The sequence below is a fragment of the Schistocerca gregaria genome, chromosome 7 (assembly GCF_023897955.1).
Source record: "Schistocerca gregaria isolate iqSchGreg1 chromosome 7, iqSchGreg1.2, whole genome shotgun sequence".
Lineage (NCBI taxonomy): Eukaryota > Metazoa > Arthropoda > Insecta > Orthoptera > Acrididae > Schistocerca > Schistocerca gregaria.
In genome coordinates this window covers 64,330,332-64,474,510 of record NC_064926.1, presented here as the reverse complement: position 1 = coordinate 64,474,510, position 144,179 = coordinate 64,330,332, and the positions used below count along the sequence as shown (strand labels likewise).

Below are 144,179 nucleotides of genomic sequence, written 5' to 3'. Positions count from 1 at the left end.
ATCTGCCGTGAGGGTGGCGTATTGGGCACTGAAACACACTAAATCACAATTTCCCACCATATTTCCTAGAAATAACCCCTTGTCCTCTTCACCACAAGGTACTGGCTTTGAACTCTTTTGTATAAGACACTACAGCGACTACGGTCACCTAATGGAATCTCATCTCTTCAGGGGTAATAGCCATTCTGAAATTTGTGTTTTGCTTCTGTAATCTATTTGAAACAGATATAATCAAATGTCTCTGTACTCATTCTGAAATAATTCCAAAATTTATCCTCATCTTTTCTCAAGTCACTGTACAACTGATGAAATTCTCGTAAAGCCCTCCTCTCCTTGTTGATTTCATGCACCCATTCACGACTGCGTTGAATTCTCAGAGCACTGCTTTCTAATAAAAAAGAGTTTACTGGATCTAGGAAAAACGACATCGTGGCAAGACTGCTCAATTGCTGGCCAGATCGCGTGCGCGCTGTATCGTGTGCAATGTGAACGCTCCATCGTATTGCATCGCTTTGGCCATTATGCCTCGCATCGCGTCGCGTCGCGTCGCGTGGCATCGAATCACAGGCAGTGTAAACCTACACTTAGGCTCGAGCGTTTCCTCGCGCTGCAGCGGCTACCGGCCACCGGCCAGACGCCACCCGCCGCCTGAAATCCGGAACCGCCCATATGAACGCGGTACGACGCTGTCGTGTGTATCAGCTGTGGTTTTCGAATTTGAAGTTATATTTATCATCTTGCAGTTAAAGATTGGAGATCACATACTTAAAAATCGTGAACCACAGTTAAGTATTGCAAATTGGGTCGCAAGTGAAGAAAGGTGTAACATCTGCAACACAATCATTACTTTTGGTTCAATAGAGGGATAAATGCAGAGGACTGTGCATAACTGTGTATATTGGGAGTGCTTTTGGGAAAAATACGCCAAGAAAAGATATACTTGTTTTAATAAAGATCGTTCTCGACTACTGATATATGTGATGTACTACCATTTAACCACTATGCGACATTTGCATTCAACTGGCAACGTTCAGAAGTCTGGTGTAGGAGTACTGCACGCTCTAATTCGAAACAACAAAAATCAACAGAGTGATTATTACTGCAGTTTTGCTTGAATGTCATCAGGTCGCTCATTGAGCATTCCTATGCTATACTGTTGCTGGTGACGAGTTATGATGCCTTTATCGTTAATTTCCTAAGAAGGCATGAAAGGCTGAGTGCTACCAAGAGACCTAATCTCGAGCAAAGAGTAGTGTGAACATAATATTTTCCATCTGATAGCTTCAAAACTGTGTTTTGCACTACGAATTCTTCCCCAAGGAAATGTCCATCACAGATGGAAATATGTTGCCAACAATTGAGGCTCTTTTCGGTCGCAGTGCAAGAAAATCGATCGAAAAAACTACATCACGTGTGCTACTGCATGGTAACACACACTGTAGATTTGAGAAACAAAACTATCCAGGAGATTGATAGGGAAGTCGTGTCTCAGGCATTTGTTCCTCTGATCACATACTCGTAAAATTTTACCATTCCCGCTCCTGGTCGATCAACCATCAAGGCAAACTCATTTCTAGACGAAAATGCTCTTCAAACTACCCTGGTTTAATTACATCGTTAGAACCAGTAGGTTACTACGGGGGTAGAATTTATAAACTACTTTAGTATTGTCAGATTGTTTTAGATACTGTGAAGGAATATTCTGTTGCTGATTAATTTCTTTCTGATGATTACTATTGTATTCAATAAACTAATGGAAAACGCAAATAAAATATTCACTGCTACTAATACAAATTAAATTCAATTTACCATAGAAACATTACGATGGCAGTCTATCTTAATAAAGCATTAAATGTCTGTAAGACGATTGTGCCTATTTTAACACGAATTAGTAGGATATTACCTACTTATGACTTTGAGAAGGTCTGTATTTACTCCATATCCTGTATCATACTCAAGAATTATGAAAATGTGGCAGTTCAAAGATAAAATTATGTATTCACAACAACAACAAATATATCGGCAGAAAACAAAAGTGGCATTATGAATTTTGCAGTATCGTAAGGTTATCACTCTGACACTATGGGATACTGAAAGTACAGGACGAATTTGGCTATAGCGTTGTCTTAGGACTCCCTTATTGAGTTTCTATCTGCCTACTTGTAGCTGTGCTACAAAAGAATTAAAAAGCTGGCTTTCAGCGAGTCTCGAAAGGCGAACGAAAGCAGCTTGTAGCAGGTAGGCTGGCACGTTACCTTGTATCTAGCGAAAAGGTACAGGCTATGTGGGCTTACTTATTGGCCCAGTAGACACTGTGACAGATAAATCGCAACGTAAGAGACTAGAGAAGTTGTGTTTCGCGTGTGGAACGACTTTCGTGGACTCATATCTCATCTCAAGAGAAAATCCTCACATTGTTAATTGAAATGACACGGTAATATCAAGTGAATTTAGTAGGTTAGTCTGTGCTATCGAGGAAGTAACTCGTCGGTCACAGAGTTGCTAATCATATTCTGCGCTAATGCCAAGTTTCAGTTATACTACCAGAAAGGATACAAGTTGATGTGTTTTTTGAGTGATCTCGAATTGATTGTAACTTCGTCTCAAAGTTGTGGGAGGCAAGGGCCGAAACATCCTCAGTATATGTCCATTGAGTCTCATTCGGATTTCTGTAACTAGATTTAAGAACTACAGTGTAATTCCTTGTAATACATCGATGTACCGCGTGCAAAAGAAACGTCATAAATCAATAACTGCTACAGTTATTTGGGTTTTACTGTCTTAATCGGACAGAAAGCGTATTCACCAGATGCGATTCACAATTTTGGGGCTTCTCCGGTGACTGATTTGGCACCTGATGTTTGCTATAGAATACTGTTATTGAGATCACTGTCACTGTCACACCTGCAAGAAGACACTCATAACCTGTCGTCTAGTTGTCAGTTTTTCTGCCAGATATTCTGCCGTAGTTCGAAACGTGAAGACTTAAGGTGAATTCAAATATTCCATATGACGAAAATCCGATGTTTCTATTCTCCCAGCTCTAACATTCAAGAAATAGTTACAATAAGCGGCTGAAAGTTTACCGTCTACCTCCTTGCCTAGGGACGCCAGATGAAAGTTGATGGTGTCAAGCCCTGAATCAAAATTGCGCAACGGATAACTGGGGAGGGGAGCTTGAGAGCGCTACCTAGAGAGCGCGCCCTCTCTATACGATACTAGGCAAGGGGCTGGAGGGCTCACAGGCTGATGTGTGGGTCCCTCCATTCTATATCTTTTATTTTAAATGAATTCCTTTAACTTGACTTCTTTGTGATTTTTAAGGTATGTTAAAGATTTATGACAATTGATTACGTATTTATTTTAAATATTATCACTCGATTTTACAGCGACTGCAGCAATTGTTCCATTTTACAGATATTACAATTCTACAACTTATAGCTCTGGTATATTATATACCAATCTGCACGCACTTTTCTACGGGCAAGACGGAATTGCGTTGGCCAAATGTATACCACCAGAGCCTCCCAATATTTTACATGGGACATCCACTACGTGAAGAGGATAACAGGCAAACTAGGGACCAGATACATTAACACAGGGGGTCAAATTTTCTAAATTAACGAGATCATTCATTTCCTTACACAATCCGAACCTGTAAATAAAAGAATTAGTACAAATATTCAAATACCTCTCTTCCATGGGTGAACATTGAGACAGACGCACTGAAGGCACGACTACCCAAGTTCTGTAACACTCCCCGAATATGGCGGGCACCCGGAGGTCTTCCTGGGCCCCGGTGGAGTGGGTGGTCGAACCACTTGGCCGTGACCAACCTCTCCACCCCAAATCTTGTGACACTGGAAAGTCTTTGACTTTTACCTGCCTGTGCTGTCTCTCTGATCCCAGACCCAGGAATAAGGTTGGCACTACTATACTACAGAACTACTTCCCAACAAAGATTTGGCCACGCTTTATGGAAAGGTGTGAGGAGTATTAGGAAAGTTCATGTGCAGATTCACATTCAGGTACAAGAAATGCATAATACACGACACATATAAATACGTATCATGAAGCCTGACACATTTCTTTCCATCCGTCCACATGGGTTTTTTTGCACCCGCGGCCGGCCGCGTCGTGTAATAAAATTGGCTGCGGAGCCGCCTCTGTTTCTATTTCCCGGTGAAAGCGAGTAGCGAAACCTGCTGCTTATAGAGCGGAAACTACTGTACCGTCTCACGGCATAAATGCTCCTGTGAGCCAACAATTAATAATGCAGTCATAATTAGTGGAATCTGTTAAACTCCATCTGACACCTGATAACTTTGAAAAACTACATTTTTCATCTGCACAGCACCGCCGTATGAAGAACTCAATGGTTTCGTAGAATTCCTGAACTTAATTTAGTTGTGTTCGTTTTCAATGACAGTAGAGGAAGAGCAAAACATCTGACTTGAAATAAACTTTTCCAGCGGGATTTGAATCTTTGGCTACAATTGCAGAAGCATGTCCAGTGAGGTATCAAGAATATGAGCATTCATTCATTGCTGTAGTATAGGCTGGGCACAAAGAAGCAGGTTTCTCACAAAGTATACGATGAGGGACACTGTAATTAACGCCTAAATGAACCATCTCGCAAACGTAAATTTTCCAAATCGCTGTCACTTATTAAACATGAATTGTTCAGAAAATTACAACTATACTGGGTGATCAAAAAGTCAGTATAAATTTAAAAACTTAATAAACCACGGAATAATGTAAACAGAGAGGTAAACATTGACACACGTGCTTGGAATGATATGGGGGTTTTATTAGAACAAAAAAAATCCCATATTGCTAGACGCGTGAAAGGTCTCTTACGCGCGTCGTTTGGTGATGATCGTGTGCTCAGCCACCACTTTCGTCATGCTTGGCCTTCCAGGTCCCCAGACCTCAGTCCGTGTGATTATTGGCTTTGGGGTTTTCTGAAGTTGCAAGTGTATCGTGATCGACCGACATCTGTAGGGATGCTGGAAGACAACATCCGACGCCAATGCCTCACCGTAACTCCGGACATGCTTTACAGTGCTGTTCACAACATTATTCCTCGATTGCAGCTATTGTTGAGGAATGATGGTAGACATATTGAGCATTTCCTGTCAAGAACATCATCTTTGCTTTGTCTTACTTTGTTATGCTAATTATTGCTATTCTGATCAGATGAAGCGCCATCTGTCGGGAATTTTTTGAACGTTTGTATTTTTTTGGTTCTAATAAAACCCCATGTCATTCCAAGCATGTGTGTCAATTTGTACCCCTCTGTCTACATTATTCCGTGATTTATTCAGTTTTCAAATTTAGACTGACTTTTGATAATGAAATGAGTAGGTTAATTCAGCTCAATACGTCACTATCGCTGACTTGACAAACATTTTCCGAATAACAGTCAAGATAGAAACGCCTTGTTAATCAATTAAATATTAAAGGACGCATGTCCTGGCTGTCACAGGGCATTAAAATACAGCTACGGCGGCAGATGAAAATTTGTGTCTGATCACGTTCGAACCCGGATTCGTGGTGTCTTTTCTTTCGGACATGTCCGAAAGGACGGACACCACACATATATACATATACAGGGTGTTTCAGGAGGAACAGTAGATATTTTAGCAGGTGGTAGTATAGACGAATTACTTTAAAAAATCCCATATAAATGTGTCTACTTTTTATTGAGTACAGAGATACAGCTGTCAGTACATAACTTTAACAAACTCAAATGTAAGGCAAATGAGGACTTTCAAAGTTGATTTTCAAAAATTCCCCCCCACCAACTTCAATGCACTTTTGACTTGTGATAACACGAAGTGTAGCTCTTCTGAGGTTGTATTTGCATTCTTTTATGAGTGCTGCACTATTCGTACTACGAAGGATCAAATCGGCTCTTGGGTTTACTTTTTCGTTGTACACTTCGGGTTTCAACCATCCCCACAGGCAGAAATCTACAGGGATAAAGTCCGGGGACCTTGGTGGCCAATCAAAGTACCCATATCTACTGATCCATCTGCCGGGAAATGTTAGATTTGGATTATGTGTCACCTGACGGCTAGAATATGCAGGAGGCCCGTCATGCTGGAGGAACATTCGCATTCTTGTAGCCAAAGGAACCTCACCCAATAATGCTGGAAGCTCATTTTCAAGGAAGTGTAGACAACGGGGTCTTGTAAGGACCAACAAACGCAACGAAACGAAAACGCAGTGAACCCAGCCAGCTGTATGCACTCAATAAAAATTGGACACATGTTATATGGCATTTTTTTCTGCAGTTTGTCTATACTACCACCTCCTACAACATTTACTGTTCCTCCTAAAACATCCTGTGTAATTATTCAGGTCTCGACGGGCCATCGAAATTTTTCAGCGAAGCTTTTCAGTGCTAGACGCAGGTCATCGTCCGAACCCTCACGGGAATACAGTGTGGCAGCGAGCGAGTGGAGTAATGGACGAGGGGGGGGGGGGGGGGGGGGGAAGGTGGGGGAAGTGTGTACAGCGTATGTGGTATGCGGCAAACATGGGAATTTGTGTCTGACGAGGAGTGTGTGTAGGTAGGTCCTACATGCAAGGTCGCCGTTGTGTCCTGATAGCCCAATAGTCAACACGTCTGCCTAGTAAACAGGAGATCCAGGTTCGAACCCTTGTCGGGCCCAAATTTTCATCTGATGCTGTGGCTGTGTTTCAACACGCTGTGACAGTATGTACGTCTCTCCTTCGATATTTAAGATGCAGTTGTTTTTTGAGGCAATACAAGCGATTTGCGCACATTTGTGTTGCCATCATTGTAACGGGACTTCAACGGCATCCATTGTGATGGCGCTTACCCATGTCACATAGATGCGAATCAGATTGTAGAGCATATTTAGTCAAATAATGAATGGTCAGTACACAAGTATTTACGAACAGTAGAAGCAGAATTTCAGCGAGCTGTTCACTTAACCAAGGGCAGCGTAGAGTACCTGTGTAGTGAGTCATTTCTGCTGCATAGCTGAGGATAATATTTGTCAAGCAATTCACTGCAGAATTAATGTAATACCCACACGATGATCACTGTAGTCATACTGTATCATTAGCAGCTCGTGAATGGATTACTATGTTCATTAAAGCAGAGTCGTCAAGCCGGCCGAAGTGGCCGAGCGGTTCTAGGCGCTGCAGTCTAGAACTGCGCGACCGCTACGGTCGCAGGTTCGAATCCTGCCTCGGGGATGGATGTGTGTGATGTCCTTAGGTTAGTTAGGTTTAAGTCGTTCTAAGTTCTAGGGGACTGACGACTTCAGAAGTTAAGTCCCATAGTGCTCAGAGACATAAGTCAAGCTAATGCCAAATAAAGAGAAGCGACGACGCCACCACACTATCTTTATGTAGGCAGTCAGCGCTAGATTATGTGCGCCACCATTAACGTTACTGTAAGCAGTTTGACAGCATAACACCATAACATCCACTGACAACCTGTACCATTATCATCATACACGCGATGATTACGAATTGCTGATGTTTGTCAAGAACAGCGGAGAGCACCTCATGATGTGAAGTTCCGTTTGCATTACGCCTAGGGCACAGAGAATCCTAAATAACAGTAAGAGGTTATCCAGTGAAGGGAAGAGGCCCTGTATTGTCTCGAGTTCTTGCAGTTTGATATTAATGCAGTTCCCGATGATTTCACACTCAAGGGTTCTTTTGGCTACCCGAATACTCATATGGGAAATATCGAAGTGTAATTATCAAAGTGTAATTGCTAGAGCACTCAGCTACCTTAATAACACCTCATTTTGGATTGAATATGACTCGGAAAGCGATGTTAATTTGACATTTCTGTCCGTCTCCTGAAAACTTATTGAATGAAGTCTGAAGTGCACTTACAGTTGTGTTGCGTGACGCATGAATTCCGTAAGGTGTTAGGGCAGCTTTCAGCCATTGATGAATACCGAATGTGCCAATATCTTCACTGCTCTAGGGGAACTCGTCTTTCTTGCATTTTTTCCACACCGTAAGTAGCACAATAACATAAGGCTCATTCTGCTGAAGGACGCGATGCCCGCAAGTCCTTAAATAAGAATCTGCTAGCGGTAATAATGCATGAAAGAAACAGAATGTTGGACAAAGGAATGGAGAGCTCCTTGTTTTTTGCGTGTCCAGTAGGTCCTACGGTAAGAATCTGGTGTCATATTATGCTTCATAACGCTAAACTGTTTATTTTTTCACTTCATACTAAAACAAAAGGAATAGGAAATGACTCATACGCTTCTCAGAAACTTTAGTTTTTTGTGCTTATTTTCTCACTTCATCCTAAAACTAGAGCGTTGATATGAGAGGAGGAAATGAAGTACACGCTTCCAAGACATATTATTTTCTTATATGCTACTACTGCGAGCATGAAAGCTCTGCAGTTAATTTTTGTGTGTTGGATAAATTTTGATATCACCTCACATCACTTTGTGAGAAGGTTCTTATTTTCTTGGGATTCAAATAGAGTGGAGATTTCATCACTTGTTAATATTTCTGATACCCGTTCCAGTTCCTCCATGGCACCTGTGAGTAGAGTCTCATGTTGGTTACTATAATAACATGAAGGCAGTAATGTTCGCTCACTGCAGTCAGAGCCAAGGTGATTTCTTCCTGTTTATGGCGAAGCCCCCCCCATGAACCATGGACCTTGCCGTTGGTGGGGAGGCTTGCGTGCCTCAGCAATACAGATGGCCGTACCGTAGGTGCAACCACAACGGAGGGGTATCTGTTGAGAGGCCAGACAAACGTGTGGTTCCTGAAGAGGGGCAGCAGCCTTTTCAGTAGCTGCAGGGTCAACAGTCTGGATGATCGACTGATATGGCCTTGTAACATTAACCAAAACGGCCTTGCTGTGCTGGTACTGCGAACGGCTGAAAGCAAGGGGAAACTACAGCCGTCATTTTTCCAGAGGGCATGCAGCTTTACTGTATGGTTAAATGATGATGGCGCCCACTTGGGTAATATATTCCGGAGGCAAAATAGTCCCCCATTCGGATCTCCGGGCGGGGACTACTCAAGAGTACGTCGTTATCAGGAGAAAGAAAACTGGCGTTCTACGGATCGGAGCGTGGAATGTCAGATCCCTTAATCGGGCAGGTAGGTTAGAAAATTTAAAAAGGGAAATGGATAAGTTAAAGTTAGATATAGTGGGAATTAGTGAAGTTCGGTGGCAGGAGGAAAAAGACTTTTGGTCAGGTGAATACAGGGTTATAAATACAAAATCAAATAGGGGTAATGCAGGAGTAGGTTTAATAATGAATAAAAAATAGGAGTGCAGGTAAGCTACTAAAAACAGCATAGTGAACGCATTATTGTGGCCAAGATAGACACAAAGCCCATGCCTACTACACTAGTTCAAGTTTATATGCCAACTAGCTCTGCAGATGATGAAGAAATTGAGGAAATGTATGATGAGATAAAAGAAATTATTCAGGTAGTGAGGGGAGACGAAAAATTAATAGTCATGGGTGACTGGAATTCGTCAGTAGGAAAAGGGAGAGAAGGAAACATGGTAGGTGAATACGGATTGGGGGGAAGAAATGAAAGAGGAAGCCGTCTGGTAGAATTTTGCACAGAGCATAACTTAATCATAGCTAATACTTGCTTCAAGAATCATAAAAGAAGGTTGTGTACATGGAAGAATCCTGGATATATTAAAGGTATCAGTTGTTGTTGTTGTTGTCTTCAGTCCTAAGACTGGTTTGATGCAGCTCTCCATGCTACTCTATCCTGTGCAAGCTGCTTCATCTCCCAGTACCTACTGCAACCTACATCCTTCTGAATCTGAAAGGTATCAGATAGATTATATAATGGTAAGACAGAGATTTAGGAACCAGGTTTTAAATTGTAAGACATTTCCAGGGGCAGATGTGGACTCTGACCACAATCTGTTGGTTATGAACTGTAGATTAAAACTGAAGAAATTGCAAAAAGGTGGCCATTTAAGGAGATTGGACCTGAATAAACTGACTAAACCAGAGGTTGTACAGAGTTTCAGAGACATCATAGGGGAACAATTGACAGGAATGGGGGAAAGAAATACAGTAGAAGAAGAATGGGTAGCTTTGAGGGATGAAGTAGTGAAGGCAGCAGAAGATCAAGTACGTAAAAAGACGAGGGCTAATAGAAATCCTTGGGTATCAGAAGAAATACTGAATTTAACTGATGAAAGGAGAAAATATAAAAATGCAGTAAATGAAGCAGGCAAAAAGGAATACAAACGTCTCAAAAATTAGATCGACAGGAAGTGCAAAATGGCTAAGCAGGGATGGCTAGAGGACAAATGTAAGGGTGTAGAGGCTTATCTCATTAGGGGTAAGATAGATACTGCCTACAGGAAAATTAAAGAGACCTTTGGAGATAAGAGAACCACTTGTAAGAACATCAAGAGCTCAGATGGAAACCCAGTTCTAAGCAAAGAAGGGAAAGCAGAAAGGTGGAAGGAGTATATAGAGCGTCTATACAAGGGCGATGTACTTGAGTACAATATTATGGAAATGGAAGAGGATGTAGATGAAATGGGAGATAAGATACTGCGTGAAGAGTTTGACAGAGCACTGAAAGACCTGAGTCGAAACAAGGTGCCGGGAGTAGACAACATCCCATTGGAACTACTGACGGCCTTGGGAGAGCCAGTCATGACAAAACTCTACCATCTGGTGAGCAAGATGTATGAGACAGGTGAAATACCCTCAGACTTCAAGAAGAATATAATAATTCCAATCCCAAAGAAAGCAGGTGTTGACAGATGTGAAAATTACCGAACTATCAGTTTAATAAGTCACAGCTGCAAAATACTAACGCGAATTCTTTACAGACGAATGGAAAAACTGGTAGAAGCGGACCTTGGGGAAGATCAGTTTGGATTCCGGAGATATGTTGGAACACGTGAGGCAATACTAACCTTACGACTTATCTTACAAGAAAGATTAAGAAAAGGCAAACATACGTTTCTAGCATTTGTAGACTTAGAGAAAGCTTTTGACAATGTTAACTGGAATACTTTCTTTCAAATTCTGAAGGTGGCAGGGGTAAAATACAGGGAGCGTAAGGCTATTTACAATTTGTACAGAAACCAGTTGGCAGTTATAAGAGTCGAGGGGCAAGAAAGGGAAGCAGTGGTTGGGAAGGGAGTGAGACAGGGTTGTAGCCTCTCCCCGATGTTATTCAATCTGTATGTTGAGCAAGCAGTAAAGGAAGCAAAAGAAAAATTTGGAGTAGGTATTAAAATTCATGGAGAAGAAATAAAATCTTTGAGGTTCGCCGATGACATTGTAATTCTGTCAGAGACAGCAAAGGACTTGGAAGAGCAGTTGAACGGAATGGATAGTGTCTTGAAAGGAGGATATAAGATGAACATCAACAAAAGCAAAACGAGGATAATGGAATGTAGTCGAATTAAGTCGGGTGATGCTGAGAGAATTAGATTAGGAAATGAGACACTTAAGGTAGCAAAGGAGTTTTGCTATTTAGGGAGTCAAATAACTGATGATGGTCGAAGTAGAGAGGATATAAAATGTAGACTGGCAATGGCAAGGAAAGTGTTTCTGAAGAAGAGAAATTTGTTAACATCGAGTATAGATTTAAGTGTCAGGAAGCCGTTTCTGAAATTATTTGTATGGAGTGTAGCCATGTATGGAAGTGAAACATGGATGATAAATAGTTTGGACAAGAAGAGAATAGAAGCTTTCGAAATGTGGTGCTACAGAAGAATGCTGAAGATTAAATGGGTAGATCACATAACTAATGAGGAAGTATTGAATAGAATTGGGGAGAATAGGAGTTTGTGGCACAACTTGACAAAAAGAAGGGACCGGTTGGTAGGACATGTTTTGAGGCATCAAGGGATCACAAATTTAGCATTGGAGGGCAGCGTGGATGGTAAAAATTGGAGAGGGAGACCAAGAGATGAATACACTAAGCAGATTCAGAAGGATGTAGGTTGCAGTAAGTACTGGGAGATGAAGAAGCTTGCACAGGATAGAGTAGCATGGAGAGTTGCATCAAACCAGTCTGAGGACTGAAGACCACAACAACAACAACAACAACAACAACAACAACATATGGCGAAGCGTCTGCTGCAGTGTCCACGCTTAGCCAAAATAATAAACCGCGGCGGCATTTGTCACCGCTAATCGCTGCACTTGTCGCGAGCCGCGACAACATGAAGGCACTCTCTCTGCTAACGATATTATGGAGTTAATACATCTTACTTTCTTAACGTATTATGCAGGACATGGTTTGGGTAAATATTCAGTTTGTATTAACTTGCCATTGCATTAAAATATTTTACAGTACATGCAATATTTATTGTTTCTTGTCTCTCTAATGTTAATAGTATTGATTCAGATTGTGCGTGAACACGAAAACACACACACACACAGTCATTGATTCCAGTGAGAGTGACGGCTGCTCTCTGTTGAACAACATATGTGCTAATCAATTCCTCAGGTGGCGTCGAGTGGATAAGATTTTTGTTACCTTGTATTGCAACAATTGTGAGCAGGAGACTGAAAGTATATGGACTTGTATGCTAAAGATTCAAAATGGTTCAAACGGCTCTGAGCACTATGGGACTTAGCATCTGAGGTCATCAGTCCCCTATAACTTGGAACTACTTAAACATAACTGACCTAAGGACATCACACACATCCATGCCCGAGGCGGGATTCAAACTTGCGAGCGTAGAGGTCGCGCGGTTCCGGCCGGCGGTATGCTAAAGAGTTGCGACAAATCAGAGCTTGACTGATTATCAGAAGATTGTCGACATGGCTTTTGCGGACGATTATACTTTAAGTAACCTCCGACCCACCACCATCATTACGTAAGATTTCTCGAAGGCGTCGGCACATTGATTCCCCTACGGTTCTCGATAGTGTAGCGTAATGGTTTACTTCCCACCATACGTTTTCCATATTCGTCCAAAAGGTCGCTTGCATTTGTAGGTCCACACTGCAATGACATCGTTACCTCTGCCCACATATTCTCCATCGTGTTGAGGTCCGGTTATCGTGGAAAAAATGGCAACAGCTTTATTTTCTCTTGACCCTGAAACCAATCTTACACTGCTCTGTTCTGATGGATGGGGCTGTGGTTCTGTAAATAAATTGTTATCTCGTTACTTCATAAATTTATATTTAAATAACGTATTTGTAATAAACACATTCTATTAGTATTTTCCATAGTGTATAAGAATTCAGGCCCCGTCATAGATAAGTGACCTAGATACAACAGTCCGATTAGGAATGTGGTTTACCGAGCCTATCATATGATGAGAGTCGTAGTCAGAAATCGGCATTAAGACTGACTTGCAGAATCCGATTAGCACGATCCGGTATCGAACTGAAATTACAGAAATCTTATCATTTGAACGTCTGTATTGCAACAATGCTGCACACATACATTGGTTTGATAGAGTACCAGGTGGCAACCGTCTCAGAAAAAGTGAGGAATATGTCTATTAGCAGAAATGTAACGTAATTATAACTTACATTTATGTGATGGAAATATGGAATAGAACAATACACATGTATTTCAGTGGTGGGAAGATATGGTTCAAATGGCTCTGAGCACTATCGGACGCAGCTTCTGAGGTCATCAGTCCCCTACTTAAACCTAACTAATCTAAGGACATCACATACGTCCATGCCCGAGGCAGGATTCGAACCTGCGACCGTAGCGGTCGCGCGATTCCAGACTGTATCGCCTAGAACCGCTCGGCCACTCCGGTTGTTAGATCCTCCATTGGGCGCCTCCCCAGGTGGCGGATAGGAGAAAGCATTCCAGATATGGGTAGTACCGAGGAAATCAAATACTTGGAATGTAGAAAATACTAACACAATCCTCAACGGCTATTCAACCCGTTGAACCCAAAATCCAGACACGTCTGAGTGAAAATCACCGCTACTCTGGTCAGCGTCTGCGAGTTCAATGAGCAACCTCTGCTTCTATCCATTCCTGGTATCATCCAGGTCAGACCAATTAAACAAAAGCAAACATGAACTACGTAAGTAAATTCATCTTCACCGTAGGTGAAACGCAACCTGGCTGTCGACAAATGGCAACTGGACTTTCGGGTTCTGGTAAGTCCAGGCTAGCACAGCAGAGAATATCGGAGATCTCTGGTAAACTTCCCTACGAGCAGAAAACATTAATTGGAACACTAAATACCAGTATATTGATCCAAACAGGAAAACTACATAATCTCACATCAGAAATCAACTGACAAAAAAAATCACATCCTTGCTCTTCAAGAAACAGGACTAACTGACAATGAATCCTTGCATTGCGGAAAAATCGCATCATAAAGAACAAAACATAACAAAAGGTAGCGAAAGGGGCACCAATTTTCAGCATGACTTTTCTCGTACACAGATCCATCATCAACTCTGTCAAAGAAATCACACCCATCAACAATCGACTTATGACTATGAGCATTCAGAGCGCAAAATAAAAAATATACACTTATCACTGCACATGACCATGAGCAATATTCACCAAGATCACTTGAAAATCCTAATGGGAGACTTCAACGCTCAATTTGGGACAGAAAAAACCTGTAGAAGAATCGTCGGTAAAAATTCAGCACACCAAAACACTAACACCAACGGCACACGTCTGCTTGACATTAGCCAACAATTCAACCTCAAAATGAAGTCTACCCACTTCAGGAAAAAAACAGAAAACATGGCGATCTCCGATCCAGCATCTTGGTGAATACCAAATTGACCACGTTGCCAACTGCTACAAGGCCATCCACGATATGAAGTCCGACGAGGCGCGAACATTGAGACCGCTACCTCACATGAGTTCAAGTGAAATTCTCTCTGAAGAGAGTTCATCTCAAAAATCTCTGCATCCAAAAATTCGACACATCAATAATTGAAGAAACCAATATGACAGAAGAATGAGAAAAAGGACTGACGAACAACGGGAATGACTTCGGCAGTAAAATTATCAGAAAAGCCAAAGAATTAATCCCACTTTAAAAAAAGGCAAGACACTCATGGTGAGACTCAAACTGCGATCAAGCCATTATCAATCGCTGACTCGCCTTCCTAAAATACAACAGCAACAAATTGACAGAAACCCTATAACACTTCCTCGAAATCCGCAAAAAAACAAACAGAACCATCAGAAAAACCAAACGCATCTACATCCCCAAAAAAGGCTGAAATGAATTGAGGACAACTGCGGAAAGTACAACAGGAGAAATTTCTATAGAACTTTCGCAAAGAAAATTAAAGGTTACTCACCATTTCCACTCAACATTTGACCTTCAAGAAAAAATGAAAAACTCACACTCACCAACCAAGAAAACTGTTAAGAATTGGCATACAACTTTTCCGACCTTAACTGCCCCGAAGCACCTGAACGATTCCCACACACATCCTCAAGATACAAAAAGCCCAATGCCGATCCACAGACACAAGAAGAAATCCAGCTACACATAAAAAAACTCAAGAACAGAAAGTCGCCAGGAGAAGAAGGAATCATCACAGGAATACTGAAAAATCTTGGACCACAAACACTTCAGGAAATCACAAAGACAACTCAGGAAATCTGGCGAAGTGAAAACTTCCCAGAAAACAGGAAATGTGCACTGATCCAAGGAGCCAAATCTGATGTGAATAACTACAGAGGAATTTCCCTCCTCTCAGTACCTCATAAAATCACCTCCACGTATTTCTTACAACGTGTACAAGAGAAGAAGTCAAACCCCCAATTGGTGATTACCAAACAGAATTCAGACCACACAGATTTGGCACCGAAAAAATTTTCTATCTGAAATCCACACTGAAAATACTGCGGTACTGTGCAGATGAAAAATGTAGTTTTTCACAGTTATCGGATGTCAGATGGAGTTTAACAGATTCCACTAATTATGACTACATTATTAATTGTTTGTTCACAGGAGCTTTTATGTCGCTTATTGTAACTATTTCTTGAATGTTAGAGCTGGGAGAATAGAAACCAGATTTTCGTCATATGGAATATTCGAATTCCTCTAAAGTCTTCACGTTTCGAACTATGGCAGAATATCTGTCAGAAAAGCTGACAACAAGAAGACAGGTTATGCCTGTCTTCTTGCAGATGTGACAATGACAGTGATCTCAATAACAATATTCTATGGTGCCAAATCAGTCACTGGAGAAGCACCAAAATTGTGAATCGAATCTGGTGAATAAGCTTTCAAGGTTTCTATCCGATTAAGAGAGTAAAACACAATTAACTGTCGCAGTTATTAATTTACGACATTTCGTTTGCATTCAGAGCATCGATGTATTACAAGTAATTACACTGTAGCCCTTAAGCCCAGTTACAGAAATCCGAATAAGACTCAATGGACATATACTGAGGATATTTCGGCCCTTGCCACCCACAACTTTGAGGCGAAGTTACACTCACTTCGAGGTCACTCACAGAACACATCAGCTTGTATCCTTCCTGGTAGTATAACTGAAACTTGGCATTAGCGCAGAATATGATTAGCAACTCTGTTACTTCCTCGATAGCACAGACTAACCTACTAAATTCACTTGATATTACCGTGTCATTTCAATTAACAATGTGAGGATTTTCTCTTGAGATGAGATATGAGTCCACGAAAGTCGTTCCACACGCGAAACACAACTTCTCTAGTCTCTTACGTTGCGATTTATCTGTCACAGTGTCTACTGGGCCAATAAGTAAGCCCACATAGCCTGTACCTTTTCGCTAGATACAAGGTAACGTGCCAGCCTACCTGCTACAAGCTGCTTTCGTTCGCCTTTCGAGACTCGCTGAAAGCCAGCTTTTTAATTCTTTTGTAGCACAGCTACAAGTAGGCAGATAGAAACTCAATAAGGGAATCATAATACAACACTATAGCTAAATTCTTCTTGCACTTTCAGTATCCCATAGTGTCAGAGTGATAACCTTACGATACTGCAAAATTCATAATGCCACTTTTGTTTTCTGCCGATATATTTGTTGTTGTTGTGAATACATAATTTTATCTTTGAACTGCCACATTTTCATAATGCTTGAGTATGATACAGGATATGGAGTAAATACAGACCTTCTCAAAGTCATAAGTCGGTAATATCCTACTAATTCGTGTTAAAATAGGCACAATCGTCTTACAGACATTTAATGCTTTATTAAGATAGACTGCCATCGTAATGTTTCTATGGTAAATTGAATTTAATTTGTATTAGTAGCAGTGAATATTTTATTTGCGTTTTCCATTAGTGTATTGAATACAATAGTAATCATCAGAAAGAAATTAATCAGCAACAGAATATTCCTTCACAGTATCTAAAACAATCTGACAGTACTAAAGTAGTTAATAAATTCTACGCCCGTAGCAACCTACTGGTTCTAACGATGTAATTAAACCAGGGTAGTTTGATGAGCATTTTCGTCTAGAAATGTGTTTGCCTTGATGGTTGATCGACCAGGAGCGGGAAAGGTAAAATTTTGCGAGTATGTGATCAGAGGAACAAATGCCTGAGACACGACTTCCCTATCAATCTCCTGGATAGTTTTGTTTCTCAAATCTACAGAGTGTGTTACCATGCAGTAGCACACGTGATGTAGTTTTTTCGATCGATTTTCTTGCACTGCGACCGAAAAGAGCCTCAATTGTTGGCAACATATTTCCATCTGTGATGGACATTTCCTTGGGGAAGAATTCGTAGTGCAAAACACACTTTTGAAGCTATCAGATTGAAAATATTATGCTCACACTACTCTTTGCTCGAGTTTAGGTCTTGTGGTAGCACTCAGCCTTTCATGCCTTCTTAGGAAATTAACGATAAAGGCATCATAACTCGTCACCAGCAACAGTACAGCATAAGAATGCTCAATGAGCGACCTGATGATATTGAAGCAAAACTGCAGTAATAGTCACTCTGTTGATTTTTGTTGTTTCGAATTAGAGCGTGCAGTACTCCTACACCAGACTTCTGAACGTTGCCAGTTGAATGCAAATGTCGCATAGTGGTTAAATGGTAGTACATCACATATATCAGTAATCGAGGTCTCCTTAATGTGGAAAATCATTGATGCCAGAACGATCTTTATTAAAACAAGTATATATTTTCTTGGCGTATGTTTCCCTAAAGCACTCGCACTTCACACAGTTCAAATCTTTCGAGCCGCTTCCTCTGCATTTATCCCTCTATTGTACCAAAAGTAATGATTGTGTTACAGATGTTACACCTTTCTTCGCTTGCGACCCAATTTTACATCGCTTAATCGTAGTTCACGATTATCATGTATGTGATCTCCAATCTTTAACTGCAAGATGATAACTAGAACTTCAAATTCGAAAATGACAGCTGATACACACAATCACAGCGTCGCACTGATTCCACGTGGGCGGCGCCGGGTTTCAGGCGACGGGTGGTATCTGGCCGGTGGCCGGTAGCTGCTGCGGCGCGAGGAAACGCTCTAGTGTAAGCTGTTCTGATTGAGACGCAGCCACGAGCTGTCCTGCGAAATTGTTTCTGGAAGTACTTGTTATTACTGGTGGGTAGAATGTGAAGTGAAGTATGTTAGATGTTTAATCCGACTCGTAATTTTAGACGAGGGCAGAAATGTGATTAAAAAAATAATAATAATAAGAGATGCAGTCGGACGCGAACACGCGACTATATGTTTAGAATGCACGACGATTACCACTATACCACAGCTCAGACATCACGACAACATCTCGGAAGTAGACAACACTTTTTAACAAATAAAAATAAAGTAAAATAATAATAATAAAATTTTGTAATAATAATAATAATTGTTTGGTTGTGAATTGTTCCTTTCGGGGTTTGTGCGTTTGCGTAGCGGTTTATTTTAATGTGTTTGCGTGTCTGTATTAACTTCTGTGTCTGAATGTGTCTGTGTATCCGTGTTTGCATTACTGGATTGTTGTTCCATTGTGTACTGGTGTCGAGTTTTTACCATATCGTGAATAAATTGTGTGCAAGAAAAAAAATGTTTAAACGCGTAGTGTGAAAATTTACTGCCTATGTGTGTGTTTAAATTACTGAGAATGATTGCGAGATGACTTTAAAGATTGAAAAATAGCATACGTGTTAGTAGTGACTAGCCATGTTGCTTGAATATTGTACAATGTCGGGCATATTCTGCAATGTAACTTGCGATTGTTGGATCGGAATGTAATCGTCTGAATAACAAGATTTCGCGGAATTTGGAAAAAATTACTGAATGGAAACTGAATATTGAATTTAATGCTGAGAAAAATAATTTTGAATGAAAAATGTGCTTGGAGTGAATTGTGGATGCGCGAGTGTTGCGTCTTACCGTACATGTCTTGATGCGAATATTGCATTTCCAGTCCAAATTGTCTCCAGATTATATTCGTTTTCTTCAATATTTTGTCACATAGGTTGTTGCCGGTCAGGATGTACATGAAAAAGAACAATTAGTTGTAGTACAGATACAATAGTGAGTCCTGACACACAGTCGCCAGTTTAACAAATAAGAATAAAATAAAATAATTATAATTATTATTATTGTTGTTGTTGTTTGGATAAGTAATTGAGAGATTAAAGTTTGTTTCGCCTTTAAGAATGGAACTGAATTTCTTAATGTTTCATAAAATCTTATGTAGGATTGATCACTGAAGTCACACAATAAAGTTAATGCAATTTACTCCGTGAATTTATCGAGCTTCGCACATCCGAAGATGTACGGAACGAAGCCAGGGCTCATTATAATTTTTTATAGACAAAGTCTGGTATCTGACCTCAGCTTCAATCATGAGAATGGAGTGACTAAAACTACTAAAACAGAGAAAAGCATAGATTAAATAAAACAATTATTCATTTTAACATATACATTACGATATGAATGACACGATATTCTAGGTAAATAATTGCAGATAATTCACGAATGAGAGCGACTCATAATTCTGCGCCTCATATCTGCAAATAAGTATGAATATGGCTAACTGTGTAGCCACACAAAATATTACCTCCTTCTAGGACAATGAATAACAAAAGAGTGCGCTGATGCTTACTGGCTGTGACAAGAGAGCGGTGTTAATTCCTTTATTTTGCTTTCTCTTGTCTTAAACAATCGATACATATAATCTAAGTTAAGTAAATTAAATGTCGTCTGTGATCGAGTGCAAATGGTTCCTTAAAACTTCCTCCTGACACTTCTTCTTCTTACAGTGTTGCCAGATTGTGCAGATGTCCGGACTTGAAGAGTTGTCAGGGGCAGTCAGTTTTATTGGCCACCTTAAGTGAACGACTCGGGCTTAGTCTCTGTGGCGGCCGGCTGGCGGTCGGTTTTTATGTCTAAGACTGTACCTGTCATTCAGCTAACAACAATCTTCAGTTATTGAATCTACATAATTACAACAGTGGAAGGAGTATCTGGCGAATTATTTTTTAAATTTAATTTGAATTTTGACACTAATTGTCTCATACCATTCTTTTCTTTCTTTTGGAAATGACTCTGTTCCACCAATGAACTAGCTACTGCAGACACTCTTAATAGTTTGCCTCTGATGATTTTCTTCTGTCCATTGCAGACTTCATTGTTACTGACAATACAGAATTATTAAAAATATGTCTATGACAGTGCACAAAAGAGATAAGAGACAGTTTTGTTACTTATTTCAGTTCTCTGTGGCAATTAAATGAGATTAAAATAAATAAATATGTACAGATAATATATTTTTATTATGGAATCATTTGTTTTACTTTTTATTTCCTGATCCTAGTTTGGATCTTCATACCCAGTGTGTCCTCATCTGCTGTCATCTTCACTGAACTGGAATACTATTCCGGGGTAACTAACTGAGCAATAAAATGACATGCAAAGCATAGACCAAGTAAACCAGTGGATAGAATATTCCTCAATCAGCTGTCCCCGGATTAATTCAAAGATTGTAAAACTGGCCCTTACACAGATATTAGCTCCAGTGTTGACAACTCAGCCGATTTTAGGCTGTTTCTGGTAGTTTTATATTCCTTAAAACAGGAAAATATTTGTCTCAGCTGACAGCTGAAAATCTGGCAGATTTTGGTTTTGCTGTATTTTAATAAATTAAACACAATTAAATAACTTAATTTGCATGGCAATTAAAATATATATTTGCACAAGAAATTCCTATGCATCATTTAACAATCAGTATACTGATTATTATTACTTGCTGTCTGGTGCATTAACAGACCGCAGCAGAACCACAGTAGGTTGCTTGAATAAACAATCACACATGCTCCAACACAGTCTGTGGTGCTATTACAGCCATTCTTATCATCAGTTATACACTGACTCCAGCTTCTAGTCGTTTCAGCGTAGTTATACAACTCTTTTTCACTTTGAAGAAGAGGTCACTTTTCTTAAACATGCCTAAGTTTTGTTAAGATATGCTGTGGAAATCGTATACACAAAAATTTAGAGAAAATGTTAAAGAATGAAGAATTAACAGACCAGATTCAAAAGGTGCCAAAAGATGAAACAAAGGCACGATGTCATTTTTGTAAGCGCCTTCTCAGCTGCAAGTATTTGGGGCTGAGAGATCATTATAAATGGGACTATCATATGCAAGCTTCTCCAGGTAGACGGTCTAAATTGAATTTCAACCGAAAGTTTCATCAATCACAATAGCTAGGGGCGAGACTAGAATGATAGACTGTACTTCCTACAGCCTGTTACTACTCACAGAACACAGGCTAAGTAACATCTTGCTAGTACTCTGTACTGATGCTCTCAGAGACTGCGACTGAACTAATGCTGACCAGCGATGGATGGCTGGTTAAGTCAGCATTGACAGGGGGCTTCCTGAAGATGTGGCGCTGCCCACTCTCTTCACTAGTGCGAAAGTCAGAGCCTTCTTGATACTGTTTCGTGTTGCTGCACTGGTCAGTGTGCAGTCAATGTTTTAGGACGGCACAGAGATTATTATTACAAAACAGCCTGGAGTTTCTATTTTGCACATCTCTGAAAACAGAGGATGTATAATTTCAACATTTTTGAAACTGTTAGAGATTGACTGAGGTGACATACAAAAAAAATACCTCTTCAAAGTGTGAAAGCTGCATTTGCAGACATTGAACAGAATGAGCAGAAAACATTTAATAAAGGCACAGATAATGCATCTGTTATGACAGGCGAAGCCTACAAAGTTTATACTCTCCTTACATGAGAAATTTCACACCTAGTCCTATACCATGTCCTTGTCACTCCATAGAGTTGGCCCAGTCTCATTCTTGTAAAGAAGAATTACCAGTCCATTTAAAATTCATTTTTTTCAAAAACACAAAATTAGTTTCACCACTCCTCGCTAAAGCAATGGAGTTACAATGGTCTACATTATACACTGTGTGATGAGGATATCTTGGAGATACTACCAAACGCTGGATCACAAAGGATCTCAATCGAGCCCTTAATCAGTGGGAGGCTCTAACAGGGTACTTCAGTGAAGCCTCTGTAAATGAAAGGTTTGATACCGCTCAAACACTATATAAAATTTATAAAGACAATAACAACCAATATACACTCCTGGAAATGGAAAACAGAACACATGGACACCGGTGTGTCAGATCCACCATACTTGCTCTGGACACTGCGAGAGGGCTGTACAAGCAATGATCACACGCACGGCACAGCGGACACACCAGGAACCGCGGTGTTGGCCGTCGAAAGGCGCTAGCTGCGCAGCATTTGTGCACCGCCGCCGTCAGTGTCAGCCAGTTTACCGTGGCATACGGAGCTCCATCGCAGTCTTTAACACTGGTAGCATGCCGCGACAGCGTGGACGTGAACCTTATGTGCAGTTGACGGACTTTGAGCGAGGGCGTATAGTGGGCATGCGGGAGGCCGGGTGGATGTACCGCCGATTTGCGCAACACGTGGGGCGTGAGGTCTCCACAGTACATCGATGTTGTCGCCAATGGTCGGCGGAAGGTGCACGTGCCCGTCGACCTGGGACTGGACCGCAGCGACGCACGGATGCACGCCAAGACCGTAGGATCCTACGCAGTGCTGTAGGGGACCGCACCGCCACTTCCCAGCAAATTAGGGACACTGTTGCTCCTGGGGTATCGGTGAGGACCATTCTCAACCGTCTCCATGAAGCTGGGCTACGGTCCCGCACACCGTTAGGCCGTCTTCCGCTCACGCCCCAACATCGTGCATCCCGCCTCCAGTGGTGTCGCGACAGGCGTGAATGGAGGGACGAATGGAGACGTGTCGTCTTCAGCGATGAGAGTCGCTTCTGCCTTGGTGCCAATGATGGTCGTATGCGTGTTTGGCGCCGTGCAGGTGAGCGCCACAATCAGGACTGCATACGACCGAGGCACACAGGGCCAACACCAGGCATCATGGTGTGGGGAGCGATCTCCTACATTGGCCGTACACCTCTGGTGATCGTCGAGGGGACACTGAATAGTGCACGGTACATCCAAACCGTCATCGAACCCATCGTTCTACCATTCCTAGACCGGAAAGGGAACTTGCTGTTCCAACAGGACAATGCACGTCCGCATGTAACCCGTGCCAGTCAACGTGCTCTAGAAGGTGTAAGTCAACTACCCTGGCCAGCAAGATCTTCGGATCTGTCCCCCATTGAGCATGTTTGGGACTGTATGAAGCGTCGTCTCACTCGGTCTGCATGTCCAGCACGAACGCTGGTCCAACTGAGGCGGCAGGTGGAAATGGCATGGCAAGCCGTTGCACAGGACTACATCCAGCATCTCTACGATCGTCTCCATGGGAGAATAGCAGCCTGCATTGCTGCGAAAGGTAGATATACACTGTACTAGTGCCGACATTGTGCATGCTCTGAAGCCTGTGTCTATGTGCCTGTGGTTCTGTCAGTGTGATCATGTGATGTATCTGACCCCAGGAATGTGTCAATAAAGTTTCCCCTTCCTGGGACAATTAATTCACGGTGTTCTTATTTCAATTTCCAGGAGTGTATTTATCCAACCAAGTCTGTGAGAGTGCAATGTAGTAGTGGGCACTCCAGTGTAGATCTGCCAACGCCACCATATTGTTGCACAAATGTTAGTTGTAAAATAAGGTCAAGAGGATCTGCTTTTCGTAAATGTTAAGAATTTCCTCTTTCCTTTATCCCAAGTCACATTTTCATTCCACTTTTCAGTAAGCAGGCATTTTGTGGATCAACAGTAGAATGACTCTGTATACTGACATGCGAATTCGGAAAATTTACATTAACTTTATTGCTCACCTTGTTGTCATTGATCTCCAATGCTGTCTCCTGAAGAATGTTGAAGTGCTACACAAGGCATCATCTAGCCATACAGAACTGTTTAAGAAGAGGAAAGGACAGATGTCACTAGCTTTGGAAACAGGTATCACACAAGCCATCCTATCTAACTTAGATCTCAAGTATCAGAAAATCTACTTTGTGGAGTGGGAGAATTGCACAGACACAGCTGGATTTTAGTCTGAATTATCAAAATATGAAGCTGCTGGGAAACAGAAGCCTTTTACTGAACTCTGCAATCTGTCAAAGATAGTTATAGTTCTGCTTTGGTGGAAAGCAATGTAGAATTAATTAACAAATTAAAAAAACTAATAAATGATGAGGATGGAGGTATACTTACAAAAAAATGTTGATATCAAATGACATATGCAAATGATACATGGAACATAAAAATAACTATTAGTGTTTGATAAAGCGCAATATAGGCTTGTATACTTTGAAAACCTTAAAATGAAATTAAAAAATAAAATAAAGCAGACAGTCATAGTAGGCTTACATTTCAATAGTAGTACGTTTGGTTATTCCTGAAAAATTGACAGAGTTACTGGCCAAAAATAATAAGGAAAAAGAAGTAAATAGGCTACTGTTGGAAAGATAGGCCTTCATCTTACAAGAGTTATCAATACTAGAAAAAATACACTTATTTACATATTACAATAAATTTTCCATTGTATGTGGTCTTAACCATTTTAGGCCATTCCCTTAATTACATTTGTAGCATTCCACAAAGCTGGACGATTTTTAAGAAAATTATATCTTTTTTACTCTGTAAATTGCTATTATTGACCACACACTGAATGATATATCATATGCAAGCTTTTTAAGTGAGAAGATGTCATCACTTGTCGACTGTGCATCAATAATAACCACACATTCTATATCTACCATTGACTATGTAGCTACAGCTGTAGGCAGAGAAAACTGTGATGCATTTGTTAAAAATCTGGGACTCTCCTACCGTCTATGTTAAACTATAAAAGTAAAAGCTTGTGTAAAAAAAGAATCAAAACTGCATGTATATAAAAGAGTCTTCTCTCCATCAGCTTTGCAAGAGTTTTCCTTAAAGATAATGCATGAAAGTTGGGAAGGAGTATTTATAAAAACTTAAGTGAATACCAAAGTATCCAGTTTTATGTCTGTGTTTAAATTAAAATTTGAAGAAACATTCCCCAAAGCATTAATTCCTATTGGAACACCCACCAACATTAAATGGTTTACTAAAGGAATTAGAAAATGTGCTCAAACTTGTAAATACCTAAACTCCATTAAAAAGGACAATGGTGACCCAGGGTTTTTGTACTACTAGAAAAACTACTAAAGGATCTACAGAAAGGTACTCAACACTGCAAAAAAAAAATCAGCCAATGATAAGTTCATAAATTTAGCCAATTATAACCTACATCAGCTGTAGTTAAACAAGAAACAGGAACTATGAAGCAGAGAGGTACAAACATGCAAATCAAGAACAAAGAAAACTTAGAAAGTAACCCAAGAGAATTATCAAATCATGTGAATGCCTACTTTACCAGCATTGCAACGAAGTTACAGAAAATTTTTCCAAAAAGTGCTAATCAACCAATACAGCAGGATTTGGAAAACTCATTGGTATTGCTTCCAATTGCAGAGGAGGAAGTATGCAATGTTGTAAGGCAATCAAAGAACAAAACCTCGGCAGGTTTAGATGAAATCCCAATGTGTGTACTGAAAAAATGCATAAATGATATCAAAGCTCCACTAACAGAAATCATAAAGGAATCTTTCAAAACTGGTTGCTTCCCTGATTACCTGAAGCATGCCAAAATTTTACCAGTTCACAAGAAAGGTGATCTAGAAAACGTTGAGAATTACAGACCAATAGCCCTATTGTCATGCTTTTCCAAAGTGATAGAAACTATAATGAAAAACAGGCTTATGAGCTATCTAAGTAAATTCAACCTCCTCTGCAATGACCTGCATGGTTTTAGGCCTGGTACAGGTACAGAATCTGCAATAGCACAATTTACAAAAACAGTTTTAGAAGCACTAGATGAGAACAGCTATGTAACTAGCTTTTTCCTAGACCTGTCTAAAGCATTTGATACAGTTGACCACCAAAAGCTGTCACATAAGTTAGAGGCAATAGGAGCAATGGGAGTGGTTCTCAAATGGTTTCGTTCATATCTAGAAAAAAGAGTACAGTCAGTAGAGATCACACTTGTCTGCGGTGGATCAAAGTACATTGAGAAATAATATATCAATATTGGTGTCCCTCAAGGAAGTGTACTGGGCACAGTATTGTTTCTGGTGTATATAAACGATTTCCCACAACATATCAGCCATGGAGAGAAGATATTGTTTGCTAATGAGGGCAACATAATAATCACCAGTAAGACACCAGCACGAATTCTGGAAAATTCTACTGAGGTGCTGAGGGATGATCACAAATGGTCTCGGGAAAACAAAGTAACTCTCAACATAAAAAAACAAATACAATATGCTTTAGAATAAACAGAAAACAGAGTCCCTTAAATTTAAAACTAGGTAACATCTCCATATATGATGTACCTACAACAAAATTCTTATAGTTGCACACTGACAGCCAAATGAAGTGGAATGAACACACTATGAAACTCTCGAAAAAGATATCTACAACATGTTATGCACTTAGAGTCCTTATATCTGCATGCAGTAATGAATGTTTGAGAGCTGTATACTTTAGTTATGTTCATTCAGTAATCAGTTATGGTACTATTTTGTGCGGAATCAATGCTCACAATTTACGAACAGTATTTAAAATGCAAAAGAGAGCAATAAGAACTATAATAAAAAGCAGTAAGCGAACCCACTGCAGAGAACTTTTCAAAATGTTAGAAATTCTAACTGTTCCTTGTAAATGTATGTTCAAAAATACAGTGTACATCAAGAAAAATATAGAAAATTATATCACAAATAGCACTTATCATAACTATAGTACAAGAACAAGTCACTGTCTTCACCTAGACAGGCAGAATAAACATAAGACTCAAAGTTGTCTCTTGTATGAAGGTGTGAAACTGTATAATAAACTGCTACAGAAAATAAAAGAAACAGATAATATTTATCGCTTTAGGAAAAATTTTAAAAAAATTTCGCAGGAAGATAACTTTTACACTATAAGTGAATTACTTAATACAAAGTAACTGTAAATAACTTTTGTTTCACAATATTTAACTATATGTAACGTTTCAATAAGGAGCACAAATGATTGTAAATAACTTATATGTCACAATGTTTAACTACATGTAACAAAAAACTTTATAGACATGTGAATGTACACAAACTGACAACATCCATACATTTTAAAATGTCCACAGATGGCTAAATAAATAAATAAATGTGTAAACGACAGTAAAACTAATGTAATGATAATCTAATAAAACAAGAACTTTATTCCACATGGAGGTGCACCTCCTGCAGTTCTGTTTCTTTGAGATTTCAATAATCCTTCACTTTGTTGACATGCACAAGGTATGATAGCATGCCTTCTTTCCAGACTGCACACTTTTATGGGCTAACAAAGAACACATAGATAAGTTTTTTGCAAATGTAAACATTAAAAAGTTTGTGCATACAAGTTGAAAACATAATGAACACAAAGCAGCCAATATGCAAGCAGTTAAATTTTTATACATCGGTATCAGACTTTCAGCTACTGTAGCACCACAGACAGAGAGAAAATGAGATCTCTAGGCTAGATCTATAATGTGCTGTAGCATTTAGACGGCATATTTGCGCAGAAAGCATGTATAAATATGAAATTCAACAGATATGGCACGATACTTTTGGAAACTGTGAAATCGAGCCTGCACTTAACGATGTGCATTTGTTTTCTAATGACATGATTATTATGAATATCAGCCAGCTACACTGCTCTTTAAGTGGTTTTTTATTTTATAAATCTCTCACGAGGAGCTCATCTCAGCATCTTGCTCCCATCAAGTGTTCTGTAATGGTCTTAATGTCACAGTCTGTAACTCTGATCAGAAAAGTTATAATACATTTGTTTGCACCTTGCTTCCATGACCTGCCCTTCTTTTATAGAATTATTAGTTTCTCCTTAAATGTACATTGGACATATATATTTGAGTGGAGTCGGTTTTTATGTATGCTACTTTTCTGTTGATAGCTTGGATGTCAGTGGATCAGCAATATTAGATATTTCCATAGTTACCATTATAAACAAGTGATTTGTGGAAATTTGTTGTTTCTACAATTTGTGGTGTTTTCTTGGTGTTATGTGTTTGAATTATACTCATCACATTCCTATCGCTGTTACTATGGATATGTGTCACTTAGTGCATCAGATTTATCACTTTATCCATTTTCTTGCTTAATAATGTGAGTAAAGTTTTTTATGTGCTTTTTGTGCTTTAGGTAGGTTCGTTCAATCAGTAAATATGTGAAATTGCTGTATGCAAGTGAATATTTCTCTGTTTCATCAAGGATGTTCACGATTACTCCCTAATGCGTAATATGGATTTCTAGTGCTTTGTTCATGGTTTTTACGTCGTGTTTTTCTGTTTGTTGATGTTGAAAAAAATGTGGATGCGTTGTTTTTACTTTCTGTGGTGTGCTCTTTATATCTGCTGTTAAAGTTTTTACCAGTTTGCCATATGTATAATTTGTGGCAAACCAACCACTAGCACAAAAGGTAGCCAGAAAACATTATAAAGCAAGAAAATGGATAAAGTAATAAATCTGAGGCCCTAAATGACATACACTCTTGGAAATGGAAAACATAACACATTGACACCAGTGTGTCAGACCCACCATACTTGTTCCGGACACTGCAAGAGGGCTGTACAAGCAATGATCACACACACGGCACAGCGGACACACAGGAACCGCGGTGTTGGCCGTCGAATGGCGCTAGCTGCGCAGCATTTGTGCACCGCCGCCGTCAGTGTCAGCCAGTTTGCCGTGGCATACGGAGCTCCATCGCAGTCTTTAACACTGGTAGCATGCCGCGACAGCGTGGACGTGAACCGTATGTCCAGTTGACGGACTTTGAGCGAGGGCGTATAGTGGGCATGCGGGAGGCCGGGTAGACGTACCGCCGAATTGCTCAACACGTGGGGCGTGAGGTCTCCACAGTACATCGATGTTGTCGCCAGTGGTCGGCGGAAGGTGCACGTGCCCGTCGACCTGGGACCGGACCGCAGCGACGCACGGATGCACGCCAAGACCGTAGGATCCTACGCAGTGCCGTAGGGAACCGCACCGCCACTTCCCAGCAAATTAGGGACACTGTTGCTCCTGGGGTATCGGCGAGGACCATTCGCAACTGTCTCCATGAAGCTGGGCTACGGTCCCGCACACCGTTAGGCCGTCTTCCGCTCACGCCCCAACATCGTGCAGCCCGCCTCCAGTGGTGTTGCGACAGGCGTGAATGAAGGGACGAATGGAGACGTGTCGTCTTCAGCGATGAGAGTCGCTTCTGTCTTGGTGCCAATGATGGTCGTATGCGTGTTTGGCGCCGTGCAGGTGAGCGCCACAATCAGGACTGCATACGACCGAGGCACACAGGGCCAACACCCGGCATCATGTGTGGGGAGCGATCTCCTACACTGGCCGTACACCTCTGGTATTCGTCGAGGGGACACTGAGTAGTGCACGGTACATCCAAACCGTCATCGAACCCATCGTTCTACCATTCCTAGACCGGCAAGGGAACTTGCTGTTCCAACAGGACAATGCACGTCCGCATGTATCCCGTGCCACCCAACATGCTCTAGAAGGTGTGAGTCAACTACCCTGGCCAGCAAGATCTCCGGATCTGTACCCCATTGAGCATGTTTGGGACTGGATTAAGCGTCGTCTCACGCGGTCTGCATGTCCAGCACGAACGCTGGTCCAACTGAGGCGGCAGGTGGAAATGGCATGGCAAGCCGTTCCACAGGACTACATCCAGCATCTCTACGATCGTCTCCATGGGAGAATAGCAGCCTGCATTGCTGCGAAAGGTGGATATACACTGTACTAGTGCCGACATTGTGCATGCTCTGTTGCCTGTGTCTATGTGCCTGTGGTTCTGTCAGTGTGATCATGTGATGTATCTGACCCCAGGAATGTGCCAATAAAGTTTCCCTTTCCTGGGACAATGAATTCACAGTGTTCTTATTTCCATTTCCAGGAGTGTATATCCATTGCACTACTGATAACAACATTAAGAGTATATAAAAAATACATAACATCAAGAAAACACTATAAATCATAGGCAATATCAATATAATTACGAAAAATAAAAATATAACAAAAAACTCAACAAAACTAATTCCAGGCAAAAACCTAAGTGGAACCAAACCTATAAAAATGATAACAAACAACCAAATTTCCCCAAGTCATTTATTTATCATGTTACTAAAAGAAGGCAGGACAAGACAGCAGTGGTAATGTATGTAAGGTACAAACGCCAAACAAATGTATTTATATATTTTCTGAACGTAATTATAGACCATTATATTAAGACCTGGCTGATATTCAGAATAATCAGGTCATTAGAAGACATATTTTGCACTGTGGACCCCAGAGAACAAAAGAAGTGCTTTTGGTAAGGAATTTTTGCACAGGATATGGGACCTAGTTAGCCAATTTACAATGAGCACAGCAGATGTGATCTATTCAGCCCATGCTAACGTGACTATTTCATAGCATGTGCACACAAATTATTATACATACAGTACACAAATAAGTAGAGCTGTGGCTTTATATATAATTTTGATTGTCATTTTTGTTGGTTAGAGATGTGGCTAGACTAAGTTATAGCACAATGTCTTAAACTGATGCCAATGAAGCATTGACATTGCTCCTTTTATTCTGAATATGTCATTGTTTTCATACTGTGATATCTGAGCTTATTGTGCGGCTTGCACATAACAACAGAACTTAGTCTTAGAACAGTAAAGGGGGGGGGGGTGGAGGGTACACTGTGACATTGTTGCTAAACCATCGCAAATTTTACTGCTCCATATTATATTCAAAGGAAGTCATTTAGTTTATGAAGTAGTTAATTACAATTATAAGGTCTTCAGTGATATGTCACATACAAAATAAATACAAAATACTCTGTTTTACACTCTACACTGGCAACTGTACTGCTCAGAATGTTGGCAAGAACCACAAATTGGTACCAACTGCAATTGTAAATTCTAGGAGCGTTTGGCACTGTTAGATTAAATTCCTGGGAGTGAAGCAGTGACTTTTGTATTCTTTGTTGTTACAAATGCTTGGCTGCCATTCTATGAAAAGGTAGTGACTTGAAGGTGTATGGGTAATCTTTTATCGGCTGTATTTTCCGACTACCTCGCGATTTTCTATGGTTTATTACGCTGGGACATAAGACAACAGCTTAAATTGGCAGAAAAAATCTAGTTGTGGTGACTGAGTGATCTGTGGCGAAACCAGAGGTCCAGGTTAGGTTAGAATGAAGAAGTTTCATTGTGAATTGGCGAAGGCAACGAATATGAAAGCAAAAAATCTGGTTGTCTTGACAGACTGATCTGCAGTGTAGCCAGAGGTCTAAGCTAGATTTGAATGTGACAGTTTGGTTGTGAGTTGGCGGAGGCAACGTATGTGATGGAAAAAATCTGACAATGGTGACACATTGATCTGTAGTGCAGCCAGAGGTCTAAGTTGGCTGGAATGCAACAGTTTGGTTGCGAGTTGGTGAAGCGAAAATTGGGTAAAGGAAACACAATAAAAGCAGTGAAATGGGAGAAAATTCGATGTTTGGAGGAATTCTGCGAGGATGGAAAAAAGTCTCCTTGAGACCGTTGAATTATGGGCCAAGGAAGTTTTGTTTATAATAATAAAACGAAAAATCCTCCTTGGGGCGAAGATCATTAGTGACAGCTTCAGTTCACACAACACTGGGACAACGACTGCTCAGATCATACAGTGCAATAGTTACTGAAGGTTTTCAGAACCTTAGAGTGAACAGCAGTCTGAACTGTTCAGATCATACAGTTCAATAGTTACTGAAGGTTTTCAGAACCTAAGAGTGAACAGAAGTCTGAACTTCATAGATGTGAATGATCGTTCCGTTCACTCACAGAATGTGGACAGAATGTGGCAGGTCATGAGCATTGCCACCCCATGATATATGTGGGTTATCTTGCTGGATTTCCATCGAGGACATTGCCAGAAAGAAATAGTAGGGGCCTCTCAGACCGCATTTTTATATTTAATATATCAAACCAGAATTTTTCTGAATATATTTAGTTTCTTGACTTCCTGTCGTTCATTACACTTCTTAGAGGTGGACTTTGTAGAAATTTGATTTTTTAAAACAATGCAGTATTTTAAACACTTCGACAACTAAAACAAAGCTAAATTTGAAATATATTTTTGTTTTATGAGTTACTGCAAATACTTAGTTCTCTACTCACTCACAGATTATCATCAGAGAGATTATATTACAAAATGGCAATATAACTAGGTGGAAATTTCCAACTTCCCTTACAATGAATTGTGTGCAAAGTCAGCTTACAGTTTACAACTCATCTTTGGAATGTAGAGTGAATATTTCAGTGAATAAATCTATGAATTGAGAACCTTTGCCACATTTTACTTCTAAAATTACGAGTAAAAACTAAATATGTGTTCTCATGTGCCACTGAATCATACTTTTCTCAATTTTCACCTGCAAACACTTCACAAAGGCCTTCCTGGAACACTCCAAACAAATTGGAACACCACACTGTTGACATGGATATCTTGTTTTCCTCTTCAGACAAGGAGGGCAAAAGCATATGATTTTCGAATTCTTCTTTTGGTGTCTGAGGTTCATCTTCTTATTGAAGTATTCTTCAGATGGTGTCACTCAACCCTCATGGCAAGTGTCCAATAGAAATTCTACAGTTCATATGAGGTTTAACTAGGTCCTTGCTAGAGTCTTCATGAAGCTCAATCTCGCCATTACCTCTACCATCTTCTTGTCCAACGACTTGACGAATAAGCTGCACATGTTTGATCAAGACAGTCCATACCACCTTTTGTTATGTTATAAAACAGGATGATCTCAGGTTTTCCCGATTCAGTATCATTGTTTACTGAATGGTGCATAGAAGAGATCAGTATAGCAGCTTTGGACTTCTTGGGCATGAAGGAAACCAGTGTCATGTCTTCTGTAAAACTGTAAACATATGTCTTCTCACTACATTTCATATTAGATAAGAAGTTCTGTGAGATCTCCTCTTTGTTCTTTTTCAGTGTACCAACATATGTGAGACATTTTTTTTGAAAGTTCATTGTCTAGTTCTACTGATGAGTACCAGTTGTCACCTGTAACATTTCTCCTTGTGTTTTCAATGGGTTCCACCAATCGAAGAACAGCCTGTGTGGAAACAATGGCCTTTCTCATGGCTGGGAAGGGTGTGACCGTCGCTGCCTCTTCCAGAATAAATGTATGCATTGTGCAAGTAATTTGTACGAGCATCAGTCAAACACTGACTTTCAGGCCATACTTTGCCAGTTTGTGTGGCATGTACATTCTAAACCCACAACTTCCACTAAAAGGAACAAGCATTTCATCGACACACACTCTTCCACCTACTTTAATGAGAAAACAAATATTTATTATTTAAAAATGAATGGATGAAAATGGGGAAGAAATGGCTTTAAATATTTTTTGTTATTTACTCTTTCAGTACTAATTTTGTTGTAGAACCCCTTATTTACGTGTGGTAATAAAAATTCATTTAGACAGAATTAAGCACATTTAAAATTACGTGAACCTTAGCAACCCTCTCATGCTGATAAATTCAAACCAACTGATTAATAACATTTAGGACTTTGAAAACTATTTAAATTAAATTTTTTACGTATTTTGGCCTTGGCACATATTGTCTAGATGCAGTGGGTTTTTAAAAATTTACTGAATTCTTTCCCGGCGTTAGCTATGGAACACAAGACTGTCTCTGTTAGCATAAAATGGTTAAATATTGCCAAGCCGACCTGAACGTTTAATTATCATTGACAAAATACACTTCACTATACGTTTAAGTTATTTGCTTTAGAAATTGAAAGAACCAACAGATTAACAACTTCAACGTTAATTATCCGCCTATGAATGCACAAATGTAAAACCAGTAATAAATTCATTCAGCCTCTGGATAGATGTAAAAGAAAAATATTTCGTAATTCACTGCTAATTTTACCTGTTCCCGACTTACGGGTTTGGTTAATTTTATAGCGGAGCAATTTTTTAAATGTGCCACTGCTGCAAATCGTTCGGTCGCGGCACAGCCCAGCAACACCAATGATAATCGCTAAAAGTGCTGAAAATTCTTTAAAGAAATATTATAGATGACATGGGCAAGCTAATTTACATTAGTAATACACAATTTTGATAAATTATAATGTATTTAGACCATAACAATAATTAAAAATATACACCTTTATAATTTCTCCTGTAATGGTGGCTAAAGATAGATACAGACAAAAGAAGTCTACTCATTCATATAATGCTACGTCACAGGTTCCTCTCTCTCTCTCTCAGCTCTCGAGAAGGACGACAAAGGATGCACATTATGTAGTGCTTTTTATACTACTGCTGATTTTGAATATCTGTTTGTATTTTTACAACATTATTTTCCTCTGTGGCTATATTTTACATTTCTTCATCGCAGATATTAACATATTTCGTAATTACATTATGAGTATAGATATATTACAATCATAAATACATTGAGAATATTATTACAGAAAATATTACAATAATAACCAATGTCCTTTATACAAAATTAAATAATATTTTTTGTTAAACAATTACAGTACATACGAATTGCTTCATAGCGGCGTACATAGTGCAATTAAATGTAATTTCATTTTCTTAATAGTGTGTGTGCTGCCAGCGAACGTTACACTACAGAGTAGCAAAGTTGACTGTTTTCGATGAAACGCAGAAAGATTTGTCATATTGCTGCTGATTTGTCTATTCTCTTTCTTTCTTCCCAACCATCTGGATTGTCAAATCGTAATGCAGACAATAGAAACATAAATTTTTCTTTGCTAACAGTGCAACTAAAAACACCTCTGCCTATTCCATCGGTTGCAAACAAGTTTTAAACAGACTCGCTCCCCGACTTTAAAATGGATGAATACACCAACAGACCAATTAGAGCCTTAGGTTCAATGACATCAGCATTTTATAGATGGGATATGCGACCGTTAGAATACTGTGCTCTAAGCTTAGATATTTTCAGATTTGTCCATCGAATGATATGGTCTAGAACAGTTTCCATATCTCCAAATCAGCACGGTTTTCTCCAAGACTTTTCGCCATCTGTTGAAGCTGCAAGACGATGTTGTGTTGCAGTTCTCTTACACTAGCTGGTGGCTACGTTTTTCTCCATCGAAAACGTCTGTTCTTACCGAAGAAGTAAGCTCCATCGTTATCAGCTGTCACATCTTCATCCCTTTCAGTTTCCTGCTCTGAAATTAGTGGTGTGATTACTAAATATCTCAGAATTAGGGTCACTATCGCTGTCATCAAAGTCTTCATGCGAAGATTTAGCAGGTCAATCTTGAACAACACTAGTTGCATAGAAAGATTCAGCTTCCTCCCCCCCCCCCCCCCCCCCATGGAGAAACAGTAGCATGCAACAAAAACGGGGCACGCAAACACTATGGTACGTCTGTGACACTTCTCAATGCTAATAATTACGAAACACAGAGCAGCAACAATGCAAGAATGCTGGCACGTGTAGCTTGTCAGCCACTAGGAAGGTACACAGAAGAGTCCATTTGGCTTTGCAGGGGTGTGAGAAATATCTCGACACAAAAATTCGTTGCGGTCTGAGAGACCGTCGATAGTAGTTAAGGCTGGTATTACACTCTCAAATTTCTTTGTCAAAGATGTGATCAAATATTCGTCAAATATACTTGACATAGGTCGCTTCTAGTTACGGATTCCAATATAATATAATATATGCACTCGTAATTGCTCTCGTTTTCTGATTTATTTCAGTCATCTTCAACTCGATTAAATGAAATTCGCGCGTAAATAATAGTCGCGTTAACCGTATCATTTTATGGCATGCTACATTCGTTTGTTTACGAGTATAATCCGTTCCATTCATAGATTGTCAGCATCTTTGCCTTATGTATGACGTCATTCGTCAAAGCCGATGGGTTATCCGAATAAATTGCATTACAAAATCATCATTTTCACATCACATCGTTCTCTACCTTGCTACCGAAGTATATCAACATTAACAAGGACAAATGTATCGTATTACTAGAGCAAATACACATTCAGCAGCAGAAAAATGTTCGAAATTGCCTTCCCTACACTATGTTATTCATGTAATTTTTCGTATTTAGAACAGCTGTTGCAAGCATACGGCAGAAATAATTGACAAGGAGCAGTCGGAACATTTTCAGCTATTTACGATGGTGGTTGGCCCCGCCCACTCTGGCTGCAAAAAAAATGCGATCACCTAGAAGCCGCCTCGTTCTTATTTTACATACATAACAAGAATTGCTACACGTTTCTGCTGACACTTGGTTTTTGAATGCTGGTTAGCCGAAATACGTGTGACAGAGTTTGCGACACTGGTTAGGTCTTTAGTCTGTATCCAGATTTGCAGTTCCAAAAAACATTAACCTTTGACGTGGGTGGAGGTACACAAAAAGGGGAACGAAGGGGAGTTATTTCTGCAAAATATGACTTATGTGATAAAAAGAATTTCATTTTCCAGCACAGTGAAAAATTGTGCAATGTGGCCCAACGTATTTGCAGATACTTTGCACTTATATTCCGTCGTAAGATAACAGCCGGCTACTGTGTACTGATTAAGTTTAATGTAAATGTAGAACAAGGACTTAAACTAATTTGAAATTGATGTATCACTATTTCTAAGGCAGTGCCAGCAGTTTACAAACTTAACACGTCGCACCACAGGTACATTAATTACAACGCCTGAACACTGAAAGGTTAGTTGACAATCCGAAACTAGTTTCATAATTTTCAAAACGTTATGGTAGCCACGTTAGCGCTGGATTAGTTGAGTAACAATGATAAAGTTGCGAAGAGGCATGTAGTATAAACTTAAATATAAGTCAGTCCTGTTATTTAGTTAAAAATGTTTCTATGAATATTTGGTACTATGCATAAGGAACTTTGGCGCATTTCCCTGAACTTCGAGATGTCAAACCCTGAATGAATGTGACAGGTGTAACTTTACCACGAGTTTATAACACTGTGTGTTGTGTTTTGGGGTCATGCCCTTCAGAAGACGGATGTTTACTGTTGGTGTTCGTTGTGCCGTCAGTAGCATGCTTCTTTTTACCGTCCACAGTTTGCAAGAAATAAATTCTCTTAGTAGTAGCATGTTTGGGTGACAATTCTCAACACTTAAATAAAATGTGAGCCCTGGTCTACACACACTCAATACTAGAAACGAACATAACTTTATTCTCCGTAAGCCATAGATGTATGCTACATGAAGCAACCCTTCTTATGCAGGGTTGAGGCTTGCCAACAAATTGCAAACTTCAGGGACATCTCTCACCCTCTCAAAATTTATGGGCAACCAAAGGATGAAATTGACTGGCAGCCCCCACTAGTCACTAGTTAAGTGTCTCAATGTTGCACATACAAGTGAAAATTTTATATGTGCTTCATAGTTATATTTTAATGTCATTTAATAATATTGCTTAGCATAGATTTTTGTTTCATTCAGGTCTAACCATATGACCAGAATATGACAAAGTTGCTAAGCTGAAATGATTCTCCCTCCAAATCAAGCCACTCATACAAACAACTTACATTGCAAACCTGTCTCTTCATATCACAATATGTTTTAAAATATAATTATATTAAAAAGATTCTCACAATATGATCTGATAAGTTCAGGGCAGTGATCTTTGTGAAGTTTGCTATTGGAAAAAAATAATAAAAGTGAGGTTAATAGATGTTTAGTGCATATCAGAAAGTCACATAAATATTGAATCATTTCTTCTTGGTAGATAAGAGGTAATATCGTGGTACTGCAGATCTAGAAAGATTGGCTATGTATATAAAAAAATGGAGTAGGTTTCTGGCACTTTAGATTGTGAAATATTATGTGGAACATCTCTTAATTCCATTCTTCAGTACTGTAGGTTTCTGGCACTTTAGATTGTGAAATATTATGTGGAACATCTCTTAATTCCATTCTTCAGTACTGGATCAGGAAGAACAAATGATTGTAGTACTGGTAGATCACAGGCCACCAACAATATGTATCTAAAGATCCATAAAGTAGCTGCTGACAGCTTTTATAAGGTTATGCAAATATAACTGGAGCATCATTGTTCATGGAAAGTAAAATAAGTAATTTCTGTCGGATAGTTCTGATCATGAATATCAGGTATTAGTTCTAGCTTTGGATGATTTGACATGTGAAATTACCTATGAGAATTTAAGGATTTAGTGCAACAGCCATAGAAGGAAGGGTAGATTAGGGGTTTAACGTCCTGTTTACATTGGGGTCGTTAGAAATGAACATGCCTGGACTGATTTAAGAAAGACATAGAAAAAACAGCCAAACTAGATTTGTATTTGGACTCACCAAGTCCATGGTTATCTGACTGTGATGGGCAAATGTAAACCGTAAAATATGTGTAACAGCTAAGTATAGATCACAGAATGAAAATCTGATACCCCAGGATCATGAACAGTGATGCAATCACAGTTATTGAAGAGAAATTACATATACAAGTGTAATGAATGGATAATTCCTATGGTTAAAGTATATTTTTTAAGAAAAGACCAATACCTGGTTCTGTGGAAATGCTGCAGTGTGTAGTTGAAACTCCATTACCATCAGTATTCTAAATTCATCCAGTCCATTGTTAAAAAAAGTGAAAACAGACATAATGCAAAACAATAAAAAAAATGTGACTGCAACAGTGTTGAATATTATTAAGTAATAAACCATCAAACCTAGCAGTCCACTGAACTTCAGTGTTCCAAAAATAGCTCTGGCAGAAATCATAACACTTTCAAATTATTTGCCACCAACTTCAGTCAGTACTTCTTCACTGTGGTGGCAAACGGAGCAACCAAATACAGATGCATTGGGGTTACTTGTGCAGACACTGCATGTATTGCCAACAAATGTTTGTTTCAAAAATACAATCCCTAAAGTGACTGCAGAGTTCATGAGATCCCAAATGGTTTTAAGTTTGCTGACTCTGATGGTGTTTGGAGCAGAAGAATGAAAATCTTATCCTGGCTTTACAGGATTACCCATAAGCTATCTTCATTATAATTCGGTGACTTGGGGCTACACTGGGGCCACTGGTAAATTTTGTTATTTTCAAGATTAAAAAACTGTTATAGAAGTGATATTTGTTTGGAATATTTGTTTTAATGCATCTATGGGTGTAAAAATACTAACCTGTGTATTCACGGGGAATAGTTTGAATTTGAGAGGAAGAAAGAAAAAGAAGAAGAAGAAAAGGTAAGAACTTACTGCAGTATTCTTGTAAACAGCAGTCAATGATAAAAATAGCTTATTGCATTACTATATTGAACTTTCCGCATGTAATTGCTACATCTACATGATTACTCTGCAATTCACATTTAAGTGCTTGGCAGAGGGTTCATTGAACCACAATCATACTATCTCTCTAGCATTCCACTCCAGAACAGCGCGCGGGAAAAACGAACACCTAAACCTTTCTGTTCGAGCTCTGATTTCTCTTATTTTATTTTGATGATCATTCCTACCGATGTAGGTCGGGCTCAACAAAATATTTTCACATTCGGAAGAGAAAGTTGGTGACTGAAATTTTGTAAGTAGATCTCGCCGCGACGAAAAACGTCTTTGCTTTAATGACTTCCATCCCTACTTGTGTATCACAAGTGTCACACTCTCTCCCCTACTACGTGATAATACAAAACAAGATGCCCTTTTTTGCACCCTTTTGATGTCCTCCATCTATCACACCTGGCGAGGATCCCACACCATGCAGCAATATTATAACAGAGGACGAATGAGTGTAGTGTAAGCTGTCTCGTTAGTGGACTTGCATCTTCTAAGTGTCCTACCAATGAAATGCAACTTTTGGCTCGCCTTCCCCACAATATTACCTATGTGGTCTTTCCAACTGAAGTTGTTCGTAATTTTAACACCCAAGTACTTAGTTGAATTGACAGCCTTGAGAATTGTACTATTTATCGAGTAATCGAATTCCAACAGATTTCTTTTGGAACTCATGTGGATCACCTCACACTTTTCGTTATTTAGCGTCAACTGCCACCTGACACACCAGACAGCAATCTTTTCTAAATCACTTTGCAACTGATACTGGTCTTCAATGGACCTTACTAGACGGTAAATTACAGCATCATCTGTGAACAACCTAAGAGAACTGTTCAGATTGTCATCCAGGTCATTTATATAGATCAAGATCAGCAGAAATCTCAGAATGCTTCCCTGGGGAACACCTGATACCACTTCAGATTTACTCGATGATATTTACTCGATGATTTGCCGTCTGTTACTACGAACTACGACCATCCTGATAGGAAATCACGAATCCAGTCACACAACTGAATGAGGGAGGGAATATAGGTATGATAAAAAGCAATGTTGATATATTATTCCAGTTTTCACAGGCACTGTCAGTCTGTCTTGTGTTAGTACATATCCTACTGAGTGAAATCAAAGTTTAATTTAACCATTACCAAGCGATCCTAACCGAAAATAACCAGGCATCTACAGACACATTAGCATATTACACACAGTATTTGAGCCTCACAGTACATTGTTCATGAACAGCTGACAGATGACCTTAAAACATTCACAATAAATATGAAGCAGGCTCCTGAAGAGAGCATAGTGAATAAACTGCATTAATCAATGTGACTGACTTCAGACATACTGTGAACAGATGTGAAGCAAACATTTTAACATCTTGACTGCCAATTGCATGAAATATAACGTGCGCAAAATTTTTTCTGTGTGCCACTTTAACCAATGAGCGAACCCACAACATGCTTTGTATACATGTAAAGAGTAGCTGGCTTTATGTTACCATGTTAAACACCTATGAGTAAACTCACAGTTAAGTCTTGGTTTAGTTAAATATTGATAAAATAAACTTACATAATATTAGTTAAAGCACATTTTAATTAACAATAATGAAATAAACTTCTGTCGTATTTCTCAGTTGACACAGACAGGCGTTAACCCACAGTAACAATCCATTTGAAACATTAAACAGCACAGTTGCATCAGATCCCAACCAGCTATTCATTCAGTTATTAATTATCTAAAAGGTAACTGCTCCATTGTGGGATCGTGGTGTTAACTCATAATCTGGATCATTTTCTTGCACAGAATGTAAATTTTTCCTCACCTAGCTCGTTATTTATTTTATATTACTGCTGTTCATCTGGACGTATGACAATGCAATTTATCACTTTGTTAGCTGAAGTAAATGAAGGAATAGGCATGGGCTTGCCATTGCAAAACAGCAATGAATGAATGAATGAAATAATGCAAAACATTTTTATTTATGCTTGGCACACTTTCAACATAGGTGTGCCTGGTCGAAGGTTAAGTAAAGACAACTTGCAGGTATATTTTCATTTAAAGCTCTGCGAAATGAAATTGCCCCAGGGCCTCGATAACCCCAAAATGCCATGACAGCCGGTCTCCTGCTTGACTTCAGGAAAGCCTTTGATGCTGTTCATTTCTGTGTATCACTTACGAAAATAAAACAGTTGAATTTATGAAAGACTGCAATACTATGGTTCGACGAATATCAGTAAATCACCAGTGGGTCAGAAAAGCTGTCATAGGAATATGCTAATTGAGTTCTTCAAGGTTCCGTTGTTGTTGCATTGCTTTCCTTAATGTGCATCAATGACTTTGTATTTCTGCAACATTATTGTAACTACTACTACGACAACATCTAGTAATGTCTTTGTGCCACTTATAAGAACATTGTAGCTGGTCTATCAATTACGAAAGATTACTGTTATTTATTTTTGCAATGGACACAAAACTTTTTCCACAAACTAAATGCTAAGAAGTTGCAGGCAATCCTTATATCACAACAAAAGTTTGTAAAGTTATTACTCCAATAATCTTTGATATCCAGTCAGCTTATCCAAAACAGTAAAAGTTCTTGACATAATCTTTGATGAGCACGTGCATTGGGAAGAGCAAACTATCACACTGTGCAAGAAATCTTTTTCTTGTCTACATACAGGCTGGCTGAGTTTCCGTTATGGAACAGATGTATTTCACGGTAAGGGTGGAATTTCCTATACCTACTGTTATTTACTTGTTTTTATTGGTCATTGCTACTGATGTGGATACTTCCTAAAACAACTGCTCAGAGTTTAATTTAAGTGTTGTGCAGAACTTATGGAATTTCACATATGAAAACAAGATCTTTTGTACAAGTGTAGTCTGATGGGCTTATGTGAAACAGCTTTTATTTGTATTAATTCCCAAAATGATCAGTGTGCAAAATCTTCTACACATACAACACAGTGTCCCCTCTGTCTCCTTGTAACTTATGACAGCATGATTGATTACTGGTGCTGAGATTCTGTCACCCTTTTTGTGCTGTTGACCAAAGTGTTACTGGAAATGCGCCAAAACTGAGAAGAATGTTTGAGACTGCTACTGCTTCCATACACAATGTTTGCATTTATATCTATGCCTTCACATTCATTCTTGGGTACTGGAACATAGTTCAAGTATCTGTTAGTTAGATACCTGAAATTTGTGAATGTGTCTCATCACTAACACTGGTAAGGTCATGTCTGAGTTTAAACTGTGAACCCTTCTTGAGATACATGCATGAGCCTCTCCCTTTGAAGAAAGTTGTATAATAAAAGCTTATCCTTTTATGTGAGGGTGATATTACTTGTTGGATTTCTGTATCTCTTGCTCTGTGATGCAAGTTATTGTATGTTTTAAGGACTGAAGTTCAATTATAAGTAACTGTATTTTATTTGTTTGGCTGTCTGAATATTTTGAGGAAAGATTTTTAGAGCCGTATCAATTACAATGTTACTTATCCTTGTGTATTGTTTCTGATTCTGAAGAGTAACAAGCAAGCTTTTTGATGTGATAAAATCTATCTTTTGTGAGCTGATTAGTAGTTTTTGCATTAATGGGCAAATTTTTTAAGCAGGAGCAGCAGCTGTATGGGTTTATTCTAATAAAGACATAGTCCTCCAAACAGTGACAACATGTGTGGCCCTAGCCCCATCTACTATGCTCTGTCTAATTAGCTCAACTATCATCCCCATGCAGCCCTGTTCAGCTGTATACCCTTTCTCATGAGGTGCCACCTGTCAGTAGGCCAACTGATACCAATGCAGCAGGCCCCAAGTCAGCCACCATAGATGTTATCCTCAGCCCTGCATTAACACACTTGACAATGATGTGAGAAAAGTCAGTGGAACCTCCTAACATAGTGTCGGATCTCATGCCCGGTGCAATGCAGCAACTCAATGAGGCACAGGCTCAAGTTGTTGGAAGCCCCCTGCAGAAATATTGAGCCATTCTGTCTCTGCAGCCATCCATAATTGCGAGATCATTACCAATGTAGGAGTTTGTGTGCAGACTGACCTATTGAGTATGTCCTGTCCCGTATATGTTCGATGGGATTTGTGCTGGACTATCTTGATGGCCAAATGATGAACTTGAATTGTCCAGGATGTTCTTCAAACCATTGTGAACAATTGTGGCTCGGTGACATGACATTGTTATTTGGGAAATGAAGTCCATGAATGGATGCTGGTGGTCTCCAAGTAGCCAAACATAACTGTTTGCAGTCAATGGTTGGTCCAGTTGCACCAGAGGAGCCAGTCCATTCCCTGTAAACACAGCCCAAACCATTATAAAGCCACCACTAGCTTGCACAGTGCCTTGGAGACAACCTTGGTCCATGACTTCATGGGGTTTGCTCCATGCTCAAACTATACCATTGGGACTCATCTGACCAGTTCACAATTTGCCAGTCATCTAGGATCCTACCGATGATCGCAGGCCCAGGGAGGTGCTGCAAGTGATGTTAGCAAAGGAACTCACGATGGTTTTCTGCTGGCATTGCCCATTAATGCCAAATTTGGCCACACTGTCATAATGGGTATGTTCGTTGTACATCCCAATTCATTTCTACCATTGTTTCACGCAGTGTTGCTGGTCTGTTAGCACTGGTAAATTCTATGTAACATCACTGCTCTTGGTTATTAAGTGAAGGCTGTCGGCCACTGTGTTTTCCACGGTGAGATGTAAGCCGTGAAATTTACTATTCTCAGCAGGCTCTTGACGTTGTGGCACTTGGAATTTGAATTCCCTGACAATTTCCAAAATGGAATGACTCTCACATCTAGCTCCAAGTACCCTTCCTCATTCTGAGTCTGTTAATTCCTGTTGTACGGCCATAACCACTTTGGAAACCTTTTCACATGAATCACCTCAGCACAATTCTTAGCCTCTGCCAATGCACTGAGCTTTGATACCTTGTGTATGCAATACTACCGCCATATGTATGTGTCCGTATTGCTATCCCACAGTTTTTGTCACCTCAGTGTACAGTACTATTAAGGTACAGCTGGTCGTAGCACTGGAACAGTTCAGCAAAGTGCACAGTATTGCCACTATTTCTGTTTTCTTCTCACTCACTGTCTCATCTCCAAGCATTCCGTATTATTTCTCGTTCTTTCTCTGTCATTCAATTCCCACAGTGCTGCTGCCGTACATTTCTGTTAGTCATTATTGACATTTTTTCAAGAATGTAGTCAGGAAAAGCCAACACAACGTTAATAAAACTGGAATTTCTGAAATTCCATATATTCATTATTATTATTACTGTTATTATGTACTGTTCACGTGTTACACTTATTGTATTGCTAAAACATGTTGTGACGCCATGGATGACTGTTACAATAGGAGTGAGGGCATGAAGGCCGCAATCTAGCTTGGTGTGATAAATACATAAGTAAATAAATGTGTAAATGAAATAAGAGCAAGAGTCATGACATATTTTCCCCCCTTATTATCTTATGAGATTATCTTATGGGATGGTACTTCTGAAGTAAATATAGTGTTTATTCAGCAGATGCTAACAGTAAGATTATGGTGTTGAGTAGATAACCTCACTTCTTGCTGAAGCCTATTGAAGGATGTTGGAATTGTCGCACTCACTTCCCAGGGCACTCACTCATTAATGGTTGTTTCTGACATGGAATACAGAAATTTGATGTACACACAATCAGAATACAAGACAAAAATAATTTTCATTTAGATGTTGCTTCCTGGAATAGGATTTGTGAGGAGCCATGTGCACTGGTAGTAAGACAACTGTCAATCACACATCTGACATAAAGGAATAAATTGGGAATAGCAACCAATTCAAAATAAAATTAAAAACATACCTCATTAATCACACTTATTATAATCTAGGCTAGAAATGTTCCATTAGCTACAGGGCAAGGAGCAGCCAGTGTAAAGGTGCATGACAAGAAGTACTTAAATATGACTGATTATTTACAGATTTAGATAACTATATTTTTCAGAAGTCTCGGTATAATAAGCTGGTAAGCTGTCAGTAGCAGATAAAAGGCAGCCATTATGTCTAAGTAAGGAGGCAGCAGCCACTTTCAAAGTAGAGCTTTCTTGCTAATTTACTTAATCGAGTTTAACTGGCATCAGCATCACTAGCTGTTAATACAGAGCCCACATTAATTTTGTACATTTTCCTTGTCTTTTGTTAATGTATACCCTGGGTCATCCCACATCTGTAGTGTTCTCCTTTTTGATGAGATCTGCAGAACATAATGAATAAATGATCTGAATGCTCAGGGTCATACCCTCACAGCAAATATTAGTCAACCTTATATGCTTGGTAAATAAATCAACTTAAATTATGCTTTCACCGTTAAGTCCTCAATGTATGACGGGAAGGAAAATGGTGTCTCCTATCAGTGTAACCTGTACCACTGAATATTTATTTTGAATGGATTAAATACCACCTCATTTTCAATTGTGTTGCACAGAGTTTGTGTGTACTTTTTTTTTTAAATATGAAGTTATTCAACAGGTTTGTGAAATCTATTTTGGTTGTCACAGGTCATGGCCACAAGCTCTCCTACTGTACCTCTGAGAAGATCAGAGGATACCGATACAGTGTTTAACAGCAGTGGGTCTCCTACATCTTCTGCAGATGGGGATAACATATCAGGTGTGCCCCTGGTTTCAGACCTCGAACTGAATGACAGAAGACATTCGGAAGGAGAAGGTCCTTTACAGGCGGCCAGTAGTACTTCAAAACAGGACTGCAGGGGCACCACTGTAGATGACCTGCCAGATGAACTGATGCTGGAGATTTTCTCATATGTGAGCTTCAGTGAAAACATTAAATTTTTACAGAAGGTGTGCACTCGCTGGAGAATTCTGGCCCAGGACGCTCATTTGTGGCTTCACGAGAAGTACATTATCAGGTAAGAAGCTATGATTCAGTGTCACTTGCAGACAGTGATGAGGAGTCCAGAATGAGCCTTGTGCAGCTAAGCCTGTGCTATGACATTGAGGTCTTTTGTGGTGGCATCTTTGTATCAAATCACCTCACTGTTCAGACCAAATCGGATTGGAGTTAAAATTTGAGCTTTCGAAGATTGACGCTGTCTTCTTCATCAGGAGAGGACTCTCTGCTGGGAGCAATGTCTGCTTCCTTTATTGCATTTGTGCTGAACTCGTCATCGGTCGGGTGATGTCACCCAGAGAACAGGAGTCGTGTGCACAAATGCAGGAAATCGGTAATGTGGCTGTATGCCTACTCATCCTCCAATGGCCCGTCATTGAGAAACTGACGAACGATGAGTTATAACTCCAGTTTGATGCCATCTGAACACTGAAAAGATGTTCTACAGAGTCCGTGTTGTTTTGCATCTTCCTGGCAGATTAAAACTATGCACCAGAGCTGGAACTGAACCCTGAACCTCACTTTTGTGGGCAGTTCCCTCACCAACTGAGCTACGGGGGCATGACTCATAACCTATCCCTACAACTTCAGTGTGAACAAGACCTCTCCCAACATGTCTCCAAAACTTTGCTTCCAACAGGGCTTCTCCCATACTTTGCAAGTCCACGAAACTGCCCTGCATACATTGTAGGACAAACAGCCAGGGAAGAAAGAATGTCGCAGAGAAGTGTCTTAGCCACAGGACAGAGGGACTGTTTCCATTTCCACAATTAATGCAGAAGTACTATTGTGAAATCTGGAAATTATGAGATGATGTACTGGCGAGACTAAAGCTGTGAGGGCAAGACTGGGACAAGGATTCAAGAAGCCATCAGGCAGACAATTTTAATGTGGCAGGAAGTTTAAAAAATGACGTGTATCATGTTTCCATCTACTGAATCAATATTCATTCTCTCCTTACATCTTTATATTGAATTAATATTGGTTCTTGGAGCTTCAGCAATCATGTACGTAATGTACTACTTCACTGCTATAAGCTGTTGCAGGGTATCTCAACACTGAGATTAATATATCTGAAATAAATTATTGTAGGTTCTTTGCGTTCTTTCTGTTCTTGGACATTTGAGCTGTTGTTTGGTATAGAAGACAGAAGATGTCTGAAAAAGACTATTTTCTTATAACATGGTCTTTTTGGATAACTATATCTGAGAAAGTTCAGATGACTCTCTTTATATAAATTTCTGTTTATTTTCTCTTGATATGCCAGTAAATAAATATTTAGTTGTCTAAAATGAGTATACTTCTTTAAAAGTAGTCTCCTCAGTTCTTTTCCTTTAATAGTTTCTTCTCGAATCAGAATTTCTTAAGTTCCAATGCAAAGAATTGGTATCGACAGCTTTAATACAATTCGGTGACAGAAGCGTATCTTTCAGTTGACAGTGAGTATCGACTTTCCCCCTTTGCACACAACAAAATTTGTTTACAATGAATATCTTTTGTATTTAATTTTGCAATAAAGAACTTAAGATATCATCACAAAACAGTGGACATTTTCCTGCCATCACCTCCTGTCGACTGAAAGATTTCTCTGTCTGACAATGCAAATGTCGAGTTGAATGAAAATGATGATACTTCATCATCACTGCTCCCATAGAGATTGTACCTGGGAAGCATCAGGGAAGGGCAGGTATTCTCAGTTCCTGCCCTCCAGAAAGAAACACGTTACTGTGAGAGTAAAATATGTGACATTTGAAGTTTATCAGCAGACAGGAGTGTCACAGAATAAGAGATATTGAAGATTGCCAATGAAAACTATACCAAAAATTTGCCTTTAATATTGAAAGCTGTACTGAGATGTCTACAAAGCGGCAGGTCATTTAAGTTCATGTAATAAATGTACACTGTTATTCAATCATGTGAATAATTATTTCAAGCATACGGAAGAATCCAATAATAATAAGGAATATATTTAAAAAGAAGATATTTGATGGACAGTAATGTTTCACGATTTTGCCACCCAGAACCCTCTCTTTACAATATTCGCAAACTGAACTCACCTCACAGACAGGTGTATCAGTTTGAAGGAAGCCAGAAAACGTAATGTACACTGTCTAATAGAAGCAACTGTACCCAGGTGAATTTGGTGTGAAACCACGAAACTATTTCGCTGTTAACTGCTGTCTTCCTTGCAACTGAAAATTCTACAAGACTCTGTGCTCTAAAAGTTTTCAGTAACATTTATTGTGTTTCCAGACATCGTGGGAAAAAAAAAAAAGAAAGAAAGAAAAGGTGGACACAGAATATATTTGCAAGCATGTGATAGTTATCCACCTGAAAACAATATAATATATAAAAACTACACACTTTCAGTTATGTGCATTGGAGGTATGAGCTATATATTATAAAGTGGTAGCATCAGTATGTTTGGTGATTAATATACATACATAGTTTCAGTAGGTTTGATTAATTGTACTTTGTTTCCTCCACCACTCCCACTGTCATGAAACTAACGAGGACACAGCAGAATGCAGAAAACCACAATGTCTCAACTATGTAATGAGAATGGGAAGCAGGTATAAACTGCTACAGAACATTCTTTGAGGAATGACACCTGGTAAAAGAACATCATCTTGGCTCAGAAACTTACAATTTGGCAACCTTTTTGAGCAAGTAAAAGTGATTTAGTTATGATATTCACCAATATTCAGAATAGGTAGGCACTGGAAGAAGAAAAAAATAGCCAGCTGAAGAGTGGTTACAATATGACAATGATATACAAGTAAAGGGAATGGATTTGAAGAAATAAAGATGAAAGAAAATAGTTATGAAAGTTTCACGGCTGTTTTCGTTCTTCATTCCATTATTAAGAAGGTATACTGCACATGTCAAGAATGTATCCAGTGATAAATGCTCGGTTACCCCTTTACGTGAGCACTATGGGGCACATGTTACAAATTTCCCTTGTTTACTGTGTCCTAACCACAGACTTGTGCCGATGTAGTTCAGAATCTCAATTTAAAAACTTTTTTGAATGGGGTTGATGTGCAGCAAGTTTAAATGATGTTAAAATTAATGTCATACGATTGAAGAGAATGAGTGAATGTAACAACTTTTCTCGAAGCAACAGGGAACAAATGAGTAATAAACATAAGGGATTTTACAAAGTGTGATTGATCAAGATTGTATTGTTGCAAAACTTTAACAGATACGAGGACAACCGATGGAGTTTCTGCATGCAGTGATCTGTGATGCCACAATTTCAATAATGAGAAATAAGTTAGTGTAAGCATTTTACCCATACACAGTGTTTCTCGGGAGTGGATAAATTTTACATTCTCGAGTAACCGGTTGCCTAACTTACTCTATATTGGAGAGGCAGAAGTCCCATGTGAAAGTACACCACAATGCATATAGTTAATGCCAGTATGCTTGTTACATCCATTAAAGCATTAGGATAATAATAATGAGTGTGTAATGCTTAGCACTCAGCTGCACATCTTCTATTGTACTGCAATTGATTTCAGATAGAAATACTTCCCATGTAGATTTTGTTTCCTTATCTAGGATTCAGAAAGGAGTCACATTCCCTGGTGGTACGGTCCAGTCCAGTCCAACATAAAGTGAGAAGTTCAGATTCCTTACCAGTTCAAAATAAAATTAAAAACATGCCTCATTAGCCAGCCCGCCTCTGTGGCCGAGGTCACTAATGCATGCACACGTGGTGGCACTCGACCTGGGGATAAGCCAGTTCAAATTCTGGTGCTGTAAAAAAATTTCACTGCCATTAGTTGGTCAGAAAGGGGATGAGAGGTGGTGGCATAAAGTTCCTGATCACCATACTTTGCCCCAATGTCCTGATTTAAATACCAAACCTCTCCCCGCAGTGTCCCATGATTTGAGGCATGTGAGACTGTTGACGGTGTTTGGTCCATCAGATAAAGATATTAAACTCGGGGGCTCCCTTCCTGCAATTTGTGAGGAGTAGGCTGTATGCTGGCATTGGATCATCATCATCATCATCATCATCATCATCATCATCATCCAAAACAAACACACATACCCACTCACACACACACTTAGTATTACAAATATTGTAAAGGGGCATGGTGCAAATAAATAAACAATAAACAATGTACCTCATTAGCCACTCTTCTTACAGATCATCTTAATATCCAGACTCAATGATTGGAAAGTTTTGCTATCTAAGTGGCAATGTTTGTTGTCAAGTTTCACTAGAAGCAGTTATGTCCTGTAAAAAAGACTCTGTTGCTACAGATGTGGGTAATTGTTTTCTTTGAAAAATACCAGTGTAATCGGCCGGCTGGTGTGGCTGAGCGGTTCTCAGCACTGCAGTCTGGTACCACGCGACCGCTTCGGTCACAGGTTCGAATCCTGCCTCGGGCATGGATGTGTGTGATGTCCTTAGGTTAGTTAGGTTTAAGTAGTTCAAAGTTCTAGGGGACTGATGACCTTAGAAGTTAAGTTCCATAGTGCTCAGAGCCATTTGAGACCAGTGTAATCAGGTAAATATTCAGCTACCAGTAGGACATAAATGACAGCTACTTATTATAAGTGAATAGGCAACAGCCATAGTAGTGGCTTTCTTTCCAATTTACTCGATTAAATTCAGTGGGCATAAACATGTGTAGCATTAAGTAGCTGAATGGCTCCTTATAGTTATTCAGTTCACAGATTAGGTTTTTGTATGTTGTCTTATTTCATATCCCTGAAGGTAATCTTTTGTGGTGAGATCCACAGAGCATGATTAATGTTGATATATTTAATGAAATGGCCTACATGTTGATTTTCAAGTGGTATGTTTTGAAAACTCACATGCAAAATGTAGTAGAAATGAAGTCATTTTACTGTGCAATTAGTTAAGCCATCAGCAGCAAACTGATTTAAAATAAAATAGATTAACATAACTCACATAGTATACAACACTAAAAATCAGTTAGTTGTAGGAGATACGTTGGAGGGACCTTGTAATATATCAGAGAATAGGCAAAAACCTGCTTATTAAGTGTTTGATAGCAGACTATTACATGTTATATTTGTTGCCGTAAAGTAAATGCTTTATTTGGAACTGACAATAGTTAATGTAAACATTTCTTTCCGATATAATTTTGCACAATACGTAAGTAAAATATTTTCTGGAAAAAGTTTTGTCATCACATAATTTATGTTTAAAATGAAAAATAATTCCTAAAACCAAAAAGAACACTTCATTTAACTGTTTTACATTCTAAATTATGTTCATACAAACTGCAAATTTTGTAGTTGAAAACATTCACTTAAAAATATTGCAATTAGAAATTTACTATGCATGGTTACATCAATGAAGTATAATAATGAAACAATGGAAAATCCGTCATGGAATATGTTTTCTATTTTTGATGAAGGCCTCGTTAGCCGAAGGCTATTTGGCCTATCTCCAACTCAGCATCTCTGCTACATAGTGAGTAGCAACTATCCTTTTCATAATAGTTTGCAAATATGATAATGATTCTTAGGAAAAACATGTTGTTCAAAGGAAGTTCATAACTGCCATAATGCAAAGAAATTGGCAATATCTCTGTCTTGAATCTGTAATTAAATAACAACAACTGTTTTTACTGAAATATTAAAATTTTAGTGTCTTCTCCCAGGGGGCTTATGTATTGTTTGTGAGTACAATCTAGGCCACCAAGGGTGTCCAGCCCTTGCAGCATTACTTCCATTTCTATGCTGCAAATCTATCCTTTTACTAATCTTTTTCCTTCTTTACCTTTCCATTGGATGGTCTTCTTGGCGCTGAATGCTCTTGAATCTGGTTTGTGTTTCACACACTCATTTTCTTGCCTTCTGGCCTTCTACACCTTTTCATTATTAACTATATAGACCCCTTCCTTGGTTTGACTGATACTTCTTCTCTAAATTTTACTGCAGAGCGGTTCGTACAGGGAAGATCACCTTGTGCAAGATATATTCCACCTCCCCCTGTCTCTTTCTCTCTCTCTCTCTCTCTCTCTCTCTCTCTCTCTCTCTCTCTCTCTCTCTCTCTCTCCACCTTTCTTTCTTCCAACAGTACTATACTCAAAATGCCACATGGTAGCCATTCCATTGTGGAGAAGGGAGGTCATTAAGTACCTGCATGGCGGTAGTCCCCTGATCAGGCAGCGATCACACTGTTGGTGCCTGAACTGGAAATTCGTCATGCAAGCACAAGGAATATGTGTCCATCACGGTTGGGGCACAGGGACTCCAGCTAATGGTTTACTGGCCAGTTGTCATTTGTTGTGGTTGGATGGTTCATGTGGGGAGAGACTGTTCAGAGGTGGTGGTACAATGATGGAAGATTCACACATGAAGTGAATTAAACTTTCTTCCGCTGGTGGGTGCGCGGCCCCTGCAGTTTCTTCTGAAGATAAGACATATCATAGTGTGGAGAGGTATGGCCCCAAAAATGTTCCCTGTCCTGGCTATGCCATGGGAGGAACATACTGGTCAGAGAAAAGGCAAGAAATAGCTCCCCCCTCCCCCAATACTCGGTTTGTTCTAGGACAGACAGGGATTCCTTTTCAAATCAATGCCTTTGTTCTTCATTGAACATCTGGAGGACAGGCAGGTTTGGCGGAAATGAAAGCAGTTTCAAAAATGAAAAGTGACTCTGTTCTGCTGGAAATGGCCGCCCTGCTCAGTCACGGTAGCTGCTTGCCTACGATGGGCTGGATGATAATACTGTCAGTATAGCCCCCCATAAAAGTCGGAATATGATACAGGGTATCGGTTTTCACAGAGTTCCTCCTTTTACAGACTGATGATGAGTTGCATGCTAATTTGGAGCTACGAGTGTGCATTTTTCCCGTCATGTCCAGCAAGGACCAAAAGATAACAGAGTGGAGACTGGACACTTCATTTTGGCCTTTGAAGGTAACTTGATGCCTGAGAAGGTTAAGGTGATGGTGTATTGCTGTGATGTCAAACCGTGTATTCCTCCTCCTGTACAGTGCTACAAAGGTGTGATATGGAAACATGTCTTCATGTTGCAATTCCAGCCCACTCTCTTGGGATCCTGGCCACCCCCTGCACACAAAAGCTCATTGTACCCACCCTCACCCCCCACTTGTATCAACTGTGGGGAGCACAATTGCCCCCATACCCCAGACTGCACAGTTTTCAAATGCAAAAAGAAAAACCAAGAATAAAAGACCTTGATTACCTCAAAAGGCCAAGTAGAAATACCATCACATACATCCCTTTTGTATGAGAATGATGTATGCTACTGTTACAGCAGTGGCGTTCACTTTAGGGCCTAGGGGCCTAGGTGAGAACCTGGTGGTTGGTGGTCTCCTACTGCTTCCTCCACACCCCCTTTGGGAACATCAACTCCCTATCTGTCAGGGATGTCAGTCCCCAACTTCCAGCCAGAGAAGCAATGCCCTCCTCTGGCACTCCTTAAGAGGAAGGGGTTCCTCGGGTTGTTTCCTTCCCAAGACTCTGCTGACCTGCAACCATATGTCAGCTGGTGGCTGAAGGAGCCACAGGATGCAGGTCATAGGACTTGATGTTCCTCCTCTGTCCCAGAACCTGGGGCAGACAAGCTCTCGCAAAAGCTAAGGACTAAGAGTACAAGAAGTAGTCCTCCAGAATCATTCAGAACAGATGTGTAATGATGGAGTATCTGATATTGATAGTGTAATCCACCAGTGCAGCTCTAGCAGTTTTTTCCACCAGTTGGCTCAGCTACATCATCTTTTGTGCAATTTCCCTGCTTTTTCCATTGCTTTCCAGGAAACATATTTCCCAGCAATGCGGACTGATACCCTCCTCAGCTATCCCCTACTCCATATGACTGTCAGGGCTATTTCAAGAATTGCACTGACTGCAAAAGAACATCAGGTGGTGTTTGCACATACATTCTGGGCTCTTTCTAAGCAAATGTATGCCACTCATCATGATTTTGGAGACTGGTTGTTTGTGTGAAGACATTTCTGGATTTACCATCTGCTTCTGACAAAGTGTCCCAGAAAGCTTTGTCTGCCCTGTGTCCTCATCTCATCCCACCATTCCTAATATTGGGTGATTTCAATGCCCGTAACCCTTTGTGGGCTGGAAATATGACCACTGACTGCTGTAAAGCTGTCAAAAACTTTCTCACAGAGCTTGATCATTGCGTCTTGAATGCTGATGTTCTCACACTCTTCAGTGTGGCATTTAGGTCTTATTTTGTCATTGACCATTTCATTTTCACACTGGGTCTTCTCCCATGCATTTATTGGAGAGTTCATGATGACGACCTGTACAACAGTAATCATTTTCCGATCAGTTTGACCCTCCCTCGCTATCTCTTGCCTGAGCGTCCACCCAGACAGACTCTTGCCAAAGCTGATTAGGATGCTTTCAACATTACTGTTGCCTTTTTAACCCTGCCACGTGGAAGTATTGATGTGTTTGTCCAGAGAACTACTGCAGCTGATCTGTCAGCTGTTGATTCAGCGATCCCCTCTTCCTTGGGATGCTCCATCGGAAGACAGTACTGTGGCAGACCTCCAAAATTGTTAGGGCCATTAGGGATTAGGTTTCCTAATGCCAAAAGTGACATCCATTGGAGCATCTCATTGCCTTTAAATGGCTCCACACCCAGGTCTGCCACCTCATAAATGACAGGAACAAGAATGCTGGGAGTGATATATTGCTACCTTTAGACACTGTACCCCTCCTTTGCAGTTTTGGGTGAAGATTTGATGCCTCTATGGACACCAGTACCCTGTGAATGGTGATGTCTACACTGTTGCTGAATGTTTTACCTTTCATTATGCTCAATCCTCTGTGTCTTGAGAATTATCAGTCTGTATTTCATATCTTCAAACAGTGGGTAGGGCGACTACCTTCACCAATTACTACACACCATCTAGAACCATAAACATTTCATTCGCTGAGTGGGAATTCCTCACTATCCTAGCTCTTTGCTCTGCACATTACTCAAACGTATGGTGGGCCGAAGGCATACCTTGAGTCTTGGGATCCTTGGGCAGTTCTTGTCAAGGCTGTTCTACTGCTGCAATTTGGTCTGCTGGGATTCTGCTATTTGGTCAGCTTTTGCTCGGCATCAACTTCGTATTGCAGTTTTGTTTGACTTGCATAGAGTGTATGGCACCACATTCTCACTACCCTCCACGATTGGGGTCTCTGGGGCCATTTCCCAATTTTTATCCGTTCTTGTCTCCCTGTACTTTCCAGGTTAAAGTTGGTTCTTTCCACAGTACTCACCATATACAAGAGAATGGTGTCTAATAGATATCTGTATTGGGTGTTCCCTTTTTTGGGGAATGTCAATGGTCTAGCTGCAACTGTGGAATCTACAGGGCTGCCTTCCATATGCTTATGACTTTTTCATCTCCTATTGCTCCTCAATTGTGGGTAGTGCAGAACACTGACTGCAGGGTGCCATATAAAAGGTACAGTCATAGGCTCTCACCCACAGCTGTGAGTTTTTCACCGCGAGGACATGTCGTTCACTTCTGTCACCGTTGTATTGTCCATCCCCAACCAGACATCTACCTCCGGGACCCATTGCTGAATGTGGTGGAGTCTTATCAGTTTTTGGGATTGGTCTTTGACTCTCAGTTGATGTGGCTTCTTCATCTTTGTCAACTTAAGCAAACATGTTGGTCACACCTTAATACTCTTCACTGTCTCAACATCATCATCTGTGGTGCAGACCGCTCATTAGTCTTGCTGCTCTATAAATCTCTGATTGTGTTGTATCTCAATTATGGGATCCTGGTGCACAGATCAGCATCGTTTCTAGCATTGCAAATGCTGGACCCAATACACCATTATGGGGTCCGACATGTGGCAGGTGTCCTTCGTACTGGCCCTGTGAACAGCCTACTCACAGAGGCTGGATTCCCTCCCCTACAGATCAGGCACCAACAACTGCTGCTAAGCTATGCAGTACACATTTGCTGTCCCCCTGAGCATCTGAACTAGTGTCTCCTTTTCCTGGTAGGGAGCTCTATCTCCCACAGGAGAGGCCAAGGACTGAAGGCACAAATGCAGTTTGCATACAAAGTCTCTACTCTGAACTCCATTTGTCCCCACTGTCACCTCTTATCAGGAAGAAATCGCATGTGCCCTGACTGAAAGACTCAGTAAACCTATGGTTTTTCGCTGCCTGTTTCTGGATATCTTTGACTCAATTGCTGGATCATGCATGGTACACACTGACAGCTCCGTGGTCAGCAGATGAACCATTTTTCCTCCCACATTTGAGAAGCAGTTAACTATGCTCCTTGCCAAACGAATGCAGAATTGGTGGCCATTGCTTGAGCCCTTAGCTACCTTTGTTCTTGCACTGCAAAGTCATTCTTAATTGGCAGTGACTTCTTGAGTAGTCTTCAGGCTGTTGGCTAGTGTTACCCTTGACACCCTTTGGTTGTGACTATCCGGGATCTCCTTTATGACCTCCACAATAATGGATGGTAGGTCATCTATGTATGGACAACTTGTCACACTGGGATCCAAGGGAAATCAGTCTACTCTATACTGACAATTGTTGGAGGCTTTGTGGCGTCTAAGAATCCTGCCTGCTTGGTTCACTATACAATCAAACAACTCATTAATATGAGTTTTATTGCACCTAATCAAATGCAATACTTAACTTTGGCAATTGCACAGATGTGTTGCAAGCAAAGGGTGACATACAAAATAATTAGTCTTTGCAGTGATTGCTGATCTCTAACTGGCAAAAGTCATTCCTGAGCTGCTATCAAAGTGCTGCTATCCAAGTCGGTAATCTTGAAGCTGCTATTGAAGTTGGCAGCACTAGTCAGGAGCGGTGATTATTCTGTTCACATAGAGGACGCTGCTATCACATTGTTGTCTTGGAATGGAGGTCAGTCAGTGTGAGATTGGCTGACTTCTTTTAGCATCCTTTGTCTTCTTTGTCATTCCCAACTGGTGTGCCGGTGCTTGACTTTACGTCGTAACATTCCTCTCCCCCAAAGTGACGGACTATATTCCTCTATGGAACACAGCAATGGGAGAGGCGGCAGGAGTGTGGATGCTCTGATGGACTGGAAGCTGTGTTTGCAGGGAACATCAGACTTCCGGTCATACCCCAGCATCTGGCTTTCGCTCTGGTGGAAACATCCCCCGGAAAATGCCCAAAAGGGTACCTCCTGAGGTGCATACCAGAATGTGGAAGGTGTCAGCCACTGCAGCGTGGGTGGATCCAGCTCCATTGGTATGACAAGAGGAGGCGGAGGAGGGGAAGACTCCCTCTCCGTCGGGTCATCCCACGGTGTCATGATGACAACCTCTGGCGGCTGCTGTGGCCATGCTATCCTTGCGATCCGTGAATCTGGGGGAAGAGAAACAGATGGATCACCGTGCACATGACAATGTGGCAAATTTGATTGTGATGTCGCTGCAGTCCACCTGGGGCTGAAATGAGATACATGCACATGACAAGTCAACAAAGGATCTTGCTACCCTGTGGTGCTGCTAAAAACCCTGAAAAAGACATATCATGCAGCATGAAGCGATACTTGCTATTGATGCAGATAAAAGGAGCAATTATATGTGGTGGTAGAAAAAATACATAATTTTTCACATTTTTACCACCACCATGGATCCTTGCTCCTTCCATCTGCATCAATACAGAAAAGTTTACTTACCCCTAGCCAGAACACAGTCTCACACACTGTTCCTGCATTGCTGCTTGGCTCATGGAATCCTCCCAAATGGCCTTACTGTAAAATTACCCATCTCCAGGTGCCAGCCCTCCTTCCACAATAACCTCCGCCTGTTCATATTCTGCCAATCCTTAGCCATCACCAACATAGTCCTGCAAAACCATAGCAACTAAGCCCAAACCTTCTTGCTGTATCTTCTCTCTATCTACAGAATTGTCCTGCTATGCAATTCCAAATTCCTGGAACCTATAACACACATTGAAACTCTTGTCCTGCAGGAACTTGGGTAACATGCACAATGCCACCTCAAAAAGCTCTCCACTCTGCTCACTTCCTTTACACTAACATCCCTAATGCCCATGGCCTTACCGCTATTGAACACTACCTTTCCCAACGGCCGATGGATTCCAAATCAACAACCTCCTTCCTAGTCACCATGACCAACTATATCCTCACCCACTTCTCCTTTGAAGGCATTACCTATAAACAAATCCAGGGTACACCTATTGGCACCTGCATAACACCATCCTATGCCAACCAATTCATGGGCCATCTAGGGGAATCTTCCTAAATATGATCCAGTTTGAACAGTGGATGCTTGGAGTTATTTTTGTATACTGGCTTCATCCAGTGTATTTTCTGCTGTCGACTGATTTTTTAGTACTGGACAATCTGTAGTTAACGTTATTTTTTAGTTTAATTTAATTAAATTTTTTAAAAGCCTAGTCTATAAATGTCTCCTTTGGATAATTGCCTGTTAGAATGATCTTATTTAGACTACATTTTGCTGGTGTACTTTTTTAAGATACAATTTGAAAATGGACTGGTAGCTGTGAAACAAATTGTGGTACAAGAAGAAAAGTAAATGAGGTGGAATTTTAGCACTGCGTCTACGTTACCAGCTATGGTTATCCCAAAATGTTGGTTGGTTGTAATAAGTGCTGAATAACTAGTGAAAAACTTCTTTTATAGAGTATATGTGAAAGTGTCTCCAAATATCTTTTTCTGTGAGACTGTTTCCTGAATTAGGTTGTGAAGTTGTTAACAAAAGTATGCTTGCATGGTCATCAGGTCATCACCTAAACCATTATAAATGGGTGAACTACGCTGCTTTGAAAGTGAAGATATCTTAATTTCCCACTCACACTGTAGTGGACAGGCAGTGGACACAACTGTGGCAATAATGCTATATTTGCAGTTACAGGATTTTATTGCTGAAAATGTTCAGCTTGTGCAAATTAAACTGAAGTCAAATCTTCTGCTCTCCATGCAGATGTGAAACGAGTGAAGAGGAGGCTATTGCAACATTTACTGCTGCACCACAGCTGCGGACTGTGATTCTTTACAAAGAAGTCTCACCCAAGGTCTTTGAGGCTCTATCCAGAAGCTGCCCACACCTGACCACTCTGGAGATGTATCCTTTTCAGACGTTGACTTGCTCGGTAAGTGTCCCATATCTGTGATGGAAAGATCCCTGCTGAGGAAGAAGTATCACAGACTATGAGCAGTGTCTGAAAAGAAATTAAATTATTTTTTCTTCTGATGCTCCTGTCGTCTTAGCTAAGCTCCCACCTATCTCGAACAGTATGAACTAAATCAGGTATATTGGGTGGCATCATAACTTTGCAATGCTGTGTAGCTCACAAGAAGACTGTAGGAACCTCCCTCACTGATATCATTCATGTTGGCAGGCTGTGTAGGGCAAGACTAGAACTCCAACATATGTAAATAGCAAGATCCAACCGTTTCTGAGGAAATCGAATTTGAACATTTTTGTGTGCTTACATAATTAATATGGATTGTATGCCAAGCAGGTAAGTGTGTAGTTTCATTGGTGCAAGGTCTGTGCAGTGAATATCGGTTGCGCCACTCTTTTTACATTCCCACATAATTCTAACATCACACATATGTGGTACAGCATGGAATTGTGTGACGATTGAGAACAGCTTATAAATGTTATGCAGTCACATGAACAAGCAACATGTGAAGAAGCAACAACAGAAGAACCAACAACATCAACTGGAGAAACAACAGCAGAAGAATTAATAGGAGCTACTCATAACAAGAGAAAAACTTCACCACCATGTCATCTTAAGGATTTTTTAGTAGAAGCTGGGAGGAAGAAAACATTAAGATAAGTAATCTAGAAAATGTTGTGTCTGGCCAGTTTAGAGTAGATAATTTCGATGGTATCGCATCTAGAATAGCAAATAATAACCTTATGCATTTGAATATTGCAGTTTTATCAAGTAATCTGGTCACTAAGCTTCATGACTTAGAAATATTTCTAGAGAGAACAAAATGGTCTGTAAATGTTATTTGCTGAAGTGAACATTGGCTTAAAGATGAAAATATAAATTTATTGAACAAACTTACAGATTACGAAGTCTCAGATAGCTTATGTAGAGGCAATGGATATGGTGGTTCATGTATTCTGGTTCATTCATCAGTAAAATACCAAATTAAGCAAATTTTCAATAATTTAAATGAAGAACACACATTTGAGAGTTGCTGCATGGAATTAAGGACTATAACATGCCAATATTCAGCATATATCATACCCCTTGTTACTCAATCTCCTGCAGTTTTCTGGTCAGACTTGAAAATTCACTCCACCAACTCAAAACTGAAAAGTTATGTAAAAAATTGTTGTTTGTGCTGATTTTAATATAGATGTGAGAAAAAATGACAATTTGCTTTTAAGATGAAGGAGCTGATGTCCACATATGGTTTTATTCTGAATTTTGGGGAAATGACAAGGGTAACTGCTTTTTCGGCATTCTACGTAGATAACATTGCTAGCAGCTTAAACTACAGAGTAACAGAAAACAAGTATACTATTCAGATTTCAAGCTTGAGGAAAAGAGAACTTTATATGGAGGCGAAAGTCAATAGTGACCCAGAATTCTTAAATGATGTAAGGCAATATAAGAAAATCTTTGATAAAGTTGTCAGACAAGCCAAAAAAATTGGCAAATAATAATTACATTCCAAACACTAAAAATAAGGCTAAAGCAATATAGACCATTGTAAAGAATGAAATAGGTATAAAAAAAGGCAGACAACGGAAACTTGAACTTGTTGTTGAAGGTGACACTGTTCGGGACCGTACACAAATCTGTGAGGCATTTAACAACCACTTCATAAATCCATGTAAAACTGATGAACTTTCACTGCCAAATGTGCACCATGTTTCCAGTTTATGTAACCCCACTAAATTTAAATTCATCCATATATCCTATTCTGAAGTAGCTGAAAAATTTAAATTCTGTAGGCTGGGATGAAATTCCTACAAAAATAATAAAGGCAGTCACCCATAGTATTGCACATCCTCTGTCCCTTATAATGAATCAATCTTTCAAGGAAAGATGTTTTCCCGATAGACTGAAGTATGCTGAAATACAACCCATTTACAAAATAGGCAGACACGGTAAAGTGAGTAATTATTGACCAATCTCATTGTTATCAATATTTTCCAAAATATTTTAAAGAACTACATGTAACCATTTAGTTAACTGTAATAATGTGCATAATATTGTCCAGAACAAAGTCCAAAGAGGACACTGCACTGTGCAAGCCATTAATGAACTTATTACAAAAAATAGTAGTAGTCTAGATAATAATATTAATGTATCGGACATCTTTTGTGACCTAAGTAAAGCCTTTGACACAGTAGATCACAAACTACTACTTCACAAGCTACAAGCATATGGTTTTAGTGAAAAATCGCTGAGATGGATGTCATCTTAACTATTAAACAGGAAACAAAGAACAGTAATAGAAGAAACTGGTAAGAGATTCTTCTCAAGTTGGAAAAAGACAGAACAGGGTGTGCCACAAGGATATATCCTTGGGCCAATATTGTTCTTGTTTTATGTAAATGACATGCCGACTAACATAAATTTAGAAACTATTCTTTATGTGGATGACTCTACAGCAATAGTCTGTTGCAAGAAAAGTGAAAATTTAACTAGTCATCAAAATTTAAGTAGTCATCATCAGCTGTCTCTGGCTGAAATTGAAGCCTGGGTGAGAAATAATGGTCTGGAATTAAATCTGACAAAGACACAAATCATTCACTTGACTACAAAACAAGCTGTACAGGATACACTAGAAATACCATATGAGGACAATCACGTAGCCACCACAAACCATACCAAATTTCTGGGTGTAATGCTGAACAAGAATTTATCATAGTCAGACCATTTAGATGTCATGTGTCACTGTCTAGTCTAATATTTGCAGTGAATGTTATAAGCAGTATAATAGAAACACCAGTCAAAAAAAAGTTGTATATTATACATATTTTGTATCTGTGATTAGATATGGTATAATTTTTTGGGGTTCAGAAAAAACAAACTTACAGAGTCTTTAGGCTATAGAAAAAATCATTAGAGTCATGTCAGTTGCAGAAAAAAGACATTCGTGCAGATCTCTGTTTAAGGCTCTCAATCTTATGACTGTTCCTGGACACTATATCTATGAGACAATAAAGTTTTCTAAACAAAATCCACAACTTTTTGAGGATAACCTGTTTAAGCATGATTATGAAACAGGAAACAAATATCAGTATAAGTCATCATCTCATAGGCTAAAGCTGCTGGAGAAGACACCTTACTGAAGAATTTTGACATCATTTAAAAAAACAATATGTAGCAAGTAAATATTATTACAGTGTAGAAGAATTTATGAGTGACTGTCACAAATTACTGTGCCTGATATGCTCAAATAGTACTTTAAGTAAATATTTATTCTTAATTTTACTTTATTTTCAATGTGATTATTTTAAATCATTTTGTGGTGCTTAAAATTACAAAATACCTGTAATTATTCTGTATATGTACAATTAGAAAGTAACTTTAAACTGACGAGTCACCTACGTCCTAATCATCTGATTGTATATGACATGTTATGTGACAATAAACTTTCTATTCTATTCTATAGACACACTGAAAAAAACCATGCACATGCAAAGATTCAGCATTCATTACAGGTGCTGTCTGTTACTATAATTAATGCTTGCCTTGCCATGTTTTTACAATCAGGGTCCTCCTGATTCATACAGTGCCCCATAGGTTACACATTATACTTGCTACACATGTGGATAAAATAATATAAATAAAATGGCTATACTGATTTGATTGCAAGTTGAGTATCCAATTTTTTTCAATCTCATTATGATTTTTTTTCTTTTTGCAGCATAAAGATTATGGAAATAATAAATGAATCATTTAGTAATGATATATTGCACAGTAATAATAATTATGTGGGAAGAAAAAAAATGCAGGTGGAGATATTCCATCTGTGGACCTCATGCCCCCAAAACTACAAACGAGTACAACAAACTACAACTACAAACTGCAAATGAGTAAAACAGAAGTGATATCAGGTGTTCCCCAGGGAAGTGTCCTTGGAACTCTGCTGTTCCTGATCTATATAAATGACTTGGGTGACAATCTGAGCAGTTCTCTTAGGTTGTTCGCAGATGATGCTGTAATTTACCATCTAGTAAGGTCATCCGAAGACCAGTATCAGTTGCAAAGCGATTTAGAAAAGATTGCTGTATGGTGTGTCAGGTGGCAGTTGACGCTAAATAATGAAAAGTGTGAGGTGATCCACATGAGTTCCAAAAAAATCCGTTGGAATTCGATTACTCGATAAATAGTACAATTCTCAAGGCTGTCAATTCAACTAAGTACCTGGGTGTTAAAATTACGAGCAACTTCAGTTGGAAAGACCACATAGATAATACTGTGGGGAAGGCGAGCCAAAGGTTGCGTTTCATTGGCAGGACACTTAGAAGGTGCAACAAGTCCACTCGTTCGTCCTCTGTTATAATATTGCTGCGCGGTGTGGGATCCTTACCAGGTGGGATTGACGGAGGACATCAAAAGGGTGCAAAAAAGGGCAGCTCGTTTTGTATTATCACATAATAGGGGAGAGAGTGTGGCAGATATGATACACGAATTGGGATGGAAGTCATTACAGCAAAGACGTTTTTTGTCGCGGCGAGATCTTTTTACGAAATTTCAGTCACCAACTTTCTCTTCCGAATGCGAAAATATTTTGTTGAGCCCAACCTACATAGGTAGGAATGATCATCAAAATAAAATAAGAGAAATCAGAGCTTGAACAGAAAGGTTTAGGTGTTTGTTTTTCCCGTGTGCTGTTAAAGAGTGGAATAGTAGAGAGATAGTATGATTGTGGTTCGATGAACCCTCTGCCAAGCACTTAAATGTGAATTGCAGAGTAGTCATGTAGATGTAGATGTAGATGTAGATGTAGAACTAACCACTTAACACATTCGGCTGTTGACTTCATGAGTACTATCGGCCATAGAAAATATATAAATATGTGTATAATGTTCCAACTTGATTTTCTCAGAAATGGTTGAGAGTTATGCCTTCGTATTTACATGTGCTGAGATTGTAGTCATGCCCTATACATCCCATAAGAATCAAATAGGTGAGGGAAATTCGTACAGTCTCTTGTCAATCAGCATTAAACTTGGAGACCATCAGTGTTGCTGTTTCTGTGAATCTCATAACAGTGTAAATGTTGGCACACACAGTGGCTTTTACAGGGGTCACTATGAGTTCTGTACCAAATTCAAGTTCCTTTTTTATTCAGAATTGTCTTGATGACATCAGTCAGTGTTAAAAGAGTTTATTGGATTTGATGCTTATGACCCATTCCTAGAGTTAAAAATACAGGAAAGGTGATACAAAGTTACCATTAAATTTTAAAAAATTAATAGTGCAAAGCAAAGAAGGGAATAAAAATATGCTCAGTACCTTCTCCCAAAAGTTTCATGTCTCTTATGTGCCTATACCAGTCAGTTGACATCATGTTGTACAGCTTCTTATACATTGTACTTGTCAAGCTGAACAGTTATTTTCATAAAAAGTCACGTATAAGTATGGAAATAACTATAACAATCATTATTTTTAATTATCTTAATGTAATCCACTACAGTTTTCAGTATTCGAAGAAACTACAATGAATTATGAATAGACCACTCATCTGATAAACAGTGGTTATGTTATAGGTTTTTTAAACATTCAGATTTTTAAGTAATTGTTCCAGTGTCTTCATACGTAACTGTTCCATTTTATAAGACAAAGCAGCTTATATCCAGTGACTGAGATGGGTGTGAGGTGACTGTTTGGTATGCTACTTTTGTATACAGGTACTGGCTATGGATTTTATTTCCCTCTTTATCTTGCAGTTCATAATTTTCTTACATTTAATAGTAACTTTTGAATTTTTTCATTGAGTAAAAAATCCATTAGGATAGAGACAACTGTGAATGAAATTGTGAACCCAAAATTTTTTCGTAAATAGATTGGGTGCACCAATTTGACAGTGTCAAATTTCTCTTGAATTAAAGTATGGTGAGATATGACAAAACTACAAGCACTCTGCTTTGTGAAATTCTCAAGTTTTTAGGTGATAAATATCGTTTCAGTGGTGCCAGAAGGACTTTGGTGATGAATCTCACTCTAGAGTCTCCTGCCAGCAAATGTGATGAAACTTTCAGATGGTGGCTGTCAACCAGTGTACAGATGATAGAAGGAGCTCTCGATGTCCCGAAAACCACTACGCACGACACAGTCAGTCACAAATAGAATGTGCAAAAAATTTATGCTGAGTCAGTTGCCAAAGCCTAAATGACCGCCCTGAGAATGACAGTACAGTGATGGCGGAAAAATATTGAAACACTTTTTTTTTTTGGGGGGGGGGGGGGCCTTGGATACAACCACAAGACTGGACACCAAAGTTAGGACAGCCCTTTTGAAAGACTCCTTACTTTGAGGAGCCAAGAATGAGTGGGTCAAAACTGAAGATTCCACTAGACATCCTTTTCTACAGTGGTGGGGATGTTTGCAAAGATTTTCTAGCCTGAGGATAGAGAGACAGGCCTGCCCCACCACATGGATGTGCTTATGAGGTTAAGGAAAAGGGCTGTCCAAACATAAAGTGACATCCACAATGCGCAGCTGTTGCACGGTGGCAATGCTCGAACCTGCTAGTCGTGGCCAGCTACAACTCGGCTATGCTGCCACACCTGCCATCCCATCCTGCAGTGGCAGACGTTTTCCAATTTCTTGTTCCCAAGAATTGAGGCCAGTCCGATTGGAATCAGTTTTGAGAGAACTGAAACAATTCAGCCTCTGTTTTGGACAGTTGAGCTATATTAACACTGACTGTAAAAGTTGCTTATTGCCAACATTATAGTCCGACAGTGTTGTCCGGCAACGTTGTGGCCACACTTGAGAAGTAGCAATTTATGCATGTGTTCTTTATTAAGTAAATGAACTGCCAAATGTATGCCTTTTCTAAAATGCTGAAAAACTATTTTGAATATATCAGTTAAAAGCAATTAATCCAAAAATTGGTGAAGCTGATACCAATATGAAAGTATACCAGTTACAACTGAACTGGCGCTCATCCTCCATTATAACTACTGTGCATCACCAGGTGGAGGCATTTGAGATAAAATAACTGTATGGAATTGGGAATCGTAAATAACAGTTATGGGCATTTTTCCTTTCCTGCAGAAAAGCAGCAATGAAAATTCTCTCTAAGATTTACATATAATATGTGACCCGATAGAGGAATTCAACAGTAGATTTTGAGACTTTGAGGACAATAAAGTAAGTTTCAATCTCATTTCATTTTCTCGCTCCATAAACACAGAAAATGTCTCTAAGGATTTACAGATGGCTTGTGTAGGTTTTCAGTGTGACTCAGATTTGGAAAAAGTTTAAAAGTATACCTCTGTTGGAATTCTATCAGAAGTATGTCGCCAAGGAAAAATATTGCTGACTTATTAGCCGTGCTGTATCTGTTTTGCGTCACTTTTTTCTAGTCACTGGCGCACATCTGGAAAATTGACTTAGAGTTGCGTCAAAGCAGATATTGGAAGCCGTGTTCAAGAGAAGCAGTGCCAGGATCTCCCTTTAATCAATCAGTATTTCTTTCTTTTACTCTTACATTGACTTAGATATAGCCATACTAACTATTTATGTCAAATATATTGCAATGTGTGTGTGTGTGTGTGTGTGTGTGTGTGTGTGTGTGTGTGTGTGTGTGTGTGTGTGTGTGTGTTCATTCTAACATTCTGACAACTTAAAGTGTGAATGTGGGTGTGGGTTGTACTGGGTTATACTGATTTATTTCCCCAAATCACATTCCACTTCTTTTCAAGGTGACTTACTCGTAAAGGCTGCTGGAAAATCTTTTGACTTCTTTTCCGCCGAATAGCACTAGGTACAGTAACTTTTAAGCCTCTTTCTACTTATATAAAATGAGTAGACATACAAACTTTACTTTTCGTCAGTTAACAATGTATTTGACTCTCCTGCAGAATATAATTCACATTTGTAACATACGTATGTAACTTCCTGTAAGTATCTCATACTGTCAAACATTATAAACAAAATGAGTTACAGTTAAAAGAAAGTGGACTTGACTACCATGACTTTCTTAAAATGAATCAGAAAATACATCTTGCCACTACCAAGGCTGAGTCAAGAGTCTACAAGAGTACTTTTTCAACTGTTCTTGTTTCACAAAACAATAGTCACTGATACAATAAGCACAAAGCTGCATATAGATTCCACGGTTCTACCATACACACTCTCAAACACATATATGGATTGCCCGACAGGTACTTGTCAGTGCCATTCAACCGCCGCGTCTACTTCTTCCCATGACTGATTTTAAACCTGCACACACAAACATGTGATGTGTAGTAGGTAGGATTTTATCATCCCACACTCATATCTAGAATATCATGTGTTCGAGATGGTAGAAGGCTGAGTGGTTCTAGAATTTACACAGAAATTCTTGAATCACTACATTTGCCCCCCCCCTCCCCCCCCCCCCCTCCTCAGATCGAACACGCGATGTTTTATACATAATCATTATGCAAGTAATATCACTCGTAATAATATTTCATATCTTAACAGTATACATTTTTTTACATATGTTTATGTACATATCTCTCCTTTCCATAACAATTATCCGTTCTCTGTGGAACAATCTTTCACTTATTGTTTCTCTATCCTTTTCTTATTTTACGTTTTTATTAAGACTTGAGCATTTACTCGTGGTTTTAGTCAGCTTTACTAATATTTAGCAATTGTGAGGACGCTTTTTCTTTTCTTTATTTCCTTTTTCAATCGAAAACTTCAGGTGTTCATGGCACATGAGTAATCTATTTTCTATTCTTATCTTTTTGTATTACCTTTTCCTAGTATGTACTATTTTCATTAGTTGTAGCTTGGAGGAACTCTGGGCGAAATGAAAGTGTTCTTTTAACACTCATTTACTTTCAGGAAACATAATAATGCTAGTCGTTCATACAATTTACACTGTCCAGAATAATTCCTATAAAATTTGTGACTTTTGTCACGATACTGTCCCCTTCTCCTAGGATCAGCACCTATTCCTCGCTTGTGGGTTGACCTTATGAGAGCACTTCCTCTTTCCATTATTCTGGTTGGCATGCCCCTTACAAAACAGCTCTATTTTTTAGGCCACAGATTGTCCTGTCTCCACTTAGGTACGTCTGCCCTTTATACTTAGTGATTGCTGGGTATGCCCCTCCCCCCCCCCCCCCCCCTTATTCTTTCTGAGTAGGCCTCGCGGTTCATTACCTTAATATACATTTCTATGTATACCATAATTATCTTCTGGCAGAGATATAACTCTATCTTAAACCTCACATTCATTCTTAAATATATCGTTTACTCCCTAGAGTCCTCCTCTACGTATGAACTTCTATACTTTCAATAGATATTATTCCTATATATACTATACTTATGTCCCACTATCCTTCAGTTCATCAGAGTTTTTATTGCACTGACATTGCTCATGCCTTTTTCTTATTTATCCATTACTCATTACTATTTTATAGTTGTTCCTTATGTACGGGCACCTCTCATTACGTATATTTGATGCAGAACCTCCTCCTCTACGTATGAACTTCTATACTTTCAATAGATATTATTCCTATATATACTATACTTATGTCCCACTATCCTTCAGTTCATCAGAGTTTTTATTGCACTGACATTGCTCATGCCTTTTTCTTATTTATCCATTACTCATTACTATTTTATAGTTGTTCCTTATGTACGGGCACCTCTCATTACGTATATTTGATGCAGAACCGTCATAACTCCCCATATATGTGTGCATAATTCCCTATGTACACACCTTTTCCCCTACAACACATGATGGTTCTCACATTGTGACAGGCTTTGTCTTATATAATGTAATGTTTGTGTAGAAGTGTATATTTATGTGTAAGTGGATGTGTGTTCGTGAAGTCTGATTCTTTGACCTTCTTATCTAAAGATAAGATGTAGGTTTTTAGTAACCACAGAAATAAGGAAGGACTTCAGCGATAGAAGTTTATGAATATTGGAAGAGGGAAAAGATAGACAGGTCCTCAAGGTGAGAAGTAAGAAAGGAAGAAATATACATGGTTGCTAGGATAGAAGAAGAGAAAGAAGATAACCTCAAAGACAGGAAACCCTTCCCACTTCCATTCCCCAGGACCTCTCAGGTACTTGAGTGAGGTGCCAGAGAAGATTTGCTGTTAAATCGTCTCCTACAGAATGGACTTGTCCCACCTTCACCCTTTGAGGTCCCAAAGGAAATCCTAGCAACACTATGGAAATGGCAAATGAAAAAGTATCAGGCACACTTGTTTGTGAAGGTTGTTTAGATTAGATTAGTTTTTCATTCCATATATCCGTGTTGAGGAGATCCTCGTGGATGTGGAACAAGTCTCTCTCTCTCTCTCTCTCTCTCTCTCTCTCTCTCTCTCTCTCTCTCTCTCTCTCTCTCTCTCTCTCTCTCTCTTATTTTTTTTAACTGAAATAATAATACTAATAGTATGAATATATACAATACATCATTTGTTTCTATTAAAAAATTCGTCAATGGAGTAGAAGGGGTTGGACACTTAAGTCTTTCAGGCTCCTTTTAAACTGATCTTTATTTGTAACTAAATTTTTTATGTTTGCTGGCAAATTATTGAAGATTAGTGTTCCTGATTAGTGGACCCCTTTTTGAACTAAAGTAAGTGCTTTTAAGTCCTTGTGCAGATCATTTTTGTTCCTGGTATTGTATGTATGAACTGAGCTGTTTGTTGGAAAAAAGAGATATATTTAGGACAAATTTCATTAAGGAGTAAATATACTGAGACGCAGTAGTTAGTATACCCAGTTCTTTGAAGAGGTTTCTACAGAACGACCGTGAATTTACTAAAAAAAATACGTATTACACGCTGTTGGACTCTGAAAACTTTTGTTTGACTTGAAGAGTTACCCAAAAATATTACACCGTATGACATTATGGAATGAAAGTAGGCAAAGTATGCAAGCTTTTTCATTTTTATGTTGCCTATGTTTGCAAACACTGGAATTTAAAATGCAGATTTGTTAAGGCGTTTCTTCAGTTCTGTGGTGTGCTCCTCCCAACTGAATTTATTATCAAGTTGTAATCACAGGAATTTAAGACTGTCAGCCTCTTCTATCTGCTCTTCTTCATACTTTATGCATATGCTGGGTGGAAACCTCTCTTACAGGTTCTGAATTGCATATAGTGAGTCTTTTTGAAGTTTAATGTCAGTGAGTTGGCTTTAAACCATTTATTAATATCCATGAAAATATCATTAGCAGATCTTTCTGGAACTACACTTGACATACTATTTATTGCAATACTTGTGTCATCTGCAAACAATATGAACTCTGCTTCTGGCAGTGTAATTGATGAGAGATCATTAATGTACACAAGAAAAAGCAATGGCCCTAAGATGGAGCCTTGTGGGACACCACATGTAATTTCTTCCCATTTTGATGATGACTGATGACTTAATTCACTAGTCCCTTGCACTGACACCCTTTGTTTCTTGTTAGCGAGGTATGACTTGAACCATTTTGAAGCACTGCCCGTGACACCATAGAATTCTAATTTATTTAAAAGGATGTTGTGGTTCACACAATCGAATGCCTTTGACAAATCACAGAAAATACCTGCTACTTGGAACTTTTTATTTAATGAATTAAGTACATTTTCAATGTAGGTGTAAATGGCCTTCTCGATATCAGAACCCTTCAGAAATCCAAACTGTGTTCTTGATAATATGTTATTTGTGGTTAGATGGTTGAGAAGCAGCCTGTACATCACTTTTCTAAAATTTTTGAGAATGCTCGCAAAAGTGAAATCGGTCTGTAGTTTGATGGTATGTCTTTATCCCCTTTCTTGAATAGAGGCTTAATATCTGCATATTTTAGCCAGTCAGGAAATGTCCCAGTCATAATTGACTGGTTACACAAGTAACTTAGAATTGTACTGAACTCATAAGAACATGCCTTAATTAACTTTGTTGATATTTCATCGTAACCGCTAGAATGCTTTGTTTTTAAAGGTTTTATTATGGAAGTTATTTCTTTTGGTGAAGTGAGTGACATATTCATGTACCTGAAGCTATTTTTAAACGCTAGTATCAGTTATTCAAGGGCATTATTTACTGATCCTGACAATCCCATTCTATCAGTAACGGATATAAAGTTCTTGTTAAATAGATCTGCCACACTATGCCCATCGGTTACTAATGTGTCACCTACCCTTAGTGCTATTTGTTCCTGTACCTTTCTGGTTCTATCAGTCTCTTCTTTCATTATATCCCATATTGTTTTTATTTTGTTCCCTGACATTGCTATCTTCTTCTCGTAGTGCATTTGTTTAGATGTCTGAATTACTTTTTTTAATGTTTTACAGTATTCCTTGTATTTAGCTAAATCATCAGCATTGGAGCTATTCTTGGTTGACAGATACATTTTCCTTTTTGTCTTACAGGAAACCTTTATTCCTTGTGTAATCCATGGTTTTATTATAGACTTCTGTTTAATTTGAGTAACTTTTAGAGGAAAACAGTTTTCAAACATGGTACTGACATCGTTCATGAATGTGTTGTATTTTTCATTCATTCATGAGCACTGTAAACATCTTTCCAGTTCATATCTTTGAGCAGTTTTCTAAAACACTCAATTTTTAGTTGCTTGACTACTCTCCTGTACTCAGATTTAGCAGTCTTGATAATCTGCTTAGAATTTACATCTAAAACAAGAACTGCATGTCATGATCTGATAGTCCATTTATAGCAGGTTTTATGATATAATTTTGTTCCTTTGATTTTCTATAAAAATGTTATCAATGGCTGTCCTTGAGGATTTAATAAATAAATGTGGCAACCCCTCCTCCATCCATATCTACTCTTCAGAAGTAGGAAGCTAGCTTAAATCCTGAAATGTCTAACATATCTATACCAGTAGTTACTTGATGTTCAGAGAGGCAGATTATGTCAACTTAGTTAGATGGATTCATTTCATCAATACAAATGAGTAATTTATCAACTTTATTTCTGAGTCCCGGAATGTTCTGGTGTAATAAAGATAACTGATACTGCATAATAATGGGATTATAACTGCTTTGGCAAAGATGATCTGGCAGTTTCTGATTACTTTCTGTTAAACATTGTTTAAATGGAGGCTGTATGCTAATATCTGACTCCGGTCCACCTGTTTCCTATAACTGAGTGTGTCTGCCAATCTCTCTTAAAACTCGTTTCCTTTCCCCCTTCCATCCCCTAAAAAAGGCATCCCTCTGACACCTGTGACCAATGATATTTTACCACTTGTGACAGTGTCTGCCCTTAAGTTTTCTGCAATCAACCCAGACAGTTTTCCCTTCCCTTCCCTTTCCTATTGAGGTGAAGGCCATGCCTAGTGTAGTCCCCTTATCAATAGCATCCATAGGAATCAAACCAATATGGGACCCTATATCCATCCTAAACAGCCACTCCAACTCCAAGTTCACCCTCCCTACGGAAGAGTTCAAATGAGGCTGATCATGGCATCTCAACACAGACACAAATCCCACACTCATATGCTTCATTGCTGATGCTAACTTCACCAGGTCACTGTCTATGGAATATTCAGAGTCTCTGTCAATGCTATTTCCCGGACCACCCACTATAACCACGGTATCCTCCTTTGTGAAATCCTTGCATAAAGAACCTACATCCTCTGTTACCTGACCCAGATCTGCACTAGGCTTGAAAAAGTTTGTGACCTGGTACTCTGGACCTAGATTTTCCTGCAGTAGTTGGCCAACTAAGCTCTACCATGGAAACTACGTAACACCAGAACTTCCTTTCTCTTTACAAATTTCCCTACCTTTTTCAAGTCCTTGCAAGCTTGTTGTGCCCTTTCTACAGCTTCAGCTACATGAGGCTAATCCAATTCTGACTGAGGCAACAGGTCAAATCTATTTTCAAGATTTATGAGAAAGCTGTCTGATGCTCTCCTTTCCCTGTTCCCTCTATTATCTGTTGCCACTTCCCACCTCTGTTCACCCTTCTCCCTCTCTGTCCAGATCCTCCCTTGCCTTGTCTAGGTCAGCTAGAAGAGCTGCAATTTTCCCTTCCTTGCGGTTGAATGATTGACATTAACTCATTCTGCTTATCTACACTCTATTGCTAAGTATACAACCCATGTCTTACATCTTTAAACTTAATATTGTACAGGTTTTCAAAAGATCCTAACTTTTCAGTAAGTTCTGACTCTACACTATTACATTTGTTCTCAATGTTAAGTTTTAACATTTTTGACACATCCTAAAAGGTGTCATTCTGTTTCTGACTAAGGTCGGTAAACATATGATTTATATGAGTAGTCAAAGAGTTTGTCAACTCATTCTTTAGATCTACTTTAAAATTCTCTACTTTAGTACTCACACCGTTGAACTCAGTCTTCAAAGCACCAATGCCTTCATGCAGATTACTAAATTCTTTGCTTTGAGGATCGATCTTGGCACTTAACAAACCTAAATTTGTCATTTGAACATTTATAGTTTCCCTCTGAGCATTTAAAACTTCACTCTGGGTATTTAATTGAGAATTTACCAAACTTAGAGTTGCACTCTGAGCTTTAATTAAATTTACCAACTCAGCCCAGTCAGGCACCTCTTTGCTACTTTTCATGGCCATAGTTGGGTCTTGAATTTCCCCAACCTGTTGTAGATTTTCCATACTTTTGTATGCTTTACCTCTTGTAAGCATTTATAACTAACTTTAAATATGATAACTACACAAATAAAGTTCACTCAAAAGTATCTTGTACCACTTTGTAACAAAGTAATGAAGTTTTAGTTCATGCACACCTGGCGTAGAATACGTGTAGTGTAGGTGAACAGATGTGGAGGCAGGTCAGCACCGGTCAACAGCAGATAGTGCCGGCAGCGTCAGATGTACATTGGTTTCCGTGTCTGCATCCCTGCGACGTGTGTGAGAGCTGTATACTCCCTGCACTGGACCTTCTTGGTTGAAGCATTCTATGCATATTTCTTCTCAGACAAATACATCAAACTCATCTTTGCTGTTTTATTGTTGTGAATTTTTCACCAATTTTCATTCAAATTTTGCTCCATTAGATACTTGAACATATTCCAATGTCTCAGAGTAAATTCCTTGTTGTATTATGATTGGTTGCTGTGACAACACACAACAGCTTCTTTTCTCATTTCCAACTGAAAATTCCTGTTTTTTTTTTTTTTTTCGGTCCTTTCACACAGGTCGCCACATTCTAACATTGGGATGTCTTAAAGTGTGAAAGTGGACATACAAACATCCTTTTCATCGGTTAACAATGTATTTGACTTTCATGCACAATATAATTCACTCTTTTAACATACATATGAAACTTTCTGTAAGTACCTCATACTGTTGAACTTTAGAAACAAAACGAGTTACAGTTAAAAGAAAGTTGGCTTGACTACCATGACTTTCTTAAAATGAATCAGAAAATACGTCTTGCCTCTACTAAGGCTGAGTCAAGAGTCTACAGGAGTACTTTTTCAACTGTTCTTGTTTCACATAACAGTAGTCAATGACCCAATATGCACAGAACGGCATAAAAACTCTACAGCTCTTCCTTACACACGCACTAAAACATCTATATACATTGTCAAACAGGTACTTGTCGGTGCCGTTTGACCGCTGCGTGTACTTTCTTCCCATGACTGATTTTAAATGTGCACACACAAACATGTGATGTGCAGTAGATAGGATTTTACCATCCCATACTCGTATCTAGAATATCGTCTGTTTGAGGCAGTAGAGGGCTGAGTGGTTTCTAGAATTTACACAGAAATTCTCGAATCACTACAGTGTTAACCATGCAAACCATGTGCCAGTTGTTGTAAATGCATTAGGTTGGCTCCTGTAGTTTAACACTATTCAAAAAAAAAAAAAAAAAAGGGAATTTACTAAAATAAATTCTTGAGATGATACACCTTATTTTCACACTTCACCAGTAAAATATTTTCCTTCATAATTTGCAGTAGTATAAATTGCTAGGTACAGATCTGTTGCTGCCATTATGTATTTTTAGATTTTTGAGTGAGGCATTTGATAAACAACCTTTCAGTACGAGAAACAAATGGTAACTAACTATCACAATACAACCGTTTAAGAAATTACTTTTCTTCTCCTTTTATATTCCCCACCCTCCCTCCCATTTTACCTCCCCTCCCCCCCTCCCCCCTCCAACCTCATCAGTCAGATGACAGCACTGCACTGTGACCGAAGAGTCTGCCACACATAGCAGAGACAGTTACATCTGCAGATGCAGTCCATCTAATTTTGGAATTCTGGAGCGGTTTTGTCACCCACTTTATCCTCCCCCCTGTCCGATGAGTTGATTTGTGAGGATTTGCAGTATTGGTGTACTGTGTTTAAGAGACAGACTTTGTTTTTGTATTCATACCAGTTCTCCAAATTATTCACAGCATATTATGAGGCTGCTTCACTTTGATTCAGGAAGCAGACAACCTATTTGCTGGCTGTAGAGAGATCCGCACGCTGTCCATTTCCGTGAAGGGGCGCCGGGCGAATGTGAAGTTGTTGGATGCCGTTGCACGGCTGGCAGACCTGCAAGTGCTGCACATACAGCAAGTTGACTTTGTGGAAGAGATGATTCCGCTGCGCAATTTAGCTGAGGGCTGTCCACATTTATGTGACTTGCGCATCGGGGGCGACTGCGGCCTATGCTACCAGATTCGAGATGCCGAGTATTTCATCAGTTCCCATAAATGTGTGCTCAAGGTCCTGCGTACCAGGTTGACGTCAGTCGAGGGCAGGTGAGTCTAGAAGTCGTGATACTCATCCTGTATGATCAAATGCTGTGTTCTCGCCACTGCTGCACCTGCTCTTACCATCCTTCAGTTTTCTCACTACGGGCGGGTCCTCATTTTGGCATCTGACCTGCCCTTCCTTTTTGAGCTTCACCAAACTGTTCCTCCGACCTTCTCGAGAAACTGTTGGTTTCAAAAGCAAGGAAGTGTATCAGTTGTACATCTATGTTCGTGGTATCAGCAGTACTGATTTCACATGTTGAAGGTAAGTGCTGCCCAGCAATTTTGTCTCACAAAAAAATCAGCTTTATTTTATAAAAAAATATTCTTTGATAAAATCATATTTTATACCAAGATAACTTACAGTAAAATCAGATGTAGCCTGGAGCATGTATTGCTTCTGGGTCCAATGTTTTGTAAAGTATTTATTATAGTCCTTGATGCCTGTCTCAGCAGGATAATTTACAAATTTCATTTTAAGAACTATATGTAGAGCATAATCAAAATGCTCAAAATATCTGAATAAAAATTGATGATTTCAGAGATATGTGAATATTCTGTCACCATTGTGTGCTAAGTTGCAGTTTTTAAGTAATTGACATTGATACTGGACCAAGAGTTTTGGACTTTTGTCAAGCTTGGTATATTGGGACATATGTTTCTACTATTCATATTGTCCTAAAAAAATGCTTATGCACTTGAATTCATACACGCATTGTGTAAAAGGCAAGAAGTTTTCATTTAAATTCACAGACCTCCAAAAGTGTTGTTTTTTTATTTCCTTTTTGCTCTCTTCTGAAGTAAGTTAAATAACAAAAATAGCATCTACTACTCAGTCAATTCCAGTAATTTTGCACATATTTTAATTTTGAAATGCTTTTATGTGCAAAATTTAAGCAATGGGAAAACCTGGTTGGAACAAGAGTATGAAGTAGGACAGATTGCTGCTCGCCCCATAGAAAAGGCACCCAGAGACAACAGTGACCATGTGGATGTGTAGTTGTTGTGCAAGTATGAAGGGAGAAAGAGAGAGAGAGAGAGAGAGAGAGAGAGAGAGAGAGAGAGAGAGAGAGAACGTGTGTGTGTTTGTCCCATAGCGTAGCCTTCTTTTAACTGTACACATCTGCCACACAACCCCTCCTCTATATGGTTAGTAGCACTCCATCCTAATTCATACTGCTGTTATTTCATTCAGGTTTTTCACTGTTTGATTTTCCTTTAACATTCATAAATAGCCAAAGTGAAATCAGTGAATGTTACTGCTTTTCCAGTGAAGTCATATAATTATAATAGCTATGAATCACTGCTTCTAATGCACAATTGTTGGCACAAATTAGTTTTACCATGTGCCCATCCTCTGTTTGGGGGTGCTAACTGTATGAAATTTTAGCAATTTTTATCTCTGTTTTTCCATTTTGTTGTACTCCAAAGTTTAGAAGTTTTGTTGTTTTTACCAATGTGTTGGCACATTTTGAAAATAAATTAAATGTCTCTTTTCTCATGTGAAATGACACAATTTCGGAGACTGTACTGGTGTCATAGAGATACGATTTTTATTTAATTTTTTTTTATTTACCATCCAATCTATGTGAAATTATGTGGTTATATACTCTCTAGACTGTTGATTGTAAAGAAGACTCTCATACTTTTAAAAACAACTATCAAGGCAGGAAAAAATCCATTCTTCCTGTTTTCTACTTTAGTTTACGTAAAACGAGGCCGAGCGTTATATCGGATATCACATAAAGGGAATGGTATAAGACATAATTTTTCTTATTTGTTCCTTTATTTTTTGTTTGTTTCTGTAACAGATAATAGTTACTGACTGCTTCCTTGAGAATGTAAAATTAATAACTGAAGATTCGTGGGTCAACATAGTGCTCCTCATTGCCACACACACTATGGTCTCCCGCTGATGACTTCTTGGCCATGAAGATGCTGTTATGCGCCATGCACTAACTTCAGTCTGTTCAGAAAACTGTCTCCAGAGCCACAAACATTCAACTGTGCTCTATTATTTATTTATTCATCCTTAGACTATAGCACAACAGTATCAGACTTGTAAGGTACATTACATAAATAGCTTATACTAAACATGTACAAGGTAGGATGGGATTAGATGAGGATGTGGCACAGAGTTGGTCAAAGGAACCATCCCAGCATTCACTGTAGCAGCTTTGGAAGACATTGGAGAATACTTTTGACCTAATTGAAATTTTAAGCGATTAAACCTGTAAAAGATTCAGCTTCAACCGCCAATAATGTTTCTTAAACAGTACTACATACATTAGACATACTTTTTTTCTGGATAGAGCACAAACACTTCTCCCCTTTGATGTTTTAAGATGCTCAGCAACAACAAATGCTGAGGAATGGGAACCTCTCTTTTAGGCCAATGGAATGATGGCAGTGGTCCTCAAGGGGGCATAAACTGTACAGTTATGGAAACTTCTGCTTTTTGGAAGTCTCTGCATTCCAAGGACCATTCTGCACAGGCAGAATTTGTACGATTCTTTTCTGAAATTAAATGAAACTGAACTTTGCTGATGGTAAAATATTAAAATTTAAACTAACCTGATGAAGGTAGTATTTGAATTTTTAGGGATCTTTGTAAAATTTCCTTCTATGCTATCTTTCAGCTGTTCTTCTCTTGTCTTTCTAAAATTAATTTGTTTCATTGTCCTCCAGAGCCATTACCAAAACAGTCTATTTTGTAACATTCTTCAGAATTGTTTACATTAATTATAATAGGATGTGAAGTGCAAGAGTCAAATGTCCATTGGTAACACTGCACTGCATACCTGGATAGTGAAAGGGTGATTTTCACTCAAGCCCACTGATAATGTGGCAGCATTTATACCTGACAATTATCTAAGTGTATTACAATATTTTGATTCCTTCCCATCCAGTTAACATTTAAAACATATTTTCTGGTTTGGATTCATTGATGATATTTCCATGACTTTGGCTCATGGCAGGAAAACCCTTGCTCTTTCCTCTATTTCTTAAACATATTCTCCCAAATCCATTTCATCTGATCCTTCTCAACTCAACAAGTCATTTTCTTAGATGTAAATCTCCACCTTTCAGATGGCTCCATAAAGTCTTCTGTTCATATCGAGTGCACAAACCACTAGCGATACCTCCGCTATGTAAACTGTCAGTGATTCCATGTAAAAAAGTGTCTTCTTTAGAATCTCACTGCATCTGCAGAGGAAAACAAGAGTTGACGAAATATAATGATTACTTACTGTACATGATCAGGCCCAGATTATCATGAACAGCTACAAGCCTCCTCTTCCACTGAATTCTGTTATGTGCCTTCTCTCACTAATCACTGTCTGTGATGATCGGCAGCAACCCCTGTACATTCCATCTCTCCACCTGTCTTTTGTCTTCCTAGTTGTTTTCTTCCACAGGAAGTAAAATCCATGGATTTCAAAGGCCATCAGTATTTATCTATCTGAGCGACATGTCCTGTCAATACTAGCTGCTTGCTTCTCGTCAGGCCTGCAGTATTTGGTTTGTGAAGATTTACCGCCTCATAATTAAGCCTGATCTTCCATTCTCAATGGTCTTGTCTTATGTTAGACCCTAGATCTTCCTTAAGACTTTTTGCTGGAAAACAACTCTACAGACCTACAGGTTACGTCAGTGTATTGCATAGCTGGAGTTTAAAAGTCCTCAAGAGACTGTGATTTGAAAAGCAGACACAGATTTAAGTATGATCAGTTTGTGGCACGGATCCTCGTTTTGATTTCTGCCTCACATGATGTCTCACCCATAAAGATTATCCCCAGATGTTTTAAATTATGAACCCTTTTGTATGATTGGTACTGACTGCCAGAGGCTGGAGTGGGTATCTCGAACAGACATAGGTCAAGCTCATCACCAGATACTATGTCTTCAGTTTATTCACAAGGAGATCTACTCACTTCCACCTCCACACTGTCGCTCAACCCCATCAGTTCTTCCTTGGATCTGGACGACAGGGTCACATCATTGTCAACTGGATGTGTGTGCTTTTCTCATCCTCTCGCTTGATCGCTTCAGGTTTGTGTGGAAAGCTTCCCTAATTATTTTCTCGAACACTAGGTTGATGATTATTGGTGATACACCATCTCTCTGTCTCGACCCTGTTTTTATGTAAAAGCTCTCCACAACTTGGTTTGTGAGCTTCACTTTGCCTTTGAAACCTATGAGACAAGCGTGAACCAGGCCGATGAGTTTCTTGGGTATTGAAAATTTGGTTAGCCAACTCAAAAGGCTATCCCAGTGCCTTCATACCTTCGTAAAAGGTATGAAGCACACATGTAGGTCTTCACCATATCCCCACATCTTATTGGTGAGCCATTGCAGCACCTCTTCTGCTGACAGCTGGATTTGATCCAGTATACAGTTGGACAAGATCTTACAGGAGATATCCAGGAGGGCAATTCCTCTGTAGTTGGTGCAGTCCATTTTGTCACCTTTCTTGTATATAGAGCAGATGACTGTCATCTTCCAGTCTTCTGGGATCTCCTCCAAAATCCAGATCCTCTTGATTAAATGGTAAAGTTTGTTCTCTCTCCTCCAACTTGAATGACTTCTGCCTGGATTCCATCTTCTCATGAACTTTTATTCTTCTTCAGCATAATTATCTGAATCTTTATTTCCTCCAATGAAGGCAGTCTGTATGTTGTCCAGGAATCAAAATAATGTCAGAATGTTGAAATTCAAACATATCTTTTAGGTTCATCACAGTTGAGGAACTCCCCAAAGTATTGTTTCTGACTGAGAGCAGTGTTGAAATCATTGGTGAGTATAGTTTTATAATTGTGCTTGATGAGTTTTTGGCAGCTCTGGTACGCCTTCTTGAAGAAGTTGGCTTTACAGTACATCTTTTGTACCTCTTTCCCCAACAAATCTTGTTGAGCCTCCACTTTCCTTGATGCACATTCTCTTTGCTCTCCTCAGAGTCGATCAGCTATTTCACAATACTCCTTCAAACTGGTTTTGCCTCGAGCAAAATCCGTGTCTCGTGGCCAGCTTTCCTTGACTTCTCTTCGTAATGACTTAATGCATTCGTTCCCAAATCAAATCTTCTTGCTCCTGATCCACTTCTTGATGACTGTATTTGCCACTTCTTTCTGTATAACTTCAAAGCTTTCTTTACAGCTGTCAAGGTTCATTTCCCCTTTCCTAAAAATGTGAAAGGATGGAGGACAGGGAGTGGGAAGAAAGGACGTTGTGAGACACACTTTATCTTGTTCGTCGACCTAGACCTGTCCGGCTCGGAAGACCCTCCCAGTAGCTATGCCACCACTGGCGTAGCCCTTAGTGTCACATGAATATGCAAACCTCTCGACTTGCACGAATAGTACTGCTTTAAGGCGGTGTCTCCTGGAGAGACACTGATAGTCATACCACAGCTTTTATTGACAGACACATTCTATCCAGCTCATCCATAAAGAGATCTCCAGTGCCATATCCTCCGGTGACACCAGTAAAGGTGTTAACCAGCCAGTGACCAGCACTCCTCTGATCACCCATTATCTCCCTCACCCTGAAAGGCTCAACCCATTCACCTCAATGCTTCAGTTACCTCATGCAGGGGTCCACTGAGCTTACAGAATATCCTTGTTCATCCTGCTGTCAGTCGTACACCCAAAGGTCACTCCCTCCTGGTCGTCACAGGGGCAGTGCTGTGCCAAAGACTGCACACCACCTCCTACCACAACCCAGTCACAGGCATGTCCTACCCTGTAAAATGTGCAGCTCAATGTGAAGCAACCATGTTATATATCAGTTATGCTGCAATTACTGTATACACCATTCTGTGTGGATATTACAAGCAACCAGCTGTTGACTCACACAAATGGCTACAGCTACACTGTGGCAAACTGCAAACTTGACCATCCAGGTGTTAAACATGCTGTGCAGCAAAACACAAATGTCTGCAACAGCTGCTTCACAACTCTACGAGCTATTTGGGTACTCCCTTTCAGCATGAGTTTCTCTGAACGGTGTGGGTGGAAATTGTGTCTCAAGCATATCCTGTGCTCTCATATTCTCCATGGTCTAAACCTCCACTAATCTGTTGCCACCGCATAACTTACCTTTTCCCTCATCTCTTCTGTCCACACCACTCCTTGCCCATCCAGAACACGTAGTGCCTTCTTCCACCAATCTATCCCTCTCCACTTCCCCATGCTACCTCCCTCCCTCCTTCCCTCCAACAGAATTACAGTGTCATCAGCAGACCACAAAGTTTTTATTTCTCATCACTGCACTTTGTTTTACTTTCCAATTTTTTCTTTGTTTTCTTCACTACTCATTTCGTGTACAGAGCGAATTAAATTGTGATAGATTACATTACAGTCTCACTCCCTTCTTAACCACTCTTTCCATTCATCTCCTTAGACTCACATAACAGCAGTATGATTTCTGTATAAATTGTAGATCATATTTTGCTTATTATACAGAGTGGCACACATAAAACTGGCCCTTGTGCTGAAAGGAATGTGAATGAAGAAAATTGACGTGCATCATTGCTTTCTTACATTTTTATTGTTCAGTTTCATTCTTAACTATGTAATTAACAGTTTAAGTAACAGATTTACTTTTATTAGTTTAATAAGCATATTTTAGAAAGGAATTTAAAGTCTGTGTTCAAAATGTTCTCCATCAACATCCAAGCAAAGTTGTGTATGTCGAAGCATGTTAAGGAAAACACTTTTCAGTACTCTATGAGGAATGTTCGAAATTTCTTGACATATGTTGTTTTGTAATGTGTCAAGTGTTCTGTGATTGTTGCAGTAGACTCTAGCCTTTAGAAATCCATAGAGGTAAAAGTCACATGGTGACAAGGCAGGAGAGTGGGGTGGCCACAAGCCCTTACTAGCGGTCCTGTCTTCTGTAAAATCAGTATGTATATGAGCTAAGGATAAATCCGACGTATGGAAAGTTGCCCCGTCTTGCTGGAAATATGCGCAAAATTTTTTGTTTGGAGTTAACAGAGCTGAAAATTCATTATAGAGTTGCAAGTAAACGTGTGTTGACAGTTTCATTGAAGAACAATCGCCCGATAATTCTGTTACCAGATACAGCACACCACACACCAATTTTTAAATCATGTAATGGCTTTTGCAGTATGCCATGGGGATTATCTGTCCCAGTGTCTTGTGTTTTGTGAATTAATGTAACCTGACAAATGAAACCGAGCTTCATCCATTGAAAAAAGGAGGAACGGATCAAGATGTCCCGCAGCGACATTTTCCTGCAACCAATTACAGTACTGTGTACGCTTACCCTTGTCTGCTTCTTTTATTTGCTGAACAACACTCACACGGTAAGGTTTCATTGACCTGCTAGAAATTCCACATTGCTGTGATAATCGTCTTGTTGACTTGTAGGGACTTCTTTCAGTGTGTGCCATCACATTTGCCACAACTTCAGGTGTACGTACAGTTGGTGCCTTATTTCTCTTTGAATTAACAACACTGCCTGTTGCATGCCACTTTCTCACTAGATCCTGAATTGTTGATTTTGCAGGAATATTACTTTCAGGAAACTTTTCATGAAAAGTGTCAAGAACAACTTTATTGGATTCAGACCGCTCATATCCTTCAACAGTGAACACTCGTTCTTCAATGGAGTAAGACATGACAATGAAGTACATGGTTTATAATGACTACTTTCTGTATGAACTACTCACATGCTACTTACTGCTGTTGGAAGGTGGCAAAGAAAGTGACAAGCTAGTAATGCTACTCATCCACATTCACTTTCCAGTTCGGGCTGGTTTTATGTGCACCACTCCGTATTTTATCCCTGCTGCCTCAAGAGTTTCAGACTGTGTACTCCAGACAGAGTTGTCTCAGACTTTCTCAAAATCTATAAACACTATAATGTATATTTGCTTTTCTTCAGTAGTTGAATCATTGCTTCACTTCTTCCTACATTTCTGAGGAATTTTCAGATGTCGATCAAGTGCTGCCTGTCCACAATTGACTGTTACAGAGTAGTGAATTTGAGCTGTGTCGAAGGATTTAGCTGTACACCTTATCAGCACATAAAGCCCTATTGTGCTCTTCTCCACAGGAGTATTGTTCCACTGCTGCCTGCTTGCGCCGAGGTGCTGGAGCACCTCGAGCTGATGGACTATGGTGAGATCAGTGCCGAGGAGGCCACGGAAACGCTCACTGCCCTGGGGAAACTCCACAACCTGCGCTGTCTTCACTTCGGTACCACTAAACAGGAAGTCCGACACTTAGTTCCTGCTGTGTTTGAGTGAGTTGCAGCAGATTAAATATTACACTTTTCTTTTAAAGTGGTTCTTGTACATGCCCACAATTACACAGTGACCATTACATAAAGATCTGTCAGTTCTGCCATGCACAGAGTTAGTATACTGCTATAGGACCACATCACACAGGTTGGTGATGTTACCAGTGTGTCTAAAATTGACCATCCATTAACATGGTCCTATCTAGGAGATTTTGGACTCAGAAGAGATTGAGGGCAGAGGGAAGAAAAACCACCGGCATTCACTGTCAGGAAAAATCTCTGCGAGAATACAGACAGACAGCATCACAAGTGGTGTGACACTCAATACAGCTCATACTCCGTGCTGAGGCACATTAGTAATTGCTACTGTAGTTGTCAGTACCTGCTAAGTATATTGGTTCCTGAAAAAAAAAAAAAAGAAAAGCAGTCATCATTAGAACGACCAGTCTAGTTGTAAGTCTTGCTTCTTATTGTATTAGTCACCTAGGGGTTGTTTGAATGACTGTGCTGGGTACTACCCAAGAGTTTTGAGTTCCACTGGGTGGAGCTTATGCTGTAAACAGTTCCCTCTCCCCCTCCCCCTCCCACCCCCCTTTGTGTATGTGCACACAGGCACGCATGTGCATGGGTGTATGGGCATGTGCATTTTGTTTCTTACAGTGACGAGGTGGGTGTAAGTGAAAAGCACTAGCTGTGAAATTTTGCTTCCTTCTCAAGAAAAAATGTTTCGAAAGCTCTTGTGAAATTGAAGAAAATCACAAAGGTGACATTGTTTGGGAAACTCGAATGTCCCAGTGGTTTCCTCATTTCAAAGATGGTGAGATGTTGATTGAGGGCACATCTCATTCTAGATATCTTGCAGCTTCCTTTTCTTACTGTCCAGCAAAACGAGTATCGAGTGGAAGCATTCTGTGATTTGACAGAATGTCACTGGACTGTCACAGAATTTTTTTCCGAAATAGTTACCAGTAATGGCTCTCGATACTAGGGTAATGGCGTGGAACCTAAACGGCAATTAAGCTGATAGAAGATGTTAGTGTTGCTTCCCGCAGTGGGATGCTTCTGAAGTGAAGTCACACATTGAGGCAATGTGGTGTTTTTTTTGAGGAGGATGTTGAATTCAGAGTTCGTTCCACCAGGTCAGACTGTAATAATGTTTTCAGTTTATAGGTTAGGAGAAGAGAACATAAAAATGTGCAGTAGGAAGGCCTGATGTGTGGTAGCAGGTGACTGGTTTTCCCACCACAACAGTGCTCTTCCCTCTAGTATAAATATGTGCCTAAAGTGTAAATCACTTTAATGAGAAAGAAATTTAAAAGTTTCATTCAGAGTCCAAGAGTGATGCCAGGCTGAATCCAATACAATGCAAAGAGTCCTGAGAGCAGAGTTGAGTTAACACAAGGACATAGAATAACAGAATGTAGTTTTGTGCACTCTATTCTGGGATTATATCGGGTACATTGCTTGTGAGTCTCTTGACGTTGCACTTTCTGTCAGCTGCATGTGTCGACCCCAATGTGGCTGATGTCTGATCATGCCACTGGACAGCACAGTGGGTGAGTTGAATAGTGACAGTAGTGATCGTTGAAGAGCTGATACATTACGAGAGGTGACATAGGATTGTTGCAGACGTGTCCACCCACGTTAGCCTTTGAACCATCAGGTGCCCCTGCCCGACACAGAAGCTCATCTGTACTCATGATCAGGACTGTTAAAAATAATGGATGAGGGTGTTTTGTATAATACAAAACACCCTCATCCATCTTACCGTATCTAGGTGAACTACTGCAAACCGTATGCATTCTCCTCTTCATCCTGAAGTAGTCTTTACTTTGTCCTCTCAGGCTAACATGATTTTCAAGTTGAGTAACAATAATATTAGCTGCACCAATTCTCCTGATATTCATTTCCTGTGATACTGACAAGTGTGAAAGCTCCCAGATCAAATCCTAGCCTCTGTAGGGTCCATAGTCTGCCAAGATTAGCACAGTTAGAAACTAAACAAGTATAATATGCTGCAACTTCATTAGCAGTTGTGAAACCAAGTGTTGTCTTGGGGCATGGTTATTCTAGCAGAGAGTTGTAACTTTCATTAGGATTTTTATTTTTTCCATGTGCATACTTTTGTATAAATTCTGGATCTGCTAAACATGAAAATACTTCCCACACTGTGGTGCATAAAACTAGAGAAAAACTCAGTAGGATAAATAATATATGGAAATACGGAACAACAGATGGGTGTAGACCTGTGCAAGCTCTTGTTAATAATTATTTTTATTACACATAGGGGTGGAACTGGAATGTAATATTCAAGAATTTAAATTTCAGTACCATGTAGTAAATTGTTGTGACACGCCGATTATTCAAAGCACTGCCGCGCAATTACGCGCGTCCTCTACGTGCGGCGCTGTCTGCCAGCCATGCAGCAGCTGCGCCACCTAAGCAGCCAGCCAAGCAGCGACCGCTAGACTGCGACTCAGTGCTCATTCGAACGCTAACGTGTACACATGTCTTGCTTGTCAACTTACTCTGTGACTTATATGTGTTATGTCGTTCTGAAATGTGTGTGTTAAACTTGACATTATAACAATTGGTGACGAGGTAGTGGATTTTTCCTTTTCGCCGTTGACCCACAGGTTTCCATGGCTACTGTCGAGCAACTGTTGCAAAATCTCCTTGAACAGCAAACACTTCTAACAGCGGTGATTTGCGATTTCGTTGCGGCATCAAATGTGGGGCGTTTCTCGTCATTGGCTATACCTCCTTTTTCTCCTTACAACGAGATGGCGGAAGACTGGTCTGATTATGAAAAACGTCTTCGACAGCACTTCTTGGCATTTCATGTCATGAATAAACAACCATGTCTCTGTTCCTTTCCTGGATTTCACCTCAAATGTATCGGTTGTTGTCACAATTGGCTCCTTTGAAGGATCCTGCGTCTTTGTCCTTTGCTGAAATGTGCTCACTTCTGTCTATTTTCAAAAGCAAACGCATGTGGTAGCCTCTTGTGTTGCCTTTTATTGTTGTGAAAAACAGCCACATCAATCCTATGTCGCTTGGGCTGCTGAACTTCATGACCTCAGTTGAAAGTGTCAATTTGTTAATGACGTTCACTAAGAATCCTATGCCGATTCCATGGTACGGGGTGCTATTATCTGGTCGGTGCCTGACAAAGAAGTTCAGCAACATGCCCTTCAGTCGGTAAATCTGACTCTAGATGAAGTTCTCTCCATTGAGCAGTCGTTTGAAATTTCTCGCACCGCTGGGGCGCAAATAGAGGCATGGGATAGTGTCGGGAAAATACAACCTCTGAGCGCTGTTGATGATGCGTGCGGCGTGTCCCTGCTGGCCGACGTGGCCGCAGTGCACTCCCACACGCAGCCTCGGCCTAACCGTAAACAACCCGCTAAGAAACTGCAGCAAAACCCGCGGTAACTTCCTTCATGTCCGCGGTGTTTTACGAAACATTCACGCGAGGATTGTCCCCAACATTGGGCTATGTGTCACAATTGCAAAAAGAACGGTCATGTCTTCCATTTGCAAATCCGACCACATACATGATGTTCATGAACATGACGCTGATTCTGATTCTGTGTTGTCTGTCAATTGCACTTCTTCCCTTTGAGGGAAGTTATTCCTCACTGCCCAAATCCTTGGTCGAGATGTTCACATGCAGGTGGATACCAGTTCTGCTGCCACTATAATTCTCAGACGTATCTTCAGTTGGGTTCTCCACTCCTGTCACCTGTCACTCGGCAATTACGGACATACAATAAACAGAAGATTTCTCTCTTGGGACAGTTTAATGCTGAGGTATCTTACAAATCCGCCGCACTGTCCCCATATTTGTGGTCGACCAGAGTAACGCAGAGAATCTTTTTGGATTCAATGCCTTTCGTGTTTTTGGGTTCTCCACAGATGACTGTCAATATTGTCTCTGATGCTATTCCTTATACTCAACTGGATTCCTTGTCGACGACATTTTCATCCCGTCCTCGTCGCCAATTGTTATAACGTCAAGTTTAACACATATATTTCAGAACGACACAACACATATGTCACAGAGTAAGTTGACAAGCAAGACATGTGTACACGTTAGCATTTGAATGAGCACTGAGTCTCAGTCTAGCGGCTGCTGCTCGGCTGGCTGCTTAGGTGGCGCAGCTGCTGTATGGCTGGCAGACAGCACTGCACGTAGAGGACGTGCGTAATTGCACGGCGGCGCTTTGAATGATCGGCGAGTCACAACATAAATAAAGGTCCAATAAAATTTTTTTCACAATTTTGGTTGCTTTCACATACGTCCACCATCCAGTGACCCCCATCCCTTCATAATACCTAGCAAAGGAGTAAGCAAGGCTTAACCTGGCATCCCCTTACAGCTCAACTAGTTTTTTTTACAAGTACTGCATTTTATGTTGTGCCACATGGATATGCTTAAATATTTTGTTGCTGGTAACATTTTCATTGAATGATTGATTTTTTATTGACTAAAAACAAAACATTTACAGGGATGTAAAGCTTGTACAAGCAATGTCAATAAATGTACAAATAACAATGACAGTAAATACACAAATTAATCTGTGTTAGAAATTATGCTCACAGAAATCTTCCATTGTATAAAAACAATTTTGAATTAATAAAGTTCTTACAGATATCTTAAATGTTTTCAGCTCCACTCTCTTAACTGACTCTGGTAGTTTATTAAATAGCTTTACAGATGTGTGTTTGAAGCTGTTTTAGTCTTTTCTTACATCATTAGTGTCATGTGTTATAACTATGTAGATCAGAATTTAGATCAAAACTAGACAAGTTCTTTTTAATGTACAAGAGACAATGAAATATGTATATACATGGCAAGGTCATAATACTAAGTTTAATAAATAATTCTCTACAGTGAGTGCTAGGTGGTACTTTACATATCAGTCTGACAGCTTTTTTCTGGGCTGTAAATAAGCATTTTGAGTTGCAATTATTTCCGCACAAGATTGTCCCATATGTAAATGAGAGTGAATATAACTATAATAGACAGAAAGCAAAATTTTCTCATCTACTGTTGCTTGTAATTTTCTGAGCATAAATATTCCTTTAGAAATTTTTAGTGTTAAATAATTCACATGTGCCTGGCAGCCTAAATTATTTTGCAAAACAATGCCAAGAAACTTTACAGTAACTGTCTCTCAGGTAATTCTATTGTTATAAGAAATGTTTAATTCCTGTGTTTTATTTATGTTCATAGACAGGCTATTGGCATTGCACCAGTCATAAAGTATATCTATCTTGAGTGAGATAATTACTCATGTTATTGTTCGTAGGCACTCTAACACTTAAACTGATATCATGTGCATACAAGTAACAGTTTCTAGTATCATCTATTACATTGCTAGGTTGTTGTTGTTGTTGTCTTCAGTCCTGAGACTGGTTTGATGCAGCTCTCCATGCTACTCTATCCTGTGCAAGCTTCTTCATCTCCCAGTACCTACTGCAACCTACATCCTTCTGAATCTGCTTAGTGTACATTGCTAGGTAGGTCATTCATATATAATGTGAACAAGAGAGGGCCCAAGATTGATCCTTGAGAAACACCGTGGTTAATGGGTAAGAAACTAGAATATTGGTTATTGAAGTAAACAGTTTGACATCTATTCGATAAGTATGACTGAATAATTTTAACAGCAGAGACTGAGAAACCTACAGTTTTTAATTTCAGCAGCAGTGTGTTGTGGCACACAGTGTCAAATGCTTTTGATAAATCAAAAAACTTTGTACTTACAATAAATTTTTCTTCTTTTGCTTCAAGACAGTTACGTATGTAGCTCATAACAGCATCACATGTTGATAGATTTTTCCTAAACCCAAACTGGCTATTTGAAAGTAATTGATGAGAATCTAGAAAACTGATTATTTGAACACTCATTATTTCCTCAATGACCTTGGATAAAAGTTGTACAAGAAAAACTGGCCTATAATTTTAGGCAAATTATTGTCATCTTTTTTGTGGACTGGGATTACTTTAGCTATTTTGTATTTTTCAGGGAAACAACTTGCATCAAAGCAGTAGTTTATGATTTGACAGAGAACCTCTGCTATATTATGACTACTAAGTTTCAATATTTTAGAGCTGATATTGTAAATATCCAGTGAATCACTTTTGCTAAGAGAAAGAATGACAGAGTGTACATCTTCTACACAAATGTGTTCAAAATAAAACAAAACACATTTTCCATAGCATTTTGGTTTTTATAGGCACCATCCAAATAGTAGCTAGGTTCATGTTTACTATCAGGTGTCTTAGTAACTACACTATCTACACTGTTTACAAAATAATTATTAAAACTATCAGCACTAATTTTGGATCTAGATACAAATTTTTTGCTACCCAATGCTAGATTTTCATTAATTATTTTCCACATTTCTTTTGGTTTATTAATAGCTTGTGCAACCAATTTGCAATTATATTCCAATTTAGCTTTCTTAATACCCATTCCGTGCTGATATTTGCATTCTTTATATCTTACTTAGGCATGCAGGCAAGATGAATTCTTTGCTAGGTAGTAGAAATTGTTGCATTGATCTTTAAGTTTTCGTAGTTCCTGTGTGTACCACTTATTTTTATTGATAGTCGATACCCTGCTCATTTTAAGACATTTGTTCTTTAGTGGCAGGCCAATGTTAACTGCCCACATGAATAATGCAAGAAAGTTGTTGAACTGGGTTTCTGCTCCAGTGTTACCATACTCACACAACCATTTAATTTCTGTGCGACATTTTAGAAAAACAGATATATTACAGTCACTAATTGTATGTTGTGTCTTGTAAATCACAGAAGTCTTGGTGACATTAAAAATCATTGCATCCATGTTTACTTGAATAATAATTCCATGATGATCAGAAAGAAGAGTGCCAATCACATTTGTATCATATTTTGAAGAATGAAAAGTTGTAACAATATTGTCTATACAAGTACCTCATGTTTACACTACCAGGTCTGGTGATTACATTCTTCAGCATGATATTCATCCCATAGCTTTTAACTAAGCTATTTATATCCAAGTTGTCAGAAGTACTGGAGTTGAAATTAATATTAAAATCAGCCATTAGAATTACATTAACTTTCATTAAAAACAATGTGTTTAATAAGATGTCCAACCATTCAAAAAATTCTCTCTTATTTTCCAATACTGAGTTTCTGTAAATACAGATAAAGGCTGTTCCACAAGTCACAATGTAACAGGCAGATATTTCAAAAGTTTCCTCCACAGATAAATTTGTTACACTAGGTAGTGGCTCAAAAACAAGGTGGTTCTTAATTAAAATGGCAGAGCCACCTTGTTTCTTATCTTTATGGCAAAAATAAGAGGCTACTTTAAAATCTGGAATGCCTGTCTAGTTGATGCCATCAGAGTTCATCCAATATTCAGTCAAACCAAGGACTTCTGTTTGCTTTGCCTCAATCAGAACATGCAATGCATCTGTTTTATCTAATAAGCCCTGTCTGTTAAGAAACATAATCTTTGCAGATTAGTTAGGTATAATGTTATTAGATTTGGAGATACTGCCTGTTGAACTATTTATTTGCTGTTTTTTTAGTATGGGTTAGGCCCTGGTCAACAGGAAGTGACCAAGCCTGGTCTGGACTAGGCTTGGTCAGCGACTCACGTTTCCCTGATTATTTAAACCTGCTTTCATTTTACTATATTGGATTGATGTAGAACTACTCTCACTTAATTTAGTGCCAAAGTCTAATACTACTTTTTTGGAAAATTTGAGAATTCTTTCACTTAGATATTTTTTTACCAAGACTGTTCAGGTGAAGTCCATGTAATGTATGAAATCTACTTCCTAATCTACTGATGTCCACAAATAATACATTTGTATATTTCTTACAAATATTAAACATTAATTTCATTTGCTTTTCTTACTTCTAAATTGACGCAGGACCATAGGGGTAGATAATGGCAGTGAGGCACTGAGAAAACTAGGACATTAGTGTTTCTTAAACGATGTAATGTTTTGTTAAGGGACAGCTGAAGTCTTCTTGTTTCATTCCTAGCCACCGTTTGTGCCAGCCAGGAACACTGCAACACATTCAGAATCCAGATCATCCATTTCAGCGTTTCTTGCTGCCACATCCTGTAACCAAGCATTTGGCTTAATTGTACTAGTGATGTCTTGCAGATACTTTTCTCTCATCCCTCGAGCAATATTTCTTCCATGGCTGTCTGCGTATATATACATATATGCACTTTCTTGTTATTGCACAGGTCAGGCTAGGTTGACTGTTAAACAATGGGCGCACCATGTCAGATTCTTCTGCTTCTTGTAAATCTGACAATGGCTCAAAAGAATTGTTTATTGAAAAAGTTTCCATTTTGTTTTTCTGGGCCACAGCTTTTACACTACCACCTTTCAAAACAGTTCTCCAATCTGAATTGTGTTGTTTATTTGTATCTGAAACGGTAATCTGCTTGGTATTGATTATGTGAGATGTTTCTGTATCACTGTTATTAGGTTTTGTTAGTTCACACATTGCATTGTCACTGTTGTTTATTACCTTTTTATGCCTGCAGGAATCGTATCTCCATTCTTTTGGGCATTTCCTGTCCTCCATTAATGAGGGATCCACATCAAAAGTGAAATAAGGGATCACAGGAGTAGCATTATCGGACATTAATCAGTCTCTCTGCTTATTTGCATGTAATATGTTACATTTATTTACATTCAGTATTATCTTCCCACCCCTAAACACGTCACCAATCCTCTGCAGTCTTCCTGTATTGTGCTGCTACGTTCTGGGACTGCAACCTCCCTGCAGATGACAGTATTGTCTGAGAAAAGCATCACAGAGATTTCGACATTATGCATTAGATAGTTTGTGTATATTGCATTTTTTACTATAAGTGTAGTACACAGCCGTTTGTCATCCCTTTAGGAATGGGCGACTGCAAAAACTACAGCAGCTTCAGCTGAGTTACATTGTGGAGCAGAAGACATTGTGTGCTGTGGCGAAGCGCTGCCCTGATCTGCAAGAACTTGAACTGCTCAGATGTGAGGGACATACGGACACTCTTTTTGAGCCACTCCACCGACTCAAAAAGCTGGAAACGTAAGTGTGAGCAACACGATAGTGTGTTTGTTGTGCAGTAGATGCTTGTAACTTAGTTACCTGTCCCTTATTATACCGATGACTTCTGTTCATGAGAGGTAGATGAAAACCAGCACACACAAAAAGTCTGTATAGAAAGAACTTCACGCATTGGTGTCAGTTTGAGTTACAGGCACCCAGAATCTTTGCCTACACTGTTGCTCATTTCTGTAGGCCGATGCATGTCAGGTGCACTTCGTGTTCAAAACTCACCTGTCTCTCATTCACTGCGTAAGTTCTTCGCATTGCGGTGGGACATGTGTACACTTTAAATGAAATTACAGGAAGGGGGAGAGGTCAAATAGCCAGAAAATAGGTACATAACATGCCTAATAAAAACAATCTGTGTTGTTGAGGCCCAGTGTCCTCAACTAAGCTAGTATTCTGACTGCTACCCTGAGTGTGTAAGCTTGAGTATCTGTGTGGATGCAAGTGTTAATGTGTGTACTCTTACTGTAAAATGATCAAGGTGCTCGGAAGCTAGTGTTGACCATTTTCTGTTATGTGTTTCTGTGTGTCACCCATCAGTCCTCTATAGGTTGCGATATTCTGCTCCTTCCTTATTGTGATATTGGGTGGCAATGTAAAGTAAGTATGTTGAGGAGCTACGACTTCCTGCTATTCGATCTTGCTCACCTTCAAATTCACTAATCTCTTCTGACCAGACTGTGTAACCTGAAGTGCTCTGTAGTTACTGCTGGAAGTTAAAAGCACTCCAGCATGCAATTATAGAAATAAATAAATGCTTCTCATAAACTACATATCGTATGTTACACTCTCGTTTATGATGATTGTGCATAACAAAGTTGGTTCATTACGCGGAACATCACAGATAAATTGATATGGACTATGACCACAAATTGTCTGTTTTAGTTAACAGATTCCAAATAATATTCAGGTAACATGTTTTCGTTCTCCCTACAATGTCATAGGCATTGTCACAGCCACTCTTCTTCTGTGGCTCACACCACATCTCGAAGGCAGGACACGATGTCGTGGAATAAGCCACCAAACTGTCAAGTACCACTGAGGAGTGACCTACCACTTTCTTTAAAAGTGTTGAGTTATTCCCTCTATTTAGTGCAAATGAAAAAGACCAATCTTTATTGTGAACTTGGTTAAAGTTGTACACTACAGGAAAGGTATGAAGTTTTATGTTTACAGTGGGGGTGAAATACAGCACATCAATTTATTTTTTCATAATTAGTGTTTGAGATTTATAGCTGGCATCAACTTCACATCTTGGAGAAAAGAGTCTGCTGCCTCCAGATACAACAACATGGCCAGGCCAATAGTACAGATAACTAATGGTGACCACAAAAACCTTTACATATCCACCTCTGTACACCTGAACAACGGCAGACGCGTTACCTTCCACTGCAAACAGGTTTAAAATGTCTGTTGTTGCCCAGATTGCAGGTACGCTGTGCTCATCAATCTTGAGATAATTGAGCATACATAAAACATACATTCAAACAGCAGGCTATACTAATTCTTTGCCTAACTAAATTTTTTATAGTGGCGAACATCATTTGCGGTTGAATGCTTGTGCAACACATCCCTCACCAAAGTCACACATATTACACCATCAGGTAACTGGTTGACTTTCCCATATTTCCCATATTTTTCCATTCAGGAATTTCTATTATTGGTATGCACATGTATCATATTCCAAATCAAAGATATATGTGTTCGCTTTAGAATCTCACGAGCCTTTGTGGAACCACTATTTCTGTGTAACTGTCTCCCCAATGTGATCACTACAAACTAATGTCAACAGTGGAAGATTAGCCAACAGGCAATCATTACACCCACACATTCAGAGGTGCCTGTACGAAATATGCTGCCGCAAGGGACTTTATCATGTTTCCCCTCTCAGTTGTGCCCATAAGGCCAACTACAATTATCTACCACAGTATGTCCATAGCTCTATGTACCAATGCAGTTGAGAGACATGATGCAGTATACTGACATAAGCATACACGGTTTTAATTTGTGATGTCAGATAAACTACCAATTGAGCTTAGAGCATCGGTGAGATTGTACTGCCTCAAGTGACACTGTCTACTCTCAGCCAAAGCCCTTCATGGTCTGCCTTAAGCAACAGGTGATGTCAGATACGTTGCTCTGCGCAACAGCCATAAGTAAAATACTTTTACTAACTCCAGTGGTGACTAATGCCTACAATTAGTCTGAGCATCTCCAGCAAGACTTTTAGGAAGTATTTTTCTTAATGTAACAATATTTTTACTGACAATTTCATGCCTCTCCCCTTCAATGGCAGGAATAAGTCCATTCTACTGTTGCCAAGGGATAGCTCTTCTCTCAATCTGCACCTTCCTTTTTAGTTTCACAGGAAGTATTCCTACGTGAATCTTCCAGAGCATTCAAGATGCCCATTTGCCCCTTTCCAGAGCAAAGCTTTCTCCAACTTTTAGTGCCCTCGCTTCTGCCACAGCCATTCTGCGTAATAGTAGTCAAACACAGTTGCTTTGCACCAACTCAAATTCTGATTCTAAGCCTGATAATGTTCAGAAATGAGTGTGAGCTGGGAAAATTACATGTCACTGCCCCATCTTATCCCACCTCCATTGGTTTTAAATCTAATGTAATATTGAAGATGAGTAAACCAGAACCAACTTTCTATACAAACTTAAGTCTTTGGAACGACCACAATACCTTACTGTCAATTTGTTAAACTATTTATAATTTTACATTTTCCCTTAGGTTTGTATGAATTCAAGTAGCATTCTCATTTTATCGCCATGACTGACAGTAAAGATTTATTCGGTGCTATTCTAGACAAATTGTTATACCAGTATTTCTACACATTTTTATCATTAATCTAAATTGTCAAAATGGCTCTGAGCACTATGCGACTCAACATCTGTGGTCATCAGTCGCCTAGAACTTAGAACTAATTAAACCTAACTAACCTAAGGACATCACACACATCCATGCCCGAGGCAGGATTTGAACCTGCGACCGTAGCAGTCGCGCGGTTCCTGACTGAGCGCCTAGAACTGCGAGACCACCGCGGCCGGCAATCTAAATTGTCCACAACCTCCTTGTCATATCAGATAATGTCAGTGGTGAATCAAGGGGGGACAGGATGCAGGCTCCACCCCCCCCCCCCCCCCCCCCCCCCATCCCACCCCAGAAATACCGCTTGGAAAAAAAGATTCTGTGAAACATAGCTTTCACAATTTACAGTCTTGAAAATTGTCTCACTATTGCACTTGCTTGTTCAGTCACACTTGTAGCTCAACAACAACTGCAGTGGAATCTGACTGAAAGAACTCTTCTCAACTCAAACAAAATCTAGGTCAATGAAAAGGCTATTAGTGGCACCAAAGTTAGTATCCAGAGACTCGTTGGTGACACAGTAACTCAAACTTAGTGAAGCAGAGCAAAGGCAGAAATGATAAACTGCAGTTTAAAATGTCTTTCATAAAGAAAATAACATGAGGACTGTAACAGTTCAATTGTCATGTGCTTGCCAAAATGATTAATGTGAATGTTAGATTAAGTGACATCAAGAAACTGGTGAAATTGCTAGCATGGAACTAATTCCAGGGCCAGAATCCCTGATTCTAAACAGAATTTGTGTATGAGATAGTCCCTCTTTTAACGTAATCTACTGGAGATCACTTGAACAAGAAGCAGCCCATTGCTCAGAAGAAAGCGCAGGTCACACCGTCTGTGTGATCGTTGGCAGAATTAATCCATGAAGCTGCCATCTGATATCTGACATCCACCTATTGCAGAATTTTAGAATATGTTTTGTGCTCAGATCTAATGAATTATCTCAAATAGGATGATCTTCTGTGCCAAAAAGCGTGAATGCCAGAAATATTGGTGTTGTGAAACCTACCTTATGTTCTCCCATGCAATGCCTGAAAAGCCACAGATTGATGCAATCATGTGGATGACTTTGAAAACCATGTGACTCAGTACTACATTGATGCTTATTAATCCATTGGCTTAAATAGCCAGTTCACAGCCAGGTGCAGATTTCAAGACCATTACTGTTAGACAGTCTGGTTTTTTATTTTCTGTCAATAGACGGTACGACACGTTATATATCTTTGAAAAGCTGAAAAATTGATCTGTTTACTGATGTATAACACACTTGTTTTCCTTTGATTTTTGTGAGTTATAAGCAAACATTATCAGGGTTTTTCACCAGCTGTATAGTAGCATGCAATGCTGTACTGTAAAAATTCTCTCAGATGAGTAAATTGAAAGTCTGTTGAAAAAAAAGTGACAGTGATGTAAATGATATTAGTGATGACAGTGAGGCAAATGAAACAGATAATAACAAAGACGTTGCAGCAACAGGTGTGAGTGTTGCTAAAACACAGAAGGTAGAAAAATGGAAATAGGGGAATAAATCAGGATAAACCTTCTAAAACTTCATTTTTTTGGTTCTAGTGACAGCAGTCCTAGGGGTCAGAGACAATTCACTTAAAAACTAACCCCATTACATATGTACAGAAAAATGGTTCATATGTAATTCTGGGAGGATGTAGCAGTAGAAGCAAATAGATTTGCAACAGATTGTTATTAAAAAATGTCCTACTTGGAAATCAAACATTGCTTGGTTTCCTATAACATCAGATGAAATTGAAGCATATTTTACTTTATGTATTCTTATGGTACAGGTGAAGAAACCAAGACTTCATTCATACTGGTCCATAAAAAAATCAATTCATACTCCTTTCTTTTCTGACGTCATGCTGTGTAGGAGATTCTTAAATATTTCTAAGTTAATTCTTGTTGTAAATAATGAAAATGTTGACCCTGCAAACTGAATTAGTTTCAGTCTCTTATTGACCACCTCAAACAAAATTTCCAAAGTGTTTATTATCCTGAAGAAGATATTGAAATTGATGAAAGCATCATGAAATTCAGAGGTAGACTCTGCTATATCCAAATCAGTCCTCTAAAAAGGGCATATTTCAGAATAAAAGTCTTCAAAATCTGAGTGTCAGGTACTGGCTACTGTTCAGTATTTGATATTTATCCTGAAACCAAGCAGCAGCAAAGAAATCCTGATTAGAGTAGTTGTTGTCATGGACATCATGAAACTATATTTGGAAAACGGTCATACAGTATATGTTGACAACTGTTACACTTCCCGGTCATTGTTTGCGAGGCTTACTGAAAGGGGCACAAATTCCATAGGGGCAGTTAGATCTACTAGGCGAAATATGGCAGACCAGTTCCAAAAATCTAAACTACAAAAGGAGAGGCTCTTGTGTTATTTTCACCCAAGCTGATGGCTCCGAAGTGGATGGATAGAGAAGAAGTAAATATTCTATGAATTATCCATACAGATGTCAGTATAACAGCAACAGGAAAAATTGACAGGAAAACCAAAACTCCAGTCTAGAAGCTCCAAGCAGTTATGCAACACAATTAATTCAATGAGTGCAGTTGACAGACAGGACAAGCAGTTGTCATCTTTCTCTCTCATTAGAAGATATGCTAGAGGATAGAAGACAATTTTCGTTTACTGATGGGCTTTGGAATTTTCAATTCATATGGCATACTAAACTATCTGATAGGGGAAAAAATCATCTATCACTCAGTTTAGAATTCAACTGCCTGAGGACATAATAGAGCAGGTCACTCTGCCAGGCTACCTTGGACATGGATGGCCCCACTGGAATTTCCAATTACACTGGAAGTATCAAATTGGGCACATTTTGCTAGATTTATCCCCACAGTGCCATTAAGAAAACATCATTTGGAAACTGTGTAGTGTGCAAAGTAAGGAAGAAGGAAAGTGACTATCAGTGTGAGTGTGAGACATGTCTAGCGTTGTTGCACGTGCCTGAACTTGGGACCTTTGCATTTCGTGGGCAAGTGCTCTACCGATAAAGCACACAGTTTTAATCTGCCATAAAGTTTTATATCTCTGCACACTCCATTGCAGAATGGAAATTTCATTCTTCTCATCATTAATACTTGATACGACAGCAACAATGGTTGTTAGAGTTGGTGGTTAGATACAACCCGACATCATCAGTATCAGTGTGTTAGTTATGAAATTACAAGGTGTGATCAAAAAGTAACATGAAATTTTCAATGTCATGGGCTTTATGCATCTGACTGTCAATTTGTTTTTATCTTATTGGTACACATATTCCTGACATATGATTGCATTTTCGTCTGTTTTGAATATTCAGTTTCTTATTGACAGTCGAAAAGGTTAGGTGTGTTTTCAAATGCTGTGTGAATTTTTGCTTTTAATAATGGTGGCTCAAAGAATTTGCATTAAATTGTGCTTGAAAAATGGAATAAAGTGCAGCACTGCACTTGAAATGTTGACTGTGGCTTTTGGTGAATCTACTATGAATAAGGCAAGAGTGACTGTCATAAATAATTCAAAGGGAGTCTAGAAGACGTAGAAGACAACAATCACCTTGGACGCCCTAGCACATCAGTTACTAATGACATTGTGGAAGAGGTAAGAAAATGGTTCTGGAGAATTACCAAATCACCATCAGAGAGGTTGCTGATGATGATGTGATTCCTTTGGCTCATGCCAAGCAGTTTCTTTCAGACGTTCGGGGCACGATAAATGTAGCAGCCAAGTTCGTTTCGAAATTGTCGAATTTCAACAAAAAACAGTGTCATATGGACATCACCCAGGAACTGATGAATTTAGTTACAACAATCCAGAACTTCTAAAGCTGGTTATAACAGGTGATAAGACATACATGGGCATGACATTGAAACCAAGACACAGTCGTACCAATGAAAACTGCTAAAGAGCCAAGACAGAAAAACATTCGACGATTTTGATCATATGTGAAGGTTCTTCGCACTGTTTTCTCCAATTACAATGGGATAGCACATCATGAGTTCCTGCCTTTCGGTATATGGTCAATAAGGAATACTACCTGGAAGTTATGCAATGTTTGCATCATGAGATCTGAAGAAAACAACCATAATTGTGACAAAACCACTCGCGGGAAATTCATCATGATAATACTCGCTGGTAACACCTCACTGCTCGTTCCAGATTTTTTCAAAAAACAAAACCTTTGTGTTGACTCAGCCACTGTATTCATTCCCCTGCAACTTCTTGCTATTCTCTGGGCAGAAGAGAAACTTGAAAAAATGTCATCTACATCTACATCCATACTCTGCAAGCCACCTGATAGTGTGTACCTCTATCAGTTCTCCCTTCTATTCCAGTCTCGTATTGTTCGTGGAAAGAAAGATTGTTGGTATGCCTCTGCGTGGGCTCTAATCTCTCTGATTTTATCCTCATGGTCTCTTCGTGAGATATACGTAGGAACGAGCAATATACTGCTTGACTCCTTGGTGAGGGTATGTTCTCAAAACTTCAACAAAATCCCATACCGAGCTACTGAGTGTCTCTCTTGCAGAGTCCCACTGGAGTTTATCTATCATCTCCATAATGCTTTTGCAATTACTAAATAATCCTGTAACGAAGCGTGCTGCTCTCCGTTGGATCTTCTCTATCTCTTCTATCAACCCTATCTGATACAGATCCCACACCGGCGAGCAGTATTCAAAGCAGTGGGTGAACAAGTGTACTGTAACCTACTTCCTTTGTTTTCGGACTGCATTTCCTTAGGATTCTCCCAATGAATCTCAGTCTAACATCTACTTTACCGACAATTAATTTTATATGGTCATTCCATTTTAAATTGCTCCTAATGTGTAATCCCAGATAATTTATGGAATTAACTGCTTCCAGGTACTGACCTGCTATATTGTAGCTAAATGATAAGGGATCTTTCTTCCTATGTATTTGCAGCACATTATGCTTGTCTACATTGAGATTCAATTGCCATTCGCTGCACCATGCATCAATTCGTTGCAGATCCTCCTGCATTTCAGTACAATTTTCCATTGTTACAACCTCTCGATATACTACAGCATCATCTGCAAAAAGCCTCAGTGAACTTCTGATGTTATCCACTAGGTCATTTATATATATTGTGAATAGCAACGGCCCTGCAACACTCCCCTGCAGCACAACTGAAATCACTCTTACTTCGGAAGACTTCTCTCCATTGAGAATGACATGCTGCATTCTGTTATCTAGGAACTTATCAATCTAATCACACAATTGGTCTGATAGTCCATATGTTCTTACTTTGTTCATTAAACGACTGTTGGGAACTGTATCAAATGCCTTGCAGAAGTCAAGAAACAAATCATCTACCTGGGAACTCGTGTCTGTGGCCCTCTGAGTCTCGTGGACGAGTAGTGCGAGCTGGGTTTCACACGATTGTCTTTTTGAAACCCACGCTGATTCCTACAGTGTAGATTTTTTAGTCTCCAGAAAAGTCATTATACTCGAACATAACACGTGTTCCAAATTTCTACAACTGATTGACGTTAGAGATATAGGTCTATAGTTCTGCACATCTGTTTGACGTCCCTTCTTGAAAATGGGGATGACCTGTACTCTTTTACAATCTTTTGGAATGCTACGCTCTTCTAGAGACCTACGGTGCACCGCTGCAAGAAGGGGGGCAAGTTCCTTCTGGTACTCTGTGTAAAATCGAACTGGTATCCCATCAGGTCCAGTGGCCTTTCCTCTTTTGAGTGACTTTATTGTTTTTCTATCCCTCTGTCATCTATTTCGATATCTACCATCCTGTCATCTGAGCGAGAAGAAACTACAGTGCAGTCTACCTCTGTGAAACACCTTTGGAAAAAGACATTTAGTATTTCAGCCTTTAGTCTGTCATCCTCTGTTTCAGTACCATTTTGGTCACAGGTTGTCTGCACATTTTGTTTTCATCTACCTACCGCTTTGACATAAGACCAAAATTTCTTAGGATTTTCTGCCAAGCCAGTACATAGAACCTTACTTTCGAATTCGTTGAACGCCTCTCACATAGCCCTCCTCACACTATATTTCGCTTCTTGTAACTTTTGTTTGTATGCAAGGCTTTGGCTATGTTTATGTTTGCTGTGAAGTTTCCTTTGCTTCCATAGCAGTTTTCTAACTCGGTTGTTGTACCATGGTGGCTCTTTTCCATCTCTTGCAATCATGCTTGGCACATATTCATCTAATGCATATTGTACGATGGTCTTGAACTTTGTCCATTGATCCTCAACACTCTCTGTACTTGAGATAAAACTTTTGTGTTAAGCCATCAAGAACTCTGAAATCTGCTTTTTGTCACTTTTTCTAAACAGAAAAATCTTCCTACCTGTTATAATATTTCTATTTATGGCTGAAATCACCAATGCTGTAACTGCTTTATGATCAGTGATTCCCTGTTCTGTGTTAACTGTTTCATATAGTTCGGGTCTTTTTGTCACCAGAAGGTCTAATATGTTATCACCATGAGTTGGTTCTCTGTTTAACTGCTCAAGGTAGTTTTCAGATAGTACACCTAAAAAATTTCACTGGATTCTTTGTCCCTGCCACCCATTATAAACATTTGAGTCTCCCAGTCTATATCTGGTAAATTAAAATTTCCACCCAGAACTATATCATGGTGGGGAAATCTACTCAAAATATTATCCTTCAGGTGTTCTGCCAAAACAGCTGCTGAGCCAGGGGACCTATAGAGACATCCAATTAGCGTGTATGAGCCTTCTTTAACCGTACCTTCACCCAAATTACTTCACATTTCAGATCTCCATCAATTTTCTTCAATACTATAGCACTTCTTATCACTTTAAAAATGTGTCCCCCTTCACTGTCCAGCCTGTCTCTGCGGTATATATTCCAATCTGAGTTTAGAATTTCATTACTGTTTACATCTGGTTTCAGCCGACTTTCCATCCCTAGTACTATGTGGGCATTGTGACTGTTTACTAATGAGAGCAGTTCTGGGACCTTTCTATAGACACACCTGCAGTTTATTATTAGCACATAAATATTGTTATTCCCTGTTGCATTTGCCTACTGCTACCTTGTCGCATCTCAGGAGGCGTCTTGTCGAGCCCAGGAAGGGAATTGTCTAATCTAAAAAACCCACATGTGCACTCCACACATACTGCACTACCCTTGTAGCTACTTCCTGCATGTAGTGCACACCTGACCTATTCAGGGGGACCCTACATTTCTTCACCCGATAGCAGAGGTCGAGAAATTTGCACTCTAGATCTCTGCAGAATCGTCTGAGCCTCTGGTTTAAGCCTTCCACTTGGCTCCAAACCAGAGGACACTACAAATAGTTAGCTGAGATTCCACCCCGTGAGTGTGAGGCTTTCCGCCTTCACCAACTCCGCTAACTGCTTGTATGAACTGAGGCTGACCTCTGAAACCAGACAGCAGGAGTCATTGGTGCCGACCTGAGCAGCAATTTGCAGTCGGGTGCACCCAGTGCACTCTATCGCCACTGACAGGGCCTCCTCCACATCTCGGATGAGTCCCCCCGGCGAGCAGACAGAGGGAACACTGGCCTTCTTCCCTGACCTTTCTGCTATTTCCCTAAGGGGCTCCCTCACCCGCCTAACATTGGAGCTCCCAATCACTAATAAACCCCTCCCCCCTGTGTGCCTGCTCAGACCTTGCTGAAGGAGCGGCCACATGTCCACTCACAGGCAGAGCGAGCGATGCTACATGGCCAGCCTCCACATTGACCCTCTGCCTCGTGCGAAGCAAACGCCGTTGAACCCGCCACTCCCCGCGCCCAGTACCCGCGAAGATGTCTCGGCAGCAGAGACCATGGGTGAAGCATGTGACGCACGAGACTCCCCACAGCCACTACACTTTAAGACAGCAGCCTGAAGATGGCTAACTGCGGCCATCAGCACATTCAGCTGTTCGCGAACAGTGGCCAGCTCCTCCTGTGTCCGTACACAGCAGTCACACATCCTATCCATCTTAATAAATCACCATTGGTGAGATAGAAACAGAATCACTGAAGGAGCTGAAGATCATAATGAAAAGAGTTTCAGAAGTGCTTCAAAGATTGGCGAAACTGCTGCCGCAACCATACTGTAACTGAGGGGGAATTTCATAGAAGAGGACAAAGTTGAAGTTGATGAATAAATAAAGATTATTTAAGGAAAGTGAAAATTCCCATTACTTTTTTATCACCCCAGATAGACCATAAATGAAATATTGTTGATATACAGTGGCAAAAGCAATGGACCACAGATTTAACTTTTGGGATCTGCGTAGAGCCACACCAAGTGTGGTGGCACAGTGGTTAGCACACTGGACTTGCATTTAGGAGGATGATGTTTCAAACCCACATCCAGCCAGCCAGATTTAAGTTTGCCATGATTTCCCTAAATTGCTTCAGGCTAATGCCGGAATAGTTCCCTCAAAAGGGCGCGACCGATTTCCTTCCCCATCCTTGACACAGTCTGAGCTTGTGCTTTGTCTCTAATGACCTCGATGTCAACAGACGTTAAACCCAGACTGTGAACTACTTCTGAATACAAAAATAAGGGTTTTTAAAGAATTGTGGTGGTGCACCATTTCTCCCTTCCTATAATTGACCCACAAATTCACCTGCACTTAACAAGCTTTGCCCAATCTGTCAGGTCATTCTACACCTCCAGGGTGCCTCTGACCAACCACATTTAGGTTCCTCGCGTACCCCTACTCGGTAGGTAGGGATCCTTCTGGATTTTACATTAAGAAACTCCAGTTTGGTACAAACAGTATTCAGCTGAAAACTAAATGTCACTGCCACTCCTACAATGGCCAGCAACATCAGTGTTTTACATTACTCAGCCCCGCCCGTCACTCTTCTGCGGGTGGAGACTGTTGTAGTAACACTCTAATCTCTGTAAATCCTCTGACATTGCAGTTCTCAGGAACAAGTATTGAGCTTGCTGACTTTGTTAAGATGTGCCTTTTCGTGACCGTCTTCTACAGTGATGCCTTATGACACCATCTAGGTGGTGGATGGACTTACCAGTTAATTCTCTGTAGTGAAACTTCTCCCGTGGGACAGCTGTACAGAGCATCTGAAATTTGCACAGCTCTAGTGTTACTGTTTATCACCAGCAACTTAAATGCTACCACTTTTTCCTGCTCTCTGCATTGTGTCTCCGATTTCCTACCTCGGAATGCCCTCGACGGCTCCAAATAGCCTTATGTCGTCAATATATGATGGCGGCTTGCAATAAAATGCTCCAGAGGATGTATTAAAATATATTTCTCAATAACAAATTACAGAATTTAAATCACCGGGACACATTTTGTATATTTACCACATGGGTGTAAATAATGACGTTAAATGTTTTTTGGAATTGTTGACATCAAGTGACATTTTTCAAACTGGTAGCAGCCAAGCCGTAAAGGTGTTACATAAGTCCTATGTAGTACAGTTCTTACAGGCATCATGAAGGCTCTTTTCATCCTGCCTAAGGCTCTCATACCATCATTGTAAATACTGCTGCTTATGACAAAAGGGAACAGACAGAGTGGCTGAACCTTTGTTATTGAAGCTCTGGCTCTGTACATTTGTATTATGCTTTGATGGGTCATTAACCTACATTCAGTATTAATGTTTTCATTACACTGAAAACAGGTTTTTGTTCCTGACATTGGCTTTTAGTTTCATTGCTGGAAAGGCACGCGAAGTTTGTAAAATGGCTCGCTAGAGTTCACTAGAATATGGTAAGATAGGTGGCACCATCTAGTGAGATTTCCACAAGTAATTAGAAAAAATAGGCATGCAAAACATGTTCATCACTTGTAGTTACTTACAATTTCCTCACTTCCTGGTGGCATTTGAGGGATGAAATGTGTTGCTAGAAAGTTTCTTTTTGTGAATGTATTATTTTTGAGTTCTTGTGGATTTTATTTTATTATGAGTAACTACAGCATATTGTGAGTCTGAAACTAGCACCGTATGAATGCAGTGTACAATTTATTAGGCAAAAACTTGAAACGTGGTCTTATGGAAACTGAAGAAACTTGGAGTACCCATACCCAGTCTAAACATCAGTTGAGAACAAAAAACAGTTCATATCTGTGCAAGATCAATATACAATGGCATGTTTGGTCATGTCACACTTCCTGATACTTCAGCACAACAAAAAAAGGTATTAAAAAGATGCCTTTTGCAGAGATCTTTAATGTAGTGTATCACTTAAACTGCATATATTTGCAATACATACCATATTTACTCGAATCTAAGCTGCACTCAAATCTAAAGCGCACCTGAAAAATGAGACTGAAAATCAGAGAAAAAAAAATTTTCCCGAATCTAAGCCACACCTGAAATTTGAGACTCTAAGTTTAAGGAGAGAGAAAAGTTCTAGACCGCACCTCCAAATCGAAACAAAGTTAGTCCATTGTAACATGAGACACAATTTAGGTCGAATGGATGAAGATACAGCTACAGTAGTTTGGTTCGAGTCGTAAGCTTAGCAGTTAAGCTTTACCAGTTAGCCATTGCTATGCATCATGCACTCCATCCTTATTTATATGGGTAAGCTTCCTTTTTCACGTGCTTTGTTTGGTTTGAATTGATTGCTTATTTTGCTTTGATCAGATATGTGCCATTTTCTTTGTTATAGGTGTTTACGTCACTCTAAGCTGAAAATGTATTACTGTACTGTATCATGCATTGTTTGTCACATTCTGATAATGAGTGTTTACGGCCTGTCGCCGCTCACAGCATGACTTGCTTTGTGCACGCTACTGCTGCTTACAATTAAAGGAGAGGAATCATCTCATTAGTGAAACAATGGCAAGAGACTGCTATTTGTTGTTACTTACATGGCTGCTTTCTTTGATAGTGATCAACAAGAAACAAATAATAGACTGCATATGATAGAAGATATTCTGAATGAGAGTTGAGTGTAAATTTTTCTCTGTTTGAAAATCTTTGCAGACGCCTCTTTAGTTCATTACATTTTGCACAGAAATTAGTCATCTTAGATCCAAAAATCTAGTCAGTTGCCTTGCTTCGTTTCTGACTGTATCACTATTCAGCATAAGAACAATATGAATATAAACATGACATGATATGTATTTTCTTCTGCGTTTGCTGTTGTCTCACTCAGGTTTCATAGTTTATTAGGCAGACAGGATTTAAATGAGTAGCAGCATACACAAAAGAATACGTGGCATAATGTTTACATTCGTATTATTCTTATGGTGAAGAGAAAACTGCTTGTAATTCACGATTCATAAAAGTTGCTATTAGCAACCATCTCTTGTCACAGGTAGGGAAAAATTCAGAACATAGAGGTGGCTGTATTGACATACATCCCAAACAGTCTTGCCAGTCGGATTTTCGTAATAGATTTTTAGTGATGACTTCTAATTCAGAGTGTGTTGTTGTTGTCTTCAGTCCGTAGACTGGTTTGATGCAGCTCTCCACGCTTTTCTATCCAGTGCAATGCAGAGTAGCAACACTTATAAAATAAGAATGAAAATAACTTAGAAATTAAACACTGAAATTTAATACAAAATTTTATTAGGTTTGTAATACATCTTATACAAAATGTTTAAAATATCAGTCATGATTCTGAATCTCTGTCACTCAATACTTTGTTGCTCATTTCTTCATACAGAGCATCGTCTTCTGTACTATCTAGTGCATTGGATATCAAACATTTTTTAAATGCTTGTTTCACAGTCTGATTTGAAACACACATCCACACATCATAAATCCATTGGCACACTTGCGACCAACTTGCGTGTTTTACACATCATGTTGGTGTCAGTTCTTCTGTAACTTTTCGATAGCCAGTCTGTGTACATGCATTTAAGCTTGTCCTTAAATGGTTTATTCAGACATCAAGTGGTTGCAGAATTAATGTCATCCCACCTGGAATTACTGCCAAGTCTGTTTTGCTTTCCTCTAATTTTCGTTTTACTGCAGGTGTTGTATGGCCTGTATAGGCATCTAATACCAACAGACTGTGTAAACCAAGCATTGCGCCAGGATGACGATTCCACACACTAGTGTGTGACACTAATCCATTCCAACACCATGTCCTCCAAAAACCACCCAGTTCCGTTTGCTCATACAATTACACTTTTTGGAAACATTTCTGATTTCAGTAAAGTCTTTCACTTGAAAACTATGAATGGGTGTAATTTATGTCCATCTGCTGTGCAAGCAAGCATAACAGACATCGGCTGTTTTTCACCCCCTGATGTAAGAACACTTATGTCTTTCTTTCCTTTGGCATCAACCGTATAATTTGACGGCATGTTAAAATATATGGGAGTTTGGTCCTATCTGACCAAGAAGGTATTGCTTTTATGTGCGCCGCTTATTATGAAGCGCTGAAATTCCACAAGTTTTTCTTCATAATTTTTTGGCATCTTCTGTGCAACTGAAATTCACCTCCAAAGTGAAAAACCCCAGCACTTCATAAACAGATCAATCCAGCTGCAACCACCCATAAAATTTTTGATTTTTTGCTCTCTAGTAATTTCAGGTGCCTTAATTTTTAAAATTTCAGCATTCACAGGCAGGAATTTCTGATGCTGTTCCTTAAGAAATTAATTTTAAATCTCTTCTGGTGCATGATAGCGGCCACACTTTGGCCCACTAAATGCTTTGCTGCTACTTGAACATTCAAATAATTTGTCTCTCTGCAGTCGCCATTGCCTGATGTTGCTCTCATCAATCCCATATCGCAGACCTACAGCACGATTAGAACTTTGTTCCACAAAAGAAATAACTCCCCTCTTGGATTTGGCACTATAATGAAAGCATTTCATTATGGTTCACTAACATGAACAAGCACTTCACAAAATTCCTCGAAGCAATAGGTGCGCTATGTGAAATCTTAATGAGCCCCAGCATATCAACTCGTGCAACAATCGTAAAGCCTTATGCATTGTTGGTATTTTTGCGTTAAGAAATTTATTTTTGTTGCTATGAATAATTGAAAGGCTGCTGCATTCGAAGATGAACAATATGGAATTTCTATCTACTTCTTTGGATAATGTATGAAAAATGCACTGGTCGAAACTTGGGGTGGAGAAAAAGGCTTGTATTCTACATTTTTCTACATTTATTTACTGACACAGAGGTTTTGGCGCCAGTTTTTATCTTTGTGCCTGCAAAGGATGCTACATATATTTGATGGCAGAAGTTAGTTGTGACGGCACCTACTAACTTTTTTCAGAACTTCCGCTTACTTTGCCCTCGATTCTAAGCCGCAGGCAGTCTTTTGGATTACAAAACCCAGAAAAAAGTGTGGCTTAGATTTGAGTAAATATGGTAAGTATTAATTAAAACCCCTACAGATACAGTATGTTTGCTTCAAAAATGCTTAAATCAACATGGAGGCTGCTCAGTTTGCTTCTGTCAGCCACACACAGCACAGAATCCTTGATGACAAGTAACATAACTGTTTCATCACACAATCTCGTAAAGGCCATGGATTGAACATCCACAGAAAACATTAAATATTTCATATTCAGAACTAAAAACATGAAAAACATGAAGTACACTGCAGAGCTAACATACACCACATGAAAGATCTCTCCAGAATGTGTTTGTCATGGTAAAATGTCAGAAAATGTGGCTTCAGTGGCTTAACATGATGCCTATAGGCCTTATCTTGGAGTTATCTTTTGGTACCGTTTAGTGGTTGATTACAAGAAGCAAATGAGATACAATCTGTAAGCTCTTTAAAGAGTCATGGCACCATAGTTCTGCTTGTTAAATGTCACAGCCTTCCCCAGTATGGAAACCGATAGTGGAATCTGATCTTGAGTACTAATGCTGTTTCATTCATATTGTTCATGTATGTGAGGAGGTAATGAATGTGTCATGTATTGTATATTTGACAAGTAGTATCATGTGATGTTTAAAACTGCTCCAGATTATAGACTGTTGTATCTGTATTGATAACAGTAGTACATAACTTGTGTATGTACAGGATATGTATAATTAAACTTTCACTACTTGAGAGGACCCTATGAAAAAATGACTGATCATAGGATGACGAAACTTTGTGGAAACATTTATTAAGGACACGCGTAAGAGAAATATTGAATAAACCATTGAAAGAAACATCTTAATTTCTTCATGAGAGGGTAATATTTTTTAATTGTTTGGGTTCCATGTTACAAACTTTGCACAGTGTGATGACCATCTGCATCCACAACAGCCCAGAAGTTTGTGCAGATACCATTTCACAATTGTTCACAGCACTTTTCAAATGGTGGACCATGGAATGTTCAGCTGTCGTCACACTGCTTGTGCACTCCTTGAAGATTGCACACCTCTTCCAGCATTCTCAGCCACAGCAACATAACTTCTTCAGCAATTTGTGCCACAGTTCACTGTTGGCCACTCCAATGAGCAATTTACAAATCACCAGTTAAATCGAACATTTGAATCACTGGTTCAAGTAGTGAAAGATTAATTATAACCACTCTGTGTCTTACTGTATCCTTTTCACAATGCACATGTGTGTGTGCACACAAAATGATGAATCTGAATCCTTTTAAATGCTTAAGGATGAATTATAAATAGGTAAAACATTGCTGTTTTTACCCTGTTATTTGATTTTCGATGACCTGAACTATTGACAACAGCTTACTATTACATTATCCATAAAATCTTAATAGATCTAACTGAAAAACAAGTCTGCTCAAATATTTACTCTTATCAAAATTACAGAAAGACAATTTTGCTATGTTTCAGACTGAAAATTACTTATTGTCGATGTCTTGGTGGAAAAGCAATGTCATACATAGCTAAGCTGCCAGCATTGCATGCTTTGGAATTCAGTGACGTTAAATTTTATAAGTTAAAACCCAGTGTAAACTGCATCCTTGAAATGTCGGAGCTCCGCAGACTTTTCCTCAGTGAGTGTATTTGCTGGGCCATACCATTTGACAAGTTTCCTGGCAGACTGGTGAACCTCAGGTAACACTAGATTCATACTAGTGCATTTGTCTAGGCAATAGGTGTTGGTTTTGTGTGTGTGTGTGTGTGTGTGTGTGTGTGTGAGAGAGAGAGAGAGAGAGAGAGAGAGAGAGAGAGAGGGGGGGAGGGGGGAGGGGTGCAAATTGAATAAGCTGTCAATGTGGCTTGTGCGAGGGCTGTCCAGAAAGTAACATCTGCCTTTTATGTAATGTGAATTGCTGGGTAAACACTGACTCACACAATACATCATTGTGTACCATTCCTCAAAGTTAGTAATTCGGTATGAGCAACAGAGCTGAAAATGTTGCCAGATGTGAAATTCACTCTGTAATACTGTTGTCGGTTTTTGGTGGCAAAAATCTGTTGAGACATGTGAAATTTGTGTTGTATACTGACCAAATGTGAAGCGTGAAGGTATTCCAGGCTATTGGTGTCTTCAGTCAGTGATTTAGAAAGGGGCTCTCCGCTTGTAATCACCAAATATTCATGAAAAAATAACACGCAACATGAACAATGGAAAATCCAAGATTCAGTCGTGCAGGACTTGTTAAAGGCCTTCTCTCCTTCTCCCAGTCTCTACAGTGGAAACATTTTCTTGCCACCAACCCTACTATCAATCAGACTTAACCAAAGACCAATGTTGAACTCTGTCTGACTCAGTTCACTCCTCCATCCAATTGTGATCCACTCCCACTGCCCCTAAATCACCCCCTGTTAACTTTCCACAATTTCTTGCCTCACCATAATTCCCCAAATCCATCAACAAGCAAACTAACCTTACATCTACAGAAAGGACCACAGTGCACCATCTAAAAACTGATCCCAACCTTATGATCATACCTGCGGACAAAGTCACCACCACTGTTGTTTTGAACCGCAAGGATTACTTGGCAGAAGGACTCCGCCAGCTTTCAGATACATCCATCTACAAACCTTGCCACAGTCACCCCATTCGAGAAATCCAGCAGGATTTCCAGTCTCTACACAAATCCTTAGACCCATCACAGAACCACAGAACCTCTCCCTAGAGTCAACCTCTCTGCATATCCCCACCACTCCCTGCACTCCTCCCTTCTACATGCTTCCTAAAGTCCATAAACCCAACCAATCAGGACACCCCATTGTGGCTGATTACTGTGTCCCCAGTCCGCTCCCATAACTACCATATATACTCGAATCAAAGCCGCACTCGAATCTAAGGCGCACCTGAAAAACAAGACTCAGAATCAAGGAAAAAAATTTTCCCGAACCTAAGCCGCACCTGAACTTTGAGACTCGAAATGCAACGGGAGAGTAAAGTTCTATACTGCACCTCCAAATCGAAACAAAGTTAGTCCATTGTAACATGAGACACAATTTAGGTCGAATGGATGAACATACAGCTACAGTAGTTTGGTTTGAGTCGTAAGCTTAGCAGTTAAGCTTTACCAGGTAGCCATTGCTGTGCATCAGGCACTCTGTCCGTATTTATACGGGTATGCTTCCTTTTTCACGTGCTTTGTCTGGTTTGAATTGATTGCTTATTTTTCTTTGATCTGATAAGTGCCATTCTCTTTGTTATAGGAGTTTATGTCTGAAAATGCATTTCTGTACTGTGTCATGCATTGTTTGTCGCATTCTGATAATTAGTGTCTATGGCCTGTCGCCGCTCGCGGCATGGCTTGCTTTTGTGCACACTACCGCTGCTTACAATTAAAGGAGAGGAATCATCTCATTAGTGAAACAATGGCAAGAGACTGCTATTTGTTGTTACTTACACTGCTGCTTTCTTTGATAATGATCAACAAGAAACAAATAATAGACTGCGTATGATAGAAGATGTTCTGAATGAGAGTTTATCGAAAAATTTTCTCCATTTGAAAATCTTTGCAGTCGTCTTCTTAGTACATTACACTCTGCACAGAAATTAGAGTCATCTTAGATTTAAAAATCTAATCAGTTGCCGTGTTTCATTTCTGACTGTATGACTATTAGTCATAAGAGTAACATGAATATAAGCATGACATGATATGTATATTCTTCCGCATTTGCTGTTGTCTCACTCAAATTTTGTAGTTTATTAGGCACACAGGATTTAAATGAGATAGCAGCAAACACGAAAGAATACGTGGCAAAATGTTTATATTCATATTATTCTTATGGTGAAGAGAATACTGCATGTGATTCACAATTCATAAAAGTTCCTATTAGCAACCATCTCTTCTCACAGGTAGGAAGAAATTCAGAACGTAGAGTTGGCCATATTGACAAACATCCCGAACAGTCTTGCCAGTCAGATTTTTGTAGTACATTGAAATGCTGCTCATCTTCCACCTTTTTTTAAATTTATTTACTGATGCAGAGGTTTTGGCACCAGTATTTATCTTTGTGCCTGCAAGGCATGCCTGTGTAGTTCTACATATATTCGACAGCAGAAGTTAGTTGTGGTGGCACCTACCAACATTTTTCAGAACTTCCGCTTACTTTGCACTTGATTCTAAGCCACAGGCGGTTTTTGGATTACAAAACCAAAAAGAAAGGACAGCTTAGATTCGAGTAAATACGGTAAATAGTCAGTGTGTTGGAATGCCACACAAGGGGGCCCGGGTTCGATTCCCAACTGGGGTGGGAGATTTTCTCCCCTCAGGGACTGGGTGCTGCACTGTTCCCATCATCATTTCATCCCCATTGTCGATGCGCAAGTCGCCCAATGTGGCATCGCACTCAATAAGACTTGCACTTGGCAGCCAAACTTCCCGCTTGGGAACTCCCGGCCACTGACTCCATATGCTCATTTCCTCCGTGCCTCCACTGAGAGAATCTCTGCTCGAAAGACCAACACATTCAACTTATTACCCGGAACCTGATAAAAGATACCAGCCACTTCCTCCACCGACTCTCCACAGTTCCTGTCCCTTTACTACACGGTGCCCGGCTCGTCACTATTGGTGCCACCTCCCTTTACACTAACATTCCTAATGCCCATGGCCTTACCACTCTTGAACACTAACTTTCCCAATGCCTGATGGACTCCAAACCAACAACCTCCTTTCTAGTTGCCATGACCAACTATAGCCTCACCCACAATTACTTCTCCTTTGAAGGCATTACCTACAAACAAATCCAGGGTACGGCTATGGGCACCCACATGGCACCTTCCTATGCCAACGTATTCATGGGCCATCTAGAGGAATCCTTCCTAAACACCCAGAATCCTAAACCCCTCACCTGGTTCAGATTCATTAATGACATATTTGCAATCTGGATCGAAGTGAGGATACCCTATCCACTTTCCTCCAGAACCTCAACAGCTTCTCCCCCATTTGCTTCACCTGGTCCTACTCAATGCAACAAACCACCTTCCTAGATGTTGACTTCCACCTCAAAGATGGCTACATCAGTACCTTTGTCCACATGAAACCTACAAACCACATGCAATACTTCCACTTTGACAGCTGCCACCCTTTCCATCCCTTCCATACAGCCTAGCCATCCGTGGTCATCACATCTGCAGTGACGAGTAGTTCCTCTCAAAATATACCTTGTACAAAAACAAATTTTCCACGCCTTATGTTTCCAGTCTCCCACAGCCCCCCAGTCTCATCGTCTGACCACAGAAAAGAGTTTCCCTTGTAACCCAGTACCACCCAGGCCTGGAGCAACTGAGTTACACACTCTGCCAGTGTTTTGACTACCTCTCATCGTGCCCTGAAATGAGAAATGTACTGCCCACTATCCTTCCCATTCCTTTCACAGTGCTATTCTGCCATCCCCATAACCTACACAATATACTTGTCCATCCTTACACAACCCCTGCTCCCAACCCCTTACCTCATGGCTCGTATCCCTATGATAGATCTAGATGCAAGATGTGTCCCATACATCCTCCCACCACCACCTACTCCAGTCCAGTCACAAACATCACCTATCCCATCAAAGGCACGGCTACATGTGAAACCAGTCATGTAATCTACAGTCTAAGCTACAGCCACTGTGCTGTGACTGGGCATGACAACCAACAAGCTGTCTGTAAGCATGAATGGCCACCGACAAAATGTGTCCAAGAAACGAGGGGACCACCCTATTGCTGAGCTCGCTGGCCAACACGGCAGCCTTCATTTCAGTGACTGCTTCACAGCCTGTGCCATATGGATCCTTCTCACCAACACCAGTTTTTATGAATTGTGCAGGTGGGAACTCTCCCTGCAGTAGATATTTTTGGTTCCCATAACCCTCCTGGCTTCAACCTTCATTAGCCATTATTTTTCTCACCATTCCCTGTTCCCATTCTAGAACTATACTGCTCTCATCCCACCAACACATCCAGTCTTTTTACTTCTCCCCTTTTCCACTATGTACCCCCCCCTCCCCCCACTTCTCCCTTGCCCACTGTCTAACCTCCCAACTGCACCTAGCTACCCTACCCTCTCTCCACCTCATCGTTGTGCACTCCTCAACAGCAATTCACTGCCCCCATCTCTACCCTCCTGTCCCTCCCCCTCCCCGCCCTAGCCTCCTCCTTACCCTCACCTAGTCACCCAGTTGCCACTCCCATCATGCACTGCTGCCATTGCTCACAGTGTGGCTTCAGCTGCCAAAGGCCACAGAGTGTGTGTGTGTGTGTGTGTGTGTGTGTGTGTGTGTGTGTGTGTGTGTGTGTGTGTCTGTGTGTGTGTTTTCTACAAAGGCCTTGTTGGCCAATTATATTGTGACAGTCATTTTTTGTTGTTGTGTCTATCTGTGGCTGAGCATCTCCATTATGTGGTGAGTAGCAAATTTCATCAAAGAAAATCATGTGGATTGGGATTTCCTGATATGTTGACTGTTAGGCAACTTCCACAGATTGCCAGAAGTGTTTTGCAGGTGATGCAAGTAGGTTACCAGAAGTTCTGTGGTCCTTGAAGTCAAAAACTCTGTCTAAGAACAACAGAAGTCAACACATGACAGCTTCTCTGGACTCTCTTTATCATTAAAATGCAAAAGGAGAAGTTTTACAAAACAAAGGAGCGGCCAATGGTGAGAGATGAATAGCCATCATCAACGTGGTGACAAAATGGCAGACTGTCATGTGTGGTCATATTGCCTAGGGGCACAGCCAAAAAAGCTCACTAAACTGTCAGTTGGAGAGATTATGGATACAGTCTTTTGAGAAATCAAAGGAATCTTGTTCATGGATTTTATAAAAAGTATGACACTTAATTCTAACGTCTGCAGTCAGTCATCAGGAGATGCGAGAATAACCATTCAAAATTAGTGCAGTGGTCTCTCAAGTACTGGTGACTCAGTTTAGGATAACAGTTCTTGACTGTATTCTGCCTGAAAAATGTGAGAATTGTTGCATCAGTTCAAACGGGACACTGGGGAACATGCTCCCTACAGTCAGACTTAGCTCTTCTCGAACTTAGAAAAGAGACTGAGCTAGAATGAATAACTTGGAGAAGCTGTAACAGGTCGATTGTAATCTTAACTAGCTCAATTTCATGCAGAGAGAATCTGTCAGTTCGTTAAGAGATGGTGATTATGTAGAGAAGTAAGGTGCTGTTTCAGATGGGTTTAGTAAATGTGCTTTAACAATTCCAGTATTTTGTTTATAGCCTAATGAAGACTTCTTTGATAGCTCTCACATTTGATACAGCACATGTTCCTCAATAATAAGAGCTCCCCTGCCTCATGTTATATACAGCACAAATAAAATTTTTGTGGAACTCGTAATCTGACTTGTCTCCTTTAACCAGTGGAAGCTTCGAATGACTGTATTCATATTATACAGAATAAAAATTAACTCTGACAGCCCTTGATAATTATCATGTCTCTTGTCTTGTACAGAGAGCTGGAGATAGACTACTGTGATGGAGACCAAGACGTGCTGGACAGAATCAGTGCCCAGATGCCAGACCTGAGGGTGAAGGGCACCCTTGGGGCACTCATCACAGATGAGAGTTACGAAGAGGGTGACTACGAGTGACACCATTTCCAGAGTATGTGCACACTCAGTGCATGGAGCTGGGTAGCTGTGGGACTGGCACACTGCTGGAAACTGCACTGGTGTTCCAAAGACCTTTGTTTTCAGCTTCGGCAGTGTATTGGATGCCTGAAATAAAGAACAGGAAAGGGGAACGAAAGACAGTATAACAACAGTGACGGTTTTAGTTACTGCAGATGTGTCAAGTGCCTCAGTTTTGTTTTAAATTATTGTATTTACTTATCAATGACTTGAGTGACTGTGTGTTATTGGAAATTCTACTGACACAAATAAAAATTAGTTTTTGGAGGGTTATGAATGGCACCCAATATTTTTAATACTGTGTGGCTGAAAAATTTCCCTACATAATTCTAGATTCAAGTTGTTGATTATGTAGTGATGTCTGACTACATTCAGTAAATGATGTGTTGATCACTCTAGAAGGAAACTTGCAATTTTTTATTATTTAAGAGATAAATAATTGTTTTCTTCCTTAAGCATTTGGTTTTGAGGTGCCATTATTCAAAGCAACAAAGAAAATATATTTGAATTTAACCCTAAAAAGAGGTGTATGTTTGTAGTACGATTTGGTAGAGGATAAAGGTTTGGGCTCCTAGGCTGTGAGTGAAGGACCTCAATGGATTAACAGTCTCCAGAGTCCCGTCATGCAATCTAAACTATGATTTTTCCTAAATTGTAAAATCCTGTACTTTCCAGAAAAGATTCCTGCAAGAGTGCTCGATTTTTATTTTATTTATTTATTTTTTAAATGCCTGAAGGTGATGTATTTCTCCATCTCTCATAATTTTGCCCTCCTTATCATGATGAACTGCAATCAGTGTTACTTCAGATTTCCAGAATATCACCCATTGAGATAAAAATTTCCAATCTCTTACCAGCCTCCATTGCCAGTTTGGACTTTCTGTGACAACTGTATTTTGCCTTCTTACTCCAGTTACCATTGTAGTCATTCCCCAGAAGACTGGTTTTACACAGCTCTCCAACCTAGTCTGTCCCTGATTTCCTCTTCATAACAGTATAACATGTGTGTCCTACATCCCCTTGAAACTGTTAACTATAGTCAGACTATTAATACATTTTTCATTTCTCAGGAAAGTTTTTCTTGCTGTTACTAGTTTGTGTTTTATACTCTCTTTGCTTGTGCCAGTGTCAGTTATTTTGCTGGTCAAATAATAAAATTCATCTGCTACATGGTAACCAATAGCAAATGGATCATTTTCAAATAAGCAGTAGTATGTTAATATTTAAGAAAAGGAAAAAATTATTTATTTAGCGTCAGAAGTTAATGTTTGCTGTTATGTATATGGTCACTTACAAAAACTGTCATCCAAGTGGGAGCCATTGTCTTCAATAAAATTTTCAACTCTCAACCGGAATTTACTTATAACTCAGGCCAACAGGCATTTGTCAATAAAATCTGTATTGGCCATCCGAACAACTATAATTGTGAATACCAAGACAGACTGGCAATTGTACGACATTTGAACTCTGGTGTGCTAGGAACAAACAAATATTTATTTAGAAAATAAACACAGAATAGATAATTGATAAGACTTGAGGCCACTTAGCACTAGAAAATAGTTGACAAGAACTGTGTATAACTGACATTGTCATACTTTACACAGAGAATGAATTAAAATCCAGTGCCTCTCGCAGCTGGTGTGCAAAGTCTTCAACAGCTGGTTTAATCACAGCAGCTGACAGTAAGTGACAATCTTGGTTGCTGTCAGCCCCTCAGGAGGAGTATCTCAAAAAGTATTATACTTGCAGCCCACGAAAGGGTTAAAAACTTACACAGCATAATTATTGAAAAAATAAAACTGCACAGTAATACACCTTGTCTTATTTTAGTTTTATTCTGGCTTTTTTTATATACAGTCAGATTATTTTGTTTTGGAGAATTGGTAACACTGAATCTAACTTTTTTTTTGCTATAGTCATCAGGCATTTATTCCTAACATTGAGTTCTTGAGTTTTCTTCTTAGAAGTGAAGGAAAAGTGTGGTAGAAGGCGTCAGTGAGGTGCCGTCACTCACAAAAGCAAAGTTGCGCAATGGAGAGCAGTGTGGAAACCAGAAGAATATAAGGAAATACACCTCTGCAATTGGTTGATACCTTCAATGTTTAGCAGCAGCATTAAGGCAAATGTGACAGGAGGTGAGGGTACTAGTGCTGCTACTGCACAGTTCCTACATGTACATATGAAACCATTTTCATCTATCTTTTGAAAATGACACACAGTCTGGTTCAGGCCCGTTTGTCCTATTGCACTGAAAAAGAACTGTTCTGAAACCAGTGTATTATTAGTTTTACAGTGAATGAATTGTTCAATAGAGGACCAACCAGTTTCTCTTAAAGCAATACCTTTGTAAAAGTTTCGTGAGCAAGTCCAAATGAAGACATTCTAATTTTCTTTTATTAAGTAGATGTAGTTAATTACATATTCCATAGATAATTTGAATGATCCCTTTAGTCAAAATGGTGTAGAATGTGTCAGTACACAGGATATGTAACTCACACATGATTAGGGTTAACAGTAATAAACATTTTCTAGCCATATTCATGTAACTACACTTAAGAACTATGTTCTTTTAATAGTGTACTATCTGCCAGTTCTTAAAAGAAAATTTTATGGTAGGATAGAAGGAGCTGTCCAGAAGAAATGAGGTTAGATTGGGTTTAAAACTTAATTATTTGAGTAGCAGTAACATGCTTGTACATGTTGAAGTTTCCCTTAATGTGTACAGTTACAAATATGGAGTATTCTGCCCTGGTTTATTGACTCCTCTTCTTGTGTTACAAGTGATATCAGTATATGACTATTTGTTGCATGGACTGAACATAGTGGTTTTTTCTCTAAATTAGTTTTACACTGAAGGTTTTCAGCACAACGTGGACTGGAGGTTTGCATTGTTTGTGTCACATAAATTGTACAATTTCCTCTATGTTTCCACTGCCCATTTGTTACCTTTTGTAACCTGGGTTTAGAGACCTAACTTGTAAGGTGCAGTGATCACTGCAGACAACATCTCTTCAGCATCAACTCATCATAGTTGTTCGATCTTCGGTACATTTTTGAGGAGACTGTGTTAATAGACAGACCAAAATATTTGACATTTGGCTTTCTAGGAAAGTCATCAGTGATGTCTTACTTATGGTGTTAAATTTTATTAGTGGACTGCATTTTTTTTTTTTTGGTCAGTGCTTACATATTACAGATCAGGAGAAATATTAATAAAGTATTTTTAATGTAGTCATTTCCCTGTGACAGTTTCCACAATGGCCACCAGTGAAAGTGTAAAATATTTTCACATAATAACGGACATTCAGTAATTCTCAACATTCTGTCTGAAGAATATGTCTTAGCTGAATTAATGAACAGAAGCTACTAACAAGTGGCAACCATGATTTCCCAAAACAACTACAGTTTTTGTTTCTTTCAAACATATGTTGTCAGCACCACAAGTGCACAGAGTTCTCAAAAACATTGTCATCCAACGTTTTATTCCACTGAGTTTCCTGTACTGGTTTAAAAAAAATCATAGGGACTGATTGTACTTGTCAAGTATTGTGGTTTGTTCTCGGTGAGGAAAATTGGTGTACTTTGAAAGTCGGCAACATTTTAAACAAATTTAAAAACTTATAAACAAAAGAGTTTTGTCAAAATGCCTCAAGGCACAAGGATCCTATTATAAGAAGTATTCTAGTATTGTATTTATTTTTACATTTACTGCCATGACCTTGGTATTACACAAGAAACTGGCTGCTAAAAATGCAGAACTGACAGTGAAGTGATGTTCTCAGATGAACACTGGAATTTAACATTTTTTTGTGAAGTGTGAATATTGCCATCAAGGCAGTAATTGGAAAAACTGTGAAGAGCACTGTGTATATTTAGCAGTGGGATGACAAAGTTTTCTCCCCCTCTTTCTGTAATCTTACAGGCACAAATTTGTTCAAAAAACAAACTTATTGTAAAGGTCTGTTACAAATTGCCATTTCTTGAAAGACACAACACCAGATAAATCAATAGCGAGTATACTGGAAAAGCTGCATGTACTGCTAGTATAGGCCAATCTTTGCAGAAAAAAGTGTTCAGCTTCTTTAGGGGAAAAAGCAGAATTGTTTGTTGACAACAGAAGGGCCTGGAATATCTATCTACCTCCCCCATCCCCACTCCATTCTCCCTTTCCCGTCATGTGAGTCTCCAGATGTATTTAGTGATCTTATATTTTGTGTGTATTACAATATTTATTTTATCTTATTAATGTATGTGGCCATTGTCACAGTCAGTGAAATTCTTGTGTGTCTATCACCGTGTTGTCAATGTGTAAAGCTTCTGACATTTCAGGCACTACTGCAAGTGGCCTTTCTGAGGATCTACCCCCCCCCCCCCTCCTCCCCTAACTGCTGAACTAGAAAAAGTTTGATTCTTATACAGTGTGGTCAGAAAATGTGTGAAATGCTTGTAGTGATGTTACAGGGCAGGTTGTACTGAGACATAAATGTTAAGAAAGAAATTCGATACGTTGCTCCATTTCCGAATTATTTAGCATAGAATTTAGCCAATCGGGGTGTCATGCGCTCGCATTCAAGAGGCCTGCCAGGGGCGGTGTTGCCCAACGAGTGGTTTTTCTCGTTAGCTGAAACTTGAATTTACACGTGCGACGATCTGATTGGCTAACTTCAATGCTAAATAACTCAGAAACGGCGCAACGTATCGAATTTTTTTTTGTAACATTCATATCTCAGTACAACCTGCCCTGCAACATCCCTACAAGCATTTCAGACATTTTCTGACCACACTGTATACTGGCAGAAGATACTGTTGTGAAACTTTGATAGGCAGTTGAGTTTGAGGAGGAGGGGTATTAGGCACCTTCATTGGTGTTTTCATTATTTCTTTTCATTTGTTGGCAAGGACATTCCTGATTTGTGTTTGCTTTATTGCTTGCCACTGGTAGAAGTAGGTGAATGGAAAATGGGCAGCAGTTATGACGTAGAGCTGTTTACTTGCTGCCTACTGCCAGCTGAGATGTATCAGTACTCTTGTGTACATGCAGCATTGTGGTCTCCTGCACACCTGTGTGTGATGTTTCGTGTACACTGTTGTTCCATAGTGCTGTGACTGCTGGTAGCCAACATGCCGGAAGTCAGAACTGTTCTTGTTGGGGGAGTTGCCTGGCTATTTCTGTCACCCCTCTAATCTTCCTCCTCGAGGTAAGACGCAGTTTCATCAATACGTGGGCGTCTCAAACTTATATTTGTTTGCCACACTCATCCTGGTAATCTGCCACCACTGACTTCTTGTGTTGTCTTAAACAGGTATATCTTTCATGTTCAGATATCTGTATGCTGATGGGTTGCCCCATCTTGCCTACATCACGAGTTTGCACTCACACCTGGTTTCGTAAACTCCAGCAGCATTGTAGATTGTCAACTGAATCTTTTGTTGAGCCAAGAACATCATCTGTTCTGTTGCTGCTTCCGAAAATCGGCTAGATACCTGCTCAGGAGAAAATTTTGGCCACATGTTCAGTGGCCCCTTGAACATGTGGCGATAGTGTGATGTTTCAGGCTTCCTTCCAGACTTCATTATTGCCTTCATGCTTTGCCACCATAGTTTTATCAAGCAGTGTCAATCCATCGACTCCAAAAAATCTACCTGAGGGTTTGGAGTTCAGCTGTTAAACGTTCTTCATTGTTTATCCTGTGGGCACTCTTGGTTAAAGGGTGCAGGTTAGATTTCTTCTGCATATTGTGATGGTGGGAGGAGGCATGCAGGTACCTGTCAAAGCTTGTGGCCTTTCTATATACTCTATGGCCAAGTTTACCATATGGCTTTCAGTAAACTTAAAAATTAAGGAGAGGGAGCACCCCACTCTCTTCTATCTCCGTAGTGAACCATGGACCTCCCTGTCAGTGGGGTGGCTTTCGTGCCTCAGCAATACAGATAGCTGTACCATAGGTACAACCGCAATGGAGGGATTTCTGTTGAGAGACCAGACAGATGTGTGGTACCTGAAGAGGGGTAGCAGCTTTCCCAGTAGTTGCAGGGGCAAGAGTCTTTATGATTGTCTGATGTGGCTAATATTTCCCAATGGCATGCAGCTCTACGGTATGCTTAAATGATGACTGCATCCTCTTGGGTAAAATATTCCAGATGTGAAAGGGTCCCACATTCGGATCTCCAGGCGGAGACTACTCAGGCGGATGCCTTCATCGGGAAAAACAAAATTAGCATTCTAAATAATGAAATGGATTGGTTGAAGTTAGATATAGTGAGAATTAGTGAAGTTTGGTGGTAGGAGGGATAGATACATTGCACGTCTTGGGCAATCATCGACTTTCGCTCTGAGACGCTACACTGTTATTCAAAGACCACATTCCTTATGATTTTTTAGATTGTCCCAGAAATAAATTTGTTCCAATCTCACAATTTCTGTCAAGGATTAGGTGAAATTTTCTCACATCAGGCATAGGAGCAAAAGAATAAGTAAGTAAGGGTCTTGTCTCTGAGCCACCTTTCTGCAAGATTATACCTATGGTGTGTCCTTGTTTTTTTTTTTTCTGACCAGCTCAGATTTTTAATACTTCGGATGTGATTAGTCCTTAATGATTTCCGTTGCCCTCAAGTAACAAGCTTATTTTCCCACGCGAAAAACTCCCACTTGTCGAAAAATGTCCCCTGTAAAATTAACTCACCTGTGCTCTCCTAAATTTCCGTGTCTCATAATGGTGATGTCTTATGTCTCCTGAGCAGTAATCTCCCCTATTTACTGCGATATTCATCCTATCTGAGGAAGAGAACGATAGTCCTGATCAACGAATTGAAGTATCTTTGTTTGCTTAAAAAATTCTGTTATACCTTCCGCTTTCATAATAACGGAAGTGAAAAGTGTGAAATTCAGTTGAAGTTGTCGTTCAACGGTCGCACTTTGTATCATTCTGTTATTAAGAATAATGCTGACAATAATGCAATATTTCTAGGACTTCGCTAACAGACTGATCTCAGTTTTCTTGAACAAGTTCTCATTCTAACCAGTCTATTTTTTGTTCTTCTTTGCAGCTTGTACGGACAGTGGCATCTTAAGTGCAAATGTAAGTAAATTTATTAATATTCCCACAGAAAATTGCATTAAGCGTTATGTACAATTAGCGACATCATTGACATGTACAAGAGTTGGACAAGAATTGGGAAACACCGCGAAAAATGTACCTACATCTGCCTTCCGAGAACAGTTCGTATCAATGTCAAGCCGGGTTGCACGTGTTGTTGCTATCCTCTATACCCCCACAGCACCTTCGCATTAATAACCTAATATCTTTTGTTTTCTTGTTTGATGTTTATTTTCGTCCCGGAACATCACTACTGAGCAACATACCCAAGCGATAAAATGTTATTACTAAAACAGTGAAAGTCCTATGGCAACCGTTAAGTGAATTGCGTGTGACACTCGGACATAATGCTGCTCCAACCGAAACATCAATTCGGAAGTTGAGGCGTAAGTTTGAGACCAAGTGTTCCGTTTCAGACGTTGAGAAAACAGTACGACCGTGTGCTGTTCGAAGACAGAAAACATCGCTGTCATACGTGACAATGTGACCTCAAGGCCCAGAAAATAGGTTCGCCGACGAGTTCAACAATTGAATTTGTCACCAAGTTCACTACATGAAATCCTTTCAAATGATCTGTAAATGCATGCTTACAAGATCCAATTTAAGAAAGAGCTGAAGCCTGCAGAGGCTGGAAAGAGACATCGATTTGCTTAATGGGTTTTTGCTCGACAAGCGGAAACGAGAACTTCACAAAAATAATTTTCTCAGATGAGGCACACTTCCACCTCAAGTGGATAAGTCGATAAGCAGAACTGCAGAATTTGGAGTAACGAAAATACGCAAGTGACTGTGGACGACGAGATGCATTCACAACGCACGACTGTGTGGCATGGGTTCTGGGCAGGTGGAGTTATCGGCCTGTACTTCTTTGATAACGGTGAGGGAGTTGCCGTCACTGCGAATTGCCACCGTTAGCGAAACATGCTTTCTGATTGGTTTCTCCCTCTTATTGATGAAAACGACGACGTTTGGTTTCGGCAAGACGGTGCGACATGTCACACATCCCGTGAATCTATTGTTCTGCTGTATGAAAAGTTTCCTCCAAAAATTATCTCTGCCTGGCAACCAGGAATGGCCTGCCAGATGTGCGATCTTATGCCTTGCGACCTTTTTGTGCGGATTTGTGGAATCAAAAGTATACGCAAACAAACCGCAAACAACATACCAACTGAAGGATGAAATTAAAAGTGTTGTTAACGGCATCCCACCAGATGTTTGTGAACGCGTCATCGAGAAATTCAACGAAAGCATTGCTCGTTGCCGCGCTTATTTAGAAGGTCATATGGAGGAAATAATTTTTCGTACATAAATGGGACAAGTTACTTAATGCATTTAAAAAAAATTACTTTTTTAATAAATAATGTTTGTTCTATAGCACTTTAATATTCGTTCCTACTTCCCCAGCACCTTCTACATGCTACATTTCGCTTTGTATTAAGTCAGTTGTACTTGTAGGAAAGGAAAATAGATGAATACCAGATTTTGTGGTATTTGCTTATTAATGACATTTGCAAATGCCAAAGCATATACTGTTTCACCAGTGTAGAAACTTAATGTGGATATTTTCGTTTTCAGAGCACTGAATATAAGTTGGCGCCATCTTGGGGAGTGATTCAGAGGGTATGAAGTGAGCCTGAAATTTTATCTGTAGTAGCTGAGTGCCTGGCATTGCCAGGTTATGTATTTACTCCAATCTTTTGTTAGTCCACCTCCTCCTCCTCCTGCCTCACTCTACGTCCACCTCTTCCTATCTATTTGTTCCTCCCCCCTCTGTCCATCTGCACCTTCCCCTTCTGTCAGTCTCCTTCACCCCCCTCAAATTCCATCTCCACCTCAGCTCTCTCATTGTCCATCTCCTTCTCTCCCCTCTCGCCATCCACTTTTCCCTCTCTTTCTGTCGATCACCACCTTCCCCTCTTCCAGTTCATCTCCTCTGCCTTCCTTTGTCTGTCTCCTCCTCTTCCCTTTCTCTGTCCATTTCCTCTCCCCCTCTGTCCATCTCCTCCTCCTCCATCCTCTGCATATCTTTCCCTCCCCCTTTTTCTGTCAATTTCCTCCTCTTTCCTTTCTCTGTTCATTTCCTCCTTCCCTCTCTGTGTTATGTCCTTCTTCCTACCTCTTCGCATCTCCTTCCTCCTCGTTGTCTGTCCATCTCCTGCTCCCCCGTTTCTCTCCAAGCTATCACGCTCACCCCGATAGAAGACTGGTGGTCGTTACCACCACAGTATTTCTTCCCAAGTTGTAACTAATATGTGTACCAAATTTGATTGAAATCGCTCCAGGGGTTTAGGATGAGCTTTTTTTACTCATGGCTTTGTCCTCATACACACGTCAAATACATGTCACATATATTTAACACATTTCACACGTATTTGTACACTTATTTCACCTGTATCTCTAGCAAATTTCGTTCTGTGATATCGTTATCGTGCAGCTCTACATTTGTGACGTCATATCACCTGAACTATGCGGTGTACAATAATACAAATTTGCGAATACAATCAGTGGTGTATTTGGATACTGTATGTGAAACATCTTGCGAATAGACTTAGTAGTAAAACGTAACAATTTAAAATGTCATGCACCAAGCAGGAGTTTTTTTACAAATCTCAGTTTTGATGACATCTTATCTCCTGATGTGTGTCTCATACAATGTTACTATTTTTCTAGTACATTCAGTGGTAAATTTGAATACCGTCTGGAAAATTCGTCGAGAAGGCAGTTGGTATTAAAGAAGTAATAAATTAAAAGAAAAGGCTTTATATGTCAGTTTTACTGCATGAACAGCAAAAATGTAGTGAGCTATAAGCACTTTTCGTTTCATCATTTTGTGGGGATCGTCAGCAAGAAAAAGTTTTATAAATATTTGAAATCAAGTTTGGAGTTGAATGAGATTTTCACTATGCAGCGGAGTGTGCGCTGATATGAAACTTCCTGGCAGATTAAAACTGTGTACCGGACCGAGACTCGAACTCTGGACCTTTGCCTGTCGCGGGCAAGTTTGGAAGGTAGGAGACGAGGTACTGGCAGAAGTAAAGCTGTGAGGATGAGGTGTGAGTCGTGCTTGGGCAGCTCAACTGGTAGATCCTTTGCCTGCGAAAGGTAAAGGTCCCGAGCTCGAGTCTCGGTCCGGCACACAGTTTTAATCCGCCAGGAAGTTTCAAGTGTGGAGTTGTTGCAAGTCTTTAAGTGCTTCCATTCTCAAATGCTGGATGACTTAAGTGTGGGTATTTGCACATCATAGGTCATAGTGCTTTTTCAACAGTGTGCTGAACAACATTACATCTGTTTTTCCATCATTTGCAGACTGATAATTACAGCTCTTTCAACTAGGATGTTTTTAGGTTGGGTAGTACCTTGACATACATGTGGAACAAGCAAGACATTGATGCTCATTTTCCCCGTGGGCAACAGGGCATGTGTTGTAGTGTGGAGATGTGGATGCTGGTCTATACTGAGATAAGTAGTCCAGTTAGAGCTGTAGTTTGTGACATATTTGTGGGAATACTGTTCAGCTCAGAGAAGAAATAAACAACACACTGATGTCTGTTGATAGTAAGGTACCGCATATAAAAATCTCTGCACTTATAACCCTTACACTCTATATGTACATACATATATTTTTGTATGATGTATGGATCCCACATTCTGCAACAGTAGCAGCAGCTCAACTCTGGGGCGTTCTATGTGCGCACTCCAATTCCTACAAACACGAGTGCATCTCCTGAAATAATACTGCGAAATAACTGAAGAGTTAAGTCTAAAAAGAGACTGGAAACAACAAATTCTTCTCAAAGCTCTATTGCATCAGGGCTCATGACTATGGATGGCTGGATTGTATTTCAAGTGAGAGCTTGTTTATGTACTCCCGTTTAACTTACAAAGCATGGGCTTGCTTTACGAAAATCTGTACATGACATAAGAAGACAAGTGAAAATGGAAAATAAAATTACTTGACTCAATAAATAAATGGCGCTGTTATGTATGTAAATTTTGATTCAGTCAGTGAAAGGAATACTCTCATTTTTAAGAGCAAGGAACTTGGGGTTGTGTTTTGAAACCAGTTTATGTTCATCCAGCTTAAATTGTAATGGAGGTACATTCATGTAACCTTTCTTATGGCCATGTTCTGACATAAGCAACAAAGCATATTCCACAAGATTAGTCACATGAAGTGCCGCGGCGGAAAATGTGTCTGCCAACTGGTTTGTAAACCGAGCCATGCAAAACTGTGGTTTTAAACATCTTCAGGAATATTTTGAATATGCGGATTCCCCTTCTTATTTCATTCACTACGTTACTAATTTTGTGATGTATGGGCCTTGTAGCGTGCTGGTCATGAAAGACCAATAAATCATATCGGATTACTGCATGATACATATGCCGCTGTAAAACATTCATATCACATATAGAAGCATTATCTTGAGTTATTTATCGATTATTAATTTAAGAAAAATTCATACACAAAGAAGACTGCAAAGCTGCTTTTTATGAGATACTCAAAAGGCCATCTCAATACCATTGTGCATCATCGCTTTCATTGAAAGGCTTCTGTGTGTGACCAGGTGTTCTACAGGTTCGATGCTGAAATTGGCTGCCTATGGACCAGATGAACTGATGCACTTTTCTTTTTTTAATTTTGGAAGCCTGAAATTTAAATATTGTTTCGTTGTAATAGATCTATTCTCATCACACTTATGACTGTGGTTAGCACACTGGACTCGCATTCAGGGGGACGATGGTTCATACAGCCGTCCAGACAACCACATTTAAGTTTTCTGTGGTTTCTTCAAATCACCACAGGCAAATTCTGGGATGGCTCCTTTGGAAACGGCTCATCCGAATCCTTCCTTACGCTGTAGTAACGCCGAATCCTTCCTGACCCTGTAGTAACGCGAGCTTGTGCTCCGTCTGTTGTTCGAGCCGTGGATGGGACGTCAAACTCTTAACCTTCCTGCCTGCTTCTCATCTATGCATCATCAGCCTTTTCCCACAATCCCTGTCATGTTTCATAACCTACCGCCGCGCTCTTCTTCATGAAATGAATATTTGCATCCAACTCTGAATCACTGAGACATTCATTTCCCACACCACGATTTTCTGTTCATATTAAGCATGTTATGGCCATTTGGAGTGTGTTGATCTCCGCGACCACCAACCACCGCATGTACCATGGTCATAACTGAAGTCATATGATACATAATCCCAAACAAAGCAAGAATGTTTTAGTGTAATGTCCACAGCTTGGCGTTGCGCCGCAGCAGTGACAAGACAGTGACGACGACGACGATGATGATGATGATGATGATTTCCTGATGCTCAGCAGCGTGATTATCAGCATACATACAGAAGACACTACATGCTTAGTGGAAATAAAACAGTTCCTGATAAGTAGTCTCCTTGGGACAAAGGCACTTGTACATATTTACGAAAGACTTGAAAGATTGTCTGGAAATCGCAACACAAGCATTAGAAGTTTAACAATATATTACAACGGATAATAAAACCTGTACATGGGTCTGTGTGTGTATACATGCTCGTTCGTGCCTTTCAGTCGGCATTAAATGGAACTATAATACACGTTGTTCCAGGAGGAATGGTCAGTATTCAGGAACTTGACTGGAACAAGTATTCGAAGTAATAAAGTCTGGCGAACGTAGGCACGAAAATGCATATCTTATGAGTTATCAGCAATTCCTCATCATCGACACTGTGAAATCAGTCTGTTCTTCTGCAAGTTCCTAGCTTTCCGGATTTTGAGAGGTAGTGTTACGGAAAAAAAAGGAAAACTGTCCAGTAAACAAGGGCCTTGCAGTCCAACCGTGAAGAGCTATCTTCGCTACTGTGCAACACATCTCTTCTACTGAAGAAGTGATAATAGCTCTTGAGGTATGCACTTTAGAGCCCATGTATGCTAGAAATTTTTCCTTTTTTTTTGTTCTTCCAAACTTTCCAAAATTTGGAAAACATAGTGGCTGCAGTAGAAGAGATTTGTTTCATAACGCCGAAAACAAAGAAGTGCCCATATCTCTTAAGGTATGCATTTAAAAGCCCATATTTATCAGACATTTTGGTTCGAATGATCGTTCCTGTCATAACCCTGAACACTGGTAATTTCTCCCAGGACACCATGTATAAACCCCCATGAACCATGGACCTTGCCGTTGGTGGGGAGGCTTGCGTGCATCAGCGATACAGATGGCCGTACCGCAGGTGCAACCACAACGGAGGGTTGGCTGTTGAGAGGCCAGACAAACGTGTGGTTCCTGAAGAGGGGCAGCAGCTTTTTCCGTAGTTGCAGGGGCAACAGTCTGCATGATTGACTGATCTGGCCTTGTAACATTAACCAAAACGGCCTTGCTGTGCAGGTACTGTGGACGGCTGAAAGCAAGGGGAAACTACAGCCGTAAATTTTTCCCGAGGACATGCAGCTTTACTGTATGATTAAATGATGATGTCGTCCTCTTGGGTAAAATATTCCGGAGGTAAAATAGTCCCCCATTCAGATCTCCGGGCGGGGACTACTCAAGAGGACGTCTTTATCAGGAGAAAGAAAACTGGCGTTCTACGGATCGGAGCGTGGAATGTCGGATCCCTTAATCGGGCAGGTAGGTTAGAAAAGTTAAAAAGAGAAATGGATAGGTTAAAGTTAGATATAGTAGGAATTAGTGAAGTTCGGTGGCAGGAGGAACAAGACTTTTGGTCAGATGAATACAGGGTTATAAATACAAAATCAAATAAGGGCAATGCAGGAGTAGGTTTAATAATGAATAAAAAAGTAGGAGTTCGGGTAAGCTACTACAAACAGCATAGTGAACGCATTATTGTGGCCAAGATAGACACAAAGCCCATGCCTACTACAGTAGTGCAAGTTTATATATCGACTAGCTCTGCAGATGATGAAGAAATTGAGGAAATGTATGATGAGATAAAAGAAATTATTCAGGTAGTGAAGGGAGACGAAAATTTAATAGCCTTGGGTGACTGGAATTCGTCAGTAGGAGAAAGGAGAGAAGGAAACATAGTAGGTGAATATGGATTGGGGCAAAGAAATGAAAGTGGAAGCCGCCTGGTAGAATTTTGCACAGAGCACAACTTAATCATAGGTAACACTTGGTTCAAGAATCATAAAAGAAAGCTGTATACATGGAAGAAGCCTAGAGATACTGACAGGTTTCAGATAGATTATATAATGGTAAGACAGAGATTTAGGAACCAGGTTTTAAATTGTAAGACATTTCCAGGGGCAGATGTGGACTCTGACAACAATCTATTGGTTCTGACCTGTAGATTAAAACTGAAGAAACTACAAAAAGGTTCTAACTTAAGGAGATGGGACCTGGATAAACTGAAAGAACCAGAGGCTGTAGAGAGCTTCAGGAAGAGCATACGGGAACAATTTACAGGAATGGAGAAAAGAAATACAGTAGAAGAAGAATGGGTAGCTCTGAGGAATGAAGTAGCGAAGGCAGCAGAAGATCAAGTAGGTAAAATGACGAGGGCTAATAGAAATCCTTGGGTACCAGAAGAATTTTGAATTTAATTGATGAAAGGAGAAAATATAAAAATACAGTAAATGAAGGAGGCAAAAAGGAATACAAACGTCTCAAAAATGAGATCGACAGGAAGTGCATAATGGCTAAGCAGGGATGGCTAGAGGACAAATATAAGGATGTAGAGGCTTGTCTCACTAGGGGTAAGATAGATACTGCCTACAGGAAAATTAAAGAGAGCTTTGGAGAAAAGAGAGCCACTTGTATGAATATCAAGAGCTCAGATGGAAACCCAGTTCTAAGCAAAGAAGGGAAGGCGGAAAGGTGGAAGGAGTATAAACAGGGTTTATACAAGGGCGATGTGCTTGAGGACAATATTATGGAAATGGAAGAGGATGCAGATGAAGACGAAATGGGAGATAAGATACTGCGTGAAGAGTTTGACAGAGCACTGAAAGACTTGAGTCAAAACAAGGCCCCGGGAGTAGACAACATTCCATTAGAACTACTGACGGCCTTGGCAGAGCCAGTCATGACATTTGTAGACTTAGAGAAACCTTTTGACAATGTAACTGGAATACTCTCTTTCAAATTCTGAAGGTGGCAGGGGTAAAATACAGGGAGCGAAAGGCTATTTACAATTTATACAGAAACCAGATGGCAGTTATAAGAGCCGAGGTGCATGAAAGGGAAGCAGCGGTTGGGCAGGGTTGTAGCCTCTCCCCGACGTTATTCAATCTGTATATTGAGCAAGCAGTGAAGGAAACAAAAGAAAAATTCGGAGTAGGTATTAACATTCATGGAGAAGAAATAAAAATTTTGAGGTTGACATTGTAATTCTGTCACAGACAGCAAAGGACTTGGAAGAGCAGTTGAACGGAATGGACTGTGTCTTGAAAGGAGGATATGAGATGAACATCAACAAAAGCAAAACGAGGACAATGGAATGTAGTCAAATTAAATCGATTGATGCTGAGGGAATTAGATTAGGAAATGAGACACTTAAAGTAGTAAAGGAGTTTTGCTATTTAGGGAGTAAAATAACTGATGATGGTCGAAGTAGAGAGGATATAAAATGTAGACTGGCAATGGGAAGGAAAGCGTTTCTGAAGAAGAGAAATTTGTTAACATCGAGTATAGATTTAAGTGTAAGGAAGTCGTTTCTGAAAGTATTGGTGTGGAGTGTAGCCATGTATGGAAGTGAAACATGGATGATAAATAGTTTGGACAAGAAGAGAATATAAGCTTTTGAAATGTGGTACTTCAGAAGAATGCTGAAGATTAGGTGGGTAGATCACATAACTAATGAGGAGGTATTGAGTAGAATTGGGGAGAAGAGGAGTTTGTGGCACAACTTGACAAAAAGAAGGGACCAGTTGGTAGGACATGTTTTGAGGCGTCAAGGTATCACAAATTTAGTCTTTTGTTTATTTAGTCCCAGATCAAGTATTAAATCATTTAAATCTGCTTGTGTTCACAAATGTGTCGACGACTCACTTGTGCAGTGATATAAGGGATCATCATCTGTGATTTTTTAAGTACTATTTATTTCACTGTCACTCCGAATTTGACCCTGAGCTCTTGAAGGTACTGGAAGGCTGTCAGAATGCTGCACTGCCATTCTCGCTGAAGTCAGATCTGGGTAAACAATGAGCCTCTTCGATTTCTTGTTTGTAAAACCCTTTATTTTTGTTAGACGGAAACAACAATCAGTAATGTGGTCCTTGGGCTCTCTCCACACCATGAGCACAACTATCAACGCCACATTCTCTTTACCTTTCCACCACTGAATTAGTTTGCAGTAACATGGAGCACAACAGAAATTTGGTGCCCATTCTCTATCTTGGTCTCCTACCTCTACTCCAAAGTAATGTCTATATGCTTTATTTATGACTGTTGAAATTTTCTTCCTACTTCCGACAAAGGTGAGCTTCCCACAATATAGAAAAATGTTGTCTAGCTTATGTCGACATCCACGACGATGTGGCATTTCTGAAAATTTAAAAATAGCTCTTCAGTAATACAACTGTACTACATTAATACTCGTACTAGAAAACTAGAGAAACGCTGATATGTAAAAACAAGCAGTCAATTTACCTTCAGCACCAGGCTAAATCATTTTAATCACAGGAACTTATAAGTTCAACTGTGCTCGGAAATATGACAGAGAGGGTTACTTTTCAGACAACACTCACTCGTTAGGATTGACACAAATTACGGCTAATACCACTCTTGTAAACTCTATGCACCTGCCTCTGCGAACGTGAAGGTTTACTGACGAGGCAGCGACCGGCTGTCGCTGTTAATGAGCTATTGCACGTGGTCTTAATGACATAGATGAGGCTGGGGATAACCCAATGACGTCTGATTCTTCCCACCTGCTACTGAACAAGAAATTGTCACGTTCCATTACTACTGGATGCGCCAACATACCCGTATTTCTCTATAACGCCCCTGTGTTTGCCATGAATTGTGGATATACAGGTTCCTCTATATGTGTATACATATTACATAAAAAGTATCCTTGACAACGATATTTGTTTACATATTTGAATTTCCCATTGTAAACTGGTTCAGAAGCACACACTTCAATATCAGAAATAGAACCCTTGTCAAACAGTGATTCTGCCCTCTTACCAAAATTTAAAATGAATGTAATCAAGCATGTAGTGGCGCACCGACACTGTAGGCTTCACCAGTCTCACTTTGTTACTCTGCATGCCAGGGTCACGTATTCTGCCACTGGCACGTTACTCACGTCCACAGAAACGATGTAACATTGCTCGAGATGACAACACAAGTTGGGAAGGTACATTGCGTGCGTGACTTGCTGTGGTGCCTCATGCTAGTTTTCCACGGTTGCCCCATAGGCTGGTAACCAGCACGATGGTACTTCCTCCCCTTGACGTTGCAGTACGAACTGCGTGTTGTGGTTGCTGGGTACGTTTTCTGAATCGTCTTTAGAGCACCTGAGCGAGTCAGAGGAGATGGGAAAGTGACAGCGCCGAACGGACCTCGTCTGCTGCAGTGCCTTTAGAATCGCACATAGCTCTTCGTCCAAGACTGAATTCGTCTGCAAGTCTAATCATAAAAACAACGTGAGGAGAATCTTGTGAGCAGCTGACAATATGGCGCTCCACAGACTCACTAGTGTAAATAATTGTTAAATTTTTATGCTCAGTTAAAGGCTCATAAAAAGTCTATTTAAAAACAGAATCTGGTGTGCAAGGTTTCGTGTATTTTGTGAAGTTTAAAACCAGCCTCTACTTCGCTACTAACCAGGAGGGACGCTGCCAGGAAACATCAACGGGATTTACATTGGATACGAAACTTGGAAGGCTAACTTTTGGAGAATAAAATGGCAAGAAAACTTAAGAGTCTGTAAAATGGCAAGGAATTCTAGAAATTACAGACCATATGTAAGATACTTTTGAATTGGTTACCTGTGGCCCTGCCCATGTTCGTGAGTTTGCTGTCTGACTCGCACATTCACACCTTGATTATAGCTGCTGTCAACAACAGATTCAACACTGTTTGTAAGTCCACACTTAGAACTGGAAAACCACAGGAAGCTGAACAGGGCAAGACACAAAATTAGAGACCATCCAATACGAAAAAATCACAAAAAGAAAATTTTTCGATGATAGTCAGAAACTAGTGCAAGTGACACCATTGCCCCAATTTAGATGGCCCCATAGCCAAAGATCACAGACTTGTGTTAACAATCGCAGTACGCTCACTGGAACAAAATAGTCACCGCTAGAGAAATCATTACAAACATCATTTAACACCAAGTAATTCCACTCGTGGTCTTGATAACCACCTGGATTCCGTTATGAAGTGTGTCCACAAGGTTGTGCTGGTACGTTGTATCCTGGTTACGCCACTCGCTGACGGTTTGGTCGCACAGTTCCACCAGATTGTGGGGATGGTGATGCTGGCGGTTTATCTGCTGTTCCAACATGTTCCACAGATTTTATATGAGGTTCGAGTCAGATGATTTTTCAGACTAGTCGAGGTATAACAGAGTTGGGCAGTGTTCATAAAACCAGTCATATATTCTTCCAGACCTATTAACTTTGCTGTTGTCTTCTTGAAAAATATAGGTATCAATAGTATTCTCATCATATGCATTTTGAGTAGGAGGTAAAAACTTATCATTCAGAGTGTTTAAATAAACATCCTGGTTCATGTTAGTGGTCACATCATTGAAAGCGCCCAATTTACGATAAGAGAAACATCCCTAATAAATCACTGACGCTGGCTTCATCTTGAATCTGACCTATCATACGTTCAGGATGAAATGCTTCGTTTGGCCTTCGGTGAATTCGACGACGTGCATCATTTCAATATAGGCAAATATGTAAATAGTCAGATCACATAGCGTTCTGTCAGTCGCTTGCTGTGCACGTTCGATGATTTCTAGCCCAATGAAGACACGCTGCTTTATATACCTGTGTGGGCAATGGCCTCTTGTTAGGTGACCGACTCCAAATGTTCATTCCATGGAGTTCTCGTCGCAGCGTTCTGTCGCTTACAGGTTGGGATGGACCTTCGTTTCCGTCGGGTTTGAAAGAGATTTTGATTCACGTCTTTGGTCAGGGTTTTTTCTGACTGCAATTCTGCTGTCTTGCTGCGCGGCCACGTGTATTACACCACTGTTTGTAGTCACGGTGAACAGTCCGTCGCGAAACAGCAACAAATCCAGCAACTTCGCCGCCGTATGGCCTTAGGCACAGACAAACGCGATAGTCCATTTTGGGCACTTTGTCACGTCCTTTCATTTACCCATCTTTACGTACAATGTCCGCTTGAAACATCAATGTCTCACCGAGTGCTACTTCCTTATGCTCACGTAGAAGCAGTGCGTGCGTGGTTGAGCACTTGAATTGATCGCTGCACTATCTGTACAGGCTTAACGGTTCATAAGTGTATGCACCAGGCATGACCAATGTTTTTGTGCGGTGAGCTTGCTTGGTTGTGTCAAACGAGTGAGAGTACGTACTATCATAGCACTTAAATTATGTGTACGTCACATATACTTCCCAAATTTTTTAACATATATTTCTGAAACATTATATTTCTCTGAACTGAAATTTCTGGCATGCTATGCTAAAGAGGTGTGCTACGTGTGATGTAAACAAATTATTATTATTATATTAAAAGATTTTGTATATTGCCTTGTTATTATTATTGCTGAAAGTACCAACTACCGTCCAATCCAGCTCCTCTCCCACACTATGAGGATATTGGAACCTACTGTTGACAAAAGGCTCCGAAATATAGTCTAGCTCACAATAAATAAATCTGCATCTACATCTACGTGATTACTCTGCCATTCACAATAAAGTGCTTGGCGAAGGTTTCAATTAACCACCTTCAAGATGTCTCTTTACCGTTCCATTCTCCAACGACTCGAGGGGAAAACGAGCGCTTAAATTTTTCTGTGCGAGCCCTGATTTATTTCATCGTGATGATCATTTCTCCCTATGAAAGTGGGTGCCAATAGAATGTTTTCGCAATCGGAGGAGAAAACTGTGGATTGAAATTTCATGAGAAGATGCTCTCGCAACGAAAACGCCTTTGTTTTAATGATAGCCACTCCAGTTCACGTATCATAACTGTGGCACTATCTGGCCTATTTCGCGATAATACGAAACGAGCTGCCCTTCTTTGAACGTTTTCGACGTCATCCGTCAATCCTATCTGATGCGGATTCCACACCGTACAGCAATATTCCAGGACAGGGTGGAAAAGCGTGGTGTATGCAGTCTCTTTACTAGAGCTGTTCCACCTTTTAAGTTTTCCGCCAGTGAATCGCAGTCTTTGGTTTGCTCTACCCACAACATTGTTAATGTGTTCTTTCAAATTTAGGTTGTTTGTGACTGTAATCCGTAAGTATTTTGTTGAATTTACAGCATTCAGATTTGTGTGACTTATCGCGTAATCTAATTTTACCGTATTTCTTTTAGTACTCATGTGAATAACGTCACACTTTTCTTTATTGAGGGTTAATTGCCACTTTTCGCACCATACAGATATCTAAGCCATTTTGCAATTCATTTTAGCCATCTGATGACTTTAAAAGACGGTAAACGACAGCATCAGTTGGAAACAACCAAGACGGCTACCCAGGTTGTCTCCTGTTGTTGCTGTTGTGGTCTTCAGTCCAGAGACTAGTTTGATGCAGCTCTGCTGCTACCCTATCCTGTGCAAGATTCTTCATCTCGAAGTGCCTATTGCAACCTACATCCTTCTGAATATGCTTAGTGTGTTCATATCTTAGTCTCCATCTGCGATTTTTACCCTCCACGCTGCACTCCAATACTAAATTGGTGATCCCTTGACGCCCCAGATCATGTACTTCCAGCCAATCCCTCCTTCTAGTCAAGTTGTGCCACAAATTTGTCTTCTCCTCAATTCTCTTCAGTACCTCCTCATTAGTTACGTCATCTATCTATCTAATCTTCAGCGTTCTTCTGTGGCACCACATTTCGAAAGCCTCTAGTCTCTTCCTGTATGAACTATTGACTGTCCACGTTTCAATTCCATACATGGCTACACTCCATACAATTTCTGCTGAACCTTAGCCAGCTTTCCATACCTATAACTATTTGATCTTCAGTGCTTTCTATTAGGGCTTGGAACACTCGTTTTTCCCAACACTGCTACGACATTTTACAGCTGCAATACCGATCGTTTCTACAACTACCTTACTGAGTTTTACTTTCAGAAAAGACTCCCTGACACTATATCTATACTTGATGTTGACAAATTTCTCTTCAGAAATTGACAAATTTCTCTTCTTCAGAAATGCTTTCTTCGCCATTGCCAGTCTACATTTTATATCTTCTGTACTTCGACCATTATCAGTTATTTTGCTCCCCAAATAGCAAAACTCATCTATTACTTTAAATGTCTCATTTCATAATCTAACTCCCCCCAAGCATTACCTGATTTAATTCCACTACTTTCCACTATCCTCGTTTTGCTTTTGTTGATGTTCATCTTATATCCTCGTTTCAAGACTGTGTCCATTTCACTCAACTGTTCTTCCAGGTCCTTTGCTGTCTCTGACAGAATTACAATTTCATCGACAATCCTCAAAGTTGTTATTTCTTCTCCATGGATTTTAATTCCTGCTCCAAACGTTTCTGTTGTGTCCTTTACTGCTTGCTCAATATACAGATTTAATAACCCTGTCTCACTTCCTTCTCAACCAGTGCTTCCCTTTCATGCCCCACGACTTTTATAACTGCCACCTGGTTCTGTACAAATTGTAAATAGCCTATCGTTCCCTGTGTTTTGACCCCTGCCACCTTCAGAATTTGAAAGAGAATATTCCAGTCAACATTGTCAAAAGCTTTCTCTGAGTCTACAAATGCTACATTTGTAGATTTGCCTTTCCTTTACCTATCTGCTAAGATAAGTCGTAGGGTCAGTATTGCCTCACGTGTACCAGCATTCTACGGAACACAAACTGCTCTTTCCCAAGGTAGGCTTCTACCAGTTTTTCCATTCGTCTGTAAAGAATCCGTGTTAGTATTTTGCAGCCGTGACTTACTGATAGTTCGGTAATTTTCACACATCTGCTTTCTTTGGGATTCGAATTATTATATTCTTCTTGAAGTCTGTGGTTATTTCGCCTGTCTCATACATCTTTCTCAACACATAGTAGAGTCTTGTCAGGGGTGGCTCTCCCAAGGCTATCAGTCGTTCTAATGGAATGTTGTCTACTCCCGGGGCCTTGTTTCGATTCAGGTCTTTCAGTGCTTTGTCAAACTCGTCACACAGTAACATATATCTCATTTCATTTTCATCTTCGTTCTCTTCGATTTCCATAATGTTGTCCTTGTCTAGACCCTCTATGTACTCCTTGCACCTTTCTGTTCTTTGCTTAAAACTTGTTTTCCGTCTTATGTCTTTTACATAGATCAAGAACAATGGAGGACCTATAACACTTCCCTGGGGAGCGCCGGATATTACTTATGTTTTATTCTATGACTTTCCGTCTATTACTACGAACTGTGACTTTTCTGTCAGGCATTCATGAACCCAGTCGCACAACTGAGGCGATATTCCATAGGCGCACAGTTTGGTTAGAAGTCGTTTGTGAGAAACGGTGTCGAAAGCCTTCTGGAAGTCTAAAAATATGGAATCCATTTGACATCCCCTCTCGATAGCACTCAACTTCGTGAGTATTAAGAGGTAATTGCGTTTCTCAAGAACGATATTTTCTGAATCCGTGCTCACTATGTGTCAGTAAATCGTTTTCTTCGAGATAATTCACAATGTTCGAACACAGTATATGGTCCTAAACCCTACTGCAAATCGACTGTAATTCAGTCGATTACTCCTATTTTCCTTTTTGGGTATTGGTGTGACTTGAGCAATTTTCCAGTCTTTAGGTACGGATCTTTCTGTGAGCGAGCGATTGTACATAATTGCTAAATATGGAGCTCTTGTATCAGCGTACTCTAAAGGAACCTGACTGCTATTCAATCTGGACCGGAGGCCTTGCCTTCATTAAGTGATTTAAGCTGTTTTGCTACACCGAGAATATCTACTTCTATGTTTCTCATCTTGGCGGTTGTTCTTGATTGGAAGTCAGAAATATTTACTTCGTCTTCTTTGATGAAGGAGTTATGGAAAACCTTGTTTAATAACTCTGCTGTAGTGGCACTGTCATCGGTGACTTCACCGTCGTTATCGCGCACTGAAGGTATTTGCGTCTTGCCACTGGTGTGCTCATGTATGAGAAGAATCCCTTTGGGTTTTCTGCCAGATTCAGAGACAGAATTTCGTTGTGGAAATTATTAAAAACATCTTGCATTGAGTACGCGGTATCTTCGAACCACTGCAAAACTTTGCCCATCTTGGGGATTTTGTGTTCTTTTAAAGTTGGCATGCTCTTTCCGTTACTTCTGCAACAACGACATGAACCGTTGGGTGTACCATGGGGGATCAATACCACGACTTCATTTATCTGGTATATATCTCTCAACTGCCGTCGATACTATTTCTTTGGAAGCATTCCACTTCTTTTCCACGCTTACATGATCAGATGGGAAGGAGTGGAGACTGTCTCTTAAAAAGGCGTTAAGAGCATTTTTATCAACTTTTTTAAGTAGATGTACTTCGCATTTCTTTTTGATGGTTGTGGGTGTTACGGTATTCAGCCTAGCAACAACTGCCTTGTGGTCGCTAATTCATGTATTTGTCAGGATACTCCCTATTTGTCAAGGATTATTTGCTACTAAGAGGTCAAGTATGCTGTCGCTACCATTTACGCATCGCGTAGGCTCAGGAACTAATTGTTCAAAACAGCACTCAGTACAATTTCGGATGGTGCCTGCAACCGGCTTTAAACGTATAATTTTTCCAGTATATCGCGGGTAGACTGGTTACCATCGACTGCAATTGTATGAGTGTGGTACCTAATTGAAATGACACTGTTAGGTGGTTTAAAAAAATTTCTGCTGAACCTTAGCCAGCTTTCCATACCTATAACTATTTGAGCTTCAGTGCTTTCTATTAGGGCTTGGAACACTCTTTTTTCCCAACACAGCTACGACATTTTACAGCTGCAATACCGATCGTTTCTACAACTACCTTACTGAGTTTTACCTGCCCCCTTTTTAGACAGACGCCCGTTCTGTGGTTTCCTGAGACCCTCTAATCTAAAAAAACACGCCCAGTCACTTCCACACAGCCCCCGCTATCCGTATAGCCGCTTACTGTATGTAGTTGACTCATGACCTGTTAAGTGGAACCCGGAACCCCACCACCTGATGGCACAAGTCAAATCTGCAGCCTACACTGTCACAGAAGCGCCTGAGCCTCTGATTCAGACCCTCCACTCGGCTCTGCACCAAATGAATACAGTCGGTTCTATTGACAATGCTGCAGATCGTGATTCCAACTTAATCTCGCAAGTCTTTACCGTTTCCGCTAGCCGCCTGAAACCAGAGAGAATCTCCGATCCAAAGCGACACATGTCATTGGTACCGACATGAGCCATCGCCTGCAGTTGGCTGCACGCTGTGCTCTTCATGGCATCCTGGAGCACCCTTTCCACATCCGGAATGACTATCTCCAATATGCACACAGAGTACACACTGGCTTTCTTCCCGTCCTTGGCAGCGATGTTCCTAAGAGGCTACATTATGTGCTTAGTGTTGGAGCTCCAAACTACCAGCAAACAAACTCTCTGTGAATGCCGAGACCTTGAGGGCCTAGAAGCTTCCTCTGTAACAGGGTGGACGACTGCATCCAGCTTAGAGATTTCGTCAGCCACGGATAACATCCGAAACCTGTATGTTTAACAAACTGGGGAGGCCCTAATGTCGGCCCCTCAGAAACTCTTTCGCTACATGCCACGCTTTGGAATGATATCCCTCTCGGCCACAGGTGAGGGGTCAACCTCAGTGGAGGCAGTACCCCTGGGGCAGCGACAGCAGTGGACCGCTCGGGGGACATGTGGGACGTGCTCGACGTCCCTTGCTTCCACACGTCCTACCCCACACGGTGAAGCACCTTGGCAACAGGCTCAAGCTGTGTGATGGAATCCAACTCTGCCTGAAGCTGTGATCGAAGGGACACCAACACAGCTCGCATCTGGGCACAGCAACCACAGTTCCTATCCAGTACTGAAGTCGCTCCTGTTTGAAGCTCGTAAAAATATGTAACAAACGAATGGTGTGCTTCGCTTATTAGCAGCAGGAACTCGAGGTACTCTGTCACTAAGAGTCCAACTGACAATGTAGTTTGTGGAACGTATGGGGCACTATACACGAATTTGTTTCTGCGCGCCTGCTATTCTAGTAATTCCACGAGAAAAGGAGGTCACTACATCATGCCTTCTTACCTTGAGAAGGCATTTGGTCGAGTACCACATCCGATGATTTGGTATGCTCTTTGTGATCGTCAAGTTCCTGAAACGTACCTAAATTTGGTAAAAATGCTGTAAAAAAACATCAGAGTCTGCGTACCATGCTCGGCAGCCTGCCTCAAGTTCCTTGTGACAGCTGAGGTTCATCAAGACTCATCAGCTCTATCTTCACTGCTCTTTGTTATCATGCTGAGCAGCACTGGCGCAAGCTCCCTGTGACAGTTGAGATTCATTAAGACTCATCAGCTCTGTCTCCACTGCTCTTTGTTACCATAAAGGATAACCATAAGGCCGACCTACAGAAATGTGTACTGTGGGCAATGCTGTACATTGATGACATTATGCTTGCAGCAGACACCAGAGAGCAACTCAAGTGCGAACGTCGTATGTTCGTCTACAACATATGGCCTTCATTTAAATATTCAAAATACTGAGTACCTCGAAATGATTCCATGTCCAGGAACTACGCAGATCAATGGAGAACCTCGTACCAAATTGGACACATTCCATTTTCTAGGTTCTCGACTACAGACTGACTGCTATGTGAATTAATATGTGCAAGCAAGAATCAAAGTGACTTGGATGCGATTCAGTGACATCACTGGTGTCCTTTGGGATAAGAAGATGCCTGTCCACATGAAATAAAAAGTTTAGCAGCACAATGGTGCGGCCAGTTCCATCACATGGTAACGTGTGTTGGCCCGCAACTACAAGTGCTGAGCACTCGCGCAATGTCATGGAAATGTGGATACTGAGAAGATTATTCGACATTAATCTGATCGACCATATCAACAATATATCGACCCAACAACTAGCTGAACTGGCTCCAATCAATGAGAAAGTTCACG

General features: G+C 39.9%; 1 protein-coding gene across 2 annotated transcripts; it reads left to right on the top strand.

Annotated features, from left to right (window-relative positions):
• The first annotated feature begins 36,726 nt into the window (after positions 1–36,726).
• Positions 36,727–118,123, top strand: LOC126282071 (F-box/LRR-repeat protein 17-like). 2 transcript variants are annotated; one of them, XM_049981516.1, is made up of 8 exons: positions 36,727–37,231; positions 46,387–46,757; positions 59,693–59,861; positions 76,319–76,638; positions 84,715–84,903; positions 93,833–94,006; positions 111,643–111,867; positions 117,673–118,123. In XM_049981516.1, the coding sequence occupies exons 2-8, from the start codon at positions 46,390–46,392 to the stop codon at positions 117,809–117,811; spliced, it is 1,584 nt and encodes a 527-aa protein (XP_049837473.1). In that variant the 5' UTR covers positions 36,727–37,231; positions 46,387–46,389; the 3' UTR covers positions 117,812–118,123. The 2 variants fall into 2 exon arrangements, with proteins under 2 accessions (XP_049837473.1, XP_049837474.1); XM_049981517.1 differs by lacking the exon at positions 111,643–111,867.
• Positions 118,124–144,179: the final 26,056 nt, after the last annotated feature.

Coding starts and splice junctions, on each gene's coding strand:
- LOC126282071 (XM_049981516.1), top strand. CDS start 46,390: ATGGCCACAAGCTCTCCTACTGTACCTCTGAGAAGATCAGAGGATACC. Junction 84,904..93,832: donor TTAGTTCCTGCTGTGTTTGA/GTGAGTTGCAGC, acceptor TCATCCCTTTAG/GAATGGGCGACTGCAAAAAC. Junction 94,007..111,642: donor CGACTCAAAAAGCTGGAAAC/GTAAGTGTGAGC, acceptor GCTATGTTTCAG/ACTGAAAATTACTTATTGTC.